The sequence below is a fragment of the Capra hircus genome, chromosome 14 (assembly GCF_001704415.2).
Source record: "Capra hircus breed San Clemente chromosome 14, ASM170441v1, whole genome shotgun sequence".
Classification (NCBI taxonomy): domain Eukaryota; kingdom Metazoa; phylum Chordata; class Mammalia; order Artiodactyla; family Bovidae; genus Capra; species Capra hircus.
This window is the reverse complement of record NC_030821.1, coordinates 8,365,037-8,486,932: the sequence shown is the minus strand read 5'-3', so window position 1 is coordinate 8,486,932 and position 121,896 is coordinate 8,365,037. Positions and strand designations below refer to the sequence as shown.

Below are 121,896 nucleotides of genomic sequence, written 5' to 3'. Positions count from 1 at the left end.
TCGCATTGGAGGCAGGTGCTTTAACCTCTAAGCCACCAGGGAAGCCCCATTATTACCAGCCATTTTTCTCCACGGATATATTAAACTAGCAGAGATACACTCCACTATACTCGGGGAAGCCACAAATCCATGATTAGGCTAATAGAGACTATTTTTCAAACGCACTGCCCTACATGGGATGACATAATCCAACTACTAGTCTCCTTTTTCAGCACTGAGGGAAGACACAGGGTCCTAACTGAGGCCAGAAAATGGTGAACAGAAACGGCACCTTAGGGTACTGCAAACCCGCAGTGGTGGGCAGAACCAGCCACCCCTGATGAGAGGCCCAATTGGGATTGTAACACAGAGGGAGGGAGGGGCCACCTGGAGAGATATCCCGGCTATTTTACAAGGCCTCAAGAGCGGGGCCGGAAACCTATGAGTATGGCAAAACCCTCCGAAGTGATTCAAAGGGAAACTGAATCACCCTCTGAGTTCTATGACTATGCGAGGCCTATAGACTTTATACGCCAATAGATCCAGAGGCCGCTGGGTCTCAGATGCTGATAAGTGCAGCCTTTGTTCCTCAAGCCTGCCCCGAAAATGTCAGATGGGGGGCATCAGGTGACTCATGAATTTTTATACACCCCTAAATGCCCAGTACCTTTGTTAGGAAGATACTTACTGTCTTAATTGGGGGCACAAGTGACCTTCCCCCCACCCCCCACGAAAGACTCACTCTTTGAGTGGGCTCAACCACCTATTTACTCTCCTTCTCAGTAACCCCTCAAGATGAATGGAGGTTGCACCATCTCCTGGAAGGGAAACTAGACTGGCTAAACAGTAGAGAGAGAGAGAGAGACAGAGATAACTCAACAATTCCCTGAGGTCTAGGCAGAAGACAACCCCCCTAGGCTTGCAAAACAACAAGTCCCAGTGGTAACAGAACTCAAACCCGACACAATTACATCAGCACTCGCCTTGGGCCTGCCAGACCTTGATAAGCCATTTACTCTTCACGTGACTGAAAAGGACAAAGGTGGCTATGGGAGCGTTGACCCAGACCATGGGGGCATGGGACAGACCAGTGGCTTATCTCCTGAAACGGCTGGACAATGTTGCCACTGGGTGGCTGGGATGCTTATGGGCAGTTGCTGTGGTTGCCTTACTGGTCCAGGAGGCAACCAAGCTGACTTTGGGCCAAGATTTGATCATAAAAGTCCCACATGAGGTCAACACTCTCCTGCGAGGGGACCCCCATAAATGGCTGTTGACATCCTGGATTACTCAGTACCAGGGACTATTACCCCATGTTACTATTGAGCCTTGTCAGGCTCTGAATCCGGCCACTCTCCTTCCTGTGGGTGAAGGTGCGCCTTCACATGACTGCAAGGAAATCCTAGAAGAAGTTTATGCTAGCAGACTTTTCTTGAGAGACCTGCCAATCCCGGACCCAGATTGGGTCCTGTACACCAATGGCACCAGCCTGGTGAAACAAAGACCATGACTGTTGGGATATGCAGTAGTCATGGAAGAAACCATCGTTGAGGCTAGCTCTCTGCCATCACACTGGTCTGCTCAACGGGCTGAACTATACGCTCTAATCCGGGCCCTCCAGCTGTCAAAAGGTAAGAAGACAAACGTTTACACAGACTCCAGGTATGCTTTTGCCACACTACAAGTACACGGGGCTCTGTATAAGGAGAGAGGCTTTTTGACAGTTAGTGAAAAAGATATTAAAAATAAGGTAGAAATTCTGACCCTATTAGATGCTGTCTGGGAACCAGGAAGGGTCGCAGTCAAACACTGCCAAGGACATAAAAAAGAGGATGCCTCCCAGGCTCGGGGAAACAGACTGGCAGATAAGACCACTAAACAAGCAGCTGAGGGCTTGGGGGTGACAAGTGAAGCCTCTATTAGAGCTCTTATATTGGCAGAGCTGCCTGAGCTAACACCAGGCTCTCCAAAATACGCTGAAGCCCAAAACCAACTAGCCAAGGTGGAAGGGGCCATTGAGACTGAAAAGGGATGGTCGGAATTACCAAGTGGTAAATTACTGGCACCGGAGGAGCTGGCACCCACTCTGTAAACCAAACACACCACGCGACCCACCTAGGCCCTGATAAACTGGAAGAGCTAATTTGAAAATATTTCTTGGTTCCCCACCTCTCTTCCCTATGCAGGACAGAATCTCAGAAGTGCACCTCCTGCTCACAGATCAATACTACCTCTTGGCACGGACAGAAACCTCCGGGGATTCAGCTGAAAGGCACACTACCCTTTGAACTTGGAAGTGGACTTCACTGAAATGAAACCTCACTGAAACTACCGTTACCTGCTGGTCATGACATATACGTTCTCAGGATGGGTAGAAGCTTTTCCTACCCAGACTGAAAGAGCATTAGAAGTAGCCTGGTGCCTGCTTAGAAAGATAGTTCCCAGATTTGGATTTCCCACCAGCAATGAATCGGACAAGGGCCTGGCTTTTGCAGCTGATTTAGTACAAGTAAGCACAACTTTAAACATCAAATGAAAACCACACACTGTATATAGGCCCCAGAGTTCTGAGATGGTGGAACGAACCAACTGGACACTTAAAGAGACAGTCTCCAAGTGGATCATAGAAACTGACTGCTCCTGGGTGGACTTGCTTCCGATGGGTCTGCTCAGACTCAGGATGGCCCCATGGTCCCATGGCTATTCTCCATACGAAATTGTGTATGGGAGGCCCCCTCCCCAAATAAAACAGGTGTCAACAAATTTGCCTCAGGTAAGGGGAGATGAGATTTCACAGCAGATGGAACAACTGGGTAAGGTAATAAATCAGGTAACTAAGTTTGTACAAGAAAGGGTGCAGTTCCCCCTTGGGGAACAGATTCACAAATTGGTGCCCAGTGATCAGGTGTGGATCCAGGAATGGAGACAGGACTCCTTGGCCCCACATTGGGAGGGTCCATATACTGTTGTTCTAACCATCCCTACGACAGTTAAAGTTGGAGGTGTCACTCCCTGGATCCACTACATGTGGATGAAGACAGTATACCACCCAGACTTGGAGGACCCCAAGCGGACTACACAAAAGGACCCCACTGATCCCCATGAAACCAAGATCATCTTAAAAAAGAAGAAGAGATGAACTCTACAATCAACTGCTACTACAAGGACTTGTCAGTATCACCTTGGGGACTAACCATAATTTCAGCACAAAGAGGAACCTGTACTATAATTAAAGTTAAATGTTGTGTATATATCCCTGATTTATCTGGCAATGTATCAGCTGCTTTAGATGACATGAAAAACCAGGTAAAATCAATGTCAAATGAAAACATTCCTTTCTGGACTTCAGTCCTATCTTGGGTGAAGGGTGATTGGTGGAAAACTATATTTACCATTGTTATAGTTGCCTTGATAGCTCCGCTTTGTGGACCCTTTATTTCACAATGTATTATGAACTTTGTAACCCAAAGGTTGGTGTCGTTCTCCCAAACTGGTGGTGGGAGAGCCAGGGTCCAATATATCCCTATGAATGATGCTCATACTATGAATTAAGAGCATCAAGAGGGGGAATGAAGGAGGAAACAGACAGAACAGGCTCCATCTAGAAAGCAGGACTCCATCTTGGGCCAGACTGTGGACTTGGAGCTATATACCCACTGTCTATGGAAACGACATACCAACTGGAAAACCAGACTCACCAGAAGGAAGAACCCCAGGGCTCATACCTAGACTCTCCCTCACCTAAAAGTATACCCTAATTATCTGTGTAACCGAATAGAATCATAAATTCTATTATGCTTATTGGGGTATGACCACAAGCCTATTGATAATTGTCCACTGTTAACTACCTAGGCTTAAGACATATGAATCTCCAGTAAACTTTGACTGTATCTTTCTTTTCCTTTGTTCAGACTAGTTTCAGGGAATTTGGGGAGCTGGGTTTGGGCATATACACTTAGGGCATACAAGGTTTTCACAAAAAACTGGTTGGGGTCCTTGGCTAAGAGGAGACTGCCTTGGGCCCGCCGGTGTAATAAACTGCACTCCACAGCTGCATTATCCTTCTGAGTGAGTTTGTTTCCTGGAATGCGTGGCTACAACAGCAAGAAACACTAGTGTGATTCCTGGGTTGGAAAGATCCTCTGGAGTAGGAAACGTCAACCCACTCCAATATTCTTGCTTGGAAAATTCCATGGATAGAGGAACCTGGTGGGCTACATAGAGTTCATGGGGTTGCAAAGAGCTGAACAGGGACTGAGCATGGAGTCACGAGCATGAGTAGATGAAAGTACAACATTAAGAAGCAGACAAGTTAGGAGAAGTTGATTTGTGCTTGGAGAAGAGTAAAAATAATGACTTTATTTTGGGTGAAATTCTTATATTCACCGTAATTACCATCATCATTAGGATCCATATCAAGGAGTGACTGCAATTTAAGAAATTGCAAAAGCAAGAAACTACATAACTGGTCACAACGTTAATATGTTTAATTAGAAAGTCTGTTTAGATTGCTCTGAAGCTGATTTTTAAAATTAACTTACATTCACAAGCAGGGGGAAAAAAAAATCAATAATCGTGTGGATTCCTTGAAGACCTTAAAATGGAATCCTAGACAGCACGTTTCGATATAGAGCGGCTATTCCTTTCCTAACCACCGGGTGGCAACCAAGTGCCAATGTCACTCTCCTGTCTGTCCCTACCCTTTTTGAGGCGGGCGCGGCTTCCGGGTCTCTGGGCTTCCGGGCTCCCTGAGCGCGCACGTTGCAGAGTCTCCGCCGCGCCCATCTGTCAGCAGTGTGGTCAGCTCCCGCACGTTGGCCGGACTCTCGGGGACCTAGGCCCATGTGGAAGCTGGTCCCCGCCGCGGGCCCTGCCCGAGGTAAGGCCAGAAGGTGGAAACGCGGGGGCCCGATTTCCCGAGAGCAGCTGCGGCGGGCGAGGGGTTTGCGGAGCGCACTTCCGGTCCGTCCCCGCCTCCTCCGCCGCCTTCCCGCGCTGCCTCCGGTCGCGCGCTGAGAGGCGGCGGGAGCCGGTGCGAAGGCTGTGTGAGGGCCCATGAGGCCCCGCGCGGTCTTCCAGGCTGGCTGGTCCTTGCGAACCCGGCTTTGGCCTGGCGGGTGGGGTAGGCGTGGGGCGCTGGGCCGCTCAGTGACCGCCCGGGTCCTTTCCGTCCGGTCGGCCGCCCCACCTGGCGGGCCCGGCTCGGGGCCGGGCTTCGATGTTGCGCCCCATTGAGCCTTGGCCGGGTACCCTGTTGTGACAGCTGGTGTTTTCAAGCTTTTGAGGAAACGCCCAGAATACCTTGCCAGAGGCTACAGGACCTTGGCGACACTGTTTTGAGCACGTCGTTTATTTTTGTTGGGAACCACGGAGATGACGTGTCAATGGCAACTACGGGCAAACAGTTTCGATTTTGTTTCCGAGCTTTTTTTTTTTTTTTTTTAACCTTTTTGTCAGCAGAACAACTGAGGAAGTTTTTTTGTTTTTTCCTCTTTTGCATTTCTAGCAATGGAAAATGGAAATTGCATGTAAATTGGTTGCCTAGAATGTGTAAGCCCTTGTTAGTTGGTAGCTAAGCAGGTGTAGCCTACGATTGGTCTTGCCCTTAGGAAGTTTACATTGTGATTGAAAAAAAAAGATCTAGGTAGAACCTAAAAGGACCGGCAGTGTAAGGCGGTATGGAGAGGGCCAAACGAATGGTAAGGAAAATAAATACTGTAATACTGTAAGTAATAAATATTATAAAGACTCAAAGATAAAGGCGCTTTGTGGATTTGGAGCATTGCAGAGATAGAACATAAACTGTGATGGACAAGTTTCCATTAACATTTGTAGCCTATGGCTGGCTTTTTGAATTCGCGGAAGAAAAATGTCCCTAGTGCCAGTGGGTAGCATTCTTAACTTTCAGAGGATCTTGAACTCTTTTCAGAATGTAATGGAAGCTATGGGGTGCCATCCTTCTAGGGAAAATGTGACTAAACCAACCGCAAAAGTTTTTTGTTGAAAGACTCCACTCTAGGTTAAAAATCTGACAAAATATAATCTAAGTCTGGTAAAGGCTTACTTGGACTCTTGCGTAATTTAGCTGCCCTAATCACCCTACCACTCCAGTGGTCCCAGACTAAAGTCTACTAGTCTTCAACATACATGCTGTTCCACCAATTTGTGATTTACAAATTTTTAAAATTTTGTTCCAAAAGTTACCATTGTTCTTCAACATATATGCCGTTCCACCAATTTGTGATTTACAGAATTTTTAAATTTTGTTCTAAAAGTTACCCATTGTTTTAAAAGTTACCTTTAATATAAAAAAATTCCCAAAATTATGCACTTGAACCTGGTTTGGAGTTTTCTTGCAGTGATCTATATTATTTACTCTTCATCCAATACCACACTTTTTAACTGCTATCACTTTGTGGGATATTTTGCCACCTGGTAGAGAAAGTTGCCCTAATATTTACATTTTTCTGAACAGTTTTTCACATATTTTTCTGTCGGAATTTTGAATTTATCAAGCGCCAAAGAGTATTTTGATTTCATTTAGTAATGCATTAAATTTATAAGTTAATTTGGGCAAGCACTGACAATTTTCAAAATTATTTTCTCTTTAGAAAAGTGGTGGAGCATTCTGTTTAGATTTGCCTTCAGTGAAGCTTTAGTAGAAAACATGTTTGATTTACATAAAGTTGGTTATTAGCATTTAAATAAGGAAATAAAATATTTAAATTTTGCCATACCTATATCTAATTACATGTTTATGTATATGTGTATCTGTAAGTTTACTTTTTAAAAAAATTCTCTTAGAACCATACAGACTTTTGACTGGTGTTGAGTACATTGTTGGAAGAAAAAACTGTGGCATTCTAATTGAAGATGATCAGTCGATCAGTCGAAATCATGCTACATTAACCGCTAACTTTTCTGTAACCAACCTGGTAAGTCACTATTTCATTTGCTGACAGTAAGGGAATTGAAGTCACGAAAGACTACCTTGGCATATATGTAAGAGAGAGTTTTGGAGACTTTTCATTTTATAGGACTGGTTTCTTTAAATGTTAGCAAAATTAAATATGTTTTGGCAGTGGTACTGGTGGTATTTGTTTATTTTGAGATTTGAAGTTTCTATTTCAGTATTTTACTCTTGGCTTAAGTGATTTAGAAGTAGACCACGTTTATATTTACTTGAGCACTTACTGAGTGATTTTTGTTGTTGTCGTTCAGTTGGTAACTCATGTCTGACTCTCTGCATCTGCATAGACTGCAGCATGCCAGCCTCCCCTGTCTTTCACTGTCTCCCAGAGTTTGCTCAAATTCCTGTCCGTTGACTCAGTGATGCTGTCTAACCCTGTCATCTCCCATCCCCTTCTCCTTTTCCTTTCAGTCTTTCCCAGCATCAGGGTCTTTCCCAATGAGTTAGCTCTTCACATCAGGTGGCCAAAGTGTTGGAGTTTCAGCATCGGTCCTTCCAGTGAATATTCAGGGTTGATTTCCTTTCAGGTTGACTGGTTTGATCTTGCAGTCCAAGGGACTCTAAGAGTCTTCTCCAGCACCATAATTCGAAAGCATCCATTCTTTGGTACTCAGCCTTCATTAGGGTCCAACCCTCCCATCCCTACATGACTACTAGAGAAACCATAGCTTTGACTATGTAGACCTTTGTCGGCAAAGTGATGTCTCTGCTTTGCGATAATACAGTGCCTAGTTCTGTCAGTACCTTTCCTTCCAAGGAGCAAGCGTCTTAATTTCATGGCTGCAGTCAACATCCACAGTGCTTTTGCAGCCTAAGAAAATAAAGTCTGTTACTGCTTCCACTTTTTCTGCATTTGCCATGAAAGGATGGGTTTGGATGCCATGATCTTAGTTTTTTGAATGTTGAGTTCCAAGCCAGCTTTTTGACTCTCCTCTTTCACCCTCATCAAGAGGCTCTTTAGTTCCTTTTCACATTCTGCCATTAGAGTGGTATCATCTGCATATTGAGGTTATTGATATTTCTCCTGGCAATCTTGATTCCAGCTTGTGATTCATCCAGCCTGACATTCTGGATGATGTATTCTGCATAGAAGTTAAATAAGCAGGGTGACAGTGTACAGCCTTGTACTCCTTTCCCAGTTTTGAACCCATCAGTTGTTCCATGTCTGGTTCTAATGTCCGGTTGTTTTTTGAAACACATACAGGTTTCTCAGGAGACAGGTAAGGTGGTCTGGTATTCCCATCTCTCTAACAGTTTCCACAGTTTGTTGTGATCCACATCATCAAAGGCTTTAACATAATCAATGAAGCAGAGGTACATATTTTCCTGGAATTCCCTTGCTTTCTGTATGATCCAGTGAATGTTGGCAGTTTGATCTCTGGTTCTTCTGCCTTTTCTACACCCAGCTTGAACATCTGGGAAGTTCTTGGTTCTCCTACTGCTGAAGCCTAGCTTGAAGGATTTTGACCTTAACCTTACTAGCATTTGAAATGAACACAGCCGTATGTTTGAACATTATTTGGCATTGCCCTTGTTTGGGATTGAAATGAAAATTGACGTTTTCCAGTCTTGTGGCCACTGCTGAGTTCTGCAGATTTGCTGTCATATTGCGTGCAGCACTTTAAAAGCATCATCGTTTAGGTTCTTAAAATAACTTGGCTGAAATTCCCTCACCTCCACTAGCTTTGTTTGTAGTAATGCTTCCTAAGGCCCTAAGACTTCACATTCCAGGATGTCTGGCTCTAGGTGAATGATCACACCACTGTGGTTATCCAGATCATTAAAACCTTTTTTGTATAGTTTTGTGTATTCTTGCCATCTCTTAAAATCTGCTTCTGTTAGGTCCTTAGCATTTCTGCCGTTTATTGTGCTCATCTTTGCATGAAATATTACCTTGATATCTCCCGGTTTTCTTGAAGAGATCTCTGGTCTTTCCCATTCTTTTATTTTCCTCTATTTCTTTGCATTGTTCATTTAAGAAGGCCTTCTTATCTCTCCTTGCTATTTTCTAGAACTCCACATACAGTTTGGTATATCATTCCCTTTCTCCTTTGCCTTTCGCTCCTCTTTGCTCAGTTACAAATCCTCTTCAGACGATCACTTTGCCTTCTTGCATTTCTCTTTCTTTGGGATGGTTTTGGTTGCTGCCTCCCATACAGTGTTATGAACTTCTGTCCTTAGTTCTCCAGGCACTCCATCTATCAGATCTAATCCCTGAATCTGTTCATCTCTTTTACTGTATAATCATAAAGAATTTGATTCAGGTCGCACCTGAATGGCCTAGTAGTTTTCCCTGCTCTTCAATTTAAGCCTGAATTTTGCAGTAAGGAGCTCATGATCTGAGCCACAGTAAACTCCAAGTCTTAATTTTTGCTGACTGTATAGATCTTCTCCATCTTCAGCTACAAAAATATAATCAGTCCATTTTGATGTTAACCATCTGGTGATGTTCTTGTGTTGGAAAAGGGTATTTGCTATAATCTATGTGTTCTCTTGGCAAAACTCTGTTAGCCTTTGCCCTGCTTCATTTTGTACTCCAAGGCCAAATTTGCCTGTTGCCCCAGGTATCTCTGGACTTCCTCTTTTGCATTCCACTCCCCTGTGATGAAAAGGACATCTTTTTTGGGTGGGTGTTAGTCCTATAATATCTTATAGGTCTTCATAGAACCAGTCAACTTCAACTTCTTAGACATCAGTGGTTGGGGCATAGACTTGTTTTACTCTGATGTTGAATGGTTTGCTTTGGAAACAAACTGAAATCATTCTTTCATTTTTGAGATTGCACCCAAGTACTGCATTTCAGACTTTTGTTGACTATGATGGCTACTCCATTTTTTCTAAGGGATTCTTGCCCACATGAGTAGATATATTGGTCATCTTAAATAAATTTGCCCAATCCCGTCCGTTTTAGTTCACTAATTCCTAAGATGTCAATGTTCACTCTTGCCATCTCGGGCTTAACCACTTTTACTTTACCATGATTCATGGGCCTAACATTCCAGGGTCCTATGCAATATTGTTCTTTACAGCATCAGAGTTTACTTTCTCTACCAGACACATCCACAATTGACCATCGTTTCTGCTTTGACCCAGCTGCCTCATTCTTTCTGAAGCTGTTAATAATTGCCCTCCTCTCTTCCCCAGTAGCATATCAAACACCTTCCAACTTAAGGGGCTCATCTTCTTAGTCATATCTTTTGCCCTTTTCATGCTGTCCATTGAGTTATTGTGGCAAGAATACTGGAGCAGTTTGCTATTTCCTCCTCCTCAGTATGTAAGCACTCGCATATTGAATGCTTACTATGTGTCAGTACTGTGCCAAAGCCTGGAAATAGAGCAGTGGCTGGATTCTTGATTCCTCCTTTAAAGAGTTGTATAGCCATATGAACACTCATATTTGCCATATATCTCAGGTTTTCAGAGGGAGAATGATTTGCTTTGCTAGGGAAAACAGCTGGTATATATGCCCCACAGCTCCTTTGAATGAATGAGTTTGTTTTGGTGTGTTGTATAATTAAACCAGCCAGAAAAACATATATATATATATGTATACAAGAGCCGTGCTCATGGTAATGCTGGTGGTAATGAAGAAAGAAAAACCACTATTTTGAGGTAAGACTGTGTATCAGCAGCAAACACTGGATCTGTTCAGTAATGTTAGGTTTTGTGTCTGTATTCTTTTGGATTAAAAAAAAAAGCATTATTGTTAAAAATCCTAAAGAAAAAATAAAATTGTTACTTCAAATTAAACACTCTAGCCTTTTCTCATTGGCTTGATTTTTTTCTATGTGATTTTGATAATACTTAAAAAAAAATAAAAACCTTAGGAATGAAACTGTCATTTTGTATGTGAAACAGTCTATACAAAAGCAGATAGTCCTCAAATTGAGAGGTCAGGAAAATCTCCACTGACTTAGCAAAAATAAAGAAAGTATATGTTCTAAGAGGAATGATTCTGAAATTAAGACATTTTTCTCTTAATTGCTAGTTGAGTAATCATTCTTTGCATGCAACCAAAACAATAACTGTGTTATGTACTGTGTTGGGAGGTTAGCCACCTAGCGCCTATTCCAAAAGTTGTCAACCTTTTCTTTTGAAACCTTTACCCTTAGGAATAGTATTTATGCAATAGTAAGAGATTTCACATTATTTATTTATTTATTTATTTTTAGAGTCAAACAGATGAAATTCCTGTATTGACAGTAAAAGATAATTCTAAGTATGGTACCTTTGTTAATGAGGAGAAAATGCAGAATGGTCTTTCTCAAATTTTGAAGTCAGGGGATAGAGTTACCTTTGGAGTGTTTGAAAGTAAATTCAGGTAAGAATTTTGAAATTGATATTAAAATGGACAACTTTATTTTGGACCAATCAAATTCTAAAGGAAAAGGATATTTATAAATAATGAATTGGAGCTAGTCTATTTTGATCCTACTTAGCATAGTAGGATAGTAGTGAATTTTGCCTAGTAGTGAACTTTGCACTGTATGTGGTTAGTGCATTTTGTTAAACATACAGAACTGACAAACAGTGAATGAGAATTTGAGTGGGCCCTGAGAATCTTAATGGAGCTACTTTTGATTGATTCTGCATAGGTCAAAGTGTAATGTTAATCTTTTGATCTTCGGTTTTTTTCTTAATTGCAACTTAAGACTGATAGTCTTGTTGGAGCTAAGTTGGAACGTATAGTAATACGTAAAAATCAAAATAACAGTGTGTGATGTGAGCTTGAGTTTACTATACAATAAATTTATGTAACTTACTTTTATTTACAGAGTAGAGTATGAACCTTTGGTTGCATGCTCTTCTTGTTTAGATGTCTCTGGGAAAACTGCTTTAAGTCATGCCATATTGCAACTCGGAGGACTTACTGTAAACAATTGGACAGAGAGATGTACTCATCTTGTCATGGTATCAGTTAAAGTTACCATTAAAGTAAGTTCAGTGCTTTGTTATTATGTTAAAGTAAGTTCTGTGAATTTAAGTTTTTTCATTTACCCATTATACAAAAATGTCTTAAAGTCATTTACTATAAAACTATCCGAACTGTTGGCTGTAGATATGTATATGCCAAACAACCCCATACCTACCGTGTAAGCTAAGAATGGTTTTTCAGAAACACTGTTTATTATCTAGAACAAGCAAAAAGCACATGAAATTATATTTCAGATTTTGATTTAGCATTTAAATGATTTATGTAATCCTTTCACCAAGAAATGTTTTCAGTCTAAAAGCAAAGCATTTAGAGATCAACTGCCCATCTTCAAAGTAGGCAGTCTATGTCTTTTCTTCCTCTAGTCTCTGATATATCTCACTGTTTCATGCTCTTTTGTTTAAGTTTTATTTGGCTTTAGGCCCTAATCACAAAAACCTTTTTTTATAGTTTGATATTACCTTAATGTATCATCACAGTCTAGAGATATGTAGATATAAGCCTTTAGAAGATGCTATTTGTTAAAATAGTGGTATATTTTGGTATGTTTTCAGATTTTGCATCTTCATCAGATTTGGTTAATCCAAAGCTAATTGAAGAATGACTTTGGGAGGTGATTTGTCTCCTTTCAACAGTTCGACTATAGATAATCTGAGATTGTTTTAGGCTTATATCTATGGTGAAAAGAAGCAAATATATAGATTCCTTTATTAGATGATACAAAAATCCTTTGCTGTATAGTTAATTAAATTAGAATATGTGTGTTATAGCTCAATAGGTGTCATAGAGAAAGAAAGCCTTGCTGTTCAGATTGAACCTCATGTTAAACTTGTGCCTTGACAGGGTTTTCTCTGGTCAGAGATTGTTTCATCTTTGTAAGTTTATGAAATTGATTTATAAATTCAACAAAGTGATTAGCTTGAGTACTAATTTATGCTAATAAACCCAGATAATAGATTCATAATTCAGAATGTCCATTTATTAATTTACAGTAGAGTTACACCTTTATAGTGACCAGAATATTTACATATGGCTCCAGCATAGTCCCCTTAAAGATACCAAGGTCCCTCAGACATGAAATAGGTAATCAAGCCCTTGCTTGCTGGATATAAAGTAAGAGCAAAGACAGTTAGGTGGTCTTGAAAGATACTTTACTCAGTCTTTGACAGACTGGGAAACCAGCTTCCATTTACCATAGTACATCCTGTTCCAGTGACTGGGATGCTAATGACCGTCAGTCCCTGCATATTAGAGAGTACTGTATATATTCCAGCAATGGTTTGTAGAGCAATACTCCTTTTTCAATATTCTGATCAATCATGTACCAAAAAGAAATTTGTCACTGTATTTATTTATTTTTTTTGTAAATTGTCCCCCACTACAGGTTAGTTTGTTTTTAAAATCATTGAATGTTAGAACCAAAAGGGAACGTAAACATTCAGTTCAGCTTTTGTTTTCTAAAGAGGAAACTGAGGCTTGGAGCAACTAAATCCTTTGCCCAAGATCACATGTGTTGGAGCTTACTCAGTCCAGTGTTGAATTGCTCATTACTGCTTCATGCAGGAAGTCAATTATTTCATTCATATTTGAGGTTCATAACTTTCAGATTCCATTCTTGAGAGGTACCCTAAATTGCTTGCTCACATTTAGGTAATTCCCCGTGTTTATTAGAAGCACACTTACAAGCTCTTTAGCTGGATTATTTCTTAGAATTATGCTGAATCTTCTTTATTTTCATTGCCAGTGGTGATATTTTTTAATCTTTCTCAAACTGTGGATATAACTTATTTGAGGCTATGGTTTAATTCACCTGCTAGGTGAAGTTTCTTCCTCTACTCCACCTGTGTATACTTACTTTGAGCTTTTTGTTCAACACCAGTTATTCTTTTATATACTTTCTTTTTTTTTTTTTTAGTTTAATTATCAGAATTTTAATTTTTTTATTTTTATTTATTTTTTATTTTTTATTTTTTTAAATTTTAAAATCTTTAATTCTTACATGCGTTCCCAAACATGAACCCCCCTCCCACCTCCCTCCCCACAACATCTCTCTGGGTCATCCCCATGCACCAGCCCCAAGCAAGCTGCACCCTACGTCAGACATGGACTGGCGATTCAATTCTTACATGACAGTATGCATGTTAGAATTCCCATTCTCCCAAATCATCCCACCCTCTCCCTCTCCCTCTGAGTCCAAAAGTCCGTTATTATATACTTTCTTAAAAAGACTTCTGCTGCTGCTAAGTCACTTCAGTCATGTCCGACTCTGTGCAACCCCATAGATGGCAGCCCACCAGGCTCCTCGGTCCCTGGGATTCTCCAGGCAAGAATACTGGAGTGGTTGCCATTTCCTTCTCCATTAAAAATACTATTCCATAATTTATATAATCACTGAAAGATCTATCTCATGTTTATCTCTTGATACTGTTTTCTCTAGGGCAGATGTTACATTTCCTTAATTCTAAGATATACATTTTAATGTTTTTATAATTGGTATACATTTTTAAATTGACTTGTATTTTGTTATGTTGTTCGGGCCCGCCTCCAGCAGTTTTTATATCAGTAGTGTAATTTGTGACTTCTTTTTTTTTCACCTTTAATAGTTATTGTTAATTGATACTTGAATTTGCCCATGTATTACGTTTGTTATTTCCCTGGTCTTACTGCTTTTCTAGCATATAGACCTTTGTTTTTTAGGGATCTTAACTTATATGAATTTCGGTTACCACAGTTTATTTTTAATTTTTGTATTTATTGGAATAGAGTTGATTTCACAATGTTGTGTTAGTTTCAGTTGTATAGCAGAGTGATTCAGTTATACATATACATATATCTATTATTTTTCAAATTCTTTTCCCATTTAGGTTACTACAGGTTATTGAACAGAGTCCCTTGTGCTATACAGTAGGTTATCTATTTTCAATATAGCACTGTGTTTATGTCAGCCCCAAACTCCCAGTCTATCCCCCCCCATATATTGTGATTGGTAGCTTCTTATAATCAAGTGATTTTATAGAGATTTGTACACTAAAAGTAAGCCATGACACAAAACAGACTTCTGTTTTATAGATTGTGTCTCTGTTATAAATTTAAAGCGACGCAAGGAAAAATAGAACTTTAAAAAAACTAGGGTATGAGTATATGTATTCACATGTTTTCTTCTTTTTAGACAATATGTGCACTCATTTGTGGGCGTCCGATTGTAAAACCAGAATATTTTACTGAATTTCTTAAAGCAGTTCAGTCCAAGAAACAACCTCCAGAAATTGAAAGGTATATTGTGTATTTGAAATATAACAAAATATGACATACAAAATATGATTGCACTGGCTTGATTTAGGTTAATTCCCTCTTTATTGATTATATCAGGATGTAACATTACAGTTCGGCATTATTAATGAAAATTTTTTGTTAGTATCTGCAGAAAGTTTCCCAAGCAATTCTTTGTTGATTGTTCTTTATCCTGGTGAAACAGATATGACATGTGTGCCAACATTTAAAGAAAAATATTAAAGGATAGTAATGACCCCGAGGTAGGACCAGTGGATACACATGGCTGGGGCCAGGCATCGTGCACGCAGGGCACCTGGAATTGTGAGGTGCCGCAGCCCCATTACAGAGCTGGAGTCTTGGACCAGAATATGAACAGGGCTGTGGCCTTAGAAATCGAGCTTATTACCTTCTTTGAAAAATGAGGCTAATACCTGTCGTGCTCAATGTTTTAAGTATTTCGTATTATTAGTATTATTTATTTTAACTACTGGTATACATTAAGTCTGAGCTTACTGATTTGTAATAGGTGCTTATTGAAAGAAATGTAACTAATTGCGATATCTGGCAAGATTCATAATAGCTTTCTTAGTTACGTAATTTTTTGGATGCTGTACTAAATTTGAAAACCACCAGACTGAGGATCTGTCTACTGTACCTACTGCAGCATCATATCTGCAGTAACATAAATGGCAGTTTGGGAGAAATATACTTGTGATTTTTCTTTTCAGATTGCATGGTTAGAATACTGTTCACTATAAAATGGTGAGTGTTTTTAGTCAACATAAGAACATACTTAAAATGTAGGTCAGTAGCTTATAGTCTAAATGATATAACAGATTTGAGGAAGTTTAAAAAAAATCTAAAATTCTATGCAAATTAAATATTTTACTACAAATTTAAATTAAGTATTAACTCAGTTCAGTTCAGTTGCTCAGTCGTGTCCAGCTCTTTGCAACCCCATGGACTGCAGCATACCAGCCCTCCCTATCCATCACCAACTCCCAGAGTTTACTCAGACTCATGCCAGTTGAGTTGGTGATGCCATCCAACCATCTCATCCTCTGTTGTCCCCTTCTCCTCCTGCCTTCAATCTTTTCCAACATCAGGGTCTTTTCTAATGAGTCAGCTCTTCACGTGAGGTGGCCAGAATATTGGAGTTTCAGCTTTAGCATCAGCCCTTCCAGTGAATATTCAGGACTGATTTCCTTTAGGATGGACTGATCTCCTTGCAGTCCAAGGGACTCTCGAGTCTTCCCCAACACCACAGTTCAAAAGCATCAATTCTTCAGCACTCAGCTTTCTTTATAGTCCAACTCTCACATCCATACATGACCACTGGAAAAACCATAGCTTTGACTAGGCAGACCTTTGTTGGCAAAGTAATCTGCTTTTTAATAGGCTGTCTAGGTTGATCATAACTCTCCTTCGAAGGAGTAAGCGACTTTTAATTTCATGGCTGCAGTCACCATCTGCAGTGATTTTGGAGCCCCCAAAAATAAAGTCAGCCACTGTTTCCACTGTTTCCCCATCTATCTGCCATGAAGCGATGAGACCAGATGCTATGATCTTCGTTTTCTGAATGTTGAGCTTTAAGCCAACTTTTTTACTCTCCTCTTTCACTTTCATCAAATGGGCTCTTTAGTTCCTCTTCACTTTCTGCCGTAAGGGTGGTGTCATCTATATATCTGAGGTTATTGATATTTCTCTCGGCAGTTTTGATTCCAGCTTGTGCTTCTTCCAGCCCAGCGTTTCTCATGATGTACTCTGCTTATAAGGTAAATAAGCAGGGTGACAATATACAGCCTTGACATACTCCTTTTCCTATTTGGAACCAGTCTGTTGTTCCATGTCCAGTTCTAACTGTTGCTTCCTGACCTGCATATAGTTTTCTCAAGAGGCAGGTCAGGTGGTCTGGTATTCCCATCTCTTTCAGAATTTTCCACAGTTTACTGTGATCCACACAGTTAAAGGCTTTGGCATAGTCAATAAAGCAGAAATAGATGTTTCTCTGGAACTCTCTTGCCTTTTTGATGATCCAGCAGATGTTGGCAATTTGATCTCTGGTTTCTCTGCCTTTTCTAAAACCAGCTGAACATCCGGAAGTTCATGGTTCACGTACTGTTGAAGCCTGGCTTGGAGAATTTTGAACACTACTTTACTAGCGTGTGAGATGAATGCAATTGTGTGATAGTTTGAGCATTCTTTGGCATTGCCTTTCTTTGGAATTGGAATGAAAACTGACCTTTTCCAGTCCTGTGGCCACTGCTGAGTTTTCCAAATTTGCTGGCATATTGAGTGCAGCACTTTCACAGCATCATCTTTCAGGATTTGAAAAAGCTCAACTGGAATTCCATCACCTCCACTACCTTCATTCATGATGATACTTCCTAAGGCCCACTTGACTTCACATTCCTGGATATCTGGCTCTAGGTGGGTGATCACACCATCATGGTTATCAGGGTCGTGAAGGTCTTTTTTGTATAGTTCTTCTGTGTATTCTTGCCACTTCTTATCTCTTCTGCTTGTGCTAGGTCCATACCATTTCTGTCCTTTATTGTGCCCATCCTTGCATGAAATGTTCCCTTAGTATCTTTAATTTTCTTGAAGAGATCTCTAGTCTTTAACATTCTATTGTTTTCCTCTGTTTCTTGGCACTGATCACTGAAGAAGGCTTTCTTATCTCTCTTTGCTGTTCTTTGGAACTCCGCTTTCAGATGGGTATATCTTCCCTTTTCTCCCTTGCCTTTTGGTTCTCTTTGTTTCTCAGCTGTGTGTGAGGCCTCCTCAGACAACCGTTTTGTCTTTTTGCATCTCTTTTTCTTGGGGATGGTTTGATCAACACCTCCTGTACAACATTACAAGCCTCCATCCATAGTTCATCTGGCACTCTGTCTATCCAATCTAGTCCCTTCAATCTATTTGTCACTTCCACTGTATAATTGTTAGGGATTTGATTTAGGTCATACCTGAAAGGTCTAGTGGTTTTCCCCACTTTCTTCAATATAAGTCTGAATTTGGCAATAAGGAGTTCATGATGAGCCACAGTCAGCTCCTGGTCTTGTTTTTGCTGACTGTATAGAGCTTACATCTTTGGCTGCAAAGTATATAGTCAGTCTGATTTCGGTATTGACCATCTGGTGATGTCCATGTATAGAGTCTTCCCTTGTACTGTTGGAAGAGGGTGTTTGCTATACGAGTGTGTTCTCTTGGCAAAACTCTTTAACCTTTGTCCTGCTTCATTCTGTACTCCCAAGGCCAAATTTGCCTGTTACTCCAGGTGTTTCTTGACTTCCTACTTTTGTATTCAGTCCCCTATAATGAAAAGGACATCTTGTTTGGGTGTTAGTTCTAGAAGTCTTATAGGTCTTCATAGAACCGTTCAACTTCAGCTTCTTCAGCATTACTGGTTGGGGCATAGAGTTGGATTAGTGTGATTTTGAATGGTTTGCCTTGGAAACAAACAGATCATTCTGTCGTTTTTGAGATTGCATCCAAGTACTGCATTTCAGACTCTCTTGTTGACTATGATGGCTACTCCATTTCTTCTAAGAGATTCTTGCTCACAGTGGTAGATATAATGGTCATCTGAGTTAAATTCACCCATTCCAGTCCATTTTAGTTCGCTGATTCCTAGAATGTCAGTGTTCACTCTTGCCATCTCCTGTTAGACCACTTCCAATTTGCCTTGATTCATGGAGCTAACATTCCAGGTTCCTATGCAATATTGCTCTTTACAGTATCGGATCTTGCTTCTATCACCAGTCACACCACAGCTGGGTATAGTTTTTGCTTTGGCTTCATCCCTTCATTCTTTCCGGAGTTATTTCTCCACTGATCTCTAGTAGCATATTGGGCAGCTACTGACCTGGGGAGTTCATCTTTCAGTGTCCTATCCTTTTGCTTTTTCATAACTGTTCATGGGGTTCTCAAGGCAAGAGTACTGAAGTGGTTGCCATTCCCTTCTCCAGTGGACCGCATTCTGTCAGAACTCTCTACCATGACCCTTCCATCTTGGGTGTCCCTACATGGCATGGCTCATAGTTTCATTGAGTTAGACAAGGCTGTGGTCCGTGTGATCAAATTGAGTAGTTTTCTGTGATTGTGGTTTACCCATGCTAATTATTTCATTACCAGTTTTAAAATATTGTTGTTGCTTAGTTGCTCAATTGTGTCTGACTCTTTAAAACCCTGTCGACTTCAGCATGCCAGGCTTCCCTGTCCTTCACCATCTCCCAGAGTTTCCTGAAACTCATGTTCATTGAGTTGGTGATGGCATCCAACCGTCTCATCCTCTGTTGCCCCCTTCTACTCCTGTCCTTAATCTTTCCCAGCATCAGGGTCATTTCCAATGAATCAGCTCTTCAAATCTGGTGGCCAAAGTATTGGAGCTTCAGTATCAGTCCTTCCAGTGAATATTCAGAATTTGATTTCCTTTAGGACTGACTGGTTTGGTCTTGCTATTCAAGGGAATCTGAAGAGTTTCTCTAGTACCACAATTCTGGTACTAGATATTTTCAGTTCTGCAGTGCTCAGTCTTTTTTATGGTCCCACTCTCAAATCTGTACATGACTACTGGAAAAGTCATGGCTTTGACTATATGGACCTTTGCCAGGAAAGTGATATGTCTGCTTTTTAATATGCTGTCTAGGTTTGTCATAGCTTTTCTTTCAAGGAGTCAGCGTCTTTAAGTTTTATGGCTGCATTCACTGCAGTGATTTTGGAGCCCAAGGAAAGAAAATCTGTCACAGCTTCCACTTTTTTCCATTTGCCACCAGTTTTGGAACTAGATGCCATGATCTTCATTTTTTGAATGTTGAATTTTAAGCCAGCTCTTTCAATCTCCTCTTCAGTTTCATTAAGAGGCTCTTTAGTTCCTTTTTGCTTTCTGCCATTAGGGGGGTATTATCTGCTTGTCTGAAGCTGTTGATATTTCTCCCAGCAATCTTTATTCCAGCTTGTGTTTCATCCCGCCTGGGTTTCATATGACGTATTCTGCATAAAAGTTAAATAAGCAGGGTGACGATATACAGTCTTGTCATACTCCTTTCCCAATTTGGAACCAGTCCTTTGTTCCATGTCCAGTTCTAACTGTTGCTTCTTAAACTGCATCCAAGTTTCTCAGGAGTCAGGTAAGGTGGTCTGGTGTTCCCATCTCTTTAAGAATTTGCCACAGTTTGTTGTGATCCTCACAGTCAAAGGCTTTAGTGTAGTCTCCCTTTCTCCTTTAATATATATATGTGTATATGTACATAAAATATATATAAAATATTACTAGCTATGTTAAACTAATTTGCCCAGTGCAGATGTTTTTACAAACTGTTTATACCTGATAATGTGTATTTGCTTTTAAAAGTAACTGAACATCAGATTTTCTCTTTGTTTTCAGTTTTCACTTGGGAGGTCTCATGTATTTTATTATCTGGTTAACAGATAATATGCTTTCCTCTAGAAAGGAATCATCATATTTTATTTATTTTTTGGCCATACCAAGTGGCTTGCAGGTTTGAATCCAGGCCCTCAGCAGTGAAAACATGGAGTCCTAACCACTGGGCCACCAGAGAATTCCTGAGATTTTGAAATAGATGATTCTTAACCTTTTTTGAGTCCTAGATCCCCGTGAGAACTTGAAAGCACTGATCTCTCCTCTGAAACTTCACTTACTACCAACTTGAAAGTGAAAGTCGCTCAGTCCTCTTGGACTTTTTACGACCCCATAGACATAGCCCATGGAGTTTTCCAGGCTAGAATACTGGAGTGGGTAGCTTTTCCCTTCTCCAGGGGAATTCTCAACCCAGGGATCGAACCCAGATCTCCCGCATTGCACTGGATTCTTTACCAGCTGAGTCACAATGGAAGCCCAAAAATACTGGAGTGGATAGCCTATCCATTCTCCAGGGGATCTTCCTGACTGAGGAATCGATGTGGGGTCTTCTGCATTGCAGGCGGATTCTTTACCAGCTGAGCCGTCAGGGAAGCCCAACTTGCCTAGTGCTTATTATGAGTCTCCCTAGAAAAGTTGATAAATACTGTAAATAATGACTCTTGTTACAGCTAATAAACCATTTTAATTCTAGATTACTTAGGAATGGAGGGATATGATAAGTTTTTACTACCGGTGATATGTTTTACGGTTTTTGGAATTTTTAGAATCAGTCATTGATTCTTACTTATTTAGGATCTCAGTGTATTCAACTTGCTTTTTTGTTGTTTTCACTTTAGGTTAAGCGTAGTTTTTTTTCTGACTTCAATTTGTAACTGTATTAACTTTAATGGGTGTAATGAAACATCCCTACTCTAAGATTGTTCAATAACTCCTAACTCAGTGTTTACTAGGAAAGACTATTAGTTCATGTTTGATAATCAAGTTTTAATACTATTTTAAATTATGTAGTTTTTTGCCTTAATAGATTCATATACCTTTTGGGATCCATTTTGATATGTTTATGCAAGACTGTGTACTCAGTTATTAAATAGAAAAAAGATTAAATTTAAGATATTAAATAGTAGTAAGATGGTTTATAAAAGGATATGACATAAAAAATAAACACGCAAGCAAGCTATAATATTTTTACCTAACAAAAAGTGTAGTCCTTTGTTGCAGTTATGTCTGCATCTCTGCACTGTTACTGTGAAACAGAGTAAGTCAGGGGTAAGATAGAGTACCTGATGTGGTTAGTGATGTCTGATTTTCTTACACTGTTATAGAAGTACCATTATAGATGATTCCATTTAAAAGAAGTATTTAATTTTGATACTCTGTGCTCTAATATAGGAAGTCCATTAAAATATTGTTTATGTCTGAATATTAAAAAAATGATCCCTCAAGAAAAAGGGAGTTTCCCTTTATTTGAAAATTTGCAGAGTTTCTCATATTACAGAGTGCTTTCTCAGTTACTTTATTTCAAACAACAAGCATTGCTTTGAGAAAACACTGTTGGAAGAGAGTCCTTACATCACACAAAACTAGCTGAATATTTCAACAGTGTAAGGCTCTGACTGCCCTATGCCTAGGCCATTTCTCATGGTTCTGTTTACAGTGAGAAACCTGGAGGGATGAAGTAATATCTCCTTCCAAGGACAAAGAGCAGGGCTGCTGAAAGCTTCTTATAAAATGGATGGATTCCTAAGTTCATTGTAACACTGCTCTCGGGAGGTACCGTCTGTGTCATCCCCATGGAACTTGGTATTAGGGGAGCTGCTGCAAACACAGTGAGGTTTAACTGCTGGCTTTTCTCTGACCCAGGAGTCTCCTGTCTTCTGCCAACATCCATGAAATGGGTACAAGTTAACTTATTATCTTGTAATAAAATCGCAGACCCAAAAGATACATTAGCCTGAAACAAACATGGTAAATGAAAGTTTAGGAAATTATAAAGTTTAATTGTGTATTGTATCTCTTTGCTTTAATTTGCATTTTCTTAATGATACATGATGATACTAAGCATCTTTCCATATGCATATTTGCTCTCTATATTTCTTTGAGGAGGTATCTAATAAAGTCTTCAGTTATTTTTAAAAATCAGGTTGTTTGTTTTCTTATTGTTGAATTTTAAGAGTTCTTTATATATTTTTGATAACAGTTCTTTATAAGATTTGTGTTTTGCAAATGTTTTCTCCCAGTCTGTGGTTTGTCTTTGCATTCTCCTGACATTATCTTTCACAGAGCAGAACTTTTTAATTTTAATGAAGTCTCACTTATCAATTATTTATTTCATGGATCACGCCTTTGGTGTTATATCTAAAAAGTCATCTCCATATCCAAGGCCATCTAGATGTTCTCCTATGTTATCTTATAGGAGTTTTATACTTTTGCTTTTATATTTAGGTCTATGATCCATTGTGAGTTATTTTTTGTGAAAAGTATATGATCTGAGTGTAAATTCATTTTTTTTTTTTTAAATGTGAATGTCCAGTTTCATCACCAGTTGTTGAAAAGACTGTAAACTCCATTGTAAAAGATCAGTTGACTCTATTTATGTGAGTCCATTTCTGGGTTCTCTGTTCTCTTCCACTGATCTGTCTCTTTTTCATCAGCAACACACTCTATTGATTACTGCCACTTTATATTAAGCCTTGAATTCTGGTAGTGTCAGTACTCTAACCTTGTTCTTCCTCAAGTTATTTGGATTGCGTTTATTTTTATAGATCAAGTTGGGAAGAACTGACATGTTGACAATATTAAGTCTATCCATGAACCTTAGTAATTTTTACTAGAAGGTAGAGAAACTAAAAGACTGGTCAGTTAACAGCTCTAACAAAAGAACTGACTATATAGAATGTTGAAACTATGGACTGATGAGAAGTTTCAGTGATTATTTCTTGGTTTTACATTTCTATTTTCTTCTATTCCCTAATATCTATGGATGACTAAGATGTTGTTTATAGTATTACCTTAAAGAGCTAAAAGATTGTGTTTTTAAATCTTTGAAAATTTTATTTAAACTGACAAAATGTAGGTTCTAAAATTTCCTGAGCTTCTCCAAAGAGATTTATAACCAAACACGATGAGGTTTCCCAGGTGGCTCAGTGGCAAAGAATCTGCCTACAGTGTAGGAGAACCAGGAAACACAGGTTTGATCCTTGGGTTGGGAAGATCCGAGTAGGAAATGGCAACCTGCTGCAGTATTCTTACCTGGAAAATTCCATGGACAAAGGAGCCTGGCAGGCTACAGTCCTTGAAGTCTCAAAGAGTCAGGCACAGTGGAGCGGCTGAGCACACACTCATGCAAGCAAGTCTAATATGCACATAGAATTTGATTTCTAATGGATGGTATTTCAACCATTTGTTACTTTTTTTTGTCAGTTTTGGTTTTACTTTTATCACTTTTTAAAAGCTTCTTTGTATTACTTCTTCTCTCAGCCATTTGTAATTCGCGTAATCGTTTGGTTTATATATATGTAATTGTCTCTTGTTAGGATTGCCTGCTCTTACATTATGTAGTTTTAGAAAATAAAGAACAGTTCTGCTGTTCTGTGTTGCACCTGTCATTATATTTATAGTAAAAGCATTTTGGTATTTTCAGTCCTTTAGTCCCAGGTAAAACTCTTTAACAATACAGTTGTATTATGGAAATTAAGCCTTTCTAGTTTTCTAGTCCAGATTGCCTAATTCTGTTTACAAATTTAATGTGCAGTATAGTATGTAATTATAATATACTTAATTTTTTATAGTTTTTACCCACCTGTTGATGAACCAGCTATTGAAAGTAAAAATATTGATCTATCAGGACGCCAGGAAAGAAAACAAATCTTCAAAGGGAAAACATTTGTCTTTCTAAATGCCAAGCAGGTAATGTTATAAGCTAAATTTTCCTGAAGAAAATGTTATAAACTAGGATAAATTATTATCAGTTATTAGTTATTAGTACATTTCCTTTTGAGATCTTGTGTCAGTGTCTGAAGGGAAATAAAAAACTGCCTAGGCACCAGAACTTGCCCAGTGTTCATGTATATGACTGTGGCATTTCTTAATATCTGTTAATTGGCTGATTAATTAAGTTTATATAAATATATACAAGGAAGAGACCAAAAACTTTTAACTTCTAATTTGTTCGGTTAGTTAGCAGCTGTTGAATGTCTTCTATGTGATGAACTGAGAGTTCCAGAAGTTTATGTTATAGGTGGAAAAATAAATAAGCTCACAGTTCCAGAACTGTGTAATGAGGGATAGTAATGGTACCTAGTGAACTAGGGGTTTTCTCCTAATGGAAGCTCAGATTGTCCTGTCAAGAAGTAGGATCATTTAATTTTAAGCATGTATTCAAGAAATTAATTATGGCTGTTCATTATTTTTTCCTTTTTTTTCCCCCATTTTTAGCATAAAAAATTAAGTGCAGCAGTTATATTTGGAGGAGGAGATGCTAGGTTGATAACAGAAGAAAATAAAGAAGATGATAGTTTCTTTTCAGCTCCTGGAACTTGTGTTGTTGATGCAGGACTAACAGATTCACAGACTTTAATTCCTGACTCTCAGAAAAAATGGATTCATTCAATTATGGATATACTCCAAAGGTACAGAATTATTCTTTATTAGGTTTTTTTTTTTAAGGGAAAGTAGGTTATTCTATATGTAAATTATTTATACTCCACATAGTAATATAAAGGCATATACAATCTCAAAAATGACAGAATGATCTTGGTTCGTTTCCAAGGCAAACCATTCAATATCCCAGTAATCCAAGTGTGTGCCCCAACCACTAATGCTGAAGAAGCTGAAGCTGAATAGTTCTATAAGACCTTCTAGGATTAACACCCCCCAAAAGATAACCTTTTCATCATAGGGGACTGGAATGCAAAAGTGGGAAGTCAGGAGATACCTGGAATAACAGGCAAGGTTGGCCTTGGAGTACAAAATGAAGTAGAGCAAAGACTAACAGAGTTTTTGCCAAGAGAACGCACTGGTATAGCAAACACCCTCTTCCAGCAACACAAGAGAAGCCTCTACACGTGGACATCACCAGATGGTCAACACCGAAATCAGATTGATTATATTCTTTGCAGACAAAGATGGAGAAGCTCTGTACAGTCAGCTTAAACAAGACCAGGAGCTGACTGTGGCTCAGATCATGAACTCTTTATTGCCAAATTCAGACTTAAATTGAAGAAAGTAGGGAAAAACCACTAAACCTTTCAGGTATGACCTAGATCAAAGCCCTTATGATTATACTGTAGAAGTGACAAATAGATTCAAGGGATTAGATCTGATGGACGGAGTGTCTGAAGAACTATGGACGGAGGTTTGTAACATTGTACAGGAGGTGGTGATCAAAACCATCCCCAAGAAAAAGAAATCCAAAAGGCAAAATGGTTGTCTGAGGAGACCTTACAAACAGCTGAGAGAAGAAGAAAAGTGAAGGGCAAAGGAGAAAAGGAAAGATATATCCATCTGAATGCAGAGTTCCAAAGAATAACAAGGAGAGATAAGAAAGCCTTCTTAGGTGAACAATGCAAAGAAACAGAGGAAAACAATAGAATGGGAAAGACTAGACATCTTTTCAAGAAAATTAGAGATACCAAGGGAACATTTCATGCAAAGATGGGCACAATAAAGGACAGAAGTGATATGTACCTAGGACACAATAAAGGACAGAAGTGATATGTACCTAATAGAAGCAGAAGATATTAAGAAGCGGTGGTAAGAATACACAGAAGAACAACACAAAAAAGATCTTAATGACCCAGATAACCACAATGGTGTGATCACTCACCTAGAGCCAGATATCCTGGAGTGTGAAGTCAAGTGGGCCTTAGGAAGAATTCCTACCAACAAACTAATGGAGGTGATGAAATTCCAGCTGATGTATTTCAAATCCTGAAAGATGATGCTGTTAAAAGTGCTGCACCCAATTTGCCAGCAAATTTGGAAAAAACAGCAGTGGCCATAGGACTGGAAAAGGTCAGTTTTCATTTCAATCCCAAAGAAAGGCAATGCCAAAGAATATTCAAACTACCACACAGTTGCATTCATCACATACTAACAAGGTAATGCTCAAAATTCTGTAAGCTAGGCTTCAACAGCAAATGAACAGAGAACTTCCAGATTTACAAAATGGATTTAGAAAAGGCAGAGGTAACAGATCAATTTGCAAACATTCTTTGGATTATAGAAAAAGCCAAGCAATTCCAGAAAGACATCTACTTCTGCTTCATTGACTATGCTAGAGCTTTTGACTGTGTGGATCACAACAAACTGTGGAAAATTCTTTAGGAAATGAGTTACCAGACCACCTGATGTGTCTCCTGAGAAATTTGTATGGAGGTCAAGAAGCAACAGTTAGAACCAGACATGGAACAACGAAAACTGACTCATAGTTGGGAAAGGAGTACGTCAGGGCTGTGTATTCTCACCCTGCTTATTTAACTTCTGTGTAGAATATATCATGTGAAATGCCAGGCTATATGAAACTCAAACTGAAATCAACATTGCCAGGAGAAATATCAGTAATCTCAAGATAGGCAGATGACATCACCCTAATGGGAGAAGGTGAAGAGGAACTAGAGAGCCTCTTGATGAAAGTAAAATAGAAGAGTGAGAAAGTTGGCTTAAAATTCATCATTCAAAAAATGAAGATCATGGCATCCGGTCCCATCACTTCATGGCAGATAGGTGGGGAAAAAGATGGAAACTGTAACAGACTTTATTTTCTTGTGCTCCAAAATCACTGTGGACAGTGACTGCAGCCATGAAATTAAGACTTGCTCCTTGGAAGAAAAGCTATGGCAAACCTAGACAGTATATTTTAAAAAGCAGAGACATCACTGAGACAAAGGTCCATACAGTCAAAGCTGTGGTTTTTCTAGTAGTCATGTACAGATGTGAGAGTTGTACCATAAAAAATGTAGAGTGCCAGAGAACTGGTGCTTTCTAATTACGGTAGTGGAGAAGATTCTTGATAGAGATCAAACCAGTCAATGCTGAAAGACATCAACCCTGAATATTCATTGGAAGGACTGATGCTGAAGCTCCAATACTTTGGCAGCCTGATGCAAAGAGCTGACTCATTGGAGAAGACCCTGATGTTGAGACGGATTGAGGATAATATGACCCAAATCCCACTGCTGGGCATACACACTGAGGAAACCAGAACTGAAAGAGACACATATACCCCAATGTTCATTGCAATGCTATTTATAATAGCTAGGACATGGAGGCAAGCTAGATGTCCATGGCAGATGGATGGATAAGGATGTTGTGGTAAATATACACGTAAATGGACTATTACTCAGTTATTAAAAAGAACTCATTTGAGTCAGTTCTAATGAGGTAGATGAAACAGGAGCCCATTATACAGAGTGAAGTTAAGTCAGAAAGAGAAACACCAATACAGTATATTAATGCATATATATGGAATTTAGAAAGATGGTAACAACAATCCTATATGCAAGGCAGCAAAAGAGACACAGATGTAAAGAACAGATTTTTGGACTTTGTAAGAGAAGGTGGGGTGGGATGATTTCAGAGAATAGCATTGAAATATATATATTACCATATGTAAAATAGATGACTAGTGCAAATTTGGTCCATGAAGCAGGGCACTCAAAGCTGGTGCTCTGGGACAACCCAGAGGGATGGGATGGGGAGGGACGTTCAGAATGAGGGGACACGTGTGCACCCGTGGGTAATTCATGTCAATGTATGGCAAAAACCACCACAGTATTGTAAAGAAATTATCCTCCAATTAAATTAATTCATTAATAAACAAAGGTTAAGAAGGGAACGACAGAGAATGTGATGGTTGGATGGCATTACCTACTCAAGGGACATGAGTTTGAGCAAACTTCGGGAGATAGTGAAGTTCCGCGAAGCCTGGTGTGCTGCAGTTCATGGGGTTGCAACTAGTTGCACATGACTGAGCAACTGAATCATAACATATACAAGAATTATTATAAAGATTTTATTGTATATGGTTTGAAAATTTATTGTGACTTAGTATGCTTAAAGTAGAATAGATATATCCATGATAATTTTCTCTCGATACATATTTTCTGCCTCTTTTTTGTTACTTTAATAGAATTTTCAGAATATACATCTCTTTATAAAGTAGTATTTGTTTTCCTCTAGATTATGTAGTTGAGAAAGTTAAAACTCAAATATAAAATGTTTTCTGAAATAACCTAGAAATGTATTTTTCCCTGGATGATTAGTACCCATTGAAAATTTATATAAAAATTTTTATCCCTCCTGTATATATAGGCTACTATAGGAATGGGCTTCCCTGGGAGCCCAGTTGGTAAAGAATCTGCCTGCAATTCAGGAGAACCCGGTCTGATTTCTGCATCAGGAAGATCTGCTGGAGAAGGAATAGGGTACCCACTCCAGAATTCTTGGGCTTCCCTGGTGGCTCAGCTGGTAAAGAATCTGCCTGGAATGCGGGAGACCTGGGTTCAATCCCTGGGTTGGGAAGATCCCCTGGAGAAGGGAAAGGCTACTCACTCAGTATTCTGGCCTGGAGAATTCCATGGACTGTATAGTCCATGGGGTTGCAAAGAGTCGGACACGACTGAGCAACTTCCACTTTCAATTTTCATAGGAAAGCAGAAAAAAAAGTATCAAATATACTAGAATAGTGTTTGTAATTGGGGGAGGACCATTTGAAAGCACTAAAGCAAGGATTCTTTTCCTGGACTCTTTATTGGTATTAATAATCTTTGAAGTACAAAGTAAGAAATCAGCCTTGGCAGTCTGTTGACTAAATTCTTATTCACTTAGTAAAACATTATTAGGGCTTATGGTATTTGTATGTATAAAATGTCCATAAATAAACAAGCTATCTCCAGTGTTCATTTTTCTTATCCCAGGAGTTCTTCTGACCATGAAGGACTTTTTAAAAAAATGAATTTGCTGAAGTAAAAAGTAAAACTTCAGTCTGTGTCCCATAAATATTTTGCTTAATGGAGATGTAGTAACTGCTGTGAAAAAGGAAATACCTATGTAACAAAAGTACCATCATATTACTGTAACCAAAATGTACTATAATTATGTTTTAGGCACTGGGGATATAATGGTAAACAAGATAGCCATGGTTGTCTAGAGGAAAAGACAGAGACAAGTAAACAGATAACTACAAATGTGCATAAGGAAGCAGAGTAACAGAGCAGGCGGGGAGAAGTTTATTCTAAACAGAGAAAGCTGCTTTCAGGCAGTGTTTTACCTATGACCCGTTTTTAAAAGACATGCCGGACAACAGCAATAATAACTTACTTACTGTAAGCTGGTCCTGTTTTAAGCATTTTACATATATTAAGGCATATTTTACATATTTAGGCCACACAGAATCCTGTGTATTTTTTTGTCATGATTCTCATTGTGCAGAAAGGGCAAAAGGGGATTTGAGTAGAACACGGGGACTGATGAGAGGAGCCAGCATGTTAACCTGCGGGGTCTGGGTCCGGAGCCCGTTCCATCTTGCTGCCTTTCATGTATAGGGACCCTGAGGTAAGAACAGAGCCAGGGTGCAAGGTTGCTCAGAGGCTGGTGACCAGATCATGAGGTGACATTTTGTTCTATAGTCTTCGGCTCCTGTTTCAGTTTGGTTTTGGAAGGAGGATGATTTTACAGTTAGAGAAAGACTATCACTTAAAATAACACCTGTCCAGTTAGTCTAAACCATTGATTGTCATGGAAAGTGCAGTTACAGCAAACCAGTAACTTCAGCTATTGACTGAATTTCATACAATCTGCCAACATTGGGATTGGTTAGTGCCATGATTCTGTTGATTCGTTGTCAGAAGATTATTTTAAGCCACCGAGTTTTGCAGTGGTTTGTTATCCAGCATTATTTTAAAAATAACTGACTGACTTAATAGTATAACAAACAAAAAAAAAGAAGTGGCTATAGGATATCAGTTAAATATCTCTGAAAAAGATTAGAAGCCTAGGGGAACAATATAACCGTGATGTTTGTCCTTGCTGAGATATGTTCCCAGTATCTTAGTCCAAATTTAGGAACTCTTTTTGTTGCTGATTTTTTCCTTTTTTTATCCTCTCTGCCCTCTCTTCTCACCTGCTCCATGGCTTTGCATAAAATTGAATGAATTACAGTCTTTGGATTATATGATACACTGTCATCACTGAACTAAAATAATATATATTCATTTTGTTCACTAATTATTTTAAATAAATTTCTGTTATTGTAAACTATTGAGACCATCTTTGTATGTTTCCTGCTGGTACTTGTGCAGGATTTTCTTTGGGATATATTACTACATTACTAGGGTTAGAACATTCAACAGTATCAAACTGTTTTGCACTTTATACTTCTACCCATGGTATATAAGAGATCAAGTTAGATGCACACCATTTTCAAGACTTGGTATTTTCAGACTATCATTTTTGCCAATTTAATGGATATTTAATCATATCTTGTGATTTTGATTTATATTTCTCTGATCATGCTGCTGCTGCTGCTAAGTTGCTTCAGTCGTGTCTGACTCTGTGCAACCCCATAGACGGCAGCCCACCAGGCTCCCCCGTCCCTGGGATTCTCCAGGCAAGAACACTGGAGTGGGTTGCCATTTCCTTCTCCAGTGCATGATCATAGGTGATGGCTAACATTTCTTCAAATGTTTATTGGACATTTAGTTTTCCTCCTTTGTGAGATACATGTCTCTCGCCCAGTTTTTTGTTGGGATAGTTGTATTCGTTTTATTAAGGTAGAGATTTCCCCACTTTTATATGTTCTTCTGTGTGTGTGGTGTCTGTGTATATATATTAATAGTTCTCTATCATTTTATTACATGTGTAGGTTCGTGTACTCGCCATAGGTAAGATACAGGACAGTTCCATCACCACAAGAATCCCTCATGTTGTTCCTTTATAACCACACATCCCTCCCCACTTCCCACTCCCTGTTTTTAAACTTTGGCAACCAAAAAAGTTGTTCTCCATTTCTAAAATTTTATTGTTAAAAAAATATAAATGAAATCATCACAGCATATACCCTTTTAGAATTTTGTTTTCACTCACCATGATTCCTCAGAGATTCATCTAGGTTTTGTATATCAGTCCTTTTTTATTGCTGAGTAGTGTTTCATGGTATCAACAACCATATATGGGTATTTTAAATTACATTTTCCAGTTTACTGTTGATGTATAGAAGTTCAGCTGACATTGATAATAATATCATGTCCCACCACCTTGTCAGACTACTCTTTATTTCTGATTTATCTGTAGTCTTTTTTTCTGTAAACCATATCATCTGAAATGATATTTCTCTCCTTTTTAATCCTTATGCCTTTGGTACTGCTCTCTGTTATTCTCTTTCTCTCTTGGTTTTAGATGAACTGGGACATCCAAAGTGGTGATGGTAGCCACATTTATCTTACTATTGACTTTAAAAAGAATGCTTCCAATGTTTCTCCATTTAAGATGATGTATATCTATACAACATTGTTATGAAGTGTGTATTTTATAAAGCCCATCTTTATAACTAATTTTCATAATATAGTTTCAGAAGTGTTAGTAGCATAGTAAATTTTGAATTGCTTAAAATATTAAGTAGGTATTCATATATATCATTGATGATACTTTTTTAAATCTGGGTTTTTTTTTTAGTATTGTTATAATTGCACAGAGTTCAAGTCTAATTTAAATTGTTGTTTAGTCACTAAATTGTGTCTGATTCTTTGTGACCCCATGGACTGCAGCCTCTACGCTTCCCTGTCCTTCACCATCTCCCAGAGTTTGCTCAGACTCATGTTAATTGAGTCAGTGATGCCATCCAACCATCTCATCCTGTGTCCCTCCCTTCTCCTGCCTTCACTCTTTCCCAGCATCAGGGTCTTTTCCAGTGAGTCAGCTCTTCGCATCAGGTGGCCAAAGTATTGGAACTTCAGCATCAGTCCTTCCAATGAATATTCAGGGTTGCTTTCAAAACAATGAATGTTAAGCGTTTGAAAAAATATCTTTAAACTACTTCAGCCACTTAAAATACATATGCATATATATATATTATTTATTCTGTGGTATGGATATACTGCAGTTTGTTGAATCATCCACCCATGAAAGAACGTGTGCGTTTTTTCAGTTTTTGTTACAAATAAAGCTGCTGTGAACATTTGTGTACAGGTTTCTGTGTGAGCATAAGTTTCATTTCTCTGGAATAAATGCCCACAAGTGCAGTTTCTGGATTTTAAGGTAATTGCATATTTGTGTGGCTTAAAAAAATTTTTTTCTTTATATATTCTTGACATTAATCCTTTTGTCACTTTTATATATTACAGAATCTGTTACCACTTTGTAAAGTATCTTTTTATTGGGTTGATGAATGAAAGTCCTTAATTTTAGTATCCTAAAAGTTAACTATCTTTTATTGTCAGTATTTTTTTTTAATTTTACTTAAGAAATCTTTTTCTACTCATAGATCAAAAAGATATTCTCTTCAGTTTTTTTATTAATATTTTGATATTTTGGTTTTGAAATTTATCTTTAATCTATCTGAGACTCATTCTATTTTATACCAAGGGACCTTAAATGCATGGGAATGTATTTGGCTTTTGTTTGTTTCGTTGAGCAGTATAACTGTTCTTGTACCAATACCACGTTTACGACATTGTCTTAATTACTAGAACAATTTAAGCCTTCAAATCTAGCAGGACAGATCTTTTCTTTCTGCTCTTCTTCAAAAGCATCCTGGCTATTCTTGGCTTTTTATTTTTGCATATACGTTTTAGAGTCTTTTTTTTTTTTTTTTTAGTTTTTTATTTTTTTAATTTTAAAATCTTTAATTGTTACATGCGTTCCCAAACATGAACCCCCCTCCCCCCTCCCTCCCCATCACATCTCTGTGGGTCATCCCCATGCACCAGCCCCAAGCATGCTGTATCCTGCGTCAGACATAGACTGGCGATTCAATTCTTACATGATAGTATACATGTTAGAATGCCATTCTCCCAAATCATCCCACCCTCTCCCTCTCCCTCTCCCTCTGAGTCCAAAAGTCCGTTATACACATCTGTGTCTTTTTTCCTGTCTTGCATACAGGGTCGTCATTGCCATCTTTCTAAATTCTATATATATGTGTTAGTATACTGTATTGGTGTTTTTCTTTCTGGCTTACTTCACTCTGTATAATCGGCTCCAGTTTCACCCATCTCATCAGAACTGATTCAAATGAATTCTTTTTAACAGCTGAGTAATACTCCATTGTGTATATGTACCACGGCTTTCTTATCCATTCATCTGCTGATGGACATCTAGGTTGTTTCCATGTCCTGGGTATTATAAACAGTGCTGCGATGAACACTGGGGTACATGTGTCTCTTTCAGTTCTGGTTTCCTCGGTGTGTATGCCCAGCAGTGGGATTGCTGGGTCATAAGGTAGTTCTATTTGCAATTTTTTAAGGAATCTCCACACTGTTCTCCATAGTGGCTGTACTAGTTTGCATTCCCACCAACAGTGTAGGAGGGTTCCCTTTTCTCCACACCCTCTCCAGCATTTATTGCTTGCAGATTTTTGGATCGCAGCCATTCTGACTGGTGTGAAGTGGTACCTTATTGTGGTTTTGATTTGCATTTCTCTAATAATGAGTGATGTTGAGCATCTTTTCATGTGTTTGTTAGCCATCCTTATGTCTTCTTTGGAGAAATGTCTATTTAGTTCTAAAAATATGGAACGCTTCATGAATTTGTGTGTCATCCTTGCGCAGGGGCCATGCTAATCTTCTCTGTATCGTTCCAATTTTAGTATATGTGCTGCCGAAGCGAGCACTAGAGTCATCTTTTTAAAAACTTTACAAAACCAAAATTTTTCATTTTACAAAGGAAAAGGAAACATTTTTCAAATGTTTAACATTTTAAAAAGACCTTTCAAGCTACTACAACCACTTAAAATATCTCTGTAATACATATTAAAAAGGGTTTTAAAGCCCTTGAAACTTGTGTAGTTTCTATATAGCATTATTAAGTTAAATTATATTTGGTTTATGTCATTATTCACATTACAGAATAACAAAAAATGAGTTCACCATAGATTCCTTTAATAAGATTCAGTTATACATGTAAATTTGGTCAAATGATTTGATTTACTAAAGTTAAAATTATAATACATATATAGATGTAATTTATATATAGTTCTTTGTACTTTTTTTCCCTCCTTCTCTCCCCTCCCCTTTTTCTTTTTCTCTTTTAAGTCTTAGGATTCTAGTAATCATAGATTTGCTTTAAAAAAAATTATTTTATTGCTTCATCTGAATATTACTGTTCTTAGTGTGAAAATTATAGAGTTTTAGAACTGGAAGGATCTATATCCCTTAGCTTAGATCTGTATTTTACAGGTGAAATAATTGAATTACTAAAAGGTGATGAACTTGCACAATGTAATGTTGCTCCAGTGAATAAGCTAGTACTATGCTGCTGCTGCTGCTAGGTCACTTCAGTTGTGTCGGACTCTGTGAGACCCCATAGACGGCAGCCCACCAAGGCTCCCCTGTCCCTGGGATTCTCCAGGCAAGAACACTGGAGTGGGTTGCCATTTCCTTCTCCAGTGCATGAAAGTGGAAAGTGAAAGGGAAGTCGCTCAGTCGTGTCCAACTCTTAGCGACCCCACGGACTGCAGCCCACCAGGCTCCTCCATCCATGGGATTTTCCAGGCAAGAGTACTGGAGTGGGGTGCCATTGCCTTCTCCAAGCTAGTACTATATGTATTTGCAATTCTCTCTGTACCATTAAATTGTGATATCACCTGAGGGGAAAAAAGGATAGATTCAGTTGATATCATCTTAATAAAAATTGTTAATTTTAATGTATTATTATGCTTAAACTATTTTATTCTAACAGGCAGGGTCTTAGACCTATTCCAGAAGCAGAAATTGGATTAGCAGTTATTTTTGTTACTACAGAGAATTACTGTGATCCACAGGGCCAGCCCAGTACAGGTAATTAAAATATTATTTTATTGATTCTTCAGCAACTTTATATATAAATGGATGATAAGCTGTATGTACATTATACTTGCCAGGGTGACCATTTTTACCATCTTTTAAAGGTCATATGTTTATCCATTCATTTATTCATTCAGTAAATATTTGTGGCTACTAAGTACTTGGCATGGTTGTAAGTACTGAAGGAACAGTGGTGAATAAAGTAAGCAAGATACCTTTACTGTGAGCTTTATATCCTAGAAGTCAGGATTCAGACAGTTAACAAGGATACACATCTGATAAGTTCTGTTAAGGCCAAGTACAAAGGGAAGGCTGAAAAGTGACGTGATAGTGACTGGGAGTAGGCTCTTTTAGATTGGGAATCAAGTATGGTCTCACTTAGTATGTCATGTTTGAGCACCTTATGTCCTGAAGTGATGGGGAAAGGCAGCAATGGAAGGATCTGGGTAGCAGAATTCCAGGTAGAAGGAACAGATCACAATCACACCTGTGTGGAGAATGGATTCCAAAGGCCCCAAATGGAAGTGGGAACATGAGTAGAAGCTCCTGTGAAGGTCCAGTTGAGAGGAGCCTGGTGCCTTGGACCAAGGTGGGCAGCACAGTAGAGAGCAGAAAAACAAACGGAGGCCAGGTTTTGGAGCTAGACCCAGCAGGTCTTGCCTGTGTAGGATTTAGAAACAACTTAGATCTAGTCTTTTGGCATGAATAACTGGTTGGATGATGGTGCCATTTATGCAGATAAAGAAAACATATTATAATCATCTCCACGTTGACTGTTACAAAGCCATTTTACGCAGAGCAACTATTAGCCTTTTTTAAAAAACTCACTCCCCTACTCTCTTGATAAGCTGATGTTGCCGTTAAGAAAGTGGTTCATTTATTTTTTCCTTCTCGCTTCTTTACCTTAGATATTCTTACATTTATTGTCCTTGCTAACTTTTCTTTGTCCAGCTATGAGTGCATCCATTCAGTATTTCTTTATACATTTATTTGCATCCTAGATTCTTTTTAATAGTTACTTATCAGCAGTTATTGGGCTTGAACCAAAAGGCAAGTTATGACAGCACCACCTGATTATGTGCTTCAGGCAGTATCACAGGAGGTATCATTTATGTTGTAGCCCACTGAATGGCACCCATAGAATTGGACAGTGTACCTTCCGATTGGTAATAATAGCTGCCATCGCTTGAATTTGCAAAGATTGCAGTGCTTTACATATGGCATTCCAGTTTAATATGCAAAACAATCCTTTTAAGAGAGATGACATTTTTGCATCTTATAGGTTAGGAGACTGATGTACAGAGATACAGAGAGGTTAAGAAATTAGCCAGAGGTCACATAAGAAATAATTGAATTCAAACTGACTCTAAGTCAAAGCTGTTATGATAATATTGTATTGCTCTTGTGATTGATGGTGTGGGGGTTACTGGGAGCAGATATGAAAAGGTAGACAGCTAGTCCTTAGATTTTATGATTCGGTGAGAATGCTTATTCACCTGAAATCTCTACCCTTTCCCATGAGTGCACTGGACATACTTCTGTCTTTAAACAGTTAACCTTCAAATACAGTTTAAGAGCTTGTGAAGTTTTCCTTATAGTTGTGGGATGGTGACTGTTTCCTCAGAATTCATGACTGAGATTCTCGGAATTTATCCTTAGAGTCAGAAGTAAAGTATCTCTTTAGCCTCTTTCAGAAAACTACTTTAATGTAGATACCAAAAGTGAGCCATATTCTTGGAGAAGCTGTCCACTGGCGAGCTCCCAACCCTTTAGAAATAGCATATACTGTAGATACTATTTTGTTGACAGTGGATTTCTGTTCTGTTATAGAAAAAACAAAACCCTATGTATAATTTCAGATTTTAACAACACAACAAAAATATGTAAAAATAAACAATCATTGAGTCTTTCTGTGTGGCTCCCCTTTCCCAGTACCTGTTTGGGACAACTGTCCTTTGTTTTTCTTTCAGAAAACTGGTTTCTCAGTTAGATAGGTGCTTCAGAAACATTTTTTTTAATGCAGATTCACATTCTGTGTAATTCAGGATATTGCGGGATGCAGCCAAGGCATCAGATTATTTTGGTTTGTTTTGCTTGATTTTAACCTCCTGTTTATTATATAAACTCCAAGAAACTAAGGAAGGACTGGGCTAGAGAGGAGGTACTCAGACCATCAACTTCAGTCATTTTTTTTACTCATCCAAGACCTGAAATTCTCCCTCTGTAGCTTCTGCTCACGAGGCTTACTCCCATCAAGATACTGCCCTATTTGAACCCTCTGTATCTTTCTTTCCTGAGGGCTGTAACAGTTGCCCCCAGTGAGAGTCCTGCCTCCATATTCATCTATACAGTTAATTTTTCACTTTGCCACTAGAATCACTTTCCCATTTCCTAAAAACTTTTCCTTGTTCTTATTATCTGTCAAATAAATCCTTAAGCCCTTTGTCTAGACTTTTGAGCTTTCAACAGTTTAGCTGTGGCCTATCTCTTCCCATTGTCATCTCTTTTGTTTAGTATACTTCCCTAGAGAATATATATGACATGTTTTTTAGAATTTCTTAATTTATTTGGGAATAATTCTAACTTATAAATAAAATAACATGTATAATATGCTATATTTGTATATGTGCCATACTCCTTGACCATGCTCATCATGGTCCTTGTTCCTAGAATGCCAACACTGCTCTTCAAAATCTGACTCATTTCACAAATGCATACCTCCTTCATGAAGTTTTTCTAAGTTTTTTTCCCTCTCACTACTCTTCTCCAAGTTAATTATTCTGTTTTCTTTATCCCAGTAACTTTTTTTGTGTTCCAGTTAGAGTTTCTTTCTACTTTGAAATATCACCAGTTGTTTCCATGCCTCTTTCAGCCACTAGATTGATTGTAAGCTTTTATTAATTTCGAATTTTCTGACATCACCAAGCATGATACTTGTTTGTAGTTGATATGAATATTTGCTTAATTGAACTAAGTTATTAGTACATAAGATTATTTTTGCTTGAAGGGGCCAACAAAATTTTATCATTTATCAAAATTTTTATTACATTTCTGCTGTTAGAAAGGTATTTATGGCCAGAAGGACCTTAGAGATCATCTAATCTTTCTAATATTAAAAGGTAAGAGACCTGAAGGCTAAGAAAAGTTGCTGCTGCTACTGCTAAGTCGCTTCAGTCATGTCCGACTCTATGCGACTCCATAGACGGCAACCCACCAGGCTCCCCCATCCCTGGGATTCTCTAGGCAAGAATACTGGAGTTAAGGTCCTATAAATGAAATGGCCAAGAGTGTGTGTGCTCAGTTGCTAAGTCATGTCTGACTCTTTGCAACCCCATGAATTGTAGCCTGCCAGACTGCTCTGTCCATGGATTTTCCAGGCAAGAATACTGCTGTGGGTTGCCTTTCCTCTTCCAGGGGATTTTCCCAACCCAGGGTTCAAACTTGTGATTCCTGCATTGGCAAGCAGATTCTTTATTGCTGAGCCTCCTGGGAAAAGCTCCAAAATGGCCAAGACAGTTCTAAAATTTAGGTTTTCTGACTACTAGACCAGTACCTTTTCTATTGTGTTAGTTCATATGGAAACATGGTCATAAGAAATTGGTAAAATCTGTGTTATAATATCTTGCACATATTCATAGGTAGGTCTGTGTGGGTTCCAAATCATAGCCATCTGACTTACAAACAATTTTAGGATACACTTTTGGGGGAACAGAGTGAATGCATTTCCTCCTTTTTTTTCATCCTTTGTTTCCTCTTTTCCTTTCGTATTCATGCATTTATCTTTCAACAGGTATTTTTTGAACAGTTGTTATATGCCTTTAATTATTCTGAAAACTTGGAATAAAGAGGTGAACAGGGTAGAGCAAATCCCTCTCATTATGGTATTTTAGCAAGAAGAGCTTTGTCCTTAATCTTACTGTTGACGAACAGTTACTCTGGTTCATTAGGTTCAATTTATGTGTTTCTTTTGGGCTTGCCTCATGGCTCAGTTGGTATAGAGTCTGCCTGCAATGCTGGAGACCCAGGTTCGATTCCTGGGTTGGTAAGATCCCCTGGAGAAGGAAATGGCAACCCACTCCAGTATCCTTTCCTGGAGGATCCCGTGGACAGAGGAGCCTGGCAGGCTACAGTCCACGGGGTTGCAAGATAGCGACACAGTTGAGCAACTGAGCCACCACCACCAAGTGTTTCTTGCAGTGATTATATACCCAGTTTTAATTACTGTTTTTTGTAAACTGTTCAAGCTAAAATGAATTTTAGGGTATGTATATAAAAGGAATGCCAGTGAGCTTTTAAGGTGTTCATATAATGTGAGTGATAGAAGTAAGTTAAATACCTGAATTTGGAATTAGTTCAGTTCAGTTCAGTCGCTCAGTCGTGTCCGACTCTTTGCGACCCCATGAATCGCAGCACACCAGGCCTCCCTGTCCATCACCAACTCCCGGAGTTCATTCAGACTCACGTCCATTGAGTCGGTGATGCCATCCAGCCATCTCATCCTCTGTCGTCCCCTTCTCCTCCTGCCCCCAATCCCTCCCAGCATCAGGGTCTTTTCCAATGAGTCAGCTCTTCGCATGAGGTGGCCAGAGTACTGGAGTTTCAGCTTTAGCATCATTCCTTCCAAAGAAATCCCAGGGTTGATCTCCTTCAGAATGGACTGGTTGGATCTGCTTGCAGTCCAAGGGACTCTCAAGAGTCTTCTCCAACACCACAGTGAAAAAGCATCAATTCTTTGGCGCTTAGCCTTCTTCACAGTCCAACTCTCACATCCATACATGACCACAGGAAAAACCATAGCCTTGACTAGACGGACCTTAGTTGGCAAAATAATGTCTCTGCTTTTGAATATGCTGTCTAGGTTGGTCATAACTTTTCTTCCAAGGAGTAAGCGTCTTTTAATTTCACCATCTGCAGTGATTTTGGAGCCCAAAAAAAGAAAGCCTGACACTGTTTCCACTGTTTCCCCATCTATTTGCCAAGAAGTGATGGGACCAGATGCCATGATCTTTGTTTTCTGAATGTTGAGCTTTAAACATTTATTAAATACATCCTATGTCAGGAGGATCTAACAGTGATAATTTAGTTTTGATACTTAGTAAGTGTCGACTTAAAATTTTTTTCCGTTTTTTTTAAATTCCATTAACTTGTTAATATCCATTATATACCAAACATTGCTCAGAGACTGGAGATGTAGAAATGAGCAAGACTCAGTTCCTATTCTCAAGGAGGTTCCAAGTCTAGTGAGAGCAAGTAACAAGTATGGTATAACATGATGATAATGATAACAGCAGGCACTTGTGTGGAGAAGGAAATGGCAACCCACTCCAGTGCTCTTGCCTGGAGAATCCCAGGGACGGAGGAGCCTGGTGGGCTGCCATCTGTGGGGTCACACAGAGTCAGACAGGACTGAAGCAACTTAGCAGCAGCAGCATTTGCAGAGTCCTTAGTATGTTCCAAGATTTATCTAAGTGCTATCCATCTGTCAATTCATTTTGCCCTTAAAACATGTGAGGAAAATATTGTAGTTATCCTCATTTTGTAAATGAGGAAACTAAGGCACAGAGAGTTTGAGTAATACAGGTCACACAGCTAGCTTTAAAAAGTTAAAAAGAGTCTGTTAACAGTTGATAGAGTGATGTAAAGGCTGGCAGGGGAGCCAAAATAAAGGGCATGTAATTCAGTTTGGGAGGTTTAAGAAAAGTATTCTGGAAGAGTGGCACTTGAGTTAAATTTCTCCTGGTATATAAAATGATGAAGTGATCATTATGGTTTTCTGGAGTAGCCGAAAAATGTCTGTCTAAAACTGTTATCTCTTCAAGTAGTATATTCCTTCTGAAAATTAAATTCACCTTGATTTTGATTTGTGTAGATATAGTAGATATACTTTTCATGGGGGGAGAAATTTTAATGTTTTGGTCTCCTGACTAAAGCATAATTTGAATTAGAATTTAAGTTGAGTTTAAGTTGATAATCACTTAACAGGAAAGATTTGATGTAATTTTAACATGATTTGGTTCAGATAAGCTCATCACAGATGCCAGTAGGCTGCTGCTTACAGGCTGAGTATTTGGAGAAAAGTGGGTGCTATAGTTCATTCCCTCAGTGTGGCGCACTCCTAGCAACTTTCTGTGACCAAAGGTCCTTCTTGTGTCTAGCAGCTGTGATTCTTTTTTTCACTTCTGTGATTTACAGGACTGAAGACCACAACTCCAGGTCCAAGCCTTTCCCAAGCCTTACCAGCCAATAAAAATTTAATGCCAGATGCCTCAGTGAATGCTACAGCATATGTAGCTGACACAGAATCAGAACAAGCAGATACATGGTAAAGCTTCATTGATAATGAACTATTGTTATTATTCTATCAATAAAGTAATAGTATATTCAAGAGGTAAAGTCAATGCCTTATCAAGTTGTTTCTTGGGAGATGAAGTATTTGGAGCGTGGGATGCCAGGGAAAATAATATTTGGGGACAGGGTTTAACAAACTTTATAAAGTACTGGAAAATAATGTTTTTGGCTCTATGGGCTATTGACCTCTGTCACAGCTACTTAACTCTGCCACTTAGAATTCAAGCAGCCAAAGACACATGTAAATGAATGAGTGTGGCTATACTCCAGTAAACCTGAATTTACAAAAACAAGTGGTCAGCCATGTTTGTCCTACAAGTTGTGGTTTGTCAACTCCTAAAATAGATAGTTTTTTTTTTTTTTTTAATTCCTTGAAAATATACATAGAAGACTACAAAGAATTACAGTTTTATTTGTGACGGTGTTTTATGGTTCTCTATGTAAAGAGGCTTTTTTAAAATTGTTTTTAAATTTTTTTGGAAAGCAGGGGTAGCTCATAAGTATCCTATGGCATTTTTTTACTTAAGATACTATTTTAAATCCATAATGAATTATTCATATTGAAAGGTACTTATGGTAGCACTATATTATATCATAACTACATTTTCACTGTACCTATGTTTTGTATTGAAACTGTGTTTAACTTTTTAAAGAGAAACTATTAATTTTTTGAAAGTCAGTTGAATGACAACTCTGGGTTTTTTGTAAAATGAGAATGGCAAAAAAAACATAAGAATAGCAAAGATAATATATATTTAACCATACATTGTAGAGGTGTGTGTTTATGTGTGGGTTTAAAATATTTTTCTGTCAATCTAGAGTCCTATTCTAGGGACTGCCTTTTGGTTGAAATGTCACCATTTCAGTTCACTGAAAGTGATTGAAATACCACGTTATATTTACTAATGGAATTACTTCTTGTTCTTTTTCTGAATTTCTAGTTTTTATCATTTTTTTTCCTACATGCAAGTAATTTAAAAATTTTAAACAAAGCAAGAAACACTTAGGAATATGGTGGTTTAATTTATAATAAGATACAGGGTTATTATTTTATGTGTGTTTAGCAGTTTTTTTATAGAGCATGCCTGACAGTATGTGCTATAAGGCATGGAGAGAAGGATAACATCTGTCTTCAGGGAGCTTTGATGTCAAAGGAGCTGCTTTCTTGAACAATATATTATAAAATATATTGAATAAACAGTTATCTCAAGACAACTATATTCTAAAACTGTATTATATTAGTGCTACTTAAAGGACTTTGTTTCTGGATAAAAACTGCTGTAAATTTGATTGCTTACCATACATTCTTTTCTTTTGCTGCAGTATGGATATGAGTGAAAGACCAAAAGAAATCAAAATATTTGGAATGGAACCAAAATGTCGAATACTTTCACAAGAAACGTCCACTGTGAAGAAACCCCACAAAATAAGCTCTAATAGTAATATAGTGTCAAATACTCTGGTTAGGATGAAAATCCCAAACTATCAGCTTTCACCGACTAAATTCCCACATGTAAATAAAAGTAGAGGTTGGCCTTCTCAGCATCAGCAAACCAACTCCATCAAAGACTATTTTCAGCCACTTAACTCTCCCAAAAAAAGGTATAATTTTTAATAATAGTGCTTTGTGCCTCTAAAAATATTAATACTTGTTTTATGACTGTAAAATGGTACTAAGTTCATATTCTGTGTAAGTATGCTGTGTAGTCTTTCTGTGTAGAAAGCTGTGGCCCTTTGAGCTTATTCCCTCTCAGAAAGGTCCACATTGCCTTCTCACCTAGTCATTTCTGCTGCTATTGTTCAGCTGCTCAGTGGCGTCCGACTCTGCAACCCCATGGACTGCAGCACGCCAGACTTCCCTGTCCTTCACCATCTCCTGGAGTTTGCTCAAATTCATGGCCATTGAGTCAGCGATGCCATCCAGCCATCTCATCCTCTGTCATCCCCTTCTCTTCCTACCTTCAGTCTTTCCCAGCATAATGGTCTTTACTAATGAGTTGGCTCTTTGCATCAGGTGGCCAGAGTAGTAGAGCTTCAGCTTCAGCATCAGTCCTTCTAATGAATATTCAGTATTGATTTCCTTTACGATTGACTGGTTGATCTCCTTGCAGTCCAAGGGATTCTCAAGAGTCACTAAGTTCATTAGATAGATTTTCTCTCATTTTTTTCCTTCTGCTGTTTCCTTTGCTGAGTTTTCCTGTACCTGAGTTTTTTTGACCTACCTGTTTCCATTGGCTAGGTCTCTCATTTCCTCCAGGACCATGCTTCATCATTTATTCTTAACTTCTAACACCTTTAGTATCTTCTTCTAGGTCCTTTTCTTCTATATTCAAAGACTCTGTCTCATTTTTAGTTTTTAAACCCTTCCCTTGACTTGATTTCTTCCTGAAGCTACTGCTGTTTATCTTTTAAATTCACTGTTAAACTTATAAGAGGACATTATTGTTCCTATTTCTATGTGAAATATTTCTTAACTAATAGTATTTCATCACAACCTGACATCCTTGAAAGTAATCACTGACATACTTCACACCTCTAGTGGCCTTTTGGTAACGCTCAACTCTTCATCCTTTGTTCTCCTTGTGATTTCTTCTTGCTTTTTTGTGGTAGTGTCCCAGTTTTGTTTTGTTTTGTTTTTTGCCTCTCTGACTTTGCTCCCATTGAGGACTTCTTTTCTTCCTACTATGTATGTTTCATTTCAGGTTATAAATGGTCAGTATATTTGGTCCTGACTTATTAGTATATCACTCCTACTTTTCCACAGAAATCTGCTTTTTTGCCTAATCATAGGTGTAAAACTTTTTCATCCCTGTCATTGCACTGTATATGTAATTTTGTTAGCAGTTTACTGTGTCAACATCTTTGACCTTTTCTGCTCTGCCTCCCCAAAACAGTGGTGCTGATTCTTATTTTAATTGTCTTATAATTATCTCTCTTTCCATCTGTTTGTGTTACTATCTTTCTAATTCAAACTCTGATTATTTGAATTATTACAAAAACCTCTTGGTTTGTTTATCCAGACCCCGACATTAGTTTAGATTCATTAAGGTATCACTCTTAACTGTTCCAGTTCAACATGCATATCGTAAACTTGAGAGCAGAGACCCAGTTTGTGTGTCCTCTATGGGCCTCAGTACCATTTAAATGAGCTAAGTATTCAGCACTTGCTGAGTGAATGTACAGTATTATATGGAATATACTTAGTCATATATTCACACATATAGTCTTACACTATATTCTGAATTTAGCCACTTCAACTTGAATCTGGCTCTCATGAACTGAACAGGTTTTAGTCCCAGGGTAATTTTTCCCTTGCTCACAAGTTTCCTACATTACAAAGCAAGCTGTTTTTTTTCCTGACAAGTCTTTTGTATTTTATATTCTTCTACCTTTTCCATCACACTGATTAATCAACTATTGCAACTTTTAAAAAAGAAGATAAACACCTCTCTGTTATTTAAGCTATGGGATTGATCAGTCCTATCAAAACAATCAAGTGTGTATGAATTATGTACTCTTTTCAGATGTCTGCTTTTTTTATTTCTGGTGAGGTAGTTAATCATTAAAACCAGGAATATTGTCAATTAAATGAAGAAGGGGGTGAATATTGCCAAACTAAAAAATTACTTAGCTGTGCTCATTTTCTGTTTTTGTTTTCTTCTCTCCTTTTTTGAACCCAAGGGAAAGGGATGAAGAAAATCAAGAAATGTCTTTATCCAAATCAGCAAGAATGGAAATATCTTGTTCTCTTTTAGAACAAACACAACCAACTACATCCTCAATAAGGAAAATTAAGGATGAGCACCTATCTCAGAATGTGCTTGTGGAAAAAAACCCAGATAATTCATATGCAGATACCAATTTAAAACTTACTGTGAAAAATTATGCCAATAAGTCTCTTTTTACAGAAAAACTAAAATCGGAAAAAAGAAAAGAAATTGATGATTTAGCCATAGAAGAGGAAGTATTGGAACAGTTATTCAAGGATACAGAATTAGAGTTAGAAAGCGAAGTGAAAGTTCAAAAACAAGAGGAAGATACCAATGTTAGAAAAAGGCCACGATTGGATATAGAAACAAATGCCACTTTTAATGATGAAACAATACCAGAAAGTAACAAAATATCTGTAAGTAACATTATTTATTGAGAAGTATTGCAAATAGGAACTTGGAATGTTAAAAAGTACTTGAGATATTTGTATTGACAGTATGAGCAGTTTTCCTGTTTATTTGGGGGAAAAAAATAGAATCTTGTATACCCTGTATTAAGTATAAGAGTTTGTTGGTTGATAAATGTTAAAAATACAATGATTCTTTGACTATTTATAATAGATGACAACAAGTAAAATTGTTATTCATGATTGTTTTAATAGATTTCCAGGCTGTACTGTTTTATTACATCAGACATTTGGCCATGATGTTAAGTATAGGAGGTGCTTTAATCGAGTAAACAGGCACTGAAAGATGAAGAAAGTTAGCAAAACAAAGTATCTACTTAAATAAATTTTTAAGGTAGAGCATGTGTAACATCATTAGAGATTTTTAATTTTCATTTTTATCTTTAATGTTCCATTCTCTTTTCATGAATATTGATAATTTGTTTTACTCACTTTGTTCTAAGACGACAAAGATTATTTTTTAGATAATTTCATATTTTATGCATTATTAAGTAGCCTACTATTTGTAGATTAGTTACCACATTAGGTGAGAGCACAGATGCAACGATGTGATAAGCGTTTGCTGAGAATATGAAGATTCCTGGGTAGTGCAGTGGTAAAGAATCTGCCTGCCAAATGCAGGAGGTGCGGATTCGATCCCTGGGTTGGGAACATCCTCTAGAGTAAGAAATGGCATCCTACTCCAGTATTCTTGCCTGGAAAGTCCCATAGACAGAGGAGCCTGGTGGGCTACAGTTCATGGGGTTGCAGAGTCAGACACAATTGAGTGAGGATGAGAACCTAGTGTGTATCAAGCACTATATAAATCTATAACTATTATTGAAGAATCAGAATATATGTCCTGTTTAGCCTGTACCCTGGAGAAGAGAATGGCCACCCACTCCAGTATTCTGGCCTGGAGAATTCTGTGGACTGTATAGTACATGGGGTCACAAAGAGTTGGACACGACTGAGTGACTTTCACTTCACTTAGCCTACATACTGGTATCTTCATATGAAGGAAAAAGTCCTCGTTGTTCATTACTTCTTATGAGTGAATACTTAATGCCCTCTTTGGACCAGTGCATCAGAATCACCTGGTGAGCTTTTAAAAATAAGGATTCCCAGACCAAAGGCCCAGAGATCCTGATTCAGCATGTCCAGTTTTCTTTCCAGAAAAAATTCCTGCATTGTGTTAGTTAAGAATTCCTTTGCTGTCTTTAAAAATGCTAAGGTCAGTGGCTTAAATAGAGTTATTTTTTTCCCCTATAGAAGATGCCCAGAGGTAGGTAACCAAAGCTGCTTGGTAGTTGCTGGTATTAATTTCCTAGGTGTCTGTCTTTCTGCTCCATGAGATGACACCTCTGGCCATCAGGTCAGCTTTCCTGGGAGGAAGAAGAAGGTGGAAAGGAAACAGGGTAAAGGGCTTTCCGCTTGAGTCCATTCTAAGGAGCTTTCTCAGAAGCCCCACTTGACGACTTTGGTTGTTGGCCAGGATTTAGTTAATGGTCTTTGCCAACCCCAGCCCTAACCCTCAATCTCCAAGAGGGTCTGGGAAATGCTTTAAACTTAGTACATCACTTAGGACAACACTGTCCCTTAATTAACATAAAAGTTATATTAATAAGGGAGAAAGAGAATGGATACTGAGATATCTGTTAGCAAGACTGAGAACTTCAGAGACAGACAAGTCCTTTATTATCAAAGTTTTAAGATTAGTTGTCATATTACAGAAAAGATTAATTGAACCAAGAGGTTTATATATCCTATAAGTCACTTATAGGATATAAGCAATTTCCATTGTAATGGAGAATTAGATAAGTTGATTTAATATGGCATTTGATGAAATCCAAGGGATGATGTCCTAAATTTAATAAACTTATATCCCTTTATAAAGATGTTTATTAGATATATTTATTCTACTTTCACTCTTGAGTTTTCATTGTCACTTCAGCTCCAGACTATACAAGAATCTGTGTTCAGGCTAGTACTTAATACTACAATCTTTAGAAAGTCAGGCCCTATTTACATTACTTTGGCCATGCTTTTGGGAATGCCTTTGCCTTGTGGGACCGTATCCTCCTATATTTATTTCTAGTTTTTCCTGATTTTTTTTTCTAGTCTTCTTGTCCTTTTGCATAGTTCATATCTTCTTTAATGGGCTTTTTTTTCCTTTTTCTTAAATTCTTTTGCAGATGGGTCCACTACTTGGCAGTACCACAGCTCTGTCTGACAGAGTTGTAGTTGTACTCACAGAATACTTTGGTCAATCCTGTCTGCTAATTAATTCCTATGACCTGCTTTGACCACACATTCTCCCAGGGCTCATGTCACCCAAGGAACTGGGCATTAGGGCCCAGAGTGGGAGAGACAAGAAGTGAACACCATACACCCTCCAGTGGTATGAGAACCATTAAACAGTATTTTTTGGACCTGGAAAGACCTTTCATTTAATGCCAAGGTTTATATGCTGTATAATGATACCAGGGAACGTAATTACTTTATTTTGCTCTATGATTCTACAGCATAATTTCCTTTGTCTTTTTTTTTTTTTTTTTCAAGAATTCATGACATTCTGAATAAAAACATCTGCTAAGTCACTTCAGTTGTGTCTGACTCTGTGCGACCCCATAGACGGTAGCCCACCAGGCTCCGCCGTCCCTAGGATTCTCCAGGCAAGAACACTGGCGTGGGTTGCCATTTCCTTCTCCAATGCATGAAAGTGAAAAGTGAAAGTGAAGTCGCTCAGTCGTATCCGACTCTTAGCGACCCCATGGACTGCAGCCTTCCAGGCTTCTCCATCCATGGGATATTCCAGGCAAGAGTACTGGAATGGGGTGCCATTGCCTTCTCCAGAATAAAAACATGGTACAACATAAATATGTTGTAGCATACTTTTGGAGAGTGAGTAGCAACTTGATTGTGACATGCTTCTACTAAAGTTAAATCACTATATTTACAGTTTTTTAGTAAGAACCTTGTTAACAAAAGTATTTTTGCTTTCAATATAAGATAATTTTTAAAAACTTTTGAAAAAGGAAATCCAGGTGAGAATACTGGAATGGATTGCCATTTTTTTCTCCAGGGGCTCTTCCCAACCCAGGAGTTGAACCTGCAGCTCCTGCCACATCTCCTGCATTGCAGGCAGGTTCTTCACCACTGAGCCACCAGGGAAACTCAAGAAGGCAAAATTATACTTCTCTGTGGCATTGGATTCCTTAGCTGTATATCAGAAGGATGTTTTCTAAAATACATTGATATTAGAACGATCATTTTTCTGTTTGGGGATTAAATATGGATTTAACGTGTCTGTAAGATTTCCTGTAAGCTAAAATAGAAAGCTATTGGCTAGATACCCCTGTTAGGGGTTTATCCTTATGTGAATGACAGCTGTGCCAATCTTGGCTTTGCTTTCAATTCTCCAGTCTTCATAAAATGCCAACATGACTCCACATCCTTATTAACGTACCTCCTAACAGCACCCCCTGTCTACAGAAATCTCTTCTTCACCTGTTTTATACCCTTCTATTTTGAATTAAGGTTTCCTCTTCTCTTTTTGTATGCTTAATCACTCAGTCGTGTCTGACTCTTTGTGACACCATAGACTGTAGCCCACAAGGCTCCTCTGTCCATGGGGATTCTTCAGGCAAGAATACTGGAGTGGGTTGCCATGGCCTCCTCCTCCAGGGGACCTTCCCAACCCAGGGATCAAACCTAGGTCTCCCACATTGCAGGCGGATTCTTTACTGTCTGAGCCAGCAGCGAAGCCTATAGCATCTTTGAGAGCCCGGCAATTATACCTGTTATTTACTGGATACCATCATACTGTCTACAGCAATGTACACTGAGGTAGTACTGTACACACTGAACAGATTTGGAAACTGACGTAGGAGTTATGTAACTTGCCAAGCTGGCTTATCTAGGTTTTGACAACTGGGACAGAAATCCTTGGTTCACCCTATTCTTTCCACTTTCCCATTTGTCAGCTTTCTCAGAATGTCATTCATTCATTCTAGACATTGGGCATGCTAACATGAAAGGCAGTCTGAGAGGATAAATTTGATAGAATTTTAGGAGGTAGAGTCTCTAGGGTGTGGTGATTGACTGAATAAGAGAAATGAGGATAGAGGAAAAAGAATTGGAAAATTCCCAAGCTTACAGTCCAAGGCTCTGGGTATAGTTTTATAGTGTGATTCTCTGAGATAGGAAATAAAAACTTGCTCAAGGGGATGAGCAAGTTTGAGGGAGTAAGACAGAATGGGGAAAAAAAGGTAGAGGGTTAAAATGTGATTGTGGTAACAACTTAAAGTGGGTGATGTATGTGAAAATACTCAATTAAAGGGTATGTGGTAGCCTTGGCATAGACATTTTTAATCTTACTACTGATAAATAACATTAATTTCTTTAGTCTCTAAGCAAGTTTAGAGTACATTTTGCTTTTTCTTTCCAACTTATTATTAACATTTTTCTGCATTTTTATTACTGAATCATTGAAAATTTGATGTAAAATGATATGCCCCCCTATTGTATCCAAAGGGATTATAGTTTTTCTTGAAAGTATTAGAAAGCTATCTGTGTAATGTACTTTTATCTAGTACATGAGCTGGATATATGAATATGAAGGATAGTATGATTTTATGCAAGGCAGTCTCCATTTTTTTATAAATACCTTGAACAATTAAAATAACTCTTCCTGGATTAAGGATATTTAACATTCAATTCTAAATAAATTTAGATAGACTTCCTTAAAAATTTTTAACTATAAAAGTAATACACAATCATGTAGAAATATGAAAAATAAAAATATAACAATTTGTTGATAATCCTATCTTCTATAGATAACTACAGTTAATATTTTGGCATTTTCTTTTTTAAATCTTATTTTTCAAATTGGACTCAAATGCTAATGCAATTTTCTAGCCACTGTAATTCCTTTATATTATGATCATTTCTCATATTATACTGTTTATATAACTTATATGAACTTAGATTGCTTCCAGTTCTTTACTCTTATAACTCGTCCTCCAGTCTTTTTCTAAATATATTTCTATTCTCATCTCACAGTTTCTCTAGGAAAGATACTTGAAAACCGTAGATCAAGAACATGGATAATCTCTAAGGTTTTCAGAAAGGTTCCATCTTGTAACTCTTATGAACAATATTTTTTATTTCTTTAGCAAGAAAATGAAATTGAGAAGAAGTGTGAGCTCAAGAAAGAATCGCTCTGGTCAACTAAAGAACTATCTGTGAGGAATTTTTTAATTTTATAAAGATTTGACTTATATTGACTGTCATTTCATTGATTTTTTTACGAGTCTTCATTCTTAGGATTAAAACTGATTCTGTTTCTATAATTTTGGTCTATTTCATAATTATAGTTCCTCTGGAAATGGACAGATCATATTATAAACATGGTATAGCAAAAAGAGTGTGGAGAAAGCCTGAGTGTAATTCTCTGCCCTCTACTCCATAGATATGAGACCTTTAATAGGTCATTTTCACATTTACGAACTTCAGGTCTTTTGTTTATAAAAACACTTGATATTTCTACAATAGCATTGTTGTTTATATAAAATAGAGTAATGGATATGAAATATTTGTAAACTCTAGAACAAACTACAAAAATATTAGGCTATTGTTATTTTATTAGAGTTCCTGATTACATTTTGTCATTGTCGCATGAACCTTTTCTTTTGATTTTTCTGTTTTTTCATCTCTCCCTGACTGTCTTATAGTCCTGTTAGCAGCTTGCAAATGGATATATAGTTAAGCAGTTTAAAAAACTTAAGATGGTCAGCCTTGGGCAGCTATAAGAACGTGTATATGTAGGTACTTAGTTAATAGTAAATGATATAAAGAGTCTCTTTCAGCAACAAAAAGGAATCTTCACACTGATTAAATAACTGTTAATCTGGAATTTTAAAAGTGGCTTTCAGTTAGTGAGGTGGTGTGCGCAGAATTAGTGGTTGAGTTTTTTGAGGTGTCCAAACTAATAAAAAACATACATTATTGAAAATCAAGAAAACTTAAGTATACTACAGATAACTTGTAGAATGGATTATATAATAATCTCAATGTATGGTTTTAATGAAAAGAAGCAAGCTGTTTCTTGCCAAGAAAATATATACAGGAAGATAAATTGTTTATTGGGATGATTTTTACTAGAAGATGCTATTAAATTTCAAATACTTTATGGCTTTTTAGACTTTTGTCATACATGAGTATGTTATAAATGTTTCTGAAGTTAGAGTCAGAAATACTACTTGAGTAATTTTCTGGTTTTGAAATAGATAAGATTTGATTTCAAGTACAAAGTTCAGATGTTAGAAATAAACCTTTTTTTAATTTTACTGTTTTTTCAGATATTTGAACTTTTTTCTAGAGGTTCTTTAAGTGACAAGTAATTTTGCTTTTCCTTCTTATTTTATCCATCTTAACACTGTTTAAGAACAATGGTGAACCTCAGGATGGTGATGAGATGCTTCCAAAGAAAGTGTTACTGACTGAATTTCGATCCCTGGTGGTTTGTAATTCCACCTCCACAAATGCATCCAGTGTGAATAATGATTATGGTGAACTAAAGAATTTCAAGAAATTCAAAAAGGTATATATTCCTTTAAAATGCAACAAGAGTGCAGTGTTTGAAATGTTTTTAGAAATATACTAAATAGTAATAAAAGCGGTTTATGTTGAAAACTGATGCTATTTCTTCTGCTTAAAACAGTTTAAAGTTACTCTAGTAAGTACATACCCTGCCACTTAAATTAATATATAAAACTTTATTAAGGTTGAATTCTTTAAAGGATGCTGTTTACCCATTTCTTTCCTACCTTATACAGCAGGCTTTTGGCTAGGTTCCTCCTAGTTCTTTTTCTTTCTTTCTTGTTTTGGTCATCTTTTGGTTGCTCAATGCAAGTTACAGGATCTTAGTATCCAACTAAGAATCAAACCTGTGTCCTCAGCAATGAAAGCATGGAGTGCTGAAAGAATACTTCTCATCCTATCCGTATTCTTTTTGTTGTCTATCTAGGGTGTTTGTTTCTTACTCCATGCTACTATTGACCTGCTAGGTTTTGCTTATGCATTTGATTGGAATATAGTAATTTTTTCAAGTGATTTCTGTGAAAGACTGCTTTTCTCTAGAACATGATCTATATGATTTTTGCTGTGACTACAGGGTGTTGTAGCTTTTTCCTCTCAAATGTGAGCTACTATTAACATTAGTTTTCTGCCTATGACTTTAGAGCCATTTAGAGTATTATAATATTATTAAAGTGTTCTGAACGCCATTTAACAGGAAGAATCTCTTCTACTTAGAGTGGACAATGGGAAATATCTCCCGCTTATTTTCCACCCCACATGAATAGCACAGGGGCATTTGCATTCAATATCATATTACACAATCTCATTAAATTAAAATGCAAAAGACATACTAAATTTTTTAATTAATGAGGTTAACCACATAAAAAGCAATATAATATTCACTGGTGGCACAGGAGTGGTAAAAGTATAAAGTAGTACAAACTTCTGGAAAATAGTTTGGAAAAATTTAAAACCCTTAAAAATGCTAATATCCTTGGCCAAGGAAATTTTTTGAGACTAAAAGAAATTAAATTTTTATACTAAAAGAAGTTTTAACAGGATTGCCTTTAATGGAAGGATTTGTCTGAATTTTTCTGTATATACTCAAATCAATGAAATAACTGTTTCCTCCCTCTTTCACTCATTTTCATTTATGGGATATAAATATGTTTAGTACTTATATGTGATTTACAGTCTTTGTGTTTTGAAGGTTTTTTGTCTTTTTAAAAATATGATTGTCTTAATTTTTTAGTGCATTTAACAAGGTTTACTGTTTTACAGGTCACATTTCCTGGAGCAGGAAAACTTCCACACATCATTGGAGGATCAGATCTAATAGCTCATCATGCTCGAAAGAATACAGAATTAGAAGAGTGGTTGAGGCAGGAAATGGAGGTTAGTAGGAACCCAGACTCAGTAACTTGTTTGATTATTTGATCCCTTGTGATTTCCTTAGAGCAAATTCTTCTTAAAAACCAAACTTAAGATAAGTGACCTAGGTTATTCATTCAGAAAAATTCCTGAGTTACAGACCATTAAGATTAATTTGCACCTTTCCGTAACACTTCTCTAAGGGACTTCTAAATTTACTGATCATATGTGCAACTAATTTGCTGCCTACGCCTCAGGAACCCAAACCTCAGTTATAAAATTGCTCTTTTGGGAAAATATGAACAGCTATACAGCTCTCCATGTTAGGATGTGGTTTCCAAAAACTGTTTTACAGATAATCAGCTGCATGTGTTTATAAACTCTAATGAGAACTCAGAGAATACAAAAATATGCTTCCTTTACTTTCTGGGTGTTGTGAGTCCCTAGTGTATGTTCTTTTTTTTTTAATATAAGTTTATTTATTTTAATTAGAGGCTAATTACTTCACAATATTGTATTGGTTTTGCCATACATTGACATGAATCTGCCACATGTGTACATGTGTTCCCCATCCTGGAACCCCCTCCCACCTCCCTCCCCATCCCATTCCTCTGGGTCATCTCAGTGCACCAGCCCTGAGCATCCTGTATCATGCATCGAACCTGGACTGGCTATTCGATTCACATATGATAATATACATGTTTCAGTGCCATTCTCCCAAATCATCCCACCCTCGCCCTCTCCCACAGGGTCCAAAAGACTGTTCTATACATTTGTGTCTCTTTTGCTGTCTCACATACAGGATTATCATTACCATCTTTCTAAATTCCATATATATGCGTTAGTATACTGTCTTGGTGTTTTTCTTTCTGGCTTACTTCACTCTGTATAATAGGCTCCAGTTTCATCCACCTCATTAGAACTGATTCAAATGTATTCTTTTTAATGGCTGAGTAATACTCCATTGTGTATATGTACCACAGCTTTCTTATCCATTCATCTGCTGATGGAAATCTAGGTTGCTTCCATGTCCTGACTATTGTAAACAGTGCTGCAATGAACATTGGGGTACACGTGTCTCTTTCAATTCTGGTTTCCTCGGTGTGTATGCCCATTGTGGGCATTTGTATTTCCACACCCCTACCTCATGCCAGGGCCCTTTTCCCCCTTTTTAGATGACTTGCATGTCTACCATATTCCTTCTCAGGTCTGAAAGTCAGTAACAATCAGAATATATCTCAGTATTGATCATTCTTCCTTCTTTTTTCCTGCAACAGAGTATGTGATTTTGATTTGTAGATACAATTCTTGTTTATTTCAAGGAACTTTTCTGTTACCTCCTTAAAGATATTTTTATATTTATTGGGATTGCTACACTTAAGACATTACTCTCCTTTATTAAATCATCTTTCTGCTTCACATCCATTATTCTACATTCATTGTTGTTTTCTTTAAGCTCTTTAACTATATCAGAAATTAAAATTTCAGTTGTATCTGTTCTACTCCTCACTAGCTGTTATGTGATCTTGACTTCATTATACCTAATTAGAAATAATTAAAATCCTAATTATGCATTTAAACATTATTATTATTTTATTATTCCTCTGTCTCCTCCTATGCAGAATGGGAACAAAAATAGTACCTCCATTCCATAGGCTTTTTATGAGAATTACAGAAGATACTACTTAATACAACATTTATAATAGTGGAAACCATGTCAGCTATTTCTCATTTCTTAATTCTGAAATGGTGTCATTATAGTTTCAGTTTGTTTACTTAACATTCATTCCCATTTCATTTCATTGTGTTTTTCCTATCATTTAACTTTTTTGTTATTTTATTGCTTTCACGTTCTTATTAATTTTATGTATCTTTTATTTATGGGTTATTATTTCTTGCAGACCAGGTTCTTTAAAGACCTGTCCAGATATTGCTTGCTGTGTGACACGGCATGTGACGTCTTATGCAGGGATTACATTCTAAAACCAGTTTGGGGCTTCCCTGGTGGCTCAGTGGTAGAGAATTCACCTGCCAGTGTGGGAGACATGGGTTTGATCCCTGATGTGGGAAGATCCCACATGCTGCCAAGCAGCTAAGCCACTGAGCCACAAGTACTGAGCCCGTGCTCTGGAGCCTCGGAGCCGCAACTCCTGAGCCCACACCCTAGAGCCCATGCTCCGCAATGGGAGAAGCCACCTTGGTGAGAAGCCCCCACTTGCTGCAACTAGAGAAAAGCCTGTGTAGCAGTGAAGACCCAGCACAGCCAAAATAAATAAATAAAATTATTTCAAAAGGAAGCAGTTTGAGGCAGAAAATCACTCCTACCCTAGTGCATCCATACTTGTCAGTATGGCAACGTATTCAGTCAAAGGCACGTAGCGTGGCCCATCTACTTGCTGTGGCCTGAAAACACTGAATTGACGTGGGGTGGTGGGGTGGTCAGGTAAAGCTGTGTGCTGCTCTTCCTGGGAATGGAATTAAACATGTACCAGGGAGTGTCTCTCCCTCCAGAAGAGAATAACCTGGAGTTTCCGGTTACTTGCCTGATCTGTCAGGGGTGCCTGGAGCCTGCGTCTTTGGTCAGTGCCAGTCTCACTGACTCACCTCTCTGTGCCATTAGCCCCTCCCAGCATTCCACCAGGAGTTGTTTTCTCTTTCCTGCTCAGACTGCTCTTTCCCAAATTTGTAGTATTAGTAAGAATTCTCAGGTTTAGACAGTTCTGTAGCACCTTTTAATGAGTTGGAGGAGCGTTAGGAATCAGTTGCATTAGTCTTTGGGTTCTTTGCACAGCCACGTTTTTGAAGTCTACATCTTGCTGCTGCTGCTGCTGCTAAGTTGCTTCAGTCGTGTCCGACTCTGTGCGACCCCATAGACGGCAGCCCACCAGGCTCCCCCATCCCTGGGATTCTCCAGGCAAGAACACTGGAGTGGGTTGCCATTTCCTTCTCCAGTGCATGAAAGTGGAAAGTGAAAGGGAAGTCGCTCAGTTGTGTCCAACTCTTAGCGACTTCATGGACTGCAGCCTACCAGGCTCCTCCACCCATGGGATTTTCGAGGCAAGAGTACTGGAGTGGGGTGCCATTGCTACATCTTGATTAGTTTATAACTGGTGAGTGTTCTTTGTTCTTGCATGGGGTGAAGCTGAGAGAACGATGGTGCAGCTACTGACTTGTTTCTTTTATTTCATTAGCATTAGTAGAGAGACTGTGTTCTAGATTTATTCTACCAAATCTCCTTTTTGTTCTAGAGCAATTTCAGGTGCTCTAAGCAGAGTTTGCTCTCTAAGATAATAGAATTGACTTTGTTCTGCTACAGCTCCTGTACACGTGTGCTACTGTCTTGATGTCTCATTTCCCTGTGCTTGCTCTAGCTACTCTTCTGTGTTCCCTGCCTTTTGTTTTTCTAAGTCCTTCTTTTTCTTCTTTTACTGCAGACCAGTCTTCGTTTTCACAATCACTTAGTTCCCATACTCTCTTTGAATATAGGATATTTTCATTCTGTGCATTTAACATAATAACTCTTTGAATTCTACCCAACCTGATTTGGATTTTGAAAGACTGTGATATGTAGTTCTCCCAAGCCACTGAAAAATGCCAGTAATAGGAATGCCATTTATTTCTGTTTCTTAACACTATTTTACTTAATAATTTTACTGAGATATACAAGATAAAGCTGATTTTTCTTTTTTAATTAACTTATTTTAATTAGATGATAATTACATTACAATATTATGATGGTTTTTGCCATACATCAACATGAATCGGCCATAGGTATACACGTGTCACCTGCATCATAAAGCTCCTCCCACCTCCCTTCCCACCCTATCCCTCTAGGTTGTCCCAGAGCACTGACTTTGGGTTTCCTGCTTCATGCATGGAACTTGCACTGGTCATCTCTTTTGCATATGGTAATGTACATGTTTCAATGCTCTTCTTTCACATCATCCCACCTTTGCCTTCTCCCACTGAGTCCAAAAGTGTTCTTTACATCTGTGTCTCCTTTGCTGCCCTGCATGTAGGATCTTCTAAATTCCATATATAGAAGTTAATATGCAGTATTTGTCTTTCTCTTTCTGACTTACTTCACTCTATAATAGGTTCCAGAGTCATCCATCTCATTAGAACTGACTCAAATGCATTCCTTTTTATAGCTGAGTAATATTCCATTGTGTGTATGTACCACAACTTCCTTATCCATTCATCTGTCAGTGGACATCTAGGTTGGTTCCATCTCCTAATTATTGTAAATAGTACAGCAATGAACATTTGGGTACATGTGTCTCTTTCAATTCTGGTTTCCATTGGGTATATGCCCAGCAGTGGGATTGCTGGATTGTATGGCATTTCTATTCAGTTTTTTAAGGAATCTCCACACTTCTCCATAGTAGCTGTATCAGTTTGCATTCCCACCAACAGTGTAAAATGATTCCCTTTTCTCCACACCCTCTCCAGCATTTATTGTTTGTAGACCTTTTGATGATGGGCATTCTGACCAGTGTGAGATGATACCTCATTGTAGTTTAGATTTTCATTTCTCTAATAAAGAGTGATATTGAGCATCTATTCATGTGTTTATTAGCCATCTGTATGTCTTCTTTGGAGAAATAGCTGTTTAGGTCTTTTGCCCACTTTTTGATTAGGTTGTTTTTCTGGTATTGAGCTGTATGAGTTGCTTTGTACATTTTGGAGATTAATTCTTTGTCAGTTGTTTCTTTTGCTATTATTTTCTCCTTTTCTGAGGGCTGTCTTTTCACTTTGCTTATAGTTTTCTTCATTGTGCAAAAGCTTTTAAGTAGGTCCCATTTGCTTATTTTTATTTTTATTTCCATTACTCTAGGAGGTGGGTCATAGAGGATGTTGCTTTGATTTATGTCAAAGAGTATTCTGCATGGTTTCTGATCTTACACTTAGGTCTTTAATCCATTTGAGTTTATTTTTGTGTATGCTGTTAGAAAGTGTTCTAGTTTCATTCTTTTACGTAGTTCACCAGTTTTCCCATCACCACTTGTTGAAGAGACTGTCTTTTCTCTATTGTTTATTTTTGCCTCCTTTGTCAAAGATAAGGTGTCCATAGGTTTGTGGATTTATCTCTGGACTTTCTGTTTTGTCCCAGTAATCTATATTTCTGTCTTTGTACTAATACTATACTGTCTTGATGACTGTAGCTTTGTAGTATAGTCTGAAGTCAGGACAGTTGATTGCTCTTGTTCTGTTCTTCTTCCTCAAGATTGCTTTGGCTATCCAGAGTCTTTTGTCTTTCCATACAAATTGTGAAATTATTTGTTCTAGTTCTGTGAAAAATACTGTTGGTTGTTTGATAGGGATTGCATTGAATGGGTAATTACTTTGGGTAATACTCATTTTGGTATTTAGGTATACTCATTTTCACAATATAGATTTTTACAATTCAAGAGCATGGTATATTTCTCCATCTATTTGTGTCTTCCATTTGTGTTCTGCTCTACTTATTAGACAATGTAAAAAGATGTAATTTCATTTTGACATTTCATTTTATAAATAGGAAATCATTTTGGTAAGTTTGAATCCTGCAAGTATAAGCTGGTGCTCTTATTCAAGTAGACCTGGTCAATCCCAGTTCTTCCATATGACAGTTTTCTGATTTTTCTTAACCTGACTCTCTGTTCCTTATTGGTTAAAATTGGGATAATAGTGTAAAATAGTGATGAAGTTATATGAAGATTAAGTGAGTTTTTCTTAGAAACAGTTTTAAGATAGTATCTAGAAATATATAAATGTAAATTATTTATAGTAAACAAACAGTATCTGCATTCAGTGAACTTACACTTCTTTAGTGAAGACGTGATACAAATAATTATAAGAGGTAGAAATTGGGTAAAGTTTTGTGGGAGTTCTCCATATCAGACTTGTTTTTATTATGTTTTTAAGTCATTTATTTTGTACTGGGGTATAGCTGGCTAACAGTGTTGTGATAGTTTCCGGTAAACTGTGAAGGGGCTCAGGCCCGAGCCCCTTCACACGCGTGTATCCGTCCCCCCGTCCAGGCTGCCACAGCACACTGAGCGCAGTGCTATGCGTGGCACAGTAGGTTCCTGTTGGTTATGCATTTCAATCATGGCAGTGTCAGACTTATTTTTAAATGAAGAGATTCAGAAAGCCATTGTTAAAGAGGTGAAGAACATGTTCCTTGACACATAGGAGGCAGTAAATAATTATTGAGCAAATGCACCTTGAAAGATGGTCAGCTTTGGAAAGAGGAGGAAAAGGAAGTAATTTCTAGATAGAGGAAGAAACATGAACAAAAGCAGAGAGAGGCCAGTATGTTTGTTGGGAGGTGTGTGTGGTGTTTTGTCTTTGTGTGATTCAGTTTATCTGGCTTTATAGGGTTGATGAAGAAGAGGGTGAGAAGTGATTGAGAAAGTAGAATGGAGCGAGGTCATGAAGAACCTTTCCCATTTAGGGGTCGTCAGACTCAAGAGTGTGTGTTTTCTTTGGTAGGTTGGGGAAGTCATTGAAAGGTTTTGAATGGCAACACAATAAGATCACAGCTGGACTTGAGGAAGGGTGCATGCAGCTCAGGGTATTTCCGGTCCCAAGTCTCAAAGGTGCTTTAGGAGTTTGGTGAGTTTGTGTGTAAAATTATTTTGTGGATGAGGTAATTCAGTAGCAGTTTCTGAGGCCTGATTTGGGACTGTGAGGAGAGCCTCTTTAACTGAAGAGCTGCTCTGGTTGAAGGCAGGGTAAATACTACCCTCTCAGGCTTCTGTCAGCGGTATGATCTCAAAACATTGACATTTCATTTAGTAAAAGAGTTTTGCTGGAAAAAAATGTTTAAAAACTTAACAAACTAGCAGTATATGTGCTGGTTGCCTTTGAGAGGAGATTGGCTGGAGAAATTTGATTAGGAGACTTATGCAATAATCTTGGCACAAAGGAAAAATGGAACAGATCGGTTCCGTGGGTGAGAACTGGCGACCTCCAGGATGTGGTCAGCTGCTGCAGCTGGTGCAGCATGTAAGGGTCGAAAGCGGTCGACGCGCAGTTGGAGAAAAAGAAACTAGAGACAGAATGAAAGTTTTAAAGATAGGACTAGGGGACTCAAGACCTCTTGGATCAAGAGTCCTGTTCCTTGGAGCCCCATCACGTTTATTTCGTGTCTTGGCAACAGAAAGAATCTGTTGTGCTGCATGAAGTCAGCCTCCTGTGTCCCCGGTCATGTCTCCCATTTTATTAATTACTTTAAACTACTTTTGTTATTTTTTTGTACAAGGGCTGTCACCTAACTGGAGGTCATAGACCCGCATATGCCTTGGGAAAACTTCTTGGTGTGTGCACAAGCAGCGTTCTGAACTTGGGCTGATCTGGAATTCCAAGGTCCACGCTGTTTTTCTTTAGTTTAGCAGGGTATGACGACCCCAATGTACTTTTATTTGGGTTATGCTGTATTGCTATATTTTGCTTTTATTCTTTTCCCATGGTGATTTTCTCATGGCTTAGCCAGAGCAACAGGCAGCTGTTAACCTCTGCAGTCAACCAGCATGGCAGTTTCATTAACGGTATATTCGTCATTGAGCAAATCTTTGAAATTATGTTAATTTTGACAGGTTCAAAATCAGCATGCCAAAGAAGACTCTCTTGCTGATGACCTCTTTAGGTAAAGTTTAATTTCAGCTTTCTTGTGCATTTTTGTATATAACACTTAGTTCTGTTGATAGAGTTTAAATGTTTCGACCCCTTTCCTTAAAATTAGACACTTGGTACCTTCACCTAAATAATATTTTGTCTTGTTTTTAATTTTTTTTTTAAACTACTTGAGCACCTGTTTACTACTGGATAAAGGCTTGGGCTTAATTCACTTGTACTGTATCACAAGATGTTTAAATTATGGGCATTTGGGCTTCCCTGGTGGCTCAGTGGTAGACAATCCACCTGCTGGTGCAGGAGATGCAGTTTGATCCCTGGGTCTAGAAGATCCCCTGGAAAAGGAAATGGCAACCCACTCCAGTATTCTTGCTGGGAAATGCCATGCACAGTGGAGCTTGGCGGGCTGCAGACCATGGGGTTGCAAGAGTCAGACACAACTTAGCAACCAAACCACCACCACCTTGGGGCATTTAGACAATGAAGGTTCCTGAGCTGGAATTTGAGTAATATATTTGTGAGATTTTCAGCCCTGAGTAGAAAGAATTATGAATGAATGGAGTTTGAAATAAGATAAGTAAAATACCAGACATGAAAATAAGAAGCTGGATTAGAGTTTCAAAGCAGGTTTTTCTGAGAGGGTTAGAGGAGTTGTAATGGGTAATAATAATTTAATTCAGATTTAACATTTTCAGCATTCTTGCAGTCCCAACAAACTTCATAATAATTAGCTCTCAAATATGCATAAAATACAATATTGTAGGTAGATACTAGCTAGGGTGGAATAACATTTTCCCAAGAAATACTGTAATTTTGAGTCTGTTTTATAGCCAATTTGATTTTTAATTTCATTATTGAATATATGAATCATTGATAAAAATGTTGACAAATAGTGCTGATTTTTCATAAGTATAGTCAGATGCCCAACTACATTTGTTCAGTTGCTATAGAAGACTTATAACATAATTATATTTTAGGTTCATTATGCTCTTTTGGGCAAATGGTAGAATTTAATGTGGGAGTGGAGAGATCTGTTTGCAGCTAGTCTGGAGGAAGTATAAAAACATGTATTAATTTTTAAACCGTTGTTTTCATTAATTACTTTAAGGCTTTCACAGGATTTTTGATGATGTTTTACTTTTACCAAATAGTCATCAAAGCAACATCAAAAGGATAAACAACAGTAAAAAATGTCTTTTTGATCCCAGGGATAAAACTGGCATTCTCATTCTGTTTGCCAAAGCATGTCTATATTTTGAAAGCCTTTTAACTTGTGAAAGGAACACTATCATTTATCTAGATATCATTTGACTCAGTTTCTTTCTTTACAGATACAATCCTAATGTTAAAAGGAGAAGATAACAAGGTTTTATGAAGAAGCCACAGAAAAACATTTCCTGTTTAGTATTTACTTCAAGTTTCCTCTGCAGTACATTCATATCATGTATAGAAGATTTAAGTTTATGGCCTAAATTTGTTAAATAAAATGCACAAAACTTAAGTTTCTTTTGTTTGGGAAAGTTAGTATCATTTGTTCTGCTTTAGTCTTTGTCATTTCATCTTTTATAATTTTTTTTTCGTTTTTAAATGTGATTTTAACTTACTGAATACTTAATATAGTCATAGTTCAAAATTCTAAAAGTATAAAAAGGTAAAATCTTAAAAAGGCTCCCTTCTACCACTGTCCTGGCTGTCTGTTTCCTCGCCTCTGAAAAAATTCCATGATACTCATTTCTTTACAGAGATATGTAGTGCCTATTCAAATTTCTATGCATATCATTTTTCAATAATTTCCTATAGAAATGATACGATGTTACATACCTTACCCTTTTTTACTGACTGGATTGGAAGGTTATAGTAATGTCAAAGCATAATGTTTTTCCTTTTTATCATTTTTTCTTTTCCATTGTACTATAGTCTTTCCTGGACTGAAGTAACCCAAGTGAAATGAATTCTAGTATTGAAGATGCCACCCACATATTATACTAATATTGGAAATGACAGTGGAGGATGTCATCAAGCTTGGGGATATATCTCCCTAAAACGAGATAAGACCTGTTTGGTGCTCTTACTAAACTGGGTATTCAGTAATACTCTAAAAAGTTGAGCTTTTTAGAATCCTAGTTTTTTTAATCTAAAAAGTAGAAATGGTAAGTTTGTCTTCTTTCTACCTAAAAGGGAGATGGTATGGAAAAACTATGTTTTTCCAAATTTTTTCATATAGACAGCTTTCACTGTACATTTTAATTAGGGTAAACTATTTTTACATACTCTAAAGACTGATACAGTTTGTCTTAGGAGATAGAGCATGCTTTTTATACTGACTGAAAGCTTCCTAGTTTCACATAGATTCTGCCACCCTAACAGACTATGAGAGAGAGCCTAGCATGAAAAGTTATATCATAAATTAATTTGTATTGTTGTTAAGTCTTCATGGAAGATCTAGTGTTCCACTATATTCGCAAGGGAAGTCACCATACTTAAATACCTGACTAAGGCCCTTTGCACTCTTGACCAGCCTTCAGAACATGTTATTTCCTTTCAGGAGATAGTTTGTAAATGTCCTAGATTTTTCTTATTTATGTTTCATTATCCCTTCAAATTCGCTGTTAAGGAAACATTAAATGTGTATTCATAATGCTCTCCACAACACTGAAAGAGTTTGAAGATAAATGAATAATGGTCTCTCTCCTTCCCTAACAGTCTCTGTTCCCTTTAGGAGCAGTCTAAAAGCTCAAACACTCTAGAACTAGTGGTCCTAGTGTTTTAAATTTCCTTAAAGTTCTATTTGGCATAGAAAGTATTGTTAAATAGATGGAAGATGTTTACCATTGCTTTCCATGGAGCCTTCTGTGCTGCATAGTTTTTATAAAACTGTTAGCTCTGCCCTGAACAACTTTAGTCACAGCCATGCTTGGATATGGTGTGTACCTTTTCCCTTGGATTTCTGGGGGACTCTTTTTTTCTAAGCACTTTTATGTGTTTTAGGAGAAAGAGGGGGTGAAACTTGCCACCCCCCTTTCTTTAATGAATGAGAACTCTGCCCCCATTTTGACGTGGGGCTTTAAGTGGTGGCAAGGAAGAAGTAGCCTAAACTTTGGCCATAATCTCACAGTTGTCCATTGCCCAGCAGCACTTTTGCAGTGGTATACTCCCTTTCCTTTCTTCAGCTATAAAGTTCTTTCTGCCCAGAACTATCCTCCCTTCTTCCTAACTGAAACCTTGCGAGTGGTCACCCAAGTGGGAGTCTACCTTTGCTTCTTTGAATGATCATGATCCAGATGCCTTAAGAGATAAAGCACATTGTGACGTAGGTAAAATGTTCTCCTCCCAAGTTTAACAAGAATGATTGTATAACTTGCTTTTGAACATTTATTAGAGTTACCAAGGGAACATTTCCTGCAAAGATGGGCTCGATTAAAGGACAGAAATGGTATGGACGTAACAGAAGCAGAAGATATTAAGAAGAGGTGGCAAGAATACACAGAACTGTACAAAAAAGATCTTCACGACCAAGATAATCACGATGGTGTGATCACTCACCTAGAGCCAGACATCCTGGAATGTGAAGTCAAATGGGCCTTAGAAAGCATCACTACGAACAAAGTTAGTGGAGATGATGGCATTCCAGTTGAGCTATTTCAAATCCTGAAAGATGATGCTGTGAAAGTGCTGCACTCAGTATGCCAGCAAATTTACAAAACTCAGCAGTGGCCACAGGACTGGAAAAGGTCAGTTTTCATTCCAATCCCAAAGAAAGGCAATGCCAAAGAATGCTCAAACTACTGCACAATTGCACTCATCTCACACACTAGTAAAGTAATGCTCAAAATTCTCCAAGCCAGGCTTCAGCAATACGTGAACCGTGAACTTCCAGATGTTCAAGCTGGTTTTAGAAAAGGCAGAGGAACCAAATTGCCAAAATCTGCTGGATCATGGAAAAAGCAATAGAGGTCCAGAAAAACATCTATTTCTGCTTTATTGACTATGCCAAATCCTTTGACTGTGTGGATCACACTAAACTGTGGAAAATTCTGAAAGAGATGGGCATACCAGACCACCTGACCTGCCACTTGAGAAATCTATATGCAGGTCAGGATGCAACAGTTAGAACTGGACATGGAACAACAGACTGGTTCCAAATCAGGAAAGGAGTACATCAAGGCTGTATATTGTCACCCTGCTTATTTAACTTCTATGCAGAGTACATCATGAGAAACACTGGGCTGGAAGAAACACAAACTGGAATCAAGATTGCCAGGAGAAATATCAATAGCCTCAGATATACAGATGACACCACCGTTATGGCATAAAGTGAAGAGGAACTAAAAAGCCTCTTGATGAAGGTGAAAGAGGAGAGTGAAAAAGTTGGCTTAAAGCTCAACATTCAGAAAACGAAGATCATGGCATCTGGTCCCATCACTTCTTGGCAAATAGATGGGGAAACAGTGTCAGACTTTATTTTTCTGGGCTCCAAAACCACTGCAGATGTTGACTGCAGCCATGAAATTAAAAGACGCTTAACTCCTTGGAAGGAAAGTTATGACCAACCTAGACAGCACATTGAAAAGCAGAGACATTACTTTGCCAACAAACGTCCGTCTAGTCAAGGCTATGGTTTTTCCTGTGGTCATGTATGGATGTGAGAGTTGGACTGTGAAGAAAGCTGAGCACCAAAGAATTGATGTTTTTGAACTGTTGTGTTGGAGAAGACTCTACAGAGTCCCTTGGACTGTAAGGAGATCCAACCAGTCCATTCTAAAGGAGATCAGCCCTGGGATTTCTTTGGAAGGAATGATGCTAAAGCTGAAAACTCCAGTACTTTGGCTACCTCATATGAAGAGTTGACTCACTGGAAAAGACTCTGATGCTGGGAGGGATTGGGGGCAGGAGGAGAAGGGGACGACAGAGGATGAAATGGCTAGATGGCATCACCGACTCGATGGACCTGAGTTTGAACTCCGGAGTTGGTGATGGATTCATGGGGTCAAGTGTTAGACACGACTGAGCGACTCAACTGAACTGAACTGAACTGCTCTTTTGTCAGGCTGTTATCAATTGTGAATTCACAAACATGATGCTGTGAAGTCACTTTGCTTACCTTCATAAGAGGTTGATGTGGGGTAAGCAGACGTACTAGAAGTTATTTTATTGCTCTAAACCATGGAAACACTTCATGGCAAATAGACGGGGAAACAATGGAGACAGACTTTATTTTTTCTGGGCTCCAAAGTCACGGCAGATGGTGATTGCAGCCATGAAATTAAAAGACACTTACTCCTTGGAAGAAAAGTTATGAACAACCTAGACAGCATATTAAAAAGCAGAGACATTACTTTACCAACAAAGGTCCGTCTAGTCAAGACTATGGTTTTTCCAGTAGTCATGTATGGATGTGAGGGTTGGACTATAAAGAAAGCTGAGTGCCGAAGAATTGATGCCTTTGAACTGTGGTGTTGAAGAAGACTCTTGAGAGTCCCTTGGACTGCAAGGAGATCAAGCCAGTGAATCCTAAAGGAAATCAGTCCTGAATATTCATTGGAAGGACTGATACTGAAGCTGAAACTCCAATACTTTAGCCACCTGATGCAAAGAGCTGTCTCATTTCAAAAGACCCTGACGCTGGGAAAGACTGAAGGCAGGAGGAGAAGGGGATGACAGAGGATGAGATGGTTGGATGCCATCACCGACTCAATGGACATGAGTTTGGTGATGGACAGGGAGGGCTGGTGTGCTTCAGTCCATGGGGACTTAAAAAGAGTCGGACATGACAGCAACTGAACTGAAACCACAGGATTGAGTGCCACTCTGATTTGTCTATCTGTATAAGCTAGCCTCCCAACTAGTTTGATCACTTCTTTAAAATGGAGTCTTGGTTTTATTAATAAACTGCAAGCAGATCCAACCAGTCTACCCTAAGGATCAGTCCTGGGTGTTCATTGGAAGGTCTGATGTTGAAGTTGAAACTCCAATACTTTGGCCACCTGATGTGAAAAGCTGACTCATTGGAAAAGACCCTGATGCTGGGTCAGGAGGGGCGGCGGTGAAGAGATACCCCTCGTCCAAGGTAAGGCGCAGCAGCTGCGCTTTGCTGGAGCAGCCGTGAAGAGATGCCCCATGTCCAAGGTAAGAGAAACCCAAGTAAGATGGTAGGTGTTGCAAGAGGGCATCAGAAGGCAGACACACTGAAACCATAATCACAGAAAACTAGTCAATCTAATCACACTAGGACCACAGCCTTGTCTGACTCAAATGAAACTAAGCCATGCCCGTGGGCCACCCAAGACAGGCGGGTCATGGTGGAGAGGTCTGACAGAATGTGGTCCACTGGAGAAGGGAATAGCAAGCCACTTTGGTATTCTTGCCTTGAGAACCCATAAAGAGTATGAAAAGGCAAAATGATAGGATACTGAAAGAGGAACTCCCCAGGTCAGTAGGTGCCCAATATGCTACTGGAGATCAGTGGAGAAATAACTGCAGAAAGAATGTGATGGAGCCAAAGCAAAAACAATACCCAGTTGTGGATGTGACTGGTGATAGAAGCAAGGTCTGATGCTGTCAAGAGCAATATTGCATAGGAACCTGGAATGTCAGGTCCATGAATCAAGGCAAATTGGAAATGGTCAAACAGGAGATGGCAAGAGTGAATGTCAACATTCTAGGAATCAGCGAACGAAAATGGACTGAATTTAACTCAGATGGGTTAAATGGGTGAATTTAACTCAGATGACCATTATATCTACTACTGCAGGCAGGAATCCCTTAGAAGAAATGGAGTAGCCAACCACCAGAGCAAGACCCAGATTTCCAGGTTGCTCTGATGTGCCAGGCTCAGGAAATATGCACTTCCATTCATCCCATATCTTACTTATACATATCCTAAGTCTTCCTTTTGAATTTCTGAATTAAGCTTATTTATTTTCATTAAATGCTGTCATTTTCCTCATAATATTCAACTGGATTTTAAATAATTTAAGGAATCAGAAAAATAATTGAAATTTTTCATTTCTGAAATTTCTTTCCTTCATGTAGGTATGTCTCAGCAGATGTCACATACCTTCAGTGTGAAGAACTTTCTTTAGCATTACTTTTTGTGCATATTTCCTGGTGTCATCTTTTTTGTTTTCATTATGGAATTTTAGCTTGACATTTTACTTCAGCATTTTAAAGACATTGTTCTACTGTATTCTTGATTATGTTGTCCTGGTTAAGTTGTTTGTTCTTTCCATTGTTCAGTTATGTGTCAAAATCTGATTGCTTTTTAAAATATTTCATTTTTTTTTTAGCGATTGTTGTCTTAATATGTATTGTTTGCAGTTCGAGTTTCTTGGATGCGTGGGTTGCTTTTTATTTTTGAAATCAAGTCTGTAAAATTTTTAACCTTTATTTTCCCACATATATTTTCCTGTTCCAGTCACTCTTGCTTTCCTCTGGATCCAACTATACGTTAGACCACTTGTTATTTAGCTCATATGTCAGTATTTTTTAATTCCTTTTAAATATTCTTCAGTTTGAACAGTTCCAATTAAACTTCACGTTCATTGATCTTTATTCCTATAGTGGTTTGTATATTTTTATGCCCATGTCGTAAATCTTTCATTTCAGAATGTATTTTTAAGCTGTAGAATGTATGAGGTTTTTATGTTATTCTCAGACTCACTCACTTAAGAATTAAATATTCTTTAATATTTTGAAATCTATGTAGTAGCTTTTAAAGTTCCTGCTATTTGCAATGTCTGTGTCAACTCTGGATCTATTTTGACGACTTGTTTTTTCCCTCTGCTTATGGTCCTGTATTCTTGTCTTCACACCTAATTTTTATTGCACGTTGTACACTGCAGATGCTGTAATGCCGCTGAGGACCTGGATTTTGTTGTCTTTAAAGACTGTCAGGTTCTGTGGCAGCAGTTACTTAACTTACTGGCACATTCATTGTGATCTTTTTGAGGACTGATTTTAGGGTAATGCAGATTTATAGTAACTGTATTTCCAAGACTTGGCCAGTTTGGTATCTCAACTGAATGTCTGGCCTTTATTTAACTTTTACCAAAGTAATGTTGTGAGAAGTTCACATACTCAGACTGCTTAAAACAGAGAACTGCAACTAAATCTTATTTTTATTGTATTATTTCCAAAACTCCAAAGAGATTCTGCTTTTCAATGATTCTTCAAGAGCTAGACTTTTAAGGGATGAAGGAGATGCCCTTATCACAGTATGACTAGTCAAAATATTTAGTGCTTTCCTCCCTCCCTGAATAAGTAGTTGGTACTGATGGATAATCACAGATTTAAAATAATGGGACAGAAATTGATCAAGAGTATATTACAACAGAGAAAACACTTTGATGTTACTTGCAACACAGGGCAGCTAGGTCTGAGGGAGAACTTAGAAATGGGAGGTTACTAAAAACGGAATTATTAACCAGGTTTATTAGGGCCCTGCTGAAGTTTTATTTTCCGTGAAGTCTTTCTTTTTTTGGTGAATGTTCTTGTTGTAAAAATGCTATTGAATGGGTAAAAGGGACTCCTGCCAGGAGTCTGGCAGGCTACAGTTCATGTGGTCGCAAAAGAGGTGGCACAACTTGGCAACTCAACAACAAGAAACCATCTTCATAACAAACTCATTTTCAATTTAGAAGCAGCATCAAGAAAAGCATCCCATCAACTCCTTCAGAGCTCAAAAGCACAAACAAGAAAGTGCTCAATCAAGTGTACCAAAGGATGTCATACCATATCAATAGGTGTGAAATTAATTTGAAAAAGTTATCATGATAAAAACTGGTACATCAGTTCCAGAATCAAGCTAATCAGACATGACATTATCAAGAGAATAAGAATTCATCCAAAACAACTAGTTGTAGATGTCTATTCCAAACAATATTTTAAGGTGAATTAATAATTTTTAATAAATTCTTAATAATAATAAATCTATAAGCACACGGACAGATAAATACTGACTTCTAGTCCATTATACCAAAAAAATAGAAATAGACTTTCAATAAACACATTCCAGGTTAAATAAATTTAACCAAAAAGAAAAAAGGGAGAGAGAGAAAGACCGGGAAATTCAATTTGCCAAAGAGAACTTTGTAACACTTCTTTGTCTAACACAAAATGTCTGGAGATTTGTATGAAAATACAGACATTAAGCACACCTAGGTATAAACCAAGACAGGACACATACTTCAATAAATAACCACAGGATTAAATGCTATGTCATCTCCAACAAAGAATTTCAAAGTAACCATCTTGAGAACAGGAAAAGCAGATTTTAACCTTCTATGTTTTAAACTTTAATAATTCTGATAAAAATAATTCTGGTAATACTCAAAAAGTACTGCAATATTAAAAGTACTTAACAACCAAACATTTTAAGTTTCAGTGACAAATTAACTCAGTGAACACAGAAATAACTAGTTGCATTCAAAATTTATTGAACTGCAAATTCGTTTAAGGGTTAAGCTAGTTAACTAGAGAATATAGCTCCAGAAACTACCTCGCCAAGTTCCTGAATATATGCCAACATTATTAAATGGTTTATTTGAAGCTGGGAATATGAATTGCCTGTTAAGGTTTCAACAATAAAAAAATTTAAATCCCATCATGTTTGTCAATAAATTAGACTTATACAATTGATAATCTCAAAATAAATAAAACCTGAGTTGATTATGCCCTCTATTTCCACCCACCCTCAGCATATATACATTTATATCCCATTTTCTGTTAGACCAGTGTGTATCACACTTTAATAAGCACACATATTTGAGGATCTCATTAAGATGCCATTTCTGATTCAATAAGTCTGCTATGCGGCCTGAGAGGCTCCCTTTCTAACAAGCCACAAATGGAGCTGGTGCTGTCTCTGATCCGTCCTTTGACCAGCACAGTAACTCAAGGTACAAAGTGAGGGAGAGCTCTGGCCATCTAATGACTGCGGTTTTATAGATTCAATGCTGTTATATTTTGGAATCAAACAAATAATCAACAGTGATCACAAAAAAGTAAGTCTTAGAAGTAAAGAATGTTTCCGTTAAGTGAGAACTTAAAGTGTATCAGATTGGCAGTGCTTTTATTTGTCTGACAATTGACACCTTTGATACATTACAATGTAATCAGGACAAAAATTCTAGTTAACTTTAAAAAATAGTTACTATCGCTTGAGGCTCTCCTAGTTAATTCAGGTTCAGAAAATTCAAGCCAGTACACTGTAAAATCTCTATTAAAAATCTTTAATGGTAAAGTGTCCACATAAATTACTTGTAAACCTGCTCTACACTATGCCATCTCCTCCTCCTCTTTCAACAAATAAATGCTTTTTTTTCTTCTGTCTTATAGCTAAACAGCGTGTAACACCCAGTGCCCCTCCCTTTAAAAATCGAACAAAGTTGTCTCCAACCAATGGACCCAATGCAAAAAGGTTGGCTTCTTTAACACACTCATAGGTATACGCGTCTATTTCCACAGGATTACCCTTACATGTGATTGGCAGGCTTGAGTTATGGCCCAGGTAACACCCTTGCTCCTTCAAAAAAGACAGATTGGGATGAGAACCTATCAACACTACTGCTGCAGAGAGCTTAAATATTTTCTTCAGTCCAGAGATACTCTGAAGAATGCATTTCATGTCCGACTTAAAGGCAAGCACATGGTGCTCAGGAAAACTAGTATAATCAGATGAAAGATTTGAGTCTGAAGAATATGACTGAGTACACATCATATGATAGACTTTATGGTATTCTGGGTAAAGCTTTTTGGGAAGCTGCTTGAAAATTAAGTCTGGATCAGTTACTCGTCTGCGAAATACATGAATCACAGGGACATTATTGTTGTAAGCACACAGTACTGCATCAGCTGCGGTAAGCCCAGAACCTACAATTAACACTGGGTCCACTTTGCCACGCAACTTTCCTTTGCTTACAGCAGCTCCAAATTCAGGCATTGAATGAAACACAAAAGGAAAATCTTCCCCTTCGATTTCCAGACGGCCAGGAGAGTCTAATGTTCCAGTTGCCAGAGCTACATTTTCAGCAAAGAGACAGAAGGGAATATGAGAACCATCTCCTACTCGCTGATAACCCCTAATTTCCCAGTTTCTCTTGGCAAATTTTGACTTCTCTATCTGTAAATGCTGTGTTGAGATATTTCGGCCTTGACCATCATTATCAACTTGATCTCTGTAGAGTCTTGATACAGAGGTAATGTAAGTATTCTCTCTGAAATTCTTCTGAAGACCCATGACTTTGACATAGTGTTTATAGTAGCGAGCTATTTCCTCTGGCATAACTCGATCCCCTTTTAGGTTCCTATGAAAAGAAAAGGAAAAACATTCTTTGAGGATGATACTTTTAGTTTCCATGATTACTACTTCTCCATCTAGTCAACTATTTTATCTTTTCATTCCTCTGGACTGTCTAAGCTAAAACTAACTCTTGCCCTGACACTTCACAAAGAAAGCAAGCCTTTCCTTTTCTTTAAAAACGTTAATAAACTAGGGGCTGTCCCTGGTGGTCCTGTGGATAGGAATCTGCCTCCTGATGCAGGGTATGTGGGTTTGATCCCTGGTCCAGGAAGATTCCACATGGCATGGAGCAGCTGAGAGTGTGTGCCACAACTGCTGAGACCACACTCCAGAGCCCATGAACCACAGCTACTGAGCCCACGTACTACAACTGCTGAAGCCTGTGCTCCACAGCAAGAGAAGCCACCACAACGAGCAGCTGATGCACTGCAACTCAGAGCAGCCCCCTTGCTCATGGCACTAGAGAAAGCCTGCGTGCAGCAAAGAAAATTAAAAATAAATTTTTAAAATGCTAAAAAATTATTTTTATCAATGGAGTAAGTCCCATGAGGGTAGAAACTGTATTAAAGCATCTTTGTTTCCCCAATGTCTATCTTAAGTATCTGTTCAGATTAGCTGTCTTTGTCAATAAACTTCTATTAAATAAATGGATTAACCTGTGGCTAACTGAAAATTAGACTGTTTTACTCTATCTCACAATTGTAATCTAAATAATTCAGCCTACAGTTATACTATCAGTCTGTATTCTATATAACTGCAGATTCAATTAGATTATAACCACTGAGATATTACAGGTCTGACTGTAATATATATACTTCTTAAAGATAATATCTAGACACAATTTTTAATAAGTTGCTTTTCATTTTCATAATGACCAAAACTAATACAGATCTGTCTTTGGCTGAACAAAATCATCCTATATTTAAACAGATTACATTTCTCTCTGTATTTTCCTACTCATTTACTATTCATTCACCCAGTTTTGTCCAATTTTTTGAGGCACCATGGACTGCAGCACGCCAGGCCTCCCTGTCCCTCACCATCTCCCTGAGTTTTCCCAGGTTCATGTCCATTGCATCGGTGATGCCATGAAGCCATCTCATCCTCTGACACCCTCTTCTCCTCCTGCCCTCAATCTTTCCCAGCATCAGGGACTTTTTCAAAGATTTAGCTGTTTGCATCAGATGACCACAATACTGGAGCTTCAGCTTCAGCATCAGTCCTTCCAACGAGTATTCAGGGTTGATTTCCCTTAAGATTGACTGGTTTGATCTCCATGTCTCCATGCTGTCCTAGAGACACTCAGAAGTCTTCTCCAGCACCACAGTTTGAAAGCATCAATTCTTTGGCATTCTGCCTTTCTTTACAGTCTAGCTCTCACAACCACACGTGACCACTGGGAAGACCAGAGTCTTGACTATATGGACCTTTGTTGCAGAGTAACGTCTCTGGTTTTCAATACATCATCTAGGTTTGTCATAGCTTTCCTGCCAAGAAGCAATCAGCTTCTGATCTCATGGCTGCAGTCACCATCCACAGTGATTTTAGAGCCGAAGAAGAGGAAATCTGTCACTACTTCCACCTTTTCCCCTTCTGAAGTGATGGGGCTGGATGCCATGATCTTAGTTTTCATATTTAGTTTTAAGCCAGCTTCTTCACCCCTCCTTCACCCTCATCAAGAGGCTCTTTAGTTCCTCTTCACTTTCTGCCTTTAGAGTGCTACCGTCTACATATCCGAGGTTGCTGATGTTTCTCCCTTGATTCCAGCTTGTGACTCATCCAGCCCGGCATCTCTCATGATGTGCTCAGCGCTCAATCTTGAACCAATCAGTTGTTTGATGCAGGATTCTAACTGTTGCTTCTTGACCCCATACAGGTTTCTCAGGAGACAGGTAAGATAGTCAGGTATTCCCATCTCTTTAAGAGCTTTCCACAGCTTGTTATGATCCACACAGTCAAATACTTTAGGGTAGTGGATGAAACAGAGGTAGATGTTTTTCTGCAATTTCCTTGCCTTTTTTTAATGATCCAGTGAATGTTGGCAATTCGATCTCTGGTTCTTCTTTTTCTAAACCCAGCTTGGACATCTGGATGTTCTTGGTTCACATAATGATGAAGCCCAGCATACAAGATTTTAAGTGTGACCTTACTAGCAAGTAAGTCAAGGCTATGGTTTTTCCAGTAGTCATGTATGGATGTGAGAGCTGGACTATAAAGAAAGCTGAGCGCCAAAGAATTGATGCTTTTGAACTGTGGTGTTGGAGAAGACTCTTGAGAGTCCTTTGGACTGCAAGGAGATCCAACCAGTCCATCCTAAAGGAAATCAGTCCTGAATATTCATTGGAAGGGCTGATGTTGAAGCTGAAACTCCAACTCTTTGGCCACCTGATGTGAAGAGCTGACTCATTTGAAAAGATCCTGATGCTGGGAAAGACTGAGAGCAGGGGAAGAAGGGGATGACAGAGGATGAGATGGTTGAATGGACATGAGTTTGAGGAAACTCTGGGAGTTGGTGATGGACAGGGAGGCCTGGTGTGCTGCAATCTATGGGGTCACAAAGAGTCGGACATGACTGAGCGACTGAACTGAACTTACTAGCATGAGAGATGAGTGCATAGTACTACCCTTCTTGGGAACTGCAATGAGGATTGACCTTTTCCAGCCTGTGGTCACGGCTGGGTCTTTGAGATTTGCTGACATATTGAATGCTACACCCTGATGGCATCATCCTTTAGGGTTTTTAATAGCTCTACTGAAATTCTGGGATTCCGTGGTGGCTCAGACAGTAAAGCGTCTGCCCACAATGTGGGAGACCCGGTTTGAGCCCTGGGTCGGGAAGATCCCCTGGAGAAGGAAATGGCAATCCCCATTCCAGTACTCTTGCCTAGAAAATTCCATGGATGGAGGAGCCTGGTGGGCTACAGTCCATGGGGTCACAAAGAGTAGGACACGACTGCGCGACTCTACTTTCACTTTCACTGAAATTCTTTGACATCCTTCCTACTCATAAGGAGATCTATAAATATAATCTGCTCTTTATTTACAAAAGCACATTAACATATCTCTTATTTTCCACTTGAACTGTAAAGCAATGGGCATTAGTATCCTTAAACAGTGCCCTATATGCAGAGTACATCATGAGAAACGCTGGACTGGAAGAAACACAAGCTGGAATCAAGATTGCTGGGAGAAATATCAATAACCTCAGATATGCAGATGACACCACCCTTATGGGAGACAGTGAAGAGGAACTAAAAAGCCTCTTGATGAAAGTGAAAGAGAAGAGCGAAAAAGTTGGCTTAAAGCTCAACTTTCAGAAAACAAAGATCATGGCATCCAGTCCCATCACTTCATGGGAAATAGATGGAGAAACAGTGGAAACAGTGTCAGACTTTATTTTTTGGGGCTCCAAAATCACTGGGGATGGTGATTGCAGCCATGAAATTAAAAGACGCTTACTTCTTGGAAGAAAAGTTATGACCAACCTAGATAGTATATTCAAAAGCAGAGACATTACTTTGCCGACTAAGGTCCGTCTAGTCAAGGCTATGGTTTTTCAAGTGGTCATGTATGGATGTGACAGTTGGACTGTGAAGAAGGCTGAGCGCCGAAGAATTGATGCTTTTGAACTGTGGTGTTGGAGAAGGCTCTTGAGAGTCCCTTGGACTGCAAGGAGATCCAACCAGTCCATTCTGAAGGAGATCAACCCTGGGACTTCTTTGGAAGGAATAATGCTAAAGCTGAAGCTCCAGTACTTTGGCCACCTCGTGAGAAGAGCTGACTCATTAGAAAAGACTCTGATGCTGGGAGGGATTGGGGGCAGGAGGAGAAGGGGACAACCGAGGATGAGATGGCTGGATGGCATCACAGACTCGATGGACTTGAGTCTGAGTGAACTCTGGGAGATGGTGATGAACAGGGAGGCCTGGCATGCTGCGATTCATATGGTCATGAAGAGTTGGACACGACTGAGCGACTGAACTGAACTGAACTGAGCAGAAAAAACACCACATTAGGGAACTCCCTGGTAGTCCAGTGGTTAGGATTCTGCACTTCCACTGCCAAGAGCTTGGGTTCAATCCCTGGTTGGAAAACTAAGATCCCACAAGCCATGTGGTAGGGCCAAAAAACAAAACACAACCCACCAATTCATTTCACACAATTCACTGTAACTTTTAACTGGAATAAGTGAAATGTAATAACTATAGTAATTAAAATTTAGAATGTACTAACTCAATTTTTACAGAAATCCTAAATAATAATTATAATAATTATTAATTCAATTTTGCAAACTAGGAAATTGATAGCTAATGAAATGATAGCTGTTTTAAGTTATTTGACCAGTGTCACAACATTAGAAGCTATAGAATCAGAATTCAAACTCTGCAATCAATCTCGAGAAGTCTAAGACTCTTCTCAACACTATGCAAGTGCATGAACTAAACCTAATATTTATCACAAGAGTCATTTTCATATGTTACTTAAACACAACATGCTCAACTTAGAAGGATGAGCACTTCTGGTACATAAATCAGAAAGCTTTTCCTTGTTTATCTGCATCATAAAGGGGAAAATATGTTGAGCAAATTTCACTTTTTTATGAAAATCAAGAATTTATACAATTTGCCTGATTTTGCAATTTTACATTTCAAACTTACACAATAAAACTTTGGTTAAAAAAAAATCCCAAAGTTATATCTGAAAGGTTTAATTACTCATGCTGGTCTAAATTTACTCTCCTTAAATCTTCTCAAATTAAGGAAAACTACTGTAGATTAACATGGTTTTTATCTAGCAGGAAGTCAAGCATTTGAACATTACAGCCCTATTTCAGAGGTTTTGTTTAACTTCCTGTTTTAATTTATTGTTTCTCTGAGCGGTCAGAGTAGATTCTCTGTATTGGTGATTCCTATCTGTAGGAATGAAAATGACTTGAAAATGATAAGGCTTTTCATAATTTCTTTCTTTCAACTTTGAATTCTTTCTCCCAAATAAATACAAAATAAACCTGTATTCTTTCAAGTTGAGATTTGCATAATTTCTATTCTCATACTTCACTATTCTTATTAAGTATTTACTTCTATAGCCAAGTAGATGATCACATCATAGAATCTACTTTTTCTATCATTCTACATTATTCATTATGTATACTCTGGTTTTCCTTCAGATTGTATAAGTCTTTTACCTTTTTAAATTATTCATTATATATACTCTTCTACTTGGAAAAGTCAAATACTTTAGATATCTGAGATATGCACTAGATGAAGTGATCCATTTATAAAAATAAGTATATGCATACTTTAGGAATGTATACATGAGATATGTATACATGAAGATATACATATTCACTTATAAAAATAAGTTATACAAATCCATTCTTAAAAATAAGTAAACAAGTCAAGGATATGTAGGTGGACAAGAAAATAACTAAACAGAGAGTAGTTAAACAGTAGAGAGAGATAAAATTGTGCTAACAACCTGTAGACAAACCCATACCTCTGTGTACTTCGTGTTATAAAATCTCTAAATAGAACTAGCTCATAACCACTACGAGGAGGAGGTTTTATTTGAAAGACACAAACATCAATATTATTCATCTAAGACAGAGTCACAACTATTTTGAAATTTGCTGACAGACTCTTTCCCACTATATATCAAAATTTTAATAGTTTGATCTTTACCTTCGTTTGCTAGATACCCAATCCTTAAATTTAAGTCCAGGTAGCTCCATCCAATTTCCAAAGCTGATTGTCAACATTGAGCCTTCCATATTCTATTTGAATAAAAAATGTATAAGCAAAAAACACATTTTATCAGTAACATGGTCTTTTTTTTTTTTAAACCAAACCCATCTCATTTACTCTAAGTCTGGATAAGGAGAGCTCAAAGAAGCCCTGAATGGTCTGTAAATTACCTCTTGAAATTTATTCCAATTAACCTTCAAATACTTTCAACATTTGGTAGTGTCTATACTTCTTTCATACAGTTATACATTTATAAATCAGATTTACAACATTACCTGATGCCTACACAATGGTGATAGCTTTGGCCTATAAAACATAATTAGATGCAGAATATAGTGTCAGAGGAGCAAATCAGTTATTTTCACACTTTAAACAAAAGGTAAAAAGTTAATTCCTAACACTTTAAGAAACCAGGGAAATAAGCAAGTGGTTCCGTCTGATTAAGAACAGACTCACTGCTGAAGCTAAAGCTGCCTTTAAAGAAGTGAGCCCCTTCGCGCTTGCCCTACAATTTCTATTTTGCTCAGCACAAAGCAAGAAAAGCCCGAAGGCCAAAACTACTGGGAGCCAGCGTGAGGAACCCCACCCATGGCAAAGGTCATGAGGAAGGAGGCTTGACGTTACACAAAGGCGGGATCAAGCCTCAGGGGTCCCCCTGGAGGTTCTCGAACATCTACCCCCAAAACCAGAGTCTGCCTACCTTACTGCATTATGCTTTCACATACACTTTTGACATTACGGGGGGCTATACCCCACCACCTCTCTCTGAAAAGGAGCTAACTTAGGACTCCAGTTAATAAATCCAAAAACTCCTCTGGTGGCTCTCTAGCCTGCCTGACAGGATTACCCGGCCACATGTGATTGTTTACAGCCTCCCAACTGTGGGAGGCACGAGATGCTTTAAACTTTCTAAAAACAGATTCTTTTGAGAAGTTAGAAAATTATTAGTATAGTACTAGTGAGTTAGTTAGAAATTATGTTGGTGAAGGGTTTCATTGCTGAGTTAATGATTGCCACCAGGCCTCCATATCCTTAGGCACCTGGGAGTATGTTAATCGATATAATTAGAATGTAGAAAAAGAAATATAGTAGTTTTGATGTTAGCAATACTAGACTTTTGAGTTAATGAACTTTCTTTGTTATAGATCACTGTACTCCTCCTTCTTTGTTATAAATCATTGTGTCCTTGCTATGTAAGAATGTGACTTTAAGTAGATCTTAAGGGGAAACAAGTTTTCTGATTGATTAACCTTTATCAATAGAAAGAAAGGTGGGGTCATAAAATGTTCATTGGTCTCCAGACCAAAAGATATTGTGAACAAATGTAAGACCCTTGTAAGAACAAAGATATGCTGAGAACACTGTCTTTAGATAAGGGTTGAAGCAGCTGACCCTGCGTGACTCTCTTACATTTATCCCTATGTACAACTAAAAGTATAAAAGTGGACCTGGAAAATAAAGAAACAGACCAGTTCCTGGAAAGACTGGTTTCCCTCCTGTCGTTCTTTCTCGTTCTCCTTTTCTGGCTGAATTCCCATCTGGAGCGTGGAGGCTCGCCAAGCCTACTAATTTTGCCTGGGCTTCTAAGATGTGACGGGGAGGCACTTTGTGTCTCCGCTCCTTCGGGAGACCGGGAAGACGCCTGTGGCCTACGTAGGTGGTGCAAACTCCTTGTCTTGGAGTTTTATTGGTTTTCCGCGTAAACCAAATTATTCAGCCTCTTTTCTCCACTAATTTTCCTACTACACTATTCTTTCCTAATCTCTCTTTATATTTCTAATTAAATAGTTCTTTCCTAGATGCCAACTCCGTCCCCACTTCGAAGTCCCTGGATCCACCGGGGCTGGACCCCGGCACAAAACCATCTCTCCCCATGACCTCAATGATCTCTTTCAGCCAACTCTTTTAAGTTGTGTTTTTTTTTTTCTCTAATCTGAATCCTTCTTTCCCTGTTTCTATACAGCCCAGTACTGGGAATGGGAGTCATTATTATTACTATTGGCTAACATTTATAGGGCACTTACAAGCACTATGGCTCATAGTCTTACTATCTGTGATGGTACAAAATCACCACAGGAAGACAATGCATAAGGCTGCCACTGCTTTGAAGCAGGCTGGGCCTGATACTAGGATGAGAACCAAGTTTCAGGTATATTTCACATTACCACTGATTCAAATACGTTTCTAGTAATCAAGGCTTATCCATACTTTAACTTTCTGATATGTAAGTGGGAGAAAAGAAAAGATGAATTACTGCCTGCAGCACATTTTTCTAAGGAAAAAACAAGTACAATAAAAACTTGGGAGTTTATAGAAGGTAGCGTAAAACTTAAAAACTGTTATCATGGATGTTTCAATAAATGCAGTTTTGTTAAGAATGCTACTTATTAACAAAGCAAACATAAACATATAAGCTAAAAGGCACAGATATTTTGATAGTTGCAATCCATTACCATAAAGGTAATTAAGATTTTTAAAAGTTAGTGATATATTTCACCTACAAATATTCCAAAACAGTTGTTTGATAAACGTAAACCTTCAGTCGTATAACACTGCACTAATACAGGAACGTCCAACTGAAATCTATACTCAAGATTTGATATTAAATGTTAAAATTCCCATGAAGTCTGTATTTTATAACACAGCAAATATTAAACACTTATTTGTACAACAAATGAGTACTTACCATATGCTAGACACTATACTAACTTCTGAGAACACAGGAGTAAAAAATAATTATTAGTTGCTGCTTGCTAATGAAACAGGCTGGCTTTTTGTGTTGGTCAGTTTTGTGGTTTAACTTCTGCTATGGACTGAATTGTATCATCCCCCCAAATCCATGTGCTGAAATCCTAACCCCAGATGTGACAGTTTTTGGAAATGGGGCTTTTGGAAGGTAATTAGGGCTAGAGGAGGTCATGGGGCTGATGCCCTCATAACAGGATCAGTGACTTTACAAGAGTTTACCCTCTCTTTGCCGCATGAGGACATGTAAGAAAGCAGCTTTCCCCAAGTAGGAAGAGGAGCCCTCACCACAGGCTCAGTAATCTGGCACTGCGGTCCTGAATCTTCCAACCTTGAGACTGTGAGTGTGTTTTTAAGCGACTCACTCTATGGTATTTTTGTTTTAGCAGCCCAAGCAGACAAATACAATTTTTTTCTTTTACATTTTTTCATTTAAGCTCTTGAAAATGTAGGGAAATAATAGGTAGTAGTATGAAATACTGTGTGAGACTTTGTAAACTCTACAGTAAGTAAACAAACATTTTTTTTTACTATGCCCAACATTCTTGAAATATTCTCTATATAATTCTTAGAGAAACACTTCTTCTAAGACACCATCAGTAATCAAATTTGGCTTAATTTCTACTAGCAATTAACTTGGATTTAACTGAACACATTAAAATTCTCAGATAAAGATGTGGTAATCATCATATATAACATTATATCATAATGTTTAAGACTCAAAACAGTCTTATCAAGACGTCATACAAAGTAACTCACATTCACTAAAATGCTAGGAAAGATATACTCACGTGCCAAGCTCCACCAGGTGGACCTTTACCAAGAACTAAGTGAGGGATATAATGATGCTGTTCTAATTTCCAATGCAGAACGGATGGATAATCATACCCAAAGTCAGCATCTGGATGAAGAAGTGTGTCAAAAAGCACTGCAACTGGATTGGACGATCGGCCCTCGAGGCCCTCAGACAAATATTCTAAGTCCTAAATAAGTTAAAAAAAAAAAAAAAAGACATAAAGAAAAAAGGCAGAGTTTGGAAAAAACAAACAAACTCCAGCTAACGTAATAGTGAAAACCATTACTCTAACCCAGCATTTTACAGACAGCGTGCAACAAAGCACTGATGTTCCTTAGAGATCTTAATAGATTCTCAGGTCAAATAAACATGGGAAATGGTTGGTTTCAAAAAGCTAATCAGATCGTTTTACTATAAAATTTGAAGATGGCTTGAATATGGCAGTATGCCTTAATATATCTACCCTGACACTTTAATAATAAAAAACAGCATTTCTAAAACTTATCTGAGCATAAAGCACCTATTAAAAACTCCATCAGGGTCTAATTTGGGAAATTCTGCTCTAATTAATTCAGGAAAATAAATGGAAGTTAACTCAGCAAAATATATTTACAAATCTAAAATTAAAATTTTAGAGAGCGTTATTTAAAAGGAAAGGTTTTCAGCTAAGAAATACAATGCTCATGTACCAGAAAATTAACCTTGTCTCAGTATAAAAAACTGAAAAGGACTGACATGTAAACAATAATACCTGATCAACAATGGAAAGATGTCTTGCTTCCTCTAATTTACTATGTAAGATTGTATTTGGATGGATTGCTTCTGATGATAAATACGGTCTGTAGCCTGACAGCATGTAAGAAAGGCAGATTCCTGAGGGTCCATTTCCTATTTTTAAAAAAGTGAAGAGGGGTGTATCATTAATCTTAACTCACATTCTTTGGCTTTTCCATTTCACAGGTGGCTTTTCTCCTCCATCAATTCTTCCTTCCCTGAATTCTTAAAACCAAGTATTTGCAAGAGAAGACTTTTACTTTCTCTCCTGTTTTCTTCAGGGAATCTCACCTACTCAAAACTTCAACTCGCTATGCTGCTAACCTCAAAATCAGACTCCTAGGCTGACTTCTTACTATCAAAACACATCCCATACTTCCAAACGCCACTTTTTCACTCCACCTGACTGAACGACTAATAACTGTGTTCAAAAGCAAATTCATGACTCCCTCCACTGTTGGGGCCCTCTCCTTTAAACCTCATTCCTCCTCGAAGTATTATACTTACTAGCAAAATCCTGAGTTAATTAGATTATAGTTCTAAACCTCTTTTGTCACCTTTATCCATTCAGCTGTTATAGCTATTCTCATTCATATACTCTCACTCAGAAGACAAAAATCTCTTCTTGTTCAAGAGTCACCTACTCCAAATCATTTCACAGTTTACATGCAAATGACTTTCTGCAACACAGTCTTCACTGTATTAACCAACCTGTTCTAAAGCCCGTCACTGTCTGTTTCAGACTATCAAGAGCTCTCCACATTCTGCTCTCAACTGTCTTCTGAGGCCCACCTCCTAACAACTTCCCTCCTGTATTTGTATCTCCTTTACCTAAAACAACACTGGAAACTGGCTTCTGTTGGTGAGCCCTGTGAATACTTTGATTCCTATGGTTCCTTCAGTCTAGACTGCTACTTCTCTATTATCTCCACGGAGTTGCAAAGAGTTGGACACGACTGAGTGACTGAACTGACTGATTAACTGACCAAAAATTTAATCCACCTGGGACAACTTTTAGCCATCAGGGAAAATTCTGATCCTTGCCTAATATTTTGCCCCAAATAAAATAAACTCAAAAATGTATATATGAAAAGTAAAATCATGATATCAGAAAAGAGAAATATTTCTACATATAATGCTCTAGTAGGAAGCCTTTAAGTATGACACAAACCTCAAAAGAAAGGAAAATAAAAATAATTTTACTTCACAAAAACTTTTAAAATTACAAATACTGAGGAAAAGAGCTAATTTCCTTGAATGAAATGAAAGACAAAACTAAAAAAGTAAAATCATAATACCAACAGAACAGAAAAAGCATTTGACAAAATCCAATACCTATGCTCAAACTACCAAACAATTGCACTCATCTCACATGCTAATAAAGTAATGCTTAAAATTCTGCAAGCCAGGCTTCAGCAGTACATGAACCATGAACTTCCAAATGTTCAAGCTGGTTTTAGAAAAGGCAGAGGAACCAGAGATCAAATTGCCAACATCCACTGGATCATGGAAAAAGCAAGAGAGTTCCAGAAAAACATCTATTTCTGCTTTAGTGACTATGCCAAAGCCTTTGACTGTGTGAATCACAATAAACTGTGGAAAATTCTGAAAGAGATGGGAATACTAGACCACCTGACCTGCCTCTTGAGAAATATGCAGGTCAGGATGCAAAAGTTATGACTGGACATGGAACAACAGACTGGTTCCAAATAGGAAAAGGAGTATGTCAAGGCTGTGTATTGTCACCCTGCTTATTTAACTTATATGCAGAGTACACCATGAGAAATGCTGGGCTGGAAGAAGCACAAGGTGGAATCAAGATTGCTGGGAGAAATATCAATAACCTCAGATATGCAGATGACACCATCCTTATGGCAGAGAATGAAGAAGAACTAAAGAGCCTCTTGATGAAAGTGAAAGAGCAAAGTGAAAAAGTTGGCTTAAAGCTGACCATTCAGAAAACTAAGATCATGGCAAAGAGATGGGGAAACAGTGGAAACAGTGGCTGACTTTATTTTTCGGGGCTCCAAAATCACTGCAGATGGTGACTGCAGCCATGAAATTAAAAGACGCTTACTCCTTGGAAGAAAAGTTATGACCAACCTAGACAGCATATTGAAAAGCAGAGACATTACTCTGCCAACAAAGGTCCCTCTAGTCAAGACTATGGTTTTTCCAGTGGTCATGTACGGATGTGGAAGTTGAACTATAAAGAAAGCTGAGCGCCGAAGAATTGATGCTTTTGAACTGTGGTGTTGGAGAAGACTTGAGAGTCCCTTGGACTGCAAGGAGATCCTAAAGGAGACGAGTCCTGGGTGTTCATTGGAAGATCTGATGTTGAAGTTGAAACTCTAATACTTTGGCCACCTGATGAGAAGAGCTGACTCATTTGAAAAGACCCTGATGCTAGGAAAGATTACAGGCAGGAGGAGAAGGGGACGACAGAGGATGAGATGGTTGGATGGCATCACCGACTCAATGGACATGAGTTTGGGTGGACTCCAGGAGTTGGTGATGGACATGGAGGCCTGGCGTGCTGCGGTTCATGGGGTTGCAAAGAGACGGACACAACTGAACGACTGAAATGAATATTCAGGTAAAAACTTTCAACAAGCAACAAAGGGGAACTTAACTTGTTAAAGAGTTATCAACAAAAATCCAATAACTAACATGATACTTAATGATGAGAATTTAGGGGTTTTTTCCCCCTAAAAGACCAAGGCAAGCATGTCTTTTCTCATCATTCCTACTCAACACATACCATAAAGGAAATCCTAGCTAATGCATTAAGACCAGAAAAGGAAATTAAAGGTACACAGACTGGGAAGGAAGAAACAAAACTGTCTTTGTTTGTAAATGCTGTAGTTATGCAGAAAGTCCAAAAGAATTCACCAAAAAACTCCTGGAAGTAACAAGCTTACAGTAAGGTTGAATGATACAGTCAGTCAGTCACGTTAGTCGCTTAGTCGTGTCTGACTCTTTGTGACCCCATGAACCGCAGCACACCAGGCCTCTCTGTCCATCATCAACTCCCAGAGCTTGCTCAAATTCATGTCCATTAAGTGGGTAATGCCATCCAACCATCTCATTTTCTGTCATTCCCTTCTCCTCCTGCCGTCAATCCTTCCTAGCATCGGAGTCTTTTCTAATGAGTCAGCTCTTCGCGTCAGGTGGCCAAAGTATTAAAGCTTCAGCTTCAGCATCAGTCCTCCCAATGAATATTCAGCATTGATTTCCTTTAGGATTAACCGGTTTGATTTAGGTCATACCTGAATGGCCTAGTGGTTTTCCCTACATTCTTCAAATTAAGTCTGAATTTTGCAATAAGGAGTATATGATCTGAACCACAGTCAACTCCCAGTTTTGTTTTTGCTGACGGTATAGAGCTTCTCCATCTTCAGCTAAAAGAACACAATCAATCTGATTTTGGTATTGACCTTCCGGTGATGTACTCATCTCCTGTGTTGTTGACGTCAGACCTAATATAAAACACTAAATTATAAAACTTTTGGAAGATAATGTAGGAGAAAATTTAGGTGACCTTGGTTTTGGTAATGAGTTTTTAGATGTTTAAGACCAAAAGCAAGATCTATGAAAGAAAACACTGATATGCAGTACTTCATTAAAGTTTAAAATTTCTGCTCTGCCAAGTCACTGAGACAATGAAAAGACAGGCCACAGACTGGGAGAAAATATTTACAAAGCATATATGTGATAAAGCATTTGTCTTCCAACAACATAAGAGACAACTATACACGTGGACATCACCAGAGTCAATATCGAAATCAGATTGATTATATTCTTTGCAGCCAAAGATGGAGCAGCTCTATACAGTCAGCAAAAAAGAGACTGAGAGCTGACTGTAGCTCAGATCATGAACTCCTTATTGCCAAATTCAGACTTAAATTGAAGAAAGTAGGGAAAACCACTAGATCATACAGGTATGACCTAAATCAAATCTCTTATGATTATACAGTGGAAGTAAGAAATATATTTAAGGGATTAGATATGATAGAGTGCCTGATGAACTATGGAAAAACTGTGGAGCTGACTGTGGCTCAGATCATGAACTCCTTGCTGCCAAATTCAGACTTAAATTGAAGAAAGTAGGGAAAACCACTAGGCCATTGAGTTCAGTTCAGTTCAGTCGCTCAGTTGTGTCCGACTCTTTCCCACCCCATGAATTGCAGCACGCCAGGCCTCCCTGTCCATCACCATCTCCTGGAGTTCACTCAAACTCACATCCATCGAGTCAGTGATGCCATCCAGCTATCTCATCCTCTGTCGTCCCCTTCTCCTCCTGCCCCCAATCCCTCCCAGCATCAGAGTCTTTTCCAATGAGTCAACTCTTCGCATGAGGTGGCCAAAGTACTGGAGTTTCAGCTTTAGCATCAGTCCTTCCAAAGAACAGGTATGACCTAAATCAAATCCCTTATGATTATACAGTGGAAATGACAAATAGATTTAATGGATTAAATTTGATAGAGAGAGTGCCTGAAGAACTATGGATAGAGGTTTGTAATGTTGTATAGGTGTTAAGCAAACCATCCCCAAGAAAAAGAGATGCAAACAAAAACGGTTGTCTGAGGAGGCCTCACACACAGCTGAGAAACAAAGAGAACCAAAAGGCAAGGAGAAAAGGGAAGATATACCCATCTGAAAGCAGAGTTCCAAAGGACAGCAAGGAGAGATAAGAAAGCCTTCCTCAGTGATCAGTGCCAAGAAATAGAGGAAAACAATAGAATGTGAAAGACTAGAGATCCCTTCAAGAAAATCAGAGACACCAAGGGAACATTTCATGTAAAGATGGGGACAAAAAAGGACAGAAAAGGTATAGACCTAACAGAAGCAGAACATATTAAGAAGAGGTGGCAAGAATACACAGAAGAACTGCACAAAAAAGATCTTCATGACCCAGATAACCACAATGGTGTGATCACTTACCTAGAGCCAGACATCCAGGAATGGGAAGACAAGTGGGCTTTAGGAAGCATTACTACAAACAAAGCTAGTAGAGGTGATGGAATTCCAGCTGAGCTATTTCAAATCCTAAAAGATGATGCTGTTGAAGTGCTGCACTCAATATGCCAGCAAATTTGGAAAACTCAGCAGTGGCCACAGGACTGGAAAAGGTCAGTTTTCATTCCAATCCCAAAGAAGAGGAATGCCAGATAATGTTCAAATTACCACAAAATTGTACTCATTTCACATGCTAGCAAGGTAATGTTTAAAATTCTTTAAGCTAGCCTTAAACAGTACGTGAACAGAGAACTTCTGATATACAAGCTGGATTTTAAAAAGGCAGAGGAAAGAGATCAAACTGCCAACATCCGCTGGATCATAAAAAAGCAAGGGAATTCCAGAAAAAACACCTACTTCTTTTCTTGATTACACTAAAGCCTCTGACTGCATGGATCACAACAAACTGTGGAAAAAATGGGAATACCAGACCACCTAATCTGCCTCCTGTGAAACCTGTATGTAGGTGAAAAAGCAATAGTCAGAACCAGACATGGAACAAAGGACTGCTTCCAAATTGGGAAAGGAGTACGTCAAGGCTGTCTATTGTCATGCTGCTTATTTAACTTATATAGAGAGCACATCATGCGAAAACACCAGGCAGGATGAAGCTCAAGTGGCAATCAATACTGCCGGGAGAAATTATTAATAACTTCAGATATGCAGATGACACCACTAATGGCAGAAAGCAAAGAGGAACTAAAGAGCCTCCTGATGAAGGTGAAAGAGTAGAGTAAAAACCTGGCTTAAAACTCAACATTCAAAAAAACTAAGATCATGGCATCTGGTCCCATCACTTCATGGCAAAGAGACTGGGGGAAAAAATGGAAACAGTATGGACTTATTTTCTTGGGCTCCAAAATCACTGCGGAAGTTGACTACAGCCATGAAATGAAAAGATGGTTGCTTCTTGAAAGAAAAGCTATGACCAACATAGACAGCATATTAAAAAGCAGAGACATCATTTTGCCAACAAAGGTCCATATAGCCATAGTTATGGTTTTTCCAGTAGTCATGTATGGATGTGAGGGTTGGACCATATAGAAGGCTGAATGCCAAAGAATTGATGCTTTCAAACCGTGGTGTTGGAAAAGACTCTAGAATTCCCTGGACTGCAAGGAGATCAAACCAGTCAATCCTAAAGGAAATCAACTCTGAATATTCACTGAAAGAACTGATCCTGAAGCTGAAGCTCCAATAACTTTGGCCACCTAATGCAAAGAACTGACTCATTTGAAAAGACCCTGATTCTGGGAAAGATTGAAGGTGGGAAGAGAAGGGAACGACAGAGGATGAGATGGTTGGATGGCATCACTGACTCAATGGACCTGAGTCTGAGTAAACTCCGGGAGTTGGTGATGGACAGGGAGGCCAGGCATACTGTGGTCCATGGGGTCGCAAAGAGTCGGACATGACTGAACAACTGAACTGAACTGAGTATCTGAGACAAAGAATCAAAAAGAAATAACACTCAAAAGACTACACAAAAAGAATACAAACAAGCACTTCACAGAGAAATATACACACAAGCAGAATGCACCTCAAGTCCTAAAGATTTTCCATTCTTAACACCAAGAACCTGAGTAGGTTATGTTACAGAGAAAAAGGACTTTGTAAATGTGATTAAAGTAAGGACCATGGGCTGGGGTAGAGTACCCTGGATTATCCAAGTGTGCCCAAACTAATCACACAAGTCCTTAGAAACAGAGACTCTTTCCCACCTGTGGTGAGGAGGAACTGTAACTATGAAAGGTTCAAAGAAAAAGAGCACTGCTAGCTTTGAAGATGTAGAAGCGGTTCAGGAGCCAAAGGCATACCAGTAGCCTCTAGAAACTGGAAAAGCAAGGAAACATTCTATCTACCCTAGAGCCTCCAAAAGGAATGCAGCCCAGCTGATGCCTTGATTTTAGTCCAGTGAGAGCAGTGTTGGACTTCCATTCTATAGAACAGTCAGATAACACATGTATGTTATAAAAGCCACCAGGTTTGTGGTAATGTGTTAACAAGAGAAAACCAATTACTATAGTAAGGAAATTAGCCCATTATGGCGGTAGTGCCAGCAACAATGGCCCTATATACATGAGGTTAAGCCACTCTTTGGCTTGCTAAGGCAAAACAGGAACAAACTGTTTTGGGGGAATGTGAGGTGGGTGAGTAGGTACAGATGAAAGTTCTTCCTTTTGTAAGCCCGCTATGGCCTAACCAGAAGAAGACACGCTTCCTTTACCTACTGCAAGACATCCAGAATAGAAAACCACGTGGATATAGATGGGAAGTGGAGCACGAGGTTTGGGTTCCAGCATGGGACTGCTGCAGATGCTCTATCGGCTCCCTTACAGGAGAATCTCGTACAGAACTCCCTTGCCTCCCCTCTTTCCTTCATTTATTTTGTCTCCTAGGGAGAGATGTCCAAATGCCAGACAGAGGGCAGAACTTTCTCCTCCGCATTAACTTTGAAACAGGCCATCAAAGAAACTAAGGAAGTTATATGCCATCAAGGTTCATTATGTCCTGTAATTCCTTCCTTTGGCTTGGCTTCACACCAGAGTACTTGTCCACATTAACGAGTGTCTCCAATGGCTCAGCAGTAAAGAATTTGCCTGCAATGCAGGAGATGTGGGTTCAATTCATGAGTCAGAAAGAGCCCCTGGAGAAGGAGATGGCAACCCACTCCAGTCTTCTTGCCTGGAGAATCCCATGGACAGAGAGGAGCCTGGTGGGCTACACAGTCCGTGGGGTTGCAAAGAGTTACAGATGGCTGAGTGACTAAACGTACAACATACATACTGAGTTTGCCAAAAATCTTGTTCAGGCTTTTTTGCATCATCGTCTGGAAAAATCTGATTGAACTTTTTGGCAAACCTAATATATAACAGGTAATTAAATATAGGCAATAAAACAAAACATAAAATCATATAATTCTGAAGTAATCAGGTTGTATTAATACCTTAATTTTTAATATCTTATATACCTGTCTATTGAGGTGGATGGATATATAATAGTAATAGGTGGTTAAAATATTATAAACATTACTGAAGAGTACTATAACGTTCTACTGAGTACTGACTACTAACTTACACAAGCTAACTCAATTACTGAGTTTCCCTGTCTGTCCATACTTTACAATATCAGTGTGCTATAGGATTCTAAGGCACAATTCAATAGCGTACATAGTAATCCTCTCTACAGGGTTCTAATAACACTTATTATCATTGCGATCATGACACTGTCATATAAGTAACCTAACTGATAGACTACAGACGTTTTAAAATAATAGAGCAATCTCAGCCCTTCAATGAAAAAATGTTTCACTCTAATACAGAATCTAACGTCAGATAAACCAATTCCTCTCTCCAAAGACTTGGTTATTGGTTATCAGGCAACCTAAGAATACTTTTCAATACAATCCTATGGATTTGTGCTATATATAACCATACATTTATGAAAGTAGTGAGGATTATAACTAATCTTAAGAGATAAAAGGCAATAAAACTTACCTATTACTACCACAGGCAAAGTCACTGATGAATCTTCAAGTAAAGAAGTTTCTTCAACTAATGGCATAGCTTTAACTTTTTGCCCCAAATTATCACCAAAATATTGCACTAATGAATTAAAAATCTCTCCTTCAGTTTCAGTGTCACTGTAGCTTCTTAAAGAAAAACATGGAACAAAAAACAACAGATACATAGTCAATATAGCCTTTATAAAAATCTGTCTCTATTCACTTTTTATTTAGGCCACAAAATATTCAACAGTTCCATAAAAGGAGGAAAGGAAATCCTTCTGATTAATGCTTTCAAATTAGCTTAGCTACATGTCAATGTACACCACTTTCTCAGAAATCCTAAATACAGTGGTCCCTTGCTATCCAATGGGGGTTGTTTCCAGAACCCCGCCCCCAACCCCCAAACACCAAAATCCATGGACCCTTAAGTCCCTTTTATAAAATGGCATATTATTTGCATATAATCTACCTACACCCACCCACAGAATCTAAACTGTCTCTATATATCACCTAATACAATATAAATGCTATGCATGCGGTTGTCTTCATGCAGCAAATTCAAATTTTGCTTTTTGAACTTTTTCTTTCTCAAATATTTCCCATCTGCAGTTGGTTGAACCCGTGGATATGGAGGGCTGACTTTAGCTGCTGTCTCTTTAATGACTTGAAGGCAAGTTTTAAATAAGAAGCTATTTTTAATGACCAAAGACACAGGACTGTATTAGGCATTTTTACAATTCTCTGAGATCTCCTAGGACTGGAAAGTGTCTCCTTCACTTTTTTCCCCCCTCATTAATAAAAAGGTGTGTGCATTAGAGGCAGTATATATATATACCTAGGCTTTCCTGGTAGCTCAGACAGTAAAGAATCTACCTTCAATGCGAGAGACCCAGGTTTGATCCCTGGGTTGGGAAGATACCCTGGAAAAGGGAATGGCAATCCACTCTAGTATTCTTGTCTGGATAATTCCATGGATAGAGAAGCCTGGTGGGCTACAGTCCAAGGGGTCACAAAGAGTTGGACACGACTGAACAACTAACACTTCCACTTTTCGTGTGGAACAAGATGGCTATATACAGTATTATAAGGAAAAGTTACTGAACTTATATATTACAAATTATGAGTTTTAGCTAAACAATAAGGTCTATACATCTTATTCTCAGAGATACTGAAAAATGTAAAGATCTTAATGTTGATTTCCAATCTACCTTCTTTCCCAACTGCCTCCCGAGAAACTAGTTTTGGCATTTTGACACATTCATGCAATAAATGGAGCATCCTCTGAGCACAGTTAATGTTCTGCATTATATGAGAGATTACTTCAAAATAGAATTCCTGCGTTAAAAACAGGCCAATTATCTGAAAGTTAACCTGAGTACTGACTAGCGGGTGAGTGTGGTTATTACTATTCCCCAAATGACAAACATGGGAATCGATCAGTTATTTCACAAGACTTACTGATCCTAGGGGAGGAAGACACATGCAAAGAATTAGGCAGAGAGCAATAATTTCTCCTTCCTATAACCCTCCAATTTCCCAAACTACCCTCGGAAAGGGCAGAGTTCCCCAGGATATACTAACAGCTTTCCTTCCCCCAATAACTGGACTTCCCTATCAATACACTGGCCCATTTTGGCCAGAACAGACTTCATTTAATATGGCTACTCCTTACACTGCAAGGCTGCCCCTGGAAGAAATAACTTAAGATCAACCATCCCTTTCAGATCCCTTCATCTCTTACCATTGATCAGATCCAGATGTACTAGCTATCTTGCCTTCTGCTTGACAACTTCTTGCTTGCCGACTGAACTCAACATGAGTGAATTATACTTGGGCTTGTCCCTCATACTTCTAAATGCGTGTCAAGGACAGGTTCCTCAGCTTCTTTGGATGCCTCTTTTTTCTTAATATATATACTTTATTGAAGTATTCTTGACTTACAATGTTTCTGGTGCAGAGTCATTCAGTTTACATATACACATAAATTATTTTTGAGATTATTTTCTATTATATGTTGTTACAAGATATTCACTATAGTTCCCTGTGCTATTCAGTTAACCTTTGGGTCTTTTTGCATATCTATTTCTTTAAAATTAGAACTCTAGCATTCAATTCACACTAAGTCAAACAAGTGGAATCAAAACGTCATAAATTTTTCAGTTAGGCAAAAATTCATGTTTTAAAAAATATATATTACATACTATTTAAAAGATTTTCTACTATGCTTGATAAAGGTTTGAGAAAGAACATTATAAAAAAAGATGGAATGGCAAAACTGGAAAACAAACTAAATGAAATCGTGTGGGAGAACTGAATTAAATACAAGAAGTGACGCAAACTAGATAAAAATAAAGGATCATCATATAGTCCAGTAATTTTTAAACAAAGCTACTTATCAAAAACGTATCTGGGGCTTTGGAGAAAAAAAGCAGTATCTGGGCATTTGTATTTTTCAAAAAATTCCAAGATAATTCTGATATGCATTTGGATTTTAAAAAGTGATTACAGGTTTTTCCACTAAATGGCAGGTTTGAGGATATAGAATTCTATCAACCTTCTGTTGACAAATCATGATACAATGTTATTAAGTGAGTAACAGTTGCATAATCACAATAGTAAAAGATACTAATCAGTTTTCACAACCAATAGGGAGACAAAAAATAAAAGAGTTGCAAGACAAAATGGGAACATGATGAACAATATAAAATAATTACATACAATTTGGGGAATCAAAGAAAAGATATACCAATCTGAATGCAGAGTTTCAAAGAATAACAAGGAGAGATAAGAAAGCCTTCTTAAGGGAACAATGCAAAGAAATAGAGGAAAACAATAGAATGGGAAAGACTAGAGATCTCTTTAAGAAAATTAGGGATAACAAGGGAACATTTCAAGCAAAGATAGGAACAATAAAGGACAGAAATGGTATGAACCTGAGAGAAGCAGAAGATATTAAGAAGAGGTGGCAGGAATACACAGAAGAACTAAACAAAAGAGGTCTTAGTGACCACAAGTGTGATAGTGTAGTCACTCACCTAGAGCCAGACATCCTGGAGTGGGAAGTCAAGTGGGCTTTAGGAAGCATTACTACAAAGCTAGTGGAGGTGATGTAAATCCTGCTGAGCTATTTAAAATCCTAAAAGATGATGCTGTTAAAGTGCTGCACTCAAAATGTCAGCAAACTTGGAAAATTCAGCAGTGGCCACAGGATTGGAAAAGGTCAGTTTTCATTCCAATCACAAAGAAAGACAATGCCAAATAATGTTCAAACTATTGCACAATTGCACTCATTTCACGTTAGAAAGGTAATGCTCAAAATCCTTCAAGTTAGGCCTCAACAGTATGTGAACTTTCAGATGTACAAGCTGGATTTAGAAAAGGCAGAGGAACCAGAGATCAAGTTGGCAACAACCAATGGATCATAGAAAAAGCAAGTGAATTTCAGAACATCTACTTCTGTTTCATTGTGCTAAAACCTTGGACTGTGGATCACAACAAACTGTGGAAAATTTTTAAAGAAATGGGAATACCAAACCACCTTACCTGCCTCCTAAGAAATCTGTATGCAGGTCAAGAAGCAACAGTTAGAACTGTACATGGAACAACAAACTAGTTCAAAATAGGGAAAGGAGTACCTCAAGGCTGTCTACTGTCATCCTGCTTATTTAACTTACATGCAAAGTACATCTTGTGAAATACTGGGCAGGATGAATCACAAGCTGGAATGAGGAGTGCCGGGAGAAATATCAGTAACTTCAAATATGCAGATGATATCACCACAATGGCAGAATTGAAAGCATCTTAATGAAGATGCTTAAGAGCATCTTGATGAAGGTGAAAGAGGAGAGTGAAAAAGCTGGCTTAAAACTCAACATTCAAAAAATGAAGATCAGGGCACCTGGTCTCACCATTTCATGGCAAATAGATGAGGAAAAAATGGAAACACTGACAGAATTTATTTTTGTAGGTTCCAAGATCACTGCGTATGGTGACTGCAGCCATGAAATTCAAAGACGTTTGCTACTTGGAAGAAAGGCTGTAACAAACCTAGACAGCATGTTAAAGGGCAGAAACATCATTTTGCCCACAAAGGTCTGTATAATCAAAGCTGTGGTTTTTCCAGTAGTCATGTACAGATGTAAAAGTTGGACCATAAAGAAGGCTGAGCACCAAAGAACTGATGCTTTTGAATTGTGGTGCTGGAGAAGACTTTTGAGAGTCCCCTGATCAAGGGGATCAAGCAGGAAGATCAAACCAATCAATCTAAAGGAAATGAACCCTGAATATTCATTGGATGGACTGATGCTAAAGCTGAAACCCCAATACTTTGGCCACCTGATGTCAAGTGCTGACTCACTGGAAGACCCTGATGCTGGGCAAGATTGAGGGCAGGGGGATAAGGAGGTGAAAAAGGATAAGATGGTTGGAGGACATCATCAACTCAATGGACATGAATTTGAACAAACTCCAGGAGATAGTGAAGGACAGGTTAGTTTGGTTTGCTTAGTCCATGGGGCTGCAAAGAGTCAGACACAACTGAGCAACTGAACTGAACTGAAATAGAGGGAACTTGGAAATACTTTTTTTTTTTAAGACTTTAAATGAGATATAATTCACAAATATCACAAATTTCACTCTTTTATTTATTTTTTGCCAAGTCATACAGCATGTGGATCATAGTTCCCTAACGGGGTTCGAACTTGTGCCCCCTGTAGTAAATGCACGTTCTTAACCAATGGACCACCAGGGAAGTCCAAAATTCACTCTTTACAATTCAGGGTTCTAAATATAGTCACAAGGTTTTGCAATCATTACCAATAACTCCAGAGAAATTTCACCATCCCAGAAGTAGACGCTGCACTCATTAGCACTCAGTCCTCACTCTTCCCTCCCTGCAGCCACTGGCAGTCACTAATCTACTGTCTTACTGCACGTGCCTATGCTAAAAATTTCAAATAAATGGAACCCTCACCCATTATGTGGCCTTTTATATCTGAGTTCTTCCACTTAGCATGACCGCAAGGTTCACCCATGTTGTAGGATGTATTGGTACTTCATTTCTTTCTAGGCCTAAATAATATTCCACTGTTTAGATATAACACATTTGGTTTATTCATTCATGAGCTGATGAGTATCTGGATGATTTTCACTTTTTAGCTATTACAAATATTCTATGAACATTTATATAAACCTTCATATGAACGTATTCCCACCAGTGATATGCAGGTTCCAACGTCTCCACATCATCACCAGCACGTGATTTTTCTGTTTTTTATTTTAGCTACCTTAGTAGCTGTAAAGTAGCATCTCACTGCAGTTTTGATTAGCATTTCTCAATGACTACTAATGTTAAGCATCTTTTCATGTGCATATTGGCCTTTCGTATTTCTTCTTCAGAGAGTAATTCAAATTAGTTGCCCACTGTCCAACTGAGCTGTTGTTTTTACTGTTGAGTTTTTAATACTGTTTATATATCCTGGACATAGGATTTGTAAATATTTTCTCCCATTTCGTGGGTTGTCTTTGCATTTTCTTTATATTGTCTTTTGAATCACACGTTTTAATTTTTGATCAAGTCTATTTTTTGTTGTTGCTGTACTTTTGGTGTCAGATCTAAGAAAGCTCTGCCTAGTCTAAGATCACAAATCTGTTCTCTTCTATGGGTTTATAGTTTTGGTTTTTACATTTATGTCTTTCATCTATTTTAATTTTTTTACATGGTATGAGGCAGCAGTCCATTTCATTGTTCTGTTTGTGGATATTCATTTGTGGCACTATTTGTTGAAAACACTGTTATTTCCATTTGTCTTGGGATCCCACAGAAGTCAATTTAACACAAATGAAGGGAATTATTTCTGGACTCTCAGTTCTGTTCTACTGGTCTATGTTTACCTTTATGCCTGCATCATACTATCTTGATTATTGTTTCTTTGTAGTAACTTGTGAAATTAGGACGTGTGAATCCTCCAACTTTGTTCTTTTCTCAAGAATGTCTTGGCTATTCTGGGTTCCCTGCAATTCCATGTGAGCTTTAGAGTCTTTCCATCAATTTCCAGGAAGAAAAAAAAAAAAAGGTAGCTAGGATTTTGATAGGATTACATTGAATTTGTATAGAAATTCAAGGAATATTGCCATCTTAAGAACACTAAGCTTTTCAATCCCTGAACATGGGATTCCTTATCATTTATTTAAGCCTTTCATTCTTCTCAGGGATGTTTTCTAACTTTCAGCGTACAAGTTTCACATTTCTTCTGCTAATTTCCAAATATTTCAATCCCTTTGATGCTAGTATAAACTGGATTGTTTTGTTAATTTCACTGTCAGATTTTTCACTGTTAGTATATAGAAATATAACAGATTATTATATGTTGATCTTGGATTCTGTAATATCACTGAATTCATTTATTAGGTCTAGTAGGTTTTATGTGTGTGTCTGTGTGTGGGCCTCAAGCAATTTGATACTAGCCTCTCCCAAGACTCAAGTAGAGTATGTGGAGCCAAAGTTTTAACTTCTCTTAATTCTCCACTGAGTACAGGTGATTTGTTCTGATTTTCTACCATTGGTCACAAGTTTAACCTTTGTGTACATAATCCATAATATTGCTATAAACTATTTGTAATAAACTTTCATGGTACTTGATAAATACTGGTTTAATACAGGTATGAAAAACTGAATCAAGAGATGAGATGAAACAAAATGAAAATACTGAATATATTTTACAGTATATGCATACAATATCAGTCTAAGAACAGTGAAAATTTCCACTTTCAATATCCAATTTGCTGAATGTTTGTTCTGTTTAAAACAAATACTTATTTTGAGTAATAAAAATATCTACTTTTCCTTTATTTGGAGCAATAAATTAGAAGATATAATTAAATTTTAGGAAACAGTAAAGAACAGCACTTTATCCATATGCAAAAATAGTTACCCTATTGTTAGGCATCAAGTTAGACAACTATTTGAAATTTAAGATGATTTTACATGCCTTCCATGTTTTGTTTTTGAAACATTATGATCCAAAGTCTCCAAACAAATTAAAAGGATGGCACAGGTATAATGTCTGAATAACAAAAGACTTCTCACATCTAGCAATACTTTTCTAAATGATCATTCAAACTAAAATGAAACGTTTTACTACCTGAGTTTAATCTTTGGAAGCATAAGCTTAGATTGTTACCAAATTGATACTACCATAAGAAAAACTGCTAAGTGTTAGTCCCTCAGTTGTGTCCAACTCTTTGCAGCCCCACAGACTGTAGTTCACCAAGCTCCTCTGTTCAGGGAATTACTAGAGTGGGTAGCCATTCCTTTTTCGAGGGGATCTTTCCCAACCAGGGATCGAACCCAGGGTCTCATGCATTGCAGGCTGAATCTTTACCATCTGAACCACTAGGGGAGCTCAAAAGAAGGTTCTAAAGTCACAAATGAAGCTACTCTTTATCTTCCAGAATAGTAAGTATGGGAGGTTTTCTTCCTCGGAAAGTTAGGAGACAACTTTCTCACAGTCCTTAAGTCCTTTCAGATAAAAGACAAGATCCAAAAAGCAGACGTTATCACATTGGTTTTAAAATGCATTCCTAATGGAACTGCTCCCTGCAAAAAATAGTATTAGTAAATTATAAACCTTTTCCTAAGGAAATATTTTAAATATTAAATATTTTCTTTTAAAATTTTTATATTAGAGCTGTTTATGCAATGAAAATATGGTTTATCAACCACAATTTTTATCCTTCGGCTAGCAGGCTTGTTTTATCTCTGAAGATCAAACTACAGCAAATACCCTGTTTTCATCTCCTCCTCCAAATTTCTGTACAAAGAGGTAAGCATATGATATCCACTACCTAGAGTTAGTTGAATGGCTATGAATCCCACGCCATGTCCTTAGAACTCAACTGTATTAAAAGGTGTCAAAAGGTTTTTGGACAGTACCTTCTAAAGGGCATATAATTTTCTCAAGGGCTTCAGTCTAACAAGTTTTCACTAGGAGAACTTGTTTTCTAGAGTTCTCCAAAGGGTATCTGATTCTCAAATAAATGTCAGGCAGGTAACAAATCTGCCTAGCATTTAAAATTCAGCAGTTTATTACATAAAATAATTTCTAATATCCAGAATTTAGAGACTCCTACAAAACTCACTGAGAAGGTGGGCAAACCTGGATTACTGAGCTATTACAACAGGAATTCTGAGTTTTCCCTGTGCCTAATACCCAACTTTTGCAATTTGGTGAAGCCTCTGGACCTCTTCTTTGAATATTATTATTAAACACATAATAGGATTTACAAGGAAACTAAAAGGTAAACTTGGAACATGTCTTTATGTACTCCTCCACTATATTAAATAACCAGTACAGTGATGCAAAATTACTGTAATCTTGAAGAAATAAACAGTATTTCTAGGTATCTGCAACAACCAGTGTGGCATGAAAATATATGTGATTTCTACTGATGACCAAGTCACAAGTACTGCTGTTGATTTACTGCTTATGTTCACAATTGAAGAACATAGATTTTGGTTGAGTGAAAATGCCTGGTACCATTCTTTACATTCAAGTTCATGATCCATCTAAAGTCTATATATGCACCCCATTAACTCGATCAGAATCTCATATTTTACAAAAGAAGTTTTGCTTATCATCATCCTAGCACATTTGCGTATATATAAAGCAAAGCATTTTATGAAACTCTTCGTTGAGTTTAACTTGTCTTTAGGACAAGGTTAAAACTAGTTTCCAGTTGTTTTAGGTCTTTCTATAACTGAATGAGACGTTAGCCAACTGGGCTAGACCTCGTGCACTCACTTTCATTTTAAAACGTATCATCTGTATCAATCCTAAAAACGGTCCCCATAATGTAGGTCAAGAATCGTTTCACATGTTTCAAATTTCTACGACATGCCTGACTTACATGGACTAACATCTTAAAAGTCAGAAACCTATTTGTACCTAGAGCATCACATTTGAAACATTAACTCCCTGCCTCCCTTCAACCCCGTAACTTAGGTCATCAGAGTTGTTTTGTTTTGTTTTACAGAAAATAAAAAAAGTTAAGATGTGAGTGTTAAATTTCTATGATATACGTGACTTAAGGACTAACATCTTAAAAGTCAGAAACCTATTTGTACCTAGAGCATCACATTTTAAACACAAGTCCCTGCCTCCCTTCAACCCAGTAACTTATCAGAATGCTTTTACGGTAAAAAGAAAAAAAATATTTAAGATGTCGGGGCGGGGGTACCTCAGAAGCCTTCACTGAAACTTCGCTCTCTCGTTAAGTCTCGGTTCGTAGAGGCCGCCCGGCTCGGGGCCGCGCCGTCCTGTGACCCGCACGGCCCAGGGCGAGGAGGAGCAGACGCCGGAGGCGCCCGAGGAGCCGAGGCGGGAACCGCGGCCGAGCGGGGCGGCCTCGGCGTCCCCCTCAGAGTCGCCCCCGAGTTCCCGCCCGCGCGGCCCGGCCTGGCGCAGCCCACCCGCCCCCGCCCGAGAAGTCACCTGAAATGAGCGGCCAGGGAGCAGCGGCAGCACCACACGGGCATCGGTGGCGGCGCCCCGGGCGCCCGAGCGCGACCGCCTCCCGCGGCGGGGTGGCCGGGTCGGGGCGCCCGCCGGGTCGCGGGGGTCCTCGGGACGCCCCGCGCCTCGCCGTGGTAGCGGCCGCCGGAAGCTGCGGCGCGGCGGCAGCGGCGGCCGGGCTCTGAGGCGGCGGCGGCCCGGGGCCCGCCGCAGGGGAGCCGCTTCCGCTCCGGGCCCGCGGGCGGCCGAGGTCTCGGGGCGCCGCTGTGGGGGCGGGACGCGGGGCCGGGCTCGCGGCGACGGCGGCGGAGGCTGGCGTGCTCCTCCTCCTCGCAGGTGCGGCGGCGGCAGAGGCCCGCGATTGGCGCAGCCGCGCCCGGGGGCCGGCCGGGGGCCGGGCCTGACGACGCGCTGGGGCGGCTGGGGCTGCGCCGAGGCCCGGGCCCCGCGGCCGCCCTTCTGGCGTCCGGCCGGCTGGGTGGGCGCGGCTGTGAGGAGGCGCGCGGGGCCGGTTACCGGGGAAGAGCGGGCGCTGCTCGCCTCTGCGGCCGGCCGGTCCCCGGGAAGCGCCGGCGGGCCTCGCGGCCTCTGCGGCCGGCGCGCCCCGGCGTCTGCAGTCAGGTCGCGCCGTCCTCTGGTCGAGGGCGCCCGGGGACACCGCGACTCCCGCTCCACGAAAACCGCTTTTTTCTTTAATTTTTTTTTAAGCGCTTTTTCTCGCGCGGGGCCCGGGCCCAGCCTCCCGGAGCTGCCGCGCGAGCGCTTTCCGGTCTGGACCGGGCCTCGCGGTCGCCTGGGAGAGCTCGGCGAACGGCGGGGGCCCGGGTCCCCAGCCCCGGGTTCTGGTGGGGGGCGTCGGGTGTCCCCGCCGAGGTCCCCCTTCCTTTAGTAAGCGTTGATGCTGCTAAAACATCCGGGTGCTCGGCCCTGCCCCAGATTCAGGGACTCGGTGTGTTTTATTTCAGTTCCTCCGAGTGATTATAATGCAGGAAATGGTTAAGAGAGGTACCGATTATAATGCGTGTCCCGTATTCGGTATTTTCAAGAAATGAACACGGGACGAAACCTGGGCAAAGTGCTTGATTGCATATACTGTTACCTGGGAGATGTCATTGGATCAGTCCTTCCAAAAAGTGCTGACTATTTTTGCAGTAAAAATCTTGGATGCAGAAGCTTCTGTTTTTAAATACTTTTAAGTTCTCAATTTTTGCTGAATGTCGTAATGAACAAACCTGGATTTAGCAGGTATTATAGAATCTATGGCGCTTAAAAGGGAATTTTAGGACTCAGCCTCCCTCCAGGATTATAGAATCTAAGATAATATTCATATATATATATTCATTTTACTGTTTATTTTTACTTTAGTGTTTCAGAAAGTGAAGCATAACTTTTCTGTTGACAGTCACATTACCCTTTTAAAGAACCATATTTGTAAAAGCTATGCCAATCCTGAGAGTTGAAATACGAAGGTTTATGAGTACTTTTGTATAATTTTTTCTTTATGCCTTTTTCACTTTGAGTTTTCTTGCAGTATGTTCAGGTGAAATAATAAAGTGGGCATATCAAATTTTAGCCTTAATCAGGCTTGTATTTAAACCTTGGTAATGATGGGCTCGATAAAGGACAGAAATAGTCTGGACCTAACAGAAGCTAAGAAGAGGTAGAAAGAATACACAGAAAAACTGTACAAAAAAGATCTTCACGACCCAGATCATCATGATGGTGTGATCACTCACCTAGAGCCAGACATCCTAGAATGTGAAGTCAAGTGAGCCTTGGAAAGCACCGCTACGAACAAAGCTAGTGGAGGTGATGGAATTCCCGTTGAGCTATTTCAAATCCTGAAAGATGATGCTGTGAAAGTGCTGCACTCAGTATGCCAGCAAATTTGGAAAACTCAGCAGTGGCCAAGGACTGGAAAAGGTCAGTTTTCATTCCAATTCCAAAGAGAGGCAATGCCAAAGAATGCTCAAACTCCCGCACAGTTGCACTCATCTCACACGCTAGTGAAGTAATGCTCAAAATTCTCCAAGCCAGGCTTCAGCAATACGTGAACTGTGAACTTCCTGATGTTCAAGCTGGTTTTAGAAAAGGTAGAGGAACCAGAGATCAAATTGCCAACATCCGCTGGATCATGGAAAAAGCAAGAGAGTTCCAGAAAGACATCTATTTCTGCTTTAGTGACTATGCCAAAGCCTTTGACTGTGTGGACCACATAAACTGTGGAAAATTCTGAAAGAGATGGGAATACCAGACCACCTGACCTGCCTCTTGAGAAACCTATATGCAGGTCAGGAAGCAGCGGTTAGACCTGGACATGGAACAACAGACTGGTTCCAAATACGAAAAGGAGTACGTCAAGGCTGTATATTGTCACCCTGCTTATTTAACTTCTGTGCAGAGTACATCATGAGAAACGCTGGACTGGAAGAAACACAAACTGGAATCAAGATTGCCAGGAGAAATATCAATAACCTCAGATATGCAGATGACACCACCCTTATGGCAGAAAGTGAAGAGGAACTCAGAAGCCTCTTGATGAAAGTGAAAGTGAAGAGTGAAAAAGTTGGCCTAAAGTTCAACATTCAGAAAATGAAGATCATGGCATCCAGTCCCATCACTTCATGGGAAATAGATGGGGACACAGTGGAAATAGTGTCAGACTTTATTTTGGGGGGCTCCAAAATCACTGGGGATGGTGATTGCAGCCATGAAATTAAAACATGCTTCCTCCTTGGAAGAAAAGTTATGACCAGCCTAGATAGTATATTCAAAAGCAGAGACATTACTTTGCCGACCAAGGTCTGTCTAATCAAGGCTATGGTTTTTCCTGTGGTCATGTATGGATGTGAGAGTTGGACTGTGAAGAAGGCTGAGCACCGAAGAATTGATGCTTTTTCACTGTAGTGTTGGAGAAGACTCATGAGAGTCCCTTGGACTGCAAGAAGATCCAACCAGTCCATTCTGAAGGAGATCAACCCTGGGATTTCTTTGGAAGGAATGATGCTAAAGCTGAAACTCCAGTACTTTGGCCACCTGATACGAAGAGTTGACTCATTGGAAAAGACTTTGATGCTGGGAGGGATTGGGGGCAGGAGGAGAAGGGGACAACAGAGGATGAGATGGCTGGATGGTATCACTGACTCGATGGACATGAGTCTGAGTGAACTCCAGGAGTTGGTGATGGACAGGGACGCCTGGCGTGCTGGGATTCATGGGGTCACAAAGAGTCGGACACAACTAAGCGACTGAACTGAACTGAACTTGCTATCATGGTTTACACTTGATAAGGGCTAATGATTAAACCAGGTCACAATAATTACATAGAGGATTTTTCTTATAGCAAATAGGACACATCAGAGTCTTCTTTAAATCGTAGGTGAGGTACTATTTAACTATGAAATTCTAGTTTGATGAGATTATGGGACAATGGACTCCGATACTGCTGGTGAGAGTATAAATTAGTATGTGATCCAAAACTCCTGTATCTGCGTAATAGTCTCTCAGCCTCCTTCAGCAGGTGTAGGCACACTTTTAGCGTGGAACTCATCTCACACTGGCATCCATTCCAGTCAGTGGTAACTTCTGGGCTTGCTAAACCCTCCTTATTGGTATATAATATACTAGTATTTTATACATTAAATTATGGAATCTGCCTGCCAAGCAGGAGACGCATGTTTGATCCCTGGGTCAGGAAGAACCCCTGGAGAAGAAAATGGCAACTTGCTTCAGTATTCTTGCCTGGAAAAATCCCAAGGACAGAGGAGCCTAGCAAGCTATTGTCCGTGGGTTTGCAAAGAGTTGGATACAATTTAGTCACTAAACAACAACATGGATTAGATTACAGTATAATAGTTAAAAGGACTGTGTGTATTGGAAGCTTCGCTGTGCTGGCAGTGTGATCTTGAGCAAGTTCCTTAGCATCTCTGGGCTTTGGTTCCCCATCTATAAAATGAGATCATACTTAGTTCGTTGGTTGTAAGAATTAAATTCACATACTTATAAGGCACTTCCCACAGGGCCTGGCATGTGTTAATCACTGAGGAAATGTTTTCATTATTATAAAAATAGTTTCACATTTTCTAAAATCAAAATTCCAGGACGTATTTGCCCTAATGTGACTGTATCTGGAAATAGGGCCTGTAAAGAGGTAACTGAGGTTAAATGAGGTCATGAGTGTGGAACCCTAGTCCAGATGGGTTTGTACCTTAGAAGAAGAGGAGCTCTTGTTCTGCCAGAGGAGGACACAGGAGAGGGGGCAAGCCAGCAAGAGAGCTCTCAGCAGGAACCGAATCCGTAGCCTTCTTGATCTCAGACCTTTCAGCCTCCAGAACTGCGAGAAAATAAATGTCGGTTGTTCCAGCCACCCACAGTATGGCATTTTGTTACGGAGATAGTATGTTTGACATGTTTGTTTTGACTGACAAAGATAGTATGTTTTTACATTTTCTAGGAGCAAACAAAATAATTGAATAGAAATTATTCAAAGTAGTCTGTTGCGTGTCATATGCTAGGCAAACCTGCCCACTGTTGCTGTTCAGCCGCTAAGTGGTGTCTGACTTTGCAGCCCTGTGGACTGCAGCACACAAATCCTCCCTGTTCGTCACTGTCTCTCAGAGCGTGCTCAGACTCATGTCCATTGAGTTGGTGATGCCATCCAACCATCTCATCCTGTCGCCCTCTTCTCATCCTGCCTTCAATGTGTCCAAGCATCAGGGTCTTTTCCAGTGAGTCAATTCTTTGTATCAGGTGGCCAAAGTTTTGGAGGTTCAGCTTCAACATCAGTCCTTCCAATGAATATTCACGCTTTATCTCCTTTAGGATTGACTGGCTTGATCTCCCTGCAATCCAGGGGACTCTCAAGAATCTTCTCCAGCAACACAATTCAAAAGTATCAATGCCTTAGCACTTAGCCTTCCTTACGGTCCAGCTTTCATATCCATACACGACTAGTAGAAAAACCATAGCTTTGGCTGTACAGTCCTTTGTTGTCACAGTGATGTCTCTGCTTTTTAATATGCTGTCTAGGCTTGTCAGAGCTTTCCTGTCACTGGATCATATTATACACTTGGTAGTGTAACATTCAGGGGGGTCTAGAAAATATTCTAGATAAATAGTTCCCTCCTTTACAGAAACTCTGGGAAGTTCAGATGCCTTTCAGATGTCTTTAGCCTCAAGCCCAGTGATACTTTTTAATACAGAGAATACCTCTGTTTAGCTGTCAGTTTGGAATTCTCATCAACTCCATTCTCTACCTGGGCTTCCCTTGTGGCTCAGCTGGTAAAGAATCCGCCTGCAATGTGAGAGACCTGGCTTCAACCCCTAGGTTGGGAAGATCCCCTGGAGAAGGGAAAGGCTACCCCCTCCAGTATTCCGGCCTGGAGAATTCCATGGACTGTACAGAGTCAGACACAACTGATCAACTTTCACCATTCTCTATCTAGATGGCAACTAAAAAAAAAAAAAAAAAAAAAAAAAAAAAACACTTCCCTGAATACACAGAGAATTGGGGACTTACTGATACTGAGGACTTAAGATGATGTTTGTCCCTGCAGTTTGAACTCAGGGGATTAGAAAATTCTATATCAAGAAAGCTGCTTGCTAAAAATACAATTTATTTTTGTGATTATTGTAGCAGTCACATTCAGTTATAGAGAATAGAACTCATGAAATTCATTCTAGCTCTTAAGAATCAGTCTTAAGAATGAGAAGAATTTTTACAGGATATTGCAGAATCATAGGAAAGCTGAAGACACATAGGTAGAATTATGAGAAAAGTACCCAAAATCACATTGTAAGAGCAGTTCACTGTTGAGGAGACAGGATTTCCCCCCTCTACCCCTTTTGCATCCTTGGGGCTGTTGTTGATAAGTTGTGCCTGACTCTTTTAACAACCCCATAGAGCAACCTGCCAGGCTGCTCTGTCCATAGGATTTCCCAGGCAAAAATACTGGAGTGGGTTGCCATTTCCTTCTCCAGAGGATCTTCCTGATGCAAGGATGGAACCTGTATTAGCAGGCAGATTCTTTACCACTGTGCCATCTGGGATCCCTCCTTCCGCTTAGTTAGAGGCTTATCCAACAGTACTGAACAGAAGTCAGAGACAAAATATGTCAGAAAAGATAACTCATACAGAATTAACTGAGGTTTACAACATCAGAAGTTTTTAGAATAAACCAAAAAAAAAAAAAAAAAAAGATTGAATGAAACATAAGTTAAAAAGTTCAGAGCTAAAGGGAGACATGAATCCGCAAATGCTTAAGATTACTGAGCCACCAGGGAAGCCCCATACCAAGGTTTACTAGAAGTCAAATAAGATTGTCAATCACAAATTGGGAACCACAAACTGATACTTACTATGGGTGCTTGCCAACTACCTCTGTAAGAATTAAATTATGCACCACTGAAGCTGCTGACCTCCAACACCCCCTGAAGGAACTCAGGGTAGAGAGTAGAAATGAGGCAATCTGTGCTTCTGGAAACTGGCAAGACAGGTCTTCGGATAGTTAGGTATTCTAAAGAACTGGTTTTATGAGCCTAGTTCTTGTATCTCTTCATATCTAGAAAAGCACTAAAATCCTTCATAGTGACAATTGTTTCTCATGACCAACAAAAGCTTCACGAGACTAGCAGAAACTTTTAAAACAAAAAAGAAATGTGTGCTTGCTTGCGTGTACTCCCTCTTTATCCTATGTCCCAAAGATATACTATCTTTCCTCTCTCCCTCTTTGGAGCAGTTTCTCAGAGCTATCTGTGGTGCTGTTTCCTGGGCTACCGTCTTAATTGCCCCAAATAAAACTTAACTCACAACTCTTACACTGTGCAATTTTTTAAGTCGAGTTACGGCTACCATGAAGGGACCCAGAGCGGGCTTCCCTCCTTCCTTTTCCTGAACTCTACGAGGAACCAGAGCCTTAATACCAGCAGTGGCCCCCTGAGCCCATCCACCTCAGGGAGTCCAGGTGAATTTGGGTAAGTCTCCTAGTTCTTGGATCTCCTCTTCTGGTTAAAGATCCTGAGTTTTATTTGGTGGTAGAGGAGGTTGGAAGATACTAAGGGGGGCAGTTGAAATGTACTGGGGCATACCTACGCAGGGTCTGGATACTGGGTGGAGCTTGGTTGAAAGATAGTGAGGAATACCCAACCAGTTGAAAGATACTGGGTATGGCTCAGCCAAGGAATACTCACCCAGTTGAAAGATACTGTGGGGTGGGGCTTGTTGAAAAATTTCAGAGTTTTCTCAGTTGTAGGAGACTGAGTAGTCTTGCCTGAAGTGCTTAGGTAAGAGGCTGATCTGACCCTTTTTCTCAGTTTGGCTGCCTTAATAGAATTTGTTGGGATAAAAGTGAAGATATTACATGAGAGTTTTTGCTCCCAGCTGGTTAGGGCTTTCCCTGGTGACTGAGAAATTTACAGGAATGGTAGAGGCCAAGTCCTCTATGCGGTGGTCCCACAGGGAAACCCACTCATTAATTAAACCACTTGCTCATCTGAGGGCTGCAGATGAGAAATGGCCATTCAGCGATCCAAGTACCCATGGTGGTCTTAGATGGCCAGAGGGAGAATCCATGACATGTAAGACAAAGTGAAACATCTCTGGGGTGACGCCTAGAGGAGTTAAACTCACCAGCAGTACACAGGCCCACCACACAATTTCACTAGTGAATTATATCCCTGATGAATCCAACTTAAAATGGGAAATAAAATCTCTCAAAGACAGATGGGGGTCAGAAAGTCAACCTTCGACTGACACCCCAGCCAGACTCATATACAATATGCAGGGAGTTCATCCTTACAAGTACCAAGTTCATTGGGAAAATTATACTTAAGGAAATTTCAATCTAAAGTGAGCCAAATTGGGGTTCTTTAATATTCTACAATTGATATTTTTGCATGCACAGTTAGAAGAGGCCAGCCATAAGGTCAAACAGAGTGAATGGAATGCTTACCTTTTATTGGTATCTAGAATCTTCTAAAAGAATAAACGATAGAGTAATTTCTCTGCAGGAAACAAACAAGAAATTGCTTGAACCTATATCAGGGCTAAAAAGGCCACAAACCCTGACCCCATCTTCTGCTCTGCTCCTCCTATGCCCTCATCTATCTGAGCTCCCTGGTCCAGGTGCTTTCTCCTCTCAGCCTCCTGCTGCTCCCCTTCCCCCAGAAGAGGAGAGTGAAAAATTAGGAGTGATTATAGCTCCCTTTAAGGAGATAGCTATTACAGGGAGAGGTAACCCATCCTTGGGGGTCACCTATACACCCTAGACCAGAAGAGAATTTAGAGCCTTGGCTAAAGAATTTCCTGATCCAGTCAGGATCCTTTGGGATAAGAAATTTGAATTAACCATCCGGACCTATGAGCCCAGGTTTTCAAATCTATATCAACTAATATAGCTATTAGTTTTTGAAAGAAAACCAAGGGAATGGGTGGAGAAAGCAGGTTGGAAACACCCCTTAATGGACTTTGAATCACATAATCCAGAGGCTTGCAATGAATGCAAGGAATTAGCTCAGAAATTACTTGATCTTATCCCAGAACTTTTCCCTAAAACTGTAGACTGGACAAAGATTCAACGATGTAAGCAAAAGCCAGCTGAATCAATTCCAGACTGTTAGGAGAGATTTGAAAAAAACTTTTAAGCAATGTTCTGGCTTGACACCTGAGTCATTCTCTAACCATAAAACTGATCTTTTGCTCAACTCCACCTTTTTAGATGGTTTGGATAAGAATTTGGCCACTCTGATCAAAAGACACAATCTAGGTTGGTCTACATTACATACCAATACCCTTGTTACACTGGCTGACCAACTTTCCAAAACCATTAAAAAGAAAAAAAAGGGATTATTTGCAAAATCATGAACCTTCAACTGTGCCAGTTAAGTACCTACCATCAATCCAAGGTCAACCAACCCCCATTTATTTCTCAACTGAGAGCAAAACAAAAAGTTTGTTTATACTGCAAAAACCCAGCATATTAGAAAATGAACTGTGAGTTAAGAAGAAGCCTAGAACAAACTTGATTTTAGATCGGAGTTTCAAGTTAAACAAGAATAGGCCTACTCCCAGGGAACCTGAAGAGTCTGTCCCCTTCTGTCGTAACACCTTGGGAGAAGTGGAAATGATTATACAAGGAAAAGCAATGAAAGCCCTAATACATACGGGCCGCCTCTTCAGTTTTGAAGTGAAGTGAAGTCGCTCAGTCGTGTCCAACTCTTTGTAACCCCATGGACTGTAGCCTATCAGGCTCCTCCATCCATGGGATTTTCCAGGCAAGAGTACTGGAGTGGGTTGCCATTTCCTTCTCAAGGGATCTTCCCTACCCAGGGATTGAACCCGGATCTCCCACATTGTAGGCAGATGGTTTTACTGTCTGAGCCACTACCAAAATTAAAGGCTGTCTTCCTCAGACTAATAACGTGGTACAGATGGTACGGGTTTCTAATGTGCTTATTAAGGTTATTTAATCATTACCTTTAGAACTGTACTTCAGTTCAGTTCAGTTCAGTCGCTCAGTCATGTCCAACTCTTTGCGACCCCGTGAATTGCAGCATGCCAGGCCTCCCTGTCCATCACCAACTCCTGGAGTTCATTCAGACTCACGTCCATCGAGTCAGTGATGCCATCCAGCCATCTCATCCTCTGTCGTCCCCTTCTCCTCCTGCCCCCAATCCCTCCCAGCATCAGAGTCTTTTCCAATGAGTCAACTCTTCTCATGAGGTGGCCACAGTACTGGAGTTTCAGCTTTAGCATCATTCCTTCCAAAGAAGATACTCCTTTCTCCGAGTAGAAAATGCTCCTGTTTACCCAATAGGTAAAGGCCTATTGGAAGTTTACGAAGCCCATATTTCTTTCATTCCTGAGGGAGAGATGTTTCTAGATCTAAAGGATCAAGCAGACTTCCTTCATCATATAATGTTTGTGACTCATGATGAGGATTACACTGAACGAGACAACTTGCTAGGCTTAGTACCTAAAGAATTATGAGCACTTGATTCTACTGACATTGGATGAATACATTCCACATCCCCTATTCAAATTACTATAAGCCCATGCCCAGGATTCGTCAGTATCCATTAAGGCAGGAGGCCGTAGAAGGAATAAAACCTTTAATTTCAGCTTACATTGAGAAGGGGCTTCTTGTGCTTTGCACCAGCCCTTATAACACTTCCATTTTGCTAGTTAAAACACCAAATGGCAAGCATTGAAGATTTATTTGTACAGGACTTGAGATCTAGTTCAGTTGGTAAAGAAACACCTGCAATTCAGGAGACCCTAGTTCAATTCTTAGGTTAGGAAAATCCGCTGGAGAAGGGATATGCTACCCACTCCAGTAGACTTGGACCTGGTGACTCAGGTGGTAAAGAATCTGCCTGTAATGTGGGAGACCTGGGTTTGATCCCTGGGTTGGGAATATCCCCTGAAGAAGGGAATGGCTACCCATCCAGCCTTCTAGCCTGGAGAATTCCATTGACTGTATAGTCCATGGGGTTGCAAAGAGTCGGAATGACTGAACAACTTGACTTCACTGAGATCTGTCAATGCTATTATTATCCCTCAGAATTCTGTAGTGCCAAGCCTTCACACCTTACTGTCCTATATTCCAAAAAAGAGTGACTTCTTTTCGATAGATCTCCACAGTGCATTTGTTAGTATTCCTGTGCCTCCTGATGACCCGTCTTTTTTACTTCACTAGGAAGGAATAGCGATATATATGACTGCAACGCCACAGGGCTATACTGAGAGCCCCACTTACTTATCTCAGATATTAAAAGCTGATCTAGATGACTAGACTTTCCTCATAAGTCAGTGTTGATAACAATATGTAGATAATTTACCTCTGTGTTCAAACTCTTTGCTAAACAGCCAGCAAGACATTCTGTATTTACTCCAAAAGCAAGCGTTAAAGGGACATAAAGTGTTCAAAGAAAACCTGCAATACCATAAGACTAGAGTCAAATATTTAGGACGTAGGATCTCTGAAAAAGAACTGTTAATTGATGTGGATAGGGTTGAAAGGCCTTCTAGTCTTCCCTGCCCTGAAGACAAAAAGACAATTAAGGGTATTTTTAGGACTTGCAGGTTACTGCAGGAAATGGATCCCCAATTTTTTTTTAATTGCTCAGCCACTGTATAAACTACTTGAACGAGACCAAGCTGAACCTCTTTACTGGAAAGTAGAGCATTCTGAAGGCAAGGAGACTTTAAAAGAATTTTTGACCAAGGCCCCAAATTATGATCAACCCTTTTCCCTCTCTGTTCTTGAGCAAAAAGGGACTGAGTTAGGAACACTTAAGGTCAGTCTAATCAAGGCTATGGTTTTTCCTGTGGTCATGTACGGGTGTGAGAGTTGGACTGTAAAGAAGGCTGAGTGCCAAAGAATTGATGTGTTTGAACTGTGGTGTTGGAGAAGACTCTTGAGAGTCCCTTGGACTGCAAGGAGATCCAACCAGTCCATTCTGAAGGAGATTAGCCCTGGGATTTCTTTGGAAGGACTGATGCTAAAGCTGAAGCTCCAGTACTTTGGCCACCTCATGCGAAGAGTATTGGAAAAGACTCTGATGCTGGGAGGGATGAGGGGCAGGAGGAGAAGGGGACGACAGAGGATGAGATGGCTGGATGGCGTCACTGACTCGATGGACATGAGTCTGAGTGAACTCCGGGAGTTGGTGATGGACAGGGACGCCTGACTTGCTGCGATTCATGGGGTTGCAAAGAGTCGGACATGACTGAGCGACTGAACTGAACTGAACCCAGCAGCATGGTGGTTACTGCTGACCTAGAACATTGGAGCCAGCAGCTAGATACGGTCACAAGCACCACCCCCCTGTCTCCAAGCTGTCTCAGCAACAGCTGTGCTGTGTTAAACCAGAGAAGAAATACTCATGAGTCATCCTCTTACTGTCTTTGCTCCTCAGGTTACTAAACTCTCATTACACACAACATTATTCAGCAAGTTGATTAACTTCCCATGAGATTGTCTTGCTCTTGCCAAATGTAACTTGACACAGATGCAGCAAGCTTTATCCAGCTACCTTGCTACCTTGCTATCATGTCAATGATGAAAAAAATATATATATGATTATGTTGTTTAAACTGACAATTTTTTTATCTCCCAGGATTGATATCTGAGAAAGCCTTATTGATAATCCTGATTTTATATGATTCATTTATGGTTCATATTTGCAAGGACTTCATGAAAAGTACCAGGCTGGTTATGCTGTTGTTTTTCCAGTATAAATCCTGGGGAGTAATCCCTTACCTAACATCTCTTTTGCCCAACAGACCAAATTAATAGCATTAACAAGAGCGTGCCAGTTGGCAAAGGGAAATCTGCTAACATTTACACTGACAGCCACTAGTTTTGGGGTAGCACATGATTTTCTCATTCTTTGGAAACAAAGAGGATTTCTAACATCCTCGATGTTATTCGGTCGTTCAGTCCTGTGTGACTCTTTGTGACGCCATGGACTGCAGCACGCCAGGCTTCCCTGTCCTTCACCATCTCCCTGAGTGTGCTCAAACTCATGTCCATTAAGTTGGTGATGGCATCCAACCATCTCATCCTCTGTCACCCCCTTCTCCTCCCACCTTCAGTCTTTCCCAGCATCAGGGTCTTTTCCAGTGAGTCAGTTCTTCGCATCAGGTGGCCAAAGTATTGGAGCTTCAGCTTCAGCATCAGTCCTTTCAATAAATATTCCGGGTTGATTTCCTTTAGGATTGACTGGTTGGATCTCCTTTATGTCCAAGGGACAGTCAAGAGTCTTCTCCAACACCATAGTTCCAAAGCATCAGTTCTTCGGTGCTCAGCTTTCTTTATGGTCCAATCTCACTTCCATACACGACTACTGGAAAAACCATAGTTTTGGCTAGACAGACTTTCGTTGGTAAAGTTGTTGCAGGAAGGCAGACGCCTTCCAGGGCCCGAAACTGGGCTCTTGTCTAACACTCAGAAATGAATTGTCAGAGAAGACACATGTGCTGACAAAGCAAGAGATTTTATTGGGAAAGGGCACCTGGGTGGAGAGCAGTAGGGTAAGGGAACCCAGGAGAACTGCTCTGCCACATGGCTCGTTATGTGCGGTTTTATGGTGATGGGATTAGTTTCCAGGTGGTCTTTGACCAATCATTCTAATTCAGAGTCTTTCCTGGTGGCGCACGCATCGCTCAGCCAAGATGGATGCTAGCGAGAGGGATTCTGGGAAGTGGATGAACGTGCGGTGTCTCCTTTAGACCTTTCCCGAACTCTTCCAATTGGTGGTGGCCTGTCATAAAACAACTCATGCAAATGGTTACTATGGTGCCTGGCCAGGGTGGGCAGTTTCAATCAGAGTGCTTCCCCTAACAAAGCGATGTCTCTGCTTTTTAATATGCTGTCTAGGTTGGTCATAGTTTTTCTTTCAAGGAGCAAGCGTTTTTAATTTCATAGCCACAGTCACTGCCTGCAGTGATTTTGGAGCCCAAGCAAATAAAGTCTGTCACCATTTCTATTGTTTCCCCATGTATTTGCTGTGTTCTTTCCCGCATAAAAATTAAAAGCTATCTTGGTAAAACCTTAAAGGAGGCTTTCTAGGAGGAAGCTCAGATTTCTCTGTGTCTTTCAGATGTAAATGTTCTATCTGATCTTCCTCAGTTGTCCTATTGTGTGTTTGTTCCTGTTAGGCCAATAAGAGGTTTTTTTGGTTTTGTTTTTGTTTTTTTTGCATTCTTAATAGATTGCATTTCTGTTGAGATATAACTTATTGTTAGCCAAATGATGGATCCTTTTAGAATTAGAGGAACTAACAAATTATTGTCTAGAATGCTCTTGTTGCAAACAATTGTGTTGTTGGTACTTGAAAAACAAAAGTCAAATTACCCTAGGAACTTATTTTTAGAAGGAAAAAAACCGGTTTAGGAAGCTTCATTGTGGCCTTCCCCTCAGGGGACCTTACAGATGCTAATAAGAGCAATTAGGAATATCAACAATAAAACCTTTAGAGAAAGAGAGTCTAGCTATTATTTCAATGAGGTTTAAAAAAAAATTAAGGAGTTACCTCAAATGAATAAAAATCTTTGGATGGTTACTTAAAATGGTATAAAATAGACATTTGTGTGACTTGGTTTTAATCAAGACAGTGATTTTTGGAGCCCAAGAAAATAAAGTCTCTCACTGTTTCCATTGTTTTTCCACCTATTTGCCATGAAGTGATGGGACTGGGTGCCATGATCTTCATTTTTTGACTGTTGAGTTTTAAGCCTGCTTTTTCACTCTCCTCTTTCAGCTTCATCAAGAGGGTCTTTAGTTTCTCTTTGCTTTCTGCCATGAGGGTGGTATCATACCTGAGATTATTGATATTTCTCCTGGCAATCTTGATTCCAGTTTGTGCTTCTTCCAACCCAGCATTCTGCATGATGTACTCTGCATGTAAATTAAACACTCAGGGTGACAATATACAGCCTTGACAGACTCCTTTCCCCATTTGGAACCAGTCATTGTTCCATATCTGGTTCTAACTGTTGTTTCTTGACCTGCACACAGGTTTCGCAGGAGTCAGGTAAGGTGGTCTGGTATTCCTGTCTCTCAAAGAATTTTCCACAGTTTGCTGTGATTCACACAGCCAAAGGCTTTAACACAGTCAATGAAGCAGGAGTAGATGTCTTTCTGGAATTCTCTCACTTTTTCGATGATCCAGCGGATATTGGCAATTTAATCTCTGGTTCCTCTGTCTTTTCTAAATCCAACTTGAACATCTGGGAGTTCTTGGTTCATGTACTGCTAAAGCCTAGCTTGGAGAATTTTGAGCATCACTTTGCTAGCATGTAAAATGAGTGTAATTGTGCAGTAGTTTGGACATTCTTTGGCATTCCCTTCTTTGGGACTGGAAGGAAAACTGACCTTTTTCAGTCCTGTAGCCGCTGCTGAGTTTTCCAAATTTGCTGGCATATTGAGTGCAGCACTTCAACAGCATCATCTTTCAGGATTTGAAACGGCTCAGCTGGAATTCCATCGCCTCCACTAGCTTTGTTTGTAGTGATGCTTCCTAAGGCCCACCTGACTTCACATTCCAGGATGTCTGGCTCTAGATGAGTGACCACACCATTGTGGTTATCTGGGTCATTCTTTTTTGTATAGTTCTTCCGTATATTCTTGCCACGTCTTCTTGATATCCTCTGCTTCTTTTAGGTCCATACCATTTCTGTCCTTTATCGAGCCCATCTTTGCATGAAATGTTCCCTTGGTATCTCTAATTTTCTTGAAGAGATCTTTAGTCTTTCCCATTCTATTGTTTTCCTCTACTTCTTTGCATTGTTCACTTAGGAAGACTTACTTATCTCTCCTTGCTATTCTTTGGAACTCTGCATTCAGATGGGTCTATCTTTCCTTTTCTCCTTTGCCTTTTGCTTCTCTTCTTTTCTCAGTTATTTGTAAGGCTTCCTCAGACAACCATTTTGCCTTTTTGCATTTTTCTTTGGGGTGGTTTTGATCACTGAATTCTGTACAGTGTTATAAACCTGCATCCATAGTTTTTCAGGCACTCTGTCTATCAGATCTAATCCCTTGAATCTATTTGTCACTTCCACTGTGTAATTGTAAGGGATTATGAATCATAATATTTACAATAAGTTGATATTCCTTTGTTAGTTCACTTCTGTTCCAGAAGTACCACTCAAAGTATCCTCCTTCCTGGTCTTTGAATGTTCACAGGGTGCTGTATTACAAAAGAGAAACATGCCTTATGTGTAAAATAAAAGTTTCCAAAGTACTTTTGACAAGAAAGTGCCTGAGGACACTCTGTGTGTGCTACTGTAGTTGGAGATATTGTGAAGTCAAGACACTTGTAAATATGATGGTCAGGACATTGCCTTGACTCTAGAATCAGGTGGACAGAGGCTTGGCTTATTCTATGATTCAATAAGTAGTGCTCCCTTTAAATATATGAAAGTATAATCCTTGATAATTAACATTTTATATTGAGTCTCAGGTGTGAGATTTGTGGTAGCTTGTATCATGGAAATAAAATCATATTATGCAGTTTTCTTCGTAATAAATACTGTTATTATACAAACTTCCACACTAAATTTCTTTCTGTTTTAACTCATGTTTAGCTTTGATGGGAATACAAGATTTTCCTAAATGTTCCACTGCTAACAATAGAATGAAAAGAATAGCCATGAATAATCTGCTGCTGAACAATCTATGTTTTGAGTCATAAGGATTGTCAAAAATCACTCTGCTGTCCGTCAGTTTATCAAATAAAGCACTGAAAGCTATACCTTACCCAAGCCAAAGCCTTCTCAGTAGACAATATTTTATGAGGGAATATAAAATAGCTTGGTTTTGCAAAATGGTTTTAAAATCTTATTTTAGGTGTCCACTGACATTGGCTTCAGGGTTCAGATTAATCCCCTTCTGTTCCAAAGGGTAACATGACTACCACCCAACCCCTTCAAAAAAAAAAAAAAGGTTGAGAAACTGATGCCATCTGAATAGGGGCCTGTCTGCCGCTGGGAACTGACTTTCTGAGTCAGCAGAACTGAGGTCCATTTCTGGGAACGATGCTGCCACTATTGGCAGCCTGAACCGAGAGGCCTGAACGCGCTTCAGAGTCTGATTATACCGAAGACAAAGGATTGTTGGCATCATCAGTTCCCTGAACAAGCAGCAAGTGGGCATTCCACTGCAGGGTGGATCTGGCTGACCTCATGAGCCTTCCCCAACTGTGAGAAAGTTACTTTTAGCTCAGTCATTAGGAAACAAAGAAAGATTTATATTTTGTGAAAACTGTCGCTTGAGGGGTTTTTTTGGGGGGGCATGACTTTTGAGAAAAACTAAACATGTTTCAAAGTATGCCTTGTTTGAAATATTAGATATTTCTGTATATTCAACAAATTCAAAAATTAGTTTTTTTAAAAATTAAACATTTATTGAGCTGCTTTGTCATGTACTAGAGATGTAAAAATGATTAAGACATTGTGCTCAAGGAATATACAGTTTAGTGAGCTACATGAACATATACATAGTTTATACATACATATACATATTTTATACATACATATACATATTTTATACATACATATACATATACAACCCCTCTGATCATTACAGATTTACCTGTAGAGAAGACCTGGGTGGGGTCCCATTCTCGTCTTTTTAAAGTCTCAGTTTCCTCATCTATAAAATGAAAGCAACACTACCTGGATGAAATTGTTATATTATCTGCAAGTGTTTAAAGAAATATATTTTACTAATTGTGGGGAGACAGCAAATTAGCCAAGATGGCTTGTTCAGGCTCTCTCCTCCCATGTTTTGTCAATAATGACCGTGTAACGGCTGAGATCACTTACTGTGCATGCACCTCACGAGGTACTTGGCTTGGTCACTACTTTTTGCCGTGCTGATATGAAAGTGAATGTTGCTTAGTCGTGTCCGACTCTTTGTGATCCCATACAGTCCATGGAATTCACCAGGCCAGAATACTGAAGTGGGTATTTCATTCTCCAGGGACTCTTTCCAACCAAGGGATCGAACCCAGGCCGCAGGCATTGCGGGCGGATTCTTAACCAGCTGAGCTACAAAAGAAGCCTAAGAATCCTGGAGTGGATAACCTATCCCTTCTACAGGGGATCTTCCTGACCCAGGAATCGAACCGGCATCTCCTGCGTTGCAGGGGGACTCTTTAGCAACTGAGCTGTCAGGGAAGCCCTGCTGGTTGTATGAGCTCCACCTGCAAAGCGGCGGCATTACTGCTGAGTCATGGCTGTGTCCGTTGGGTCAGCCAGGAGAGAGAATCCAGTGTGTCTATGGCTATGGCTGCTGCATCAGCAAGGAGAGAGGTTGTGTTGTGGTGCGTTTCGCTATCTGCTGCTACAACTGCGGCGCCAGCCAGGAGAGAATACACGCATCTGCAGTTCCTACCGCCCCTGGAGTTTTCTTCCAGCTTTGCTGCTTGCACCTTGTCTACCCTGAGTTCAATGAACAGCGTGATCAGAGAGACACAGCAAGACGACTGGTGCTGTGAACAGAATCAGTTCAGTTCAGTCGCTCGGTCATGTCCGACTCTTTGCGACCCCGCGAACCGCGCAGCACGTCAGGCCTCCCTGTCCATCACCAACTCCCGGAGTCCACTCAAACCCATGTCCATTGAGTCGGTGATGCCATCCAACCATCTCATCTTCTGTCGTCTCCTTCTCCTCCTGTCCTCAGTCTTTCCCATCATCAGGGTCTTTTCAAATGAGTCAACTCTTTGCATCAGGTAGCCAAAGTATTGGAGTTTCAGCTTCAACATCAGTCCCTCCAATGGACACGTAGGACTGATCTCCTTTAAGATGGACTGGTTGGATCTCCTTGCAGTTTAAGGGACTCTTCCAACTCTTGCAGTTCAAAAGTCTTCTCCAACACCACAGTTCAAAAGCATTAATTCTTCGGCGCTCAGCTTTCTTTATAGTCCAACTCTCACATCCATACATGACCACTGGAAAAACCATAGCCTTGGCAGGATCAGCAATACACTAATATTTCTCAAGTTGTCATCTACCTGAATTTATATCACATTGGGCACTGTGCTTGTTAAAAAGGACAGCTTCTTGGGCTCCCTCCCAGACCGGTTTTATTAGAACCTGAGGATGGAGCCCAGAGATCTGTATCTTAATGATGGCCCTCAGGGGATTCCTATACCCATTGAGTGTGAGAAACTTTGCTTCATTCAAATGTGTTATACAGTTATTATTAAGTTATTGCATTCAGAACTAAAATTTGAAAACCTGCACAAGATTACTTAGTATGTGGTGGAAACGGGGCCCGAATTCAATTATCTGTAAATCTAGTTCTCTTTCCATAACATCGAGTTGTGTCTTATACCTGAATGAAAAATTTCATTACTTTTCCTAATGGGAGCACAAACTAAGTTTCAAAACTAGTCGTGTTAAGAATAGACAGTGGTAAGGGGTGGTGGTTCTCTTCTGACAGGTTGGCAGAGATGATTCTGGGAAACAGTGAATTAGCAGGTGAAGAGATTAGCACAGGTGGATCTTAGCACTTGGATCCGACTTCCTTTTCTAGTCTCCGTCCAGAACAGGTCTCTCCAGAGTAAACACTTAGAAACTGGAGGCATTCCACCTGACTTCCTTTTCTGAGAGTACAATTGCCATAGCTTAGTGTTTTTCAGTGCTCTCAAACTCACAAGGTTTCAGTGGAATATTTTAAGTTTTTAAGGGGATCACAGTGACATCTTTGCAAATTTCTAGTTTGAGATGGTTCACAATTTCAGCATTAGAATATGCTACATTTCTTTCTGTTACATAATAACAAGGAAAGGGGTATAAAATCTGGTTCCAAGGTTTGAGAAGTTGTGTGGTACCCAAGCAGCACATTTGTACCATTAGTAAGTAGTTGGGAACCTTTTCAGAGCAAAGTGGTATGTTTTCTATTTATGTCTATCATTTTTATTTTCAAATGGCTACTACATTGATAAAACATAAATATTATCAAATTGTTTGGCCCTAACTACTTAACTCGGAGAAGGCAATGGCACCCCACTCCAGTACTCTTGCCTGAAAAATCCCATGGACAGAGGAGCCTGGTAGGCTGCAGTCCATGAGGTCGCTAACAGTTGGACAAGACTGAGCGACTTCACTTTCACTTTTATGCACTGGAGAAGGAAATGGCAACCCACTCCAGTGTTCTTGCCTGGAGAATCCCAGGGATGGGGGAGCCTTGGTGGGCTGCCGTCTATGGGGTCACACAGAGTCGGACATGACTGAAGTGACTTAGCAGCAGCAGCAGCAACTACTTAACTAACCTGGAGAAGGAAGTGATAACCCACTCCAGTATTCTTGCCTGGGAAATCCCATGGACAGAGGAGCCTGATGGGCTGCAGTCCCTGGGGTCACAGCGCTGAACACGACTGAGCAACTGAGCACAGGCGTGCATGTAACTAACCAGAGCACAAGCGTGCGTGTAACTAACCAGAGCACAAGCGTGCGTGTAACTAACCCTTGAGGTCTAGGGCACTGCGAGAAAGTACTGAGATGCCAAGGATGCCGTGAAGCTATAAAGTTGGGGAATTTCTGCTTAGGGTGGAGAGAGAAAAGAATTTGATTGAAACTTTCAACTCAGTTAAATACATTTATTCATAGAGAAAGCATTCATTTCATTAAGCATCAAAATGCAGTGGTCAATAAGCTGACGGCCTAGATAGTCCGGGCCCCCTTAGATGTGACAGAGCTCACGAGGACAGCTGGTGCACAGCTGTTTCTTCCTGAAAATAAGACAGTCTTTTCTGCTATTTCCTCTGCAGTCTACCAAAACCTCATCTGACTTACTGGGCTTTACCACCTCCTGTGACTTTGTGTCTCGGAGCACTGACTGCTTTGAGCCTTCTCTAATTGAAAGATGGAGACGGAAAAGAAAAGGCTGTCCCCTAGCCTGCCAGGCTCCTCCATCCATGGGATTTTCCAGGCAAGAATACTGGAGTGGGTTGCCATTTCCCAACCCAGGGATCGAACCTAGGTCTCCCATGTTGTAGGTAGACGCTTTTACCATCTGAGCCACCAGGGAAGTCTCCTGACTCTGCTAACTGCTCACAAATAGGTGTAAAAGGGTCCAGTTTTATGGTTTTGAGAGCACTCACCATAGAGATGACTTAGCAAATTATCATCATTACATTTCTGCTGTTTCAGGGACTTCTAGTCAGTTTACAGAAATATCTGACAGTATTTTCCAAGAAGCACAACCAGAAACTGGAAAAGAAATTGATTCATTTTGCTGGTGAAGTGAAAGTTACTCAGTCATGTCCGACTCTTTGTGACCCCCATGGACTGTACAGGAATTAGATCAGAATACTGGAGTGGGTAACCTTTTCCTTCTCCAGGGGATCTTCCCAAGCCAGGGATCAAACCCAGGCCTCCC

General features: G+C 39.2%; 2 protein-coding genes across 4 annotated transcripts; one reads left to right on the top strand and one right to left on the bottom strand.

The window, feature by feature from the left end:
* Positions 4,652-63,109, top strand: NBN (nibrin). Of its 3 annotated transcripts, none has more exons than XM_013969289.2 (16): positions 4,652-4,858; positions 6,784-6,914; positions 11,122-11,270; positions 11,725-11,884; positions 15,052-15,155; positions 24,327-24,444; positions 24,973-25,166; positions 35,431-35,528; positions 41,727-41,856; positions 43,206-43,484; positions 45,564-46,008; positions 51,216-51,284; positions 52,487-52,642; positions 53,902-54,015; positions 61,575-61,624; positions 62,943-63,109. In XM_013969289.2, the coding sequence occupies exons 1-16, from the start codon at positions 4,822-4,824 to the stop codon at positions 62,971-62,973; spliced, it is 2,265 nt and encodes a 754-aa protein (XP_013824743.2). In that variant the 5' UTR covers positions 4,652-4,821; the 3' UTR covers positions 62,974-63,109. The 3 variants fall into 3 exon arrangements, with proteins under 3 accessions (XP_013824743.2, XP_013824744.2, XP_013824745.2); XM_013969290.2 differs by lacking the exon at positions 4,652-4,858 and adding an exon at positions 4,898-5,678; XM_013969291.2 differs by lacking the exons at positions 4,652-4,858; positions 6,784-6,914 and having other exon boundaries at positions 11,198-11,270; positions 11,766-11,884.
* Positions 71,022-101,110, bottom strand: OSGIN2 (oxidative stress induced growth inhibitor family member 2). Its single transcript, XM_018058186.1, has 6 exons — positions 100,988-101,110; positions 91,486-91,640; positions 82,947-83,083; positions 82,191-82,382; positions 78,592-78,683; positions 71,022-72,914 (listed from the first exon to the last, which is right to left on the bottom strand). Exons 1-6 carry the CDS (start codon positions 101,029-101,031, stop codon positions 71,882-71,884), a joined length of 1,653 nt encoding a protein of 550 aa, XP_017913675.1. The 5' UTR covers positions 101,032-101,110; the 3' UTR covers positions 71,022-71,881.

Excerpts from the sequence above, each read along its gene's own strand:
- NBN (XM_013969289.2), top strand. The coding sequence starts at position 4,822 with ATGTGGAAGCTGGTCCCCGCCGCGGGCCCTGCCCGAG. Across the intron at positions 24,445-24,972 it reads TCTTTCTAAATGCCAAGCAG|CATAAAAAATTAAGTGCAGC; the intron begins GTAATGTTATAA and ends CCCCATTTTTAG. Across the intron at positions 54,016-61,574 it reads GGTTGAGGCAGGAAATGGAG|GTTCAAAATCAGCATGCCAA; the intron begins GTTAGTAGGAAC and ends TAATTTTGACAG.
- OSGIN2 (XM_018058186.1), bottom strand. The coding sequence starts at position 101,031 with ATGCCCGTGTGGTGCTGCCGCTGCTCCCTGGCCGCTCATTTCAG. Across the intron at positions 82,383-82,946 it reads ATCTTTCCATTGTTGATCAG|GACTTAGAATATTTGTCTGA; the intron begins GTATTATTGTTT and ends TAACTTATTTAG. Across the intron at positions 72,915-78,591 it reads TGGGTATCTAGCAAACGAAG|GAACCTAAAAGGGGATCGAG; the intron begins GTAAAGATCAAA and ends TTCTTTTCATAG.